Raw genomic sequence first — 101829 nt, forward strand, 5'->3', positions numbered from 1 at the left:
TGTGCTATGCGGCTGCTTCCGGGGTGGTTAGTTTTAACGGGCTGGGTAATTTCATAGGCTAATGAGTGGGAGGATTATTCCAACTGTTTTGGGGAAGAGGCAGGGATTTCCAGGAATTGGGACACTGCCCACTTTTTGGCCCTGTATGGTCGGCCTCATAACTGTCGTGGGTGTGTCATTTAGATGCTAATGTATCACAATGAACTTATAATGAGGCTCAGGGTCTACTGGAAGTTGATCCTCTGCTATCTTGGACTTTGTTGGCTCTAAGCAGTTTATGTCCTGTCCTGTCCTTGACAGCTGTGTCATTCTTTTTAAGGTTGTGCCCTGCCTCCTTCCTTCCTGTCCCATTAGGAGACTCAGTTAGATTAGAATATATTAGACGATTATGAAATCAACATTCAAGTGAGTAACGTAGCTCATATGCACAGGAGGAGTCCAGAACAGAGACCCCACAGGTGGGAGAGCTAATCTAAGGCCAGCTCATTCATAGAGAGAAGAGCCCCAAGGAATGACTAAGAATGGAGAGAAGAGGGGAACTGACATTGGAGTGCAGGGAAAAGCAGAGACTTTGGAATTCAGTCCACACTCCACGGGTACTAACTTTGTGTCTTGGCTAACCTTCTGAGTCTGTTGCCTCATCTCTAATGTGGAGACAGTTCTATCTCTCTCTAGCTAAAATTATTATAAATATTACACAAAACAGTGAATGTAAGTGAGTGAGTGTTGCCGGGACACCCTTTCTTCTTTTGGGGGCCATGTCCCTGCAATTCGGCTCTCAGAATCTTAGCACTCCTTGACTCCAAGATGCCTGTTGACCCTGGGCTGGGCAGCTCACAGCCTTGCTCAAAGGTGTGTGTTTCAAAGGCATATAAATCAGGAGGAAAAAAACACAAACAGCCATTCAACCAGCTAAAACCTCAAACAAATAACCCGTACCCCCATGGCAGTATTTGACAACGGGGCTCCATTCAGCCCCTCCCGTGCCCCCATGGCAACATTTGACAACGGGGCTCCATTCAGCCCCTCCCGAGCTCTAATTAAGCTAGCACTGGAGAGGGGAAACCAGCCCATCCACGGAACTTTGCCCACAAGTCAAAGATGTTTGTTCTCAAAGATCTCATTTTATCTTCTTCTTCTTAGGACCTCTTGGCCTATTAACACACAGCACCACCCCATGGGAAAGTTCTTGATAGATGGCAGTTGTCCAGGTATCTTGGCTCCAATGCCATCGTCAGTCTCCATAGGTCATACAAATAGCAAATTCTACATATCAACCGAGGGAGAGGTTAAGGGGAAATGCAAAACGAAAGGGAGTAGATGTTATCATGGTAGAAATGCAGAACGAGAGAAAGCTGCACCCTATCTAATACAGAAGAAGGAGTCACCAGAACACTTAACACCAGAGCCTACCCCACAAACCGGGAGCTTAGGAAAACCGTCTCAATTTGATGGGAAGCATTCTTACCCCACTATAAACACCTAGGAGAGCTGGGGCATATGAGGTTTTGGATGAATGGAAGCTATTATTAATAGTAGCAGCAGTGGTTTGGTAATATCATTGTCATCATCATCATCACCCACCTGTATAGAGGGTGAAGGTTCATGAAGATCACGTCTCTTAGGAGGGCTGGGCTCAGGAAGAGCTCAGTGACCAGTGATGGGGGGAGGACAGTCTGGCTAGAGCAGAGGGCATGCTGGCAGTTGAGATGTAGAGATTGGAGGACTCTGAACACCCAGTTGAAACTTCGTCTCTAGACACTGGGATGTCACTGGGCATTGCTGAGACACCAAATGTCATGAGTGAAAATGGTGTGAGGAAGCCCTGAGGTGACAGGTGACTGTGAATGTTTGACGGAGGAAGAGAAAGGAGCCAGGGAGACTAATAGGAATTAAAACGAAAGGATGAGTCCCAATGATATTATTGTTTTGTTCAAATTAGTTTTATTGTTATCTTATCAACAAAAGTATTTATACCATTTATTGAGATAAAATTCACATAACATAAAATTAACCATTTTAGAGTGAATAATCCAGTGGCATTTAGAACATTCATAATATTGTGCAACCACCACCTTTATCTAGTTCCAAAACTTTTCTGTCATTCAACGTAAAACGCTGTACCCATTAAGCAGTTTCTCCCCATTCCCCTCTCCTCCAGCCCCCGGTAACCACCAGCTGTCTTCTGTCTCTATGGATTTATCTCTTCTGAGTATTACATATATGTGGAATCATATGATATGTGACCTTTCGTGCCTGGTTTCTTTCACTTAGTATATTTTCACGGTTCACCCACACTGTAGCATACACTAGTATACACTTTATTCTTTTTTTTTTTTTTTTTTTTGCGGTACACAGGCCTCTCACTGTTGTGACCTCTCCCGCTGCGGAGCACAGGCTCCAGACGCGCAGGCTCAGCGGCCATGGCTCACGGGCCCAGCCGCTCCGCGGCATGTGGGATCTTCCCGGACCGGGGCACGAACCCGTGTCCCCTGCATCGACAGGCGGACTCTCAACCACTGCGCCACCAGGGAAGCCCCACTTTATTCTTTTTAACGGCCAAATAATGTTCCATGGTATGGATATACCAAAATTTGTGTATCCATTCATCCATTAATGGACATTTGGACTGTTCCACGTTTTGGCTATTGTGAAGTGTCAATAGAAACACACACGTACAATCCCGATGTCATTTTAAAGGTGACTTTAAAATGTGTTTTTATGGGGCTTCCCTGGTGGCGCAGTGGTTGAGAGTCTGCCTGCTGATGCAGGGGATGCGGGTTCGTGCCCCGGTCCGGGAGGATCCCACGTGCTGCGGAATGGCTGCGCCCGTGAGCCATGGCCGCTGAGCCTGTGCGTCCAGAGCCTATTCTCCGCAATGGGAGAGGCCACAACAGTGAGAGGCCCACGTACCGCAAAAAAAAAAAAATAATAATAAAAGTGTTTTTATGGCTTCTCTGCTTGGATGCAAGTCAGACTTTGTGAAATATATCTCAGAGGCTAGTTTCCCAATTTTAGTTACTGGTGAGCCAGGACATGGGCATCAATAGGCAGAAGAGGCTAAAGATCAAATAACCCCCATCCTGGGACACAGCTCCAATTCAGCTCAGGAGGTCTGGTAGAGAACATCCTAGGTTGGGGTCAGGAGACAGACAGATGTTTACATGATGGTTCTCCATGCCCAGGCTGTGTAGCAGCTGGCAGGCCTCTGAACCTCAGCCTCCTCACTTCTCAAAAGGTGCTGTGATTGCTGCTTGCCTTCCTCACGGGGCTGTTAAAAGGCCGAGGAGCTGTCTGGTGTCGGTGTGCTTCTCAGCCAGTCCAGGATCACACATTTGTGCTAAGACTATTACTTTCCTGTTAGAAGACACACAGGTGACACCTCTGCCTCACCGTCAGTGCACTGTTGCGTTTATCACGGTGCTCTATTTATAAGTATTAGAAAATGGAGATCTCTAGAAGGCACCTGGGTAGCCCACAGAATTGGAGAAATGAATAATCAGACTCAAAAGGGCAGGGGCCAGACAAGGTCCAGGGTCCTGGGGTCAGAGGCTGACTGCTGGGGTGAATGGGTGATGGTCATTTTTCTGTCTTTGCATCACTCCACTCAAGGTTCCAAATCCCAGGACAGGGTCTGATTGATGGGCCACTTGACCAGGGGAGGGCAAGAATCCTTGACTGACAGTTCCGTCAAGCTGGCACATTGGGTGGAAGAGGTGATTCTCCAAGTGGAAATGTGGGAGCCATTAACAGAAGGAATGGGAGCTGGATGCTGGGAGACCCCAAAGCCTCAAATGTCCACTAGAGACAAACTCTTTGAACTGTTTATGCAGAAGCAAGCACAGTGGGGACTGCTGAGCCAAAGGCTCTGAGCTACCCTAGAAGCAGAGCACAAGTTGGGGTGACCAGGGATTTGTGGTGAAGGCTGAGGCCTGGCACCTGCACACCCCCTGCAAGGTGCCGCCCTGCTATGCCATGTTCCATGTGTGAGGCTCAACATCTCAGCCTGAGAATCGGGACCAAACTGCATCTGGCAACTAAAAATATCCAGGCCCCAGGGAACTAGCAGAAAGAACTTTCCAAAGCTAGCCAAGGTCTTCAATGTATGTAGGAAATTATTCATCACACCCTGTGATTCTTCTTGGCATGAGCTGTCTTTACACTTTAAGAGTAAGTAAATGTGAACCAGGGCCCACCGGCCCCTCCTTTCTGTAATCGTCCATCTCGGAAGTAGTTGGTAAACGCTGCTGTCCGTGCCCCCCAATACGGTCTCCCCTGCTCCCTGGAAAAACAGGAATTTCTTATCAGATCAACAGGAAATTCTATTTTTACTTGATGTTAGAATTAGAAATACCACAGGGAGAGAGAGGCACTCCCATATCCAAGCTGGGCACTAAGTTTATCACCCCCCCCACTGAGGAGTTCCCCTCCCAAACTTTGGTCAGGGGTTCGCTCCTAGGGTTTACTCCCTCTGAGACTGGCCCCAGATAGCACTGATGGACAGAGAGCTGTGACATCCCAGCTTGGTTTTCTTCCTAACCCCAGGTAGCAGTGTTGCCAGGAGGACCACCTTGACTCTAGGAGGGCGATGCTCCGTGCACGTCATGCTTGGGCCTAGAAAGGTGCTCCAGAGACATCCATGAAGACACTGAGACAGGTCCAGTTAGCAGCACTTCGCAGCTGACTAAGTGGTCCTGGCTAAGAGTGGCCCTTAAGCCAGAGAACCCCTTTCCCTAAAGCAGTTAGGAGAATGGCATTGATTTGCTATGAGAAACCAGCCTCAGGAACATCAGGGAAGGAAAGCCGAAGTTTACTAGGGCCTGACTGTGTGCCAGGGACCTGCTAGCGGCACCAGGCCATTCAGTGTCCCCAGCAGCCATCAGTGGAAAGTATCATCAGCATCTTCCCCAACTTACAGAGGAGAACACAGAAGCTCACGGAGGTGGTCAGGGATTGGAATTCGGGTCAACTTGATTCCCGAACTCAGGCTCTTTTCTCTTTACCAGCAATATTTCGTTCAATGTCTTGCTGCAGGTCAGAAGCTAGGCTAATGGATCCAGTGGCCACTAGTGTGGGCACAGCCAGCTGGATGGGTGGCATCCCTCCAGGACTCCTTTCTCCTGGAAGGAGCATCGGTTTAGCGGCGCAGCTGCTTTTGCTTGGTTTTAACTGGAGCACAAATAACTACCCCACTCGGAGAGCAGAAGAAATTCCCTCAATGCCCAGCTTGCTTGAACTTGAAAGTCACATGACTTCTTGTACTCTGCTAAAGTACCTTTAGCATTTCGTCTGGGGTTCGTATAAACCAACACCTTATCTGCTGCTGAGTGGTATTTTTGTTTTGTTCTGGTTTGGGGTGTTTTAGTGGTACAACTAAAAGGGTAACGCAGACACCTAGCCTTTAACCTGCCTCTGAAGTGGGGATCTTGATGTCATTCATTTCTCATCTCAGAGCCTCAGTTTCCTCCTCTCTAATGGTAAGAGGCTTCATTAGACCTGTGCTCTCAATACAGAGGCCACTAGTCACAAACGGCTAGTGAACACTTGAACTGTGACTGGTCCAATGGGGTGTGCTGTAAGCCTAAAATACACACTGGATTTTGAAAACAGTTTCAAAGAAAGAATGTAAACTTTCTCAGTAATAATAATTACATTGATTACACATTGAACTGACAATTTTTGGATATATTGGGGTAAATAAAAAGGTATCATTAAGATTAATTTCACCTACCTGTTGTTTTTTTTTTACTAATGTGGCTATTAGAATATTTAAAATATAGATGTAATTTGTAGTTATGTTTCTCATGGCCAGGTTGGACTAGACTTTCTGGGTTCCTTTCCATTTTTGGTCTGGTTGGTTAACTAGCCTGGGGTTAGGTGAAAAGGGGGCTTAATGGAAGACTCGAGGTGGCTGCAAGGACACTGCCTCTGGTAGCTCCTGGGTCATTTGCTCTAATGTCCCTCACAGAGTTGGCCAGAGCGGAAAGGGGAAACCCAAGACTGCCAGTGTCCTTGTGAACAACATACTTCTGTGGCAAAGTATTTGCTCTGAAAGGAGCTGCTCCAGGGCATGGCCTGTCCTCTCTGCCACCAGTATGAGGAAGAGGTCACCCATGCTCTGAGATCCTTCCTGCTCTGGGTTGACCAACTCCTTAAGAATGTCAGGCATGTGGCTGATGGCTGAAGGGCCGCCTTGACTTTTGACACCATGTCCAGGAATACATGATGGTCTGCCATGTTTTAAGAACTTCCTGTCTTAACTCCCAAAGAACTGGTTCTTTTCCTGTCGAGGCAGCTTAAGGAAAGGAGATCAAAAGACAAAGACAAGGAATTAAGAGCATGTCCCGGACAGAAACCTGATGACCTGATTAAAAGGCTGACAGCACTTAGAATACTCAAGAACTGAGGTGTGATAAGAAAAAACAAAAGAAACAAACACACACGAAAAAACAAGCTCATACCTTATGGACTCTATTGTCAAAGGCCAGGTGCTTGTGTGGAGTTGGTTAAGGACCGTACATGTTATTTGAATAAATACCAGTTAAAGGCAGGGCCTGGTAGATGAGAGTCAAGCATAAACTCACAGCTGTGGGCAGCTGGATGAGGAACTAGGAGACGGGAAGGGTGATTCAAGAGTGAGTCGGTGCATGTAGTCTGACCTTTGCCCCGCCTGGAGAAGTCCTGGTTACTCCCAGGGAGAGATGAGATAAGCCCTTGAGATAGCTGGTTGGTCCTCCACAAATACAGGGCACCAACATGAACACAGAGGGGTACAGGACAAGACAGCCTAGAAGGGTTTTTGTCCCGTATTCTCATTCTAGAAGTGGGGAAACAGGTCTGTGAGTAGGAGTGACTCACCCAGGATCACACAGCTAAGTAGTGGAGGGCCGGTGCTGAGATCCCAGACTCCTGCTGTTAGGTCCTTGGTCTCAAGGATCCTACAGGATGGTGCCATGGAAGCAGCATTGGACTGGATGTTAGGGGAACTTGGCCCTAGACTTGAGTCACTACTAATGATGTGACCTTGGGCAAGTCATTCCACTTCCTCTAAGCCTTAGTTTCCTCGCCTGTAAAGCAGGAGATGGGCTAGTTGTTCTCTTAGATTTCATATCGTAGCTTTCAGGATAAGCCAGATTTTGTTGTGATAACAAACAACCCCCAAATCTCAGTGGCTTATGATGCAAAGACATTTCTCACTCCCACTGTATGATCATAGCAGGTCAGCAAGGTCTCAGGCTGATGGAAGCCTCACCTTGACACATGTTTCATGGGGAAGAAAAAGTGGCAAAGTATACACTGGCTTTTCAAGCTTCCGGCCAAAAATGACGCGGATCACTTTCATTTACATTTGTTGGCCAAAGCAAGTCACGAGGTCGTCCACCAAATGCCCAGCAGAAGAGACTGGGAATATTTGGCAACAGTCCTACCGGCCATATCGTCCCTACATTGTGACAAAACAATACGGAGAGCTGTGTGGGGCGGTGGGGATGGGACCGCTGGCCCTGAGCAGCCTGGATGGGGAGACTTCATGGAGAAGGCTGCACTCTGAGAGGCAGGGATTGGAGAGCACAGGATCTAGAAGGATTGGCGGGGGCAGAAGCAGGAGTGTGGCAAAGGACAAGAAATGTGAACTTAATGGGGAACTACCTCGTTTGGCGGAAGTGTAGGTGCACGAGGGGAGGAATAATAGGAGAGAAATCTGAGAGCAGATCGCGCGGGGCTTTGAGTGCTGGGAGGAGGGGCGCGTGCCTTGTTTGCTAGGCTCTGTGATTTCTGAGCAGGTTTGTGAACGTATTGAGTGGTGTGTGGATGGTACCAGCAGCTCTAGAGAAGTAGGGATAAGAATAGCACAGGGTAGGGGGAGACCAGGTAAGAGGCCACTGCTGTCCTTGGGGCTGGAGGTGATGAGACCCTGAGGTCCTGAGGCTTTATTCTAGGCTGGGTGCAGCAGGGGAAATGGGACAAATGCAAGTGAGACTACCTGTGAAGGAACCTAGTACAGGTCTTGGCCGCCTAGACCTTGGCTGTACAGCCTGTGTTCTCTGAGCATGTTTGGATGCCCACACAGGGGCAAGTATAATTAGTCTGGGAGTTACCTGGAGCTGCCCCGAGAGGTTCATGCTTCTAAGGGCACCTGGGACCTTCTCAGGAGGGAGAGGGGATAACCCTGAGGGCTTGTGGGAGCTCCCTCCTGAACTCTAAGGGGAAAATCAGGCTGAGCGACAGTGTGGACACTCCTGCCTGGTCTGGCGTCATGGGCAAAGTCATGGGTAAAGTCCAGCACCAAACAAAGGGGACCCCACGCATCGGCTGTCCTTCTCTCTCATTCCAACTGGCCGTTTTGTGCATTTTGTCCCGGTCTCAACTTGACATTTCTAAAGTGGCTGCGATCGTCCGGAGTTAATCCAGAAAAGCGCTGATGCACCCTCAGGCCCTGCTGCTTACGATCTGCCAAGACTCGGAATATGATTATTTCAAGTAATAATGAAAAGCAAAACAGGAAATTCTTATCCATTTTGGCAGGAAATTCTTTAGCTGCGTGGAAGGTACTGCTCCGGGGGTTTTTGCCCTCCAGGAACCATTTGGAAATGATTTATGGTCCAAGATGGCGCCAGTCCCTCCTCAACCCCCCGCGTTGGAAGTGGGAGGGATGATCCGGACCATGGGAAGCGGGACCTGCATTCTCTCGGAATGTGCCTTTCTGTTGATAACATGTTCATTGTCTCCACTAATAAGTTATGGTCCTGTTTTCGTCTTGCCCTGGGATGGGAAGTACCAAATTTAGGCAAATTAAAGATGTTCCTTTTCAAGTTTGAAAAGCTTAATTCCTCAGTATGTATTATTTTATGTGGAATCCTAAGTAATAGGACTTAGGGGAGAAGGTTTACGTTGATTAAGGACACATGAGTTCCACAGGTTGTGATAGACCTTCTCTATGTGTCATGTTATCTTCTCTAATTATGGGTATTATTTTCTTCATCTCACAGATATAAAAACTGAGGCTCACTGAGGTTAAGCAACCTGGTCTAAGACATATAAGTAGTAAAGGGTAGAACCAGAAGAAATGTTTTCAATAGACTCTGAAGTTACCTGAGGGCCCAGGCCAGGTCAGCTTTGCTCACCAAATGTGTCCCCGGTACCTGGCAGAGTGCCTGGAATACAGTATGTTTAACCACCCTACCCCCCAAAAAAGTTCTGAAATGAAAGAATTAAAGTGTCTAGGAAATGGGGAGGCTGATTTTTAGAGCTTTGCTGCAGTGTTATGTGACGAGGACCCCTTGTTCTGTTCCCGTGATTTTGATTATTTCTAGTATACACAGTGCCAGAGAGGACAGATGTCATTAAAATGTTGAAGGATTGTTGATTTCTACCAAAAGCCAGTGATATGGGCTGAATTGTGTCCCCCTCAAATTCATATGAAGTCCTAACCTCCAGTACCTCAGAATGTGACTGTGGTTTGGAGATACGATTTTAAGGAGGTGATTAAGGTTAAATGAGGTCATTAGGATGGGCCCTAATTCAATATGACCAATGTTCTTACCAAAAGAGGCAATCGGGACACAGACACACACAGAGGAAAGACCATGTAAAGATACATGGAGAAGACAAGCCAAGGAGAGCGGCCTCAGAAGAAACGAACGTGCCCTTGATCTTGGACTTGTAGCCTCCAGGACCGTGAGGAGATACATTTCTGTTGGTCAGACCACCCAGTCTGTGGCATTTATCATGGCAGCCCAAGCAGACTAATAGAGCCAGCCTCCCTCTGTGTCTCATTACCAGCGGGAATCACGTCCTTATGTTGGCTTCTGGCACATTCCTTATTGCACTTTTATCTCGGAACCTGCATCAGGGCAAGGCCAGTGTTGAAAGCAGTCTGAAGCTCAGCTTAGGCTGAGGGTCAGGGGCAGAAGACCTGCCATGTCCACAGACCCTCTTCTCTCCCCCGGGGTCTTGACGATGTAACGCTTGCAGTTGGAAGATAGAGATTGCAGTCATCAGGCTGCCACCAGTGGACAGGCTCTTCCACCCTCTGAGCCGGTTTCTTCATCTGTATTTGTGAGACTGGCAAAGATTTTGTTTTTAACCGATTTTTAAAGGCCTCCGTTGAAAAGGGCGTGCGTTCTCCGGTTCACCACCGCCCAGCACCCCGCTGTCGTGTACCTGTGCGCTTTACTCGCTTACATTTGGGTTGGAACCTCTTCTGGCTCCGGCAGCCTCTGTGTGTGTGATGCTAGGACAGTTGAGCGCGTGGCTGAGCTTGTGCGTGGCCCCGAACTAAGGAGGCTTCTCACGGCAAGGCTGCTTCCCTCCGCTGCGAGGCCTCCTCTGTGGCTCACGTTTGCACCTGGTGTCCTGCCAGACTTTTCTGTCTTCATACTGCCGACTTACTTCAAATTCCACCTCCATGAACTTGGGACTGCCCCTTCCTTGTTTCATACCTAGGCTAGCACTGTTTTGGGGTTCTCCCCAGGTCTGATCATGTCAGCAATCGTATATTCGCTCCTTCATTTATTCATGCATTCAACAGGTATTTATTGCTGGCTTTCCAGGATGTCTTTTCAGCTCATCATTACCTCTGGTGCTGCTAGCTTATTTATAGTGTGGTTAAGAATTGGCAAACTGTTTTTGTTTATCCCTTCTAGGTGAATTAGGCTGACACTGGGAGGTAGGCATTTATAGACCCATTTTACAGATGAGAGAATGGAGGCTTGGAGAGCTTACTCACCCAGAGTCACGTGGCTAATAGCAGCAGAGCCAGCAGCTACTCTGGTTCTATATTTTCAGGATTCCCTGTTTGATTCTAACCCCTGACAGATATGAAGGGGAGAGGTTTGTCAGCTTGGAGAGTTTCCTAAATTCTAAGAAAAGATACACTGATAAGGAATTGTGTACCTAAACCCTGCTCCTGAGAAAGCACTGTTAAAAGAAGTGGACCCGGGCTGGGGGAGATGAAGTGTCAAAGAGGAGTTTGAGGATGTGAGCTCTGCAGGGATGTGGCCAGACGGCAGCAGGAGAAGGTCGGGGGACATTCTAGCATGCCCACCCGTACGCTGCAGGCCTGAGCACTTCCTGTCCGTGAAGCCCTTGGAAGAATGTTCTGATCCAAAGCAGAGGCCCGGCCTGGGACCTTGGTGCAAGGAGCTTTATTTGTCAGGGGCTGAGGACTAACAGTGAAAGCTTGACCTTGATTTGGAGGGCAGAGAGCTAGAATGTCAGTGACCAGAAGGTTCTAGATAGTTGAAACAAGTTAACCAAGAGCTTGAACGGGGAGTAGCAGGAGACACCAGGACTTCAGCCCTGCACCAAGCTAACTGAGCAACTGCAAACGTGTTTCTATAATCCGTAAACCCAAATGTTCCTTGTGTACCAAGAGACTTCCCAGTGGCAAAATAATTGGTGTATAGAAAGCCTCCCTTTCCAGGTCAGCCTTTCTACCTTTCCCAGGATCCTGTAATTCCCTCTCTCCATCCCCACTCTGTCCCCTTTGCATTTTGTAGGATGACCAACTCATTCCAGTTTACTTGGGACTTTACCAGTTTTGATGCTGAAAGCTTCATATCCCAGGAAATTGCTCAGTTACAGGCAAGCCGGGAGTGTAGGTTACCCTAAAGATCTTTTCTCCAACTGACTCCTTCCTAACCTAACATATGCTCATGACTCCTCTTTGTTAAAAAATTCCACTTCCTTTTGAGCTCCTATTCCATTCTTTGTCATCTATGGGTTGCTAAACCTCTGCCACATGTAGGCCATCAACTCACTATGTCCCTGCCCCCTTCTGGATGACTCCTGAACCTCCCCTATCAAACTTCACCAGCCTTTGTTCTTGGTAGCTTTTCCACTGCATTTAGTACCACTGGGTTCTGAGATCCCATGTTCTGCTTCCAGCTCTGAAGTGGCTGCTGCTCTGTCTCAGGTCTAAGGAGTGACTGCGCCCTCTGCTCTCTCTGCCTGTTTGGGCCGCCCCTCAAGGCTCAGGTCTTGGTCCTGTGCTCTCGCTGATCTACAAAATGCCTAAAGGTGTAGGTGGGTGATGCGATCTGTTAGGCAGACTGAGTAGGGATGGCGTGAAGCGGAGAGCCTGTGCCCCATCTAGAGAGCTCTTCTCTTTAGTAGATTTTCAAAAGAGCTGGCCACCCTTGGTTTGAGTGTTTTTGGAGTTCAGCTGTCATATGAAGTCAATTTGATCCAACCTGGGAATGGGACATTTCCACCCAAAAGCATGGAAACAAATCTGGATATACCTTAGGCAAGAATTCAGAGTTCTGGGAAATACCCTATCCTTGACTTGGGAGAAGAGTTCTTGTCCTTGCATTGGGGTGAGAAGGCTCTGTCCTCACCTGACTTCCCGCCTTTCCTCCTCCCAAGCAGGTTATCAGGTTCTTAGTCACAAGGCTCTCACAGTACAGGCAGGACCTTGATGGAGAGAAATGAGGGCCAGCTTGTCAAGTCCTGGGAGCATTGTTAACGTGGAAAAAACGCTCCTATCTGATGAAAGTCTGTTCACTTATCAGAGACTTATTATTCTTTCCATTGCAATTAAGAGATAGAATATGGCAATATCACGAGTGCACGATGGTCAGCAACTAAGGATCAGATAGATCACAAGACATTTCAGACATGAACAAGGTCAACAGCTTGACCGCGTAAGCTATTTCAGTATCCAGGGTCACAAGTCTAGAAAGGACTTTGAAGAATGATTTGTCTATTCTTCTGGCCCCTAGTGGGGCTGCATGTAAATAATCTCAGATTCTCTGTATTCTGATTCCTATTATTTCCCTAAAGAGTTTGTGCCCTTTGCTCCTTTTTAAAAAACAATTCCTTCATTCCTTATTAAGCATTTTTTAAGGCAATATAGTTGGATATAAAAAGTAGAAGGAGGTGCATCTCTCTCCTTGAAAAGTCTCCAGTTAGAGAGGGGAAGACGAAATATACATAAATCCTTGGAAAGGCTTCCCGTTGCTAATCCAGTCCTGCCACTTCATGGATGTCAAGCTGGGGCAAGTCAACAATCAAGTCTCATCTGAGTCCGTGCAAGGCTGGAGGCTTTGCTGACTGCAGCCCTCAAGGGACTCCATTCACTGGGCCTGTGACAATCTGTCCAGCACCAAATACCAGCGGATTGCCCCTGGCTCGTCCAGGCAGTTTGGGTGGAAGCAACAGGAACAGGAAACTCAAGCCTGCCTGTGGAAGCTTGGAGTCTGGTCAACAGACAGAATAAAGACACTTGAGACCCTTAATAAACAGCTCATCTTACATTATTAGGTGCTGAGTGTGTGAGTGCATCCAGTTCAGGAAAGGGAGAGGCCACTGTGGGCTTGTGACCGGGGCTGAAAAGAGGGGAAAGGAGAGAGGGCATATTCCCGAGCTGCCTTCTGTGGAGGGTGTTGGCAGGCAGCACCGGGAGGAAAGGGTGCAGAGCCCTTACCTTGTTTTACAGATGTGGTTCAAAGAAGGGTTCAACTACCTGCCCAGATGACAGGCTGCAGAGGACCTGGTAATGGGCTTGGTGGCCTGGAGACCTGACTGGTTCATAATAGGTCAACATTGTCCTGAGTCTTCAAATTGCTCAGCTGGAAGCACTTTTCAATGTTGTCTTTCCAAAGCTGGAATTGCTTAAGAGAAACAGGATAGGAACGTTCCGGTAAGGTGTTTTGCAAAGTTGTTCTCAGGTACTCTCCAAAACTGTTGTACCACTAGAGAAACAGGACAAAAATAGTAAACACACACACGCAGCCACACACACGAATACCCACACACAAGGCACACATAAATGCTCACAGACGCTTTCTCTGTCTCTCTCTCACACACACACGAATGTTGAAGCCCTGTAGACACTGCACTACTCCTAACACATACTTTGGCAAAATTGTTGAATTAGGGCCAAACCCTACAGTAACTGAAATAGCTTTGTATGAAATCTTTTCGGGCAGTGGGAAGAGTCAGGGGAAGGGCACTGGAAGGATTACCTTACTTTTCATCCTTATTTGATTAATTCTCACAGAGAAAGGGTGTGTGCTGAAATTGATCATATTCCCCACACCCCCAATCTGCCTTTTTTATTGAACAAAAAAATGATTCTGGTTTGAGACACATAAATGATACATTTGGTTTTCAAGGGAAATTTTATTTCTGCATTGGAAGAAAATTAGAGTTCATTTTTAAAAAAAACTTATCTAGCGAGTTGCATTTCCTGAGCAGCAAAGAAAAAAAAAAATTCTTTCCCTTCTCGTGACTTATCTCCTTTTCTCTCAGCAATAAGTCATCTTGGGTTATTTTTTCTGTGCCTGGATCACATGAGACCAACAACGGAGGGAAATGATGGGACATGATGGTCTCAAAGCTTGGCCACAGTGGAAGGCAGGCCCTCAATAGTAGAACTGAAATGGGGAGCTGAAAAGGAGCACAAGGACAAGGGGAAGCAAATGCTCCTGAGATAAGCTACAGCTGCAAAGATGAGAATATCGCAGCGTTAATTAAATGATCACCTATTTAAATCTTCTTTCTTTTCTAGACCCCAGCTCCCCCAACTCAAAGCTCAACCCCTCACAACACCCAGCGGTCATTGACTTTATTTTGTCTCAGTGGGACGGGGTAGGAGCCGGAGGACCCAACCCCGTTGACCCCAGAGTTCATGCCAGGCAGCACGTCCTTCACTGTGACATACAGCTACCGAGCTCCACGTGTGCAGACAGGGCCCTGTTTTCTTTCTTTTTCACTAATAGGCTTTATTTTTCGAGCAGTTTGAGGTTCATGGAAAACTGAGCAGAAAGTACAGAGAGTTCGCACACATGCACAGCCTCCCTAACTCTCAGTATCCCCCGCCAGAATGGTACACTCGTTACAACGGATGAAGCTACACTGACGCGTCCCATCACTGAAAGCCCGTAGTTTAAGTTAGAGCTCACTCTCAGTGTCATACATTCCGTGGGTTTTGACAAGTGTATTTTGGCCCTACATTCTTTTCAGATGCAGTTCCATGTGCCTGTCGATAAGGCAAAGTGTTGTGATAACGAGATAGTGACTGCTGAAAGATACCGCATCCAGAAGAAATTGGTCTGGACACGTGGGTGGCCAGGGACAGTCATAAGGATACAGAGCTCCATTGGTGGGTGTCTGAGGCTGGGTGGACATGATGATTTCCAAGGTCCCGTTCAACTCCTAGACCTGTGTTTCTATGACCTAGGCCAGACACAATCAGGAAGTGGCCTTATGGCATGTTCTATAAAGGGTGCTGTTACCCATCCTGCCCACGCTGGCCAACAGGGGATTTACCACAATGATTCACTGGGGTTCACCGTGTCCAGGCTTCCATTTGCTTAAAAGTATCAGAAGAGGATCCTTTTTCTCAAGACTTTTCAAAGATGATAAAATGATTGAGACTATGAAATAAGATTGGTACGGTTCATTAAACTATTAACTACGTCTAGCATAAACTTATATAATAAACTATATATGGTGTACAGTATGGCTCTGGTATTAAATTGATTCCTCTTCACTGAGGAACTGGTGACATTTTAGTCTAGGAGGGATGTGCCACCGTTCCCCATTTCTGGGCCAGCAAAGCCGTAGCTGACTGGTCAGGAAGGCACCCTGAGTCCTCCCATCAGTGTTCCCAGCAGCTGCTACTTGTCCATGGCTGCTGGGGTGTGGAAACCAGCTGTGAGTACCCTGATCCCCATCAGATCGTCTTTCGTTGCCCCAGTTCTTTTTCATCCACTGATCTTCTATTATATCCTACGAGTCTGCAATTAAAAAAAAAAAGTCTCATCCTTATCACCAAGGCTTTTACGGCAAATGCAGAAAAGTCTCCCAATGCAGTGGTTCTAGATTTCTGCTTAAGGACGGCATCTTCACCAATTCTGCTCGTAAGGAAGTGTCCTTCCCTCTAATGCTTACTTTTTGAAAGGATGTTCTCTCCGACATCGATGGACCTCCGTCTCTCTCTGAGCTGCAGCACGTCCACGAACAGGAGAGACTGGCCGTCAGTAAGAAAAGAAGAAATTGCAGATTGAGAGTGATTTGAAACAATGGTCTCGTTCTGCAAAGAAGAAGAGTCCTATGGTCCTTCCCCTCATTTACTAATAAACAACCCTTGGCTGGAGCTGCCTGAGGTGTACCTCGAACAATTTTGCCTTTTCCCCTGCCTTCCGTAGTGCCAGCTTCTCCCAGTGATTCAAAGTGACCTGCCAAGTAGGTTTGGTGCCACGTGGTACTTACCTTCTGGCAAGGCCGCCTCTCCTATTTGCATGGTCAACTAAGTAGTCCCCATGAGGCCAACCTCTGACTGGATTTATCACTGAGCAACTAACTGACCAACTGTGCCAACCAGTGTCTACTGAGCAGCTTCTATCTGCCACACCCTCTCTTTTATTGCAGGGAGGGATCTCTGGGAAGCAGACCCTGGGATGGAGTTTAGCATGCAGCAAGTGTATCGGGGGGTGCTCTTGGAAAGGGGAAGAGAAAGACGCAGGAGGGGGCGGAGGGAGGTGTTGGGCTGCAATGCAGTCAGGAGGGCTGGGCTGAGCCCGTGTGGAATTCTAAAATGAGAGGGCGCTTCGGAACCGTTCCAGGTGGGGCAAGGGGCCAGGCCTTTGTAGCCTCTCACTGACCCCACACTGGGTGCAGCTGTTCCTGGGGAGAGGGTGTGGCACCGGGGGGAGGCCGCTGAGGGTAATTTCTGGAGACGGCTTGAAGCTGAGGGCGGGCAGCTGGCAGCACGACCTGCAGCTCGGGAAATGAGCACTTGAGGACCATCCAGGTGACACAGCGAGGCACCCCTGCACTGGGCTACGCGTGTTCCGCGCCCTGAAGGACTTCATCATCTGGGTGGTGAAATTCAACACGTATGCCAATGCCATTGATCCATTTGAATTAGGTCTTGGAAAATCCCAGCTTGTGGACTTTTGTCATTATCCAGTTGAGGCAGCCCAGCTGCAATCCTTGGTGTGTGAAGTGGCCCTTCTTGTACACAGACCACTAGACCTGGATTCCAAAGCAGACATTAAGTCAATCCCCAGGACTGAGGAGTGACATCTGGCCGGGCACGGCAGCTCAGAGTCAGTTTGCTTGTTTTCTCTTCTTCTCAAGAAGTTCCAGGAAATGTCACTGCAGAGTTCAGGGCTGCTGTTATCTCAGGCCTCGCTTCCTGTGGTCCCTGGACGTGCCAGAGGATCAAGAGGACAAGCTGCATCTGCTCCAGGCTGCTCTGGACGGTTACTCTGCTCAGGGCAAGAAGCACCAGCTGACTTCCTTGCAGTTATATCTTTTCATGCGTGGCCTATTCCTGAGGAGTAGAATTTTCTGGAATTGGGGAATTGCTGTGTACTGCCGAGAAAGCTGTGGAGGTATTTAGGAAGTAGATAAGATCCAGAGGGGAAGCCTGCATAGGAGCAGGTGCCTGCATGGTGGTGTGTCCCAACACCCGCCTGATACTGAATCTCAAGCCTTCTTCTCTGATGGATTGACTAGGACCTTTCCCACTGGGCCATCCTGCTAGACTCATACCTGTGACCAGAGTCACGGCCACAGCATCTGACCCCATGGTCACACATGCAGACTCAGTTCCTCAGATCAGCCAGTGGTCCCATGGCAGGACTCAGCTCCATGGGAGGGAACAGACACGGCTACTGCGAGTGGGGGGTGTGTGTGTGTGTGTATCACTGGTCTGGAAAGGGCAGAATGCTCAGCTGGGGAGAAGTGGTCCTCTGGCACCCTGGATGGGGGTGGGAAGAAGAGCAGGAGAAAGAGAAAAGAGAGGAAGTGGGCTGTGAGAAGGGAGGCGTGGACTGAAGTCACATTTCACTAGCATCATCGTTACACCAGGAAGTGAGATTCTCTCGAAGGTGAGCCAAATCCCAGTCCCATCCCACAGTGGGGCTGGGATGCAATGAGGGTCATCTCCTTTCTACTCTCATCTGGCATTTGCTACTCTCTTAGCTCCTTGTCTCAAACAAGGGTTAAGAAATGCTATTTCAAAGCAAACAAAACACAGGCTGGTAGAAAAGGAGACTTCACCTCACATAAGAGTGTGATTCTGGAACTTTGTAAATGAAGATAAACCTTTGATATTTGGGTTGTGTATTCAATATCCTGGAGGATCTGCTACGACCTGTGACATCCGTAGGTGGCCTGTGTTGGAGCCAGGCTGTCACGCTGCCCCTCCAGCCCACCGGCGAGTGCACCTTGATTGTTCACAGCCCTCTGCCAGCACCAGAGCGCGGTGGCTGGGAGGCCAGGCAGGGATGCCAAGCGGAGATGCAGGGCTGTGCATTTACCCAGGTGGCCGGGGCCCTGGCGGTCTAGGGCCTGCAGGTACCCGCAGGTAGTCTCCAGCCGCCGGGCACAGTTCAAGAATTCAGGCACTGCAAGTCTGCGCTTCCCAGATCCTCCACACCTCTTCCGTTCTTCTTTCTCTCTGTGCCTTTTTGGGGCGTGGCTGCTTTCCTTCCCTCCCTCCCGTACGTAGGATTCTTGCCTCTTCCCTGAATCGTGCCTCTTCCAGCATGCCAACAAAACTCACGTGTGCAGCATTTATGTTACTGTGAGCTTTCCCACCTGTTGTCTCTTTGTATTTTCACAGTACCTCCCCAAAATTGAAATGATCCCTACTTAGGGGGAAAATAAACAGAGGCACAGAGAGGCCGCATGGCTTATCCTGATGCTGGAGCTCAGGTAGCCTGAGCCCCAGTCCTTGCACTTCCCACGTCTTCTCTGGGTAATGAGATGTGTACATGCTGACCAGCCCTCACGCCATGGTTGTCGCTATTATGCTTTAATCACGTTTCCTGGGAAGGGGTTGGGGGAAACTCTCCCCATGAAATTCTAAGGGAGGAGATAGAACTGCTATTTTTTTTTACCATTTCCTTATTTTATAGTCTCAAGTATTCGAAGTACACACGTTCGTACCCCCTGGATTCTTAGAAAGGGATTATTACTTTGAAAATTCCCCAGTCATCACTCTCTCTGGAGAGTGATTCCCTCCCTTCCTCACTTATCCTGCAAGAACCACTTCAGGGTATCCTCCCAGCACACACATACACACACACCCCCACACACCCCTCCAGGAAGCCTGCCCTGTTGCAGCCTGGGTCCCGTCTGCACGTCTCAGCAGTGCTCAGGCCCTCTGGTTAGGTGGCATACGATCATTTGCTGTGCTGTCACTACTGCAGGCCACTGCTTCATCTGACCTCACAAGCAAGGCCTCTAGCTTCTTGAGCATGAAAAGGAAGCTGTGAAGTCAGGAAGCTTCTGTGTTAGCTGCTGGGTCCACCTCTGGCATGATCTGCTTCAGTAAACTCTCCCACGAGTACATCTGGTTGGCGGACCTAAACCACATCCTGAGCCTGGCTGCAAGGGAGTCTGGGGATTGTAGTTCTTCTCTCTCCAACCCGTGCACTCTCTGTTTAGCTCTAGGCAGACAAATGCCCATTCAATCCCCAGCATCTATATTATCACAGAAAGAAGACAGGGCCTATCAGCATTTGCCTCCATTAGTGCAAAGTTCTCCGGCTTAAAAAGCGATATGGAAGGGCTGGGGCTGGGACATTGCAGAATATGGCTCAGACACTAAAAGGCTTTGTGTAAATCACTTAAGCCTTGAGCTTCAGGTGAACTTGGTTCTGGAGAAAGCAGAAACTCAATCTCCTAGAAGACTTTCCTTTACACTTACTCAATGGACTAAACTTTTGGAAGAACTTAGCAGGTATTTTGGCTGTGATAGTCTCGGTGATGCTGGGTGATAAATAGCCCATGACTGTCAGCGGCTTAAAATTAAAATCACTAGAGTTCACATCTTGCTCGTGCCACCTGTCCAGTGCAGACTGGTAAGGGATTTCAGAGTGACCCAGGAACTTGGGCTCACTAAGGCTCCCACGTGCATTCCCGACCAGGCAAGGGAAGCAGAATGTGGCAAACCGCATGCTTGTTTCCGCCAGGAGGGGACACGTCGCCGACCACCATATCTCGCGAGCCAAAGCAAGTCATGCAGCTCACCTTTTTTTTTTTTTTTTTTTAACATTTTTACTGGAGTCTAATTGCTTTACAATGGTGTGTTACTTTCTGCTTTATAACAAAGTGAATCAGCTATACAAATACATATATCCCCATATCTCCTCACCCTTGCGTCTCCCTCCCACCCTCCCTATCCCACCCCTCTAGGTGGTCACAGAGCACCGAGCTGATCTCCCTGTGCTATGCGGCTGCTTCCCGCTAGCTATCTCTTTTACATTTGATAGTGTATATATGTCCATGCCACTCTCTCACTTCATCCTAGCTTAGCCTTCCCCCTCCCTGGGTCCTCAAGTTTATTCCTGTCCTGCCCCTAGGTTCTTCAGAACCTTTTTTTTTTTTTTTTTTAGATTCCATATATATGTGTTAGCATACGGTATTTGTTTTCCTCTTTCTGACTTACTTCACTCTGTATGACAGACTCTAGGTCCATCCACCTCACTACAAATAACTCAATTTCGTTTCTTTTTATGGCTGAGTAATATTCCATTGTATGTATGTGCCACATCTTCTTTATCCATTCATCTGTCGATGGACGCTTAGGTTGCTTCCATGTCCTGGCTATTGTAAATAGAGCTGCAGTGAACATTGTGGTACATGACTCTTTTTGAATTATGGTTTTCTCACGGTATATGCCCAGTAGTGGGATTGCTGGGTCATATGGTAGTTCTATTTGTAGTTTTTTAAGGAACCTCCATACTGTTCTCCATAGTGGCTGTATCAATTTACATTCCCACCACCAGTGCAAGAGTGTTCCCTTTCCTCCACACCCTCTCCAGCATTTATTGTTTCTAGATTTTTTGATGATGGCCATTCTGACCAGTGTGAGGTGATACCTCATTGTACTTTTGATTTGCATTTCTCTAACGATTAGTGACGTTGAGCATTCTTTCATGTGTTTGTTGGCAGTCTGTATATGTTCTTTGGAGAAATGTCTATTTAGGTCTTCTGCCCATTTCTGGATTGGGTTTTTTGTTTTTTTGATATTGAGCTGCATGAGCTGCTTGTAAATTTTGGAGATTAATCCTTTGTCGGTTGCTTCATTTGCAAATATTTTCTCCCATTCTAAGGGTTGTCTTTCCGTCTTATTTACGTTTTCCTTAACTTTAAAGGAGTAGAAAGTTCGGTCCTCCCTGTGCCAGAAGGACCTGAGAACCACACTGTGGGGAACAGCATTAATGACCTCCAGGGGGAGGTCGAGCGGAGAGCCATGTCCCTTACAACCTCCATTTCCCTCATGGCTCCAGCTGGGATAACTTACCATCCCTGTTACCATTTTTCTTTTTCTCCAAGCACTGAAAATTTCAACTTGAAAGATACTGATAAAATTTTTACTTGAAATGGCCTGTGAAAAAACCAGCACAGTCCCCAGGGACAAAATTCTCATCATGCTTTTCCTCAAATACATCAGCGGTTCCGAGTCAGTCATGATTTTGTGGGCTGGGAATGCGGTGTGTTTACTTTTGTATAAAAATCCTGTCTTCCTTGGATTAGAGAAGAGAGATGGGCACAAGAGGCAGACTCCAGAATGTTTCGGGTTCAGCTCAAGTGCCCCACCCTTGCCCCAGGCTTTCTCTGACCACCTTCTCTCCAATTGGAGGCCATTTCTGACTCTCGTGAGCCTCCACTTTTCCGGCACTCCCCCATCCCAGGACCTGTCATGGTCCCTCATCCCTCATTGTATTATCGATGTTTGTGTAAATGTCTCACTTCCCCAATTAGGCTGTGAGCTCTTCGAGAGCTGCAATCTGATTGGCTCCGTCTAGGACTTGCCCCCTGCGCAAGCGGCATTTATCAAGTGTTTTTGAATGGCTCAATGGATGTATGAACCTCATCTTAGGGCCTTTTCTGCAGGAGATTCTCAGTGTCTTCTGAATGAAACGATGACTTGATGGATAAATGGATGGATGGACAAATTAAAGAATAAAAGATTGAATATGTATAGAGGCTAGTTAACATCTCATAGGGGAAATAAGCCTATTCCCCCCACATGGCTGTGCTAATTCTGACCAGCCAACACATAAATGTAGATTCTTGGAACAGAAGGGACAAATGGGAGTGGGGTGACTCAGGGAAACCTCTTCCCACCCTGAAAACGGAGGCCAGGCCCTGCTGTGGCAGCAGCGTCCCCTGTACGTGACTGGGCTTTGGTCATGGCTTAGTCCTCAGGTGCCAGGGGCAGGCTTTCTGGACACAGGGGCAGAGGGCGTGGCTCTTCCTGTCTGAGCATTTCTGTGGCCCAGGCTGAGTTTGGGGGAAGGAGCGACAGGCCAGCGGAGCCTCTGGGGGTTCTTGCCGGTGAGACTGCTGTGACGTGGCTCTGCTGTCCACATTACATGTTTTCGAGGCTGAGGCAGGGGATCTCTGCAGGCCACCAGAGCCCACAAGAGGTCAGTAGGTCGAGGCAGCAGGGGCAGAGGGACAGCCCCAGAGGAAGTGTCCCTCATCTGTCCCCTCACCCGTGGGGAGGGGCCTCAAGCCCCATCTCCTCTTTCTCAGCAGATGGCAACACGAACTCCCACATGCCTCCCAGATCTCTCCGGGGTGGAGTCCTGAGGAAGGGAGGGGAGACAGGCAGGAAGGTGGCACATGTGTCCACGAGGCGTTGGGGTGAGGGGACAGACACCCCCTTTTATCTAAAATAATGACAGAAACCTCCCCTCCCTCTGCTGTCTCCTTCCCATTTCTCCTTCGGCTCAAGTAAAGGCGAAGAGGTGAGAAATGGTCCCTTTGCTGGGCTTGGCCCTTGAGTTAGAGGAGGTCAGACCTCTCTGCCTTGGTTTTCCTTTGGTGTTCATTTCATGAGAAAGAGAAATGTACGGATGCAGAAGGAACCCCAGGAGTTGGGGACCATCTTCCGTCCAGAGTGTCAGTGGGGTTCCACCAGGGCAACGGGCCTGGAGAGGCACCAGGCCAATGGGACGCTACTTGTGGATGCTGGCTATGGGCGGCCCCGATCCTCTGCCCAAGATGCCCGAGTAAGAGTCCAGCTCCTCTCCTCAGCCTCCCACGGAATGATGCTCTGCGGCCAAGCGTGTACCAAAGGATAAGTGTGCTATATTGACATGAACACTGAGGACAAATGCACTGCAGCAGTAAGCACATCGTAGATACACAGAATAGTCTCTATATAGTCTCAACATAGATACAAAATAAGTTATACTTGTTTTCGTTTTCCATCACAGTAGGAGCATGGCATACAAAGTGACTGAGTCAGTGGCTGCAAAGCAAGCCAAGGGAGAGACCATGAGGAAGACTGTAGGGCACCGGGAACGGTGGGGATTTGCCGAGGACACCGCGGACTCCCGGGGGTCCTGCAGGGAACACGACCTTAGACCTCCCAAACTGGCCTTCAGAGAATCAGCAGGAGGTCCCACTGGGTAAGAGTTGGTGGCTGCATTTGAGCTGGGATGATTCAGGCTACTGGGTGGGAGGCAGAGCAGAGACAGAGGCAAACAGCACCCAACAGGCCAGCCCACTCTCCCGCTGGTGCTGTCGGGCTTCTGCGATTTTAGGAACATGGGGAGCGTCGCCGGAAGGCACGGTTTGCTTCTGTGCTGTGACAGATGGCCAGACTGATGGCCCACCAGATGCTGGCTGGCCCTTCTCCCTCGCCAGCCCGCTCCGGGAGGCCACGAGGGGGCTGTGTGCTCAGCTTATCTGCCGCGGTCTATCATCAGCCAGAAACGCTGGGATCCCGCACATCATCCCAGCAGAGGGCAGCGTCTGTGGCCCTCGCCCTATCACATGTGAGTTCTGTGACCCTGGGAGGGTCACCTGAACTCGAGTCTCAGGCTCCTCTCTGCAAATTGGAGGGACTAACACATACTTCCTCGGAGCGTGGTGAGGACCACATGGGATAATGTATATAAAGTGCCTAACACAGCTCCTGGCACTCAGAAGAGGCTGGATAAATGTGAGTCGAGTACAAGCATCGATACATAGAGGCCAGGTGGGAAAAAATATGAATGTCCCAGAATCTGTGGAATAAAACCCACCTTGACTGGCTATGAGAGCAGAGGATGACAGAACAGTTTCTTTGCTTTCTTTCCCGCCGAGTTTCTCCCTTCTCTCTCTGGTTCTGGGATTCTTTGAAGTGAAGCGCAAGCAGGTTTCAAAGCCAGGCCTGCCAAGGCAGTCAGAGCCTAAGCCTGGGAGAGAACAGGGCTCGGGGCCACGTGTCTTCAAGTCTGGGGCTTGGTTCGCTGAGGACCTTCCCTCCTCCCCTCCCCTCCCTGCCGCAGCTCCCCTCCCCTCCCATCTCCTGGCCCCAGAGCAGACTTCATATGAGGAAGCCAAAGAGGGGGGAGAAAGCACAGAAAAAAAGTGGATTGTCTATTAAGTGAGAAGCCTTTTCCATATGCTCTGAGTCCGGGGAATCTGGAGGTAGGTGGGCCATCTGTGGGTGAGTGAACTGCCCCCTCTGTGGGAGAAGGCGGGTCTCTGGGCAGTGGAATAGGGGAGGGAAAGAGGGATGGAGACCTAGGCTTGATACCCGGGACCCTGGGTGCGCTCCGGTGCCTCAGGCAACGCCGAGAACTTGGAGATGTGTCCACACGAAGATCCACCTGGAGACCTAGGGATCACTGTCCCCTTATCCACAGTGCTGTTCCCAACGTGTGTGTGTGTGTGTGTGTGTGTGTGTGTGTGAGATCGCCTCTCCCATCTCCTCTAACTCCTGCCTGCTCTGGACCTCCCCGCCCCCCATCACTCGGTGGCTTTCCTCTTGGACGGGGGTATGAGGTGGGCGGGCAGCTCGTTGGGCAGCTCATGGCCCTCCAGCTTCACCTTGATGAGGTGGTTAGCCAGTGCGAACTCCTCGTCATCCAACATGCCATCCTTGTCGATGTCGGCCAGCTTCCAGATCTTACCCAGCACGCTGTTGGGCAGCTTGGAGCGCACCATCTCCTTCTTGGCATTGGCGCCCGTGATCTTGCCATCCACCGGGGACAGGGTGTAGAAGATCTCATCGTACATGGGTTTGTCCCTGGCCACCACCCACTCAGCATCATCGATGCCCTCCCCAGCCCCCTCCCCATAGCCGTGCCCGAAGGGGCCGTGCAGAGTGCCCTCAAATGCTCCGCCCTTCACTATCTGGGCGGGCCGCTGTGTCTCCTCCTGGCGCACCAGCACCATGAGCTGGGCAATGTCATGGGCCAGCATGTCGTCCACCACCTCCAGCAGCTTGCTTTTCAGTGGCTGGAATTTGCTGAAGTCCTGGGCCTGCAGCTGGTCCTGCAGAAAGAGAGAGAAGAAAGAAGGTGAGGACAGAAGACAATGGAAGGAGATCCACAAAAGATATGAGAGGAGGAGAAAAAAGGCACGTTGGCTCTTGCTGGATTTTTCAAGAGAGAAAGTCGTTGCAGGGGTTGGAGAAGGAAGGGAAATTTAACCATTACTGGTCGGATTCATTTGGATTTCCTCCAGCGTTCTAGAAAGCAAATACAGTCAGCTCTGTGTATCCGAGGGTTCTGCATCTGTGGATACAAGAGGGCCAGCTGTACCTCACCCTTCTATATAAGGAACTTGAGCATCCATGGATTTCGGTATCTGTGGAGGGTCCTGGAACCAATCCCCTGTGGTTACCGAGGGATGACTATAATTAAATTTCTCTTTAAGTTAGTTTTGGCTATTGAACAGTGAGTGGTTCTTGAATGCTGTACCCCTCTGAGACTGAGTTATGCGGGTGTCTACTTCAATAAGGGTTATACTCAAGAACGCTGGAAGTGCTTTCACTACGTTAATTATCTCATTCACTCCCCCGTGACCTTCTGCAAGTGGGAAATCACATGCTATCACTATTTAGGGAAGGAAAAATGGAGGCCTAGGCAACTAGAAACAAATCATGGTAGAAGCCACAGGTCATTCCTAAGCCAGCAGTTCTTAATCAGGATGCTCTCGGGATTATCTGGAGAGAGTTTTCTTTCTTTTTTTTTTTTAACATCTTTATTGGGGTATAATTGCTTTACAATTGTGTGTTAGTTTCTACTTTATAACATAGTGAATCAGTTATACATATACATATGTTCCCATATCTCTTCCCTCTTGCGTCTCCCTCCCGCCCACCCTCCCTATCCCACCCCTCCAGGCGGTCACCAAGCACGGAGCTTATATCCCTGTGCTATGCGGCTGCTTCCCACTAGCTATCTACCTTACGTTTGGTAGTGTATATTATGTCCATGCCTCTCTCTTGCTTTGTCACAGCTCACCCTTCCCCCTCCCCATATCCTCAAGTCCGTTCTCCAGTAGGTCTGTGTCTTTATTCCTGTCTTACCCCTAGGTTCTTCATGACATTTTTTTCCCTTAAATTCCACATATATGTGTTAGCCTACGGTATTTGTCTTTCTCTTTCTGACTTACTTCACTCTGTATGACAGACTCTAGGTCTATCCACCTCATTACAAATAGCTCAATTTCGTTTCTTTTTATGGCTGAGTAATATTCCATTGTATATATGTGTCACATCTTCTTTATCCATTCATCCGATGATGGACACTTAGGTTGTTTCCATCTCCGGGCTATTGTAAATAGAGCTGCAATGAACATTTTGGTACATGACTCTTTTTGAATTATGGTTTTCTCTGGGTATATGCCCTGTAGTGGGATTGCTGGGTCATATGGTAGTTCTATTTGTAGTTTTTTAAGGAACCTCCATACTGTTCTCCATAGTGGCTGAACCAATTCACATTCCCACCAGCAGTGCAAGAGTGTTCCCTTTTCTCCACACCCTCTCCAGCATTTATTGTTTCTAGATTTTTTGATGATGGCCATTCTGACTGGTGTGAGGTGATACCTCATTGTAGTTTTGATTTACATTTCTCTAATGATTAGTGATGTTGAGCATTCTTTCATGTGTTTGTTGGCAATCTGTATATCTTCTTTGGAGAAATGTCTATTTAGGTCTTCTGCCCATTTTTGGATTGGGTTGTTTGTTTTTTTGTTATTGAGCTGCATGAGCTGCTTGTATATTTTGGAAATTAATCCTTTGTCGGTTGCTTCATTTGCAAATATTTTCTCCCATTCTGAGGGTTGTCTTTTGGTCTTGTTTATGGTTTCCTTTGCTGTGCAAAAGCTTTGAACTTTCATTAGATCCCATTTGTTTATTTTTGTTTTTATTTCCATTTCTCTAGGAGGTGGGTCAAAAAGGATCTTGCTGTGATTTATGTCATAGAGTGTTCTGCCTATGTTTTCCTCTAAGAGTTTGATAGTTTCTGGCCTTACATTTAGGTCTTTAATCCATTTTGAGCTTATTTTTGTGTATGGTGTTAGGGAGTGATCTAATTTCATACTTTTACATGTAGCTGTCCAGTTTTCCCAGCACCACTTATTGAAGAGGCTGTCCTTTCTCCACTGTACATTCCTGCCTCCTTTATCAAAGATAAGGTGACTACTGGCTTCTCCCTGAGGGTTCCAACTCAGTAGGCACGGGCAACAGCTCCCCTCCTTGACTTCCCATGACCCCCACAGCACACAGTAAAAGAAATATGTTCTGCTTTGCATGTCTTTGCCGTTTTGAAAGGTCCTGAGTTTCAAGCATCCAGCTTCTCCTTTGCCTCTATAACGATAAGACAAGAGTTTCCCGCTCCCACCCTGGCTCTGGCCACAGCAATCTCAGGACACTGGGATGAGGCCAGTGCACAGGGGACAGTCTCAGGACAAGCACGCTGAGTTCACTGCAGAAAAATTCAGAAAACACCCACGACTACATTTCAAGACCAAGTGTGAGCCTGGGCATTCTCACCTCCCTTCTAGGGCAGGGCTGGACCAGGGAGGCTGGGGGGGCTGGGGGGGGACGGTGGAGCTGACAAGCCTTTTATCCTGCCCTCAGCACGACCTCCTAAGGTCCCTGTCTCTCCCAGCCTGTCCACATCTAAGCGTGTTTGGTGGGCTCCCAACTAGGGGGTCCCAGTATCTTCCAGAGGATGTGAGGGTTGCTCCCATCAGCCCACACATATGCCCCCACCGGACAGCCATTTACATACTGATCCAGCATCCCTAACAGAAACTGACGTCAGACAGGCAAACAAGTGAGAAGGTGAAACCATTTATGTTGCAAAAGAATTCCTCACATTAAAAAGTCATATGGTCCCTTTCAAATGTCATCTTCCCCAAATGTTTGCTTACAGATCATTAAATTCTTAATACAAAGAGAAACTGAAAGTTGAAACAATTCTGAAATTAGTGACTGGCTCCCGGTAGGTGGTTATAGGAATGAATGCATACATGAACAAATGCATGCTTTGGATGTCTATTCTTTCTTTCTTTTTATTTTACTAGATAGGAAATTAAAAATGCGTATTTGGGACTATACTGATATTCTGAAACCCTAAAAGCAACAAGAGCAAAAACAATATTACTACTACATCTGCTGCTAGTTTTTCCTAATTCCCTAATTCTTAAAAACTTTTCATTTTTATATTTTATTTTTTAATACATTTATTTATTTTATTGTTTATTTTTGGCTGCTTTGGGTCTTCGTTGCTGCGGGCGGGCTTTCTCTATTTGCGGGGAGCGCGGGCTACTCTTTGTTGCGGTGCGCGGGCTTCTCATTATGGTGGCTTCTCTTGTTGCGGAGCACGGGCTCTAGGCGCGCGGGCTTCAGTAGTTGTGGCTCACGGCCTCTAGAGAGCAGGCTCAGTAGTTGTGGCGCACGGGCTTAGTTGCTCCGCGGCATGTGGGATCTTCCCAGGCCGGGGCTTGAACCCCTGTCCCCTGCATTGGCAGGCGGATTCTTAACCACTGCGCTACCAGGGAAGCCCTTCATTTTAAAATAATTACATGAGAATTACTCATGAGAAGTTGCAAAAATTGTGCAGAGAGCTAGGTTCCTTGCGCTCATCAGGCAGCTTCCTCTACTGGTGACATCTCACCTAATTTGCTACTGCATTTTAAGAGCATAGTTGGTGCCAGGCCATGCTAAGTGCCTTGCAAGTATTATCTGATATACGCCCACAATATTATCTGATATACGCCCACAGTATCCATATAAGGTGGTATTTTTGTAGCCTCAGTATGTAGATGAAAAGAGAGAGGGTCAGAGAGGATCCAGTTAGTATGGTGTGGTAGTTTTTTCCTTAGACCTTGGACACTCCTGGGGTTTCTACTTGCAGGCTGTGTAAACATTACTAAAACCGTAGGCAGGTTAATTACCTTTGTAAACCTCAGTTTGCTCATCTGTAAAAGGAGGATGAAATGCCTACCTCAGAGGACTGTTTCATCCTAAAAGGAGGATGAAATAACTCCCTCAGACGACTTTTCACACATAAGAAACTATGTGTGACTGACCCTGGCCCAAGAGAGGGGCCCATGGTATGCTCCAAAGATGGTGAGCTCCTGGGCAGATTTCTGCTTCTCTGTGGCTTATGTCCCAAATTGCTCCCAAGGAGGAGCTCAGTGGTAAACTTAAGCAATACAGGGTCAGGAGAATGTCAGGTGACTTGTCCTGTTTCACATGATGTGGTGGGGATTCCAAACCTGTGGTGGCCAGGACTGGGGAAGGTCATGAACTTGAGGTATCAGACCCCCGAACATCCTCTAACACTGCTGCCCACTGGGAGCGCTGGGGCTCCATGTTTCTCCCTGGGCCCAGATACGGCCCCCGTTGGGCCAGTGCCAGCCCAGCAGGAAGGGCAGACCCAGGGCCATGTGCCGGCCTGCCTACTGATTCTGGGTTGAGTTTCCACGCAGGGAATCCAAGGGTGGCCTCCTCCAAGCTCAGGCTGCTTAGCCGGCTTGCTCCTTTCCTGGGGCCCCAGACCCTGGTTACCTGCATCCTCTTCAGGTTGGGAAAGTCCCCAGGTGAGATCTGGTGCTCCCGCTCGATCTGGCCATAAATCTCGGCCAGGTTGTTCACCAGCTCCTTCTTCTTGTTGTCCTTTCCGAACATCGAGGGCATCTCCTTCTTCAGAGAGCTGATGATGTAGGCATGAACCTGAATAACAGGGGCGGAGAGAAACGTTCAGATGGAGACCTCAGTTCTTTCCTTCCCTCTAGGGCGGCTCTCACCCCATCTCTTCCCATTGATCCCCCCCCTCCTGCTCCTACTTCCGAAATTATTTCTGTCTCCATCCTCTTTCTCTCCCGCTGCTTGCAACGCACGTTGTTTTGCTGAATCCCAGGGAAAGGTGAGATTGTGGGGAGGGTAAGGTCAAGGCATAACAGGGATGGAAATTCTGGTGATGACGTTGATGAGGAAGACAGTAACAACAGCTGACGTGTACAAAGCACTTCTGAGGATGCCAGGCACTGTGATGAGGGCTTTTCCGTTCTTTATTCTTCTAACCCTTTCATTTTACTTATGTGGAAACAGGCACAGCACAACTAAGGGCCTTGCTGGGGTCGGGATGCACAGTAAACTGTGGAGTTGAGTCCAATCTGGCCATCTGACGCCAGGGCTTGTGATCATTGACACCACACTCTCCTGCTCTGCCCCCTTCCCCCCGCAGCTCTTGCAGCTAACCCCCCCCACCCCAAACCATTGGCCCCGCCCATGCTGCCCATCCCCCCCACCCCCCCAGGTAGCCTCACCTTGGCCAGCCTGGCCCTCTTGATGAGGTCGTTCAGCTTGCGCAGGGCAGCGTTTCGCGGCAGACTCTGGATGTCTCTGAATAGGTCCTGCTCCTCGGCCTCAAAGAGCTTCCGGTTGTCTGGGATGAGAAGGGGGCGGGACCAGAAGGAGCCGATGTAGACCCGGATCACCTCTGGGGTGTTCACGATCTTCCCCAGGGACCACATGAGGGCCCCGTACACCCGCATCAGCTGCTGCGTCTCAATCTGGTCCGCCTTGTTCAGCACCACCCGCATCTTGTCCTCGTGGTTCTTGAGGGCCTTGATGACTTCTGAGAACTCATCAGAGATGTCCAGCTTGTGGGCGTCGAAGAGCAGGATGATGCGATCGACCCGCTCGGCGAACCACTCGAGGACTGCCGCAAAGTCGTACCCTGCGACACAGCAGAGTCAGGGGGCGGGGCCTTCGGGGCGGAGGGTAGGGTTTTTGGGGGAGGCAGCCGGTGCAGTAGAAATAACATGGACTTGGGAGGCAGATCTGGATTCAAATCCGGCTCCTCCACATTTTCACAATTTGGCCTTCAGCCAGTTACCACATGTCTCTGCGTCAGTGTTTTTCCATCTATAAATGGGCATACTATCTAGTTCATAGAATTTTAAACACTAAAGATGCTCACAGCCCAGCACCTAGCAGCTGCTCAGTAGATGCTAGTTATTATTATTAACATCCTTATCCCCATAAAACACAGCCACCATCCAGCTCCCCTATCCTTGCTTACTGTATTTAGGAGCCAGGGGCCCTGCTGGAAAAGAAACTCTGGACATATATTTTGAATAAAGACCCAGAAATTCTTAACAAGGTCCCATGGTTCAGACCATGCCCATCACTGGTCTGGAAGAAGTCTGAGGCTCTGACACACAACTTCTCATGCCTGCTCGTAAGCTCGCTTCGTTCCTTATTCATCAGCTGCAGCCCCCAAATCCCCAACTCTTAAAACCACAAGGGGTTTCTTCCCTAGCATGGGACAGACCTCTGGCTGCCACACATTGGTTATCTGGCACTGAGCTGCTTCAGGTCAGGCTGGTTCCAGGACCCCCACAGCACCTGCTCTGCTCAACCCCAAGTAGCAGTGGATCTGGGAGGGCCTGGAGGGGGAGGTCATGCCAACAGTCTGCACCTTCAGCCTCATGTTCACTGACCCTTAACAGCGGAAGCAGCTTCACCTCTCTGTGCCTCAGTCTCCTCTTCCATGAAACAGAGGACAGTACATGGGGAAGTGAGGCTCAGAGAGGGAAAGTGACTTGCTCCAGGGCGCACAGCCCAGACACAGCAGCACTGGGATGAGGGTGGAGGTGTTGGGCCTTCTGCTGCTCCCCAGTGCCACACCTCTGGCAGGAAGGTAGGAGCCCTTCCTTAGGCTCTGGTGGGATCGACGACCCCGGGTCCCAACATCACAGGCTTTCAGGGGCATAGACCCTGAGGCCCCAAAGCTCATTGCCCCCACTGAGTGGGAGACCCAGCCAACAGGAAGAAGCCAGCAGTTCCTGCCCTGCCTCACAGAGGAGGATCAGAGACCGGGGCAGGTCATCAGGCAGCTGCTTTGCAACTGAGTTAGATACAAGCAGCTCTGCTCGCCTGGAACGGTGGTCCTCAACTTGAGCGCACAGCGGAATCCCCCAGAGGCCTGTTACAACCCAGATGGCTGGGCCTACCCCAGAGCTTCTGGTTCAGTTCACATCATGACCTCATTTCCCCTTCGCACCACCCTCTGAGGCAGGCACAGTCCCACTTTCCAGAGGAGAAACCTGAGGTTCAGCGACGAGGGGAGAGCCAAATTGCTGGCATGTTGTGGGGGTCAGGGTTGGACCCCGCCACGGGGCCCTGGGGGCCCTGCACGGGCCGTGCTGGCAGCGGTCCTGCACCTGTGCCCCTACCCGCCCCGCCTCCCGCTCCCCTCCCGTCTCCTCCCTTTCCAGGGCTGGCTCCAGGCTATTTTTAGTCTCCCTCAGCACAGCCAGGTGGAGGGCAGCTCTCACCTTCTGAAGGCAGTCCGTCAGAGCCGTGGGCAGCAGGGCGGGCAGAGGGCTCAGAAAATCAGGGCAAACTCACTCCCGGGCCCCATCCACCCCAACCGGGAAAACAGGTCACGGCCTGGCTGCCTTGGCGCCTGGAACCTGCAGGCGTGCCCTCAGTTGTAGCTGGGGAGGGCAGGGGGCTCCGAGGCCTCTGGCCTTCTGCTGAGACCTGTTTCCAAATCTAGCCTGACAAGGTTTTGGCCGTGGTGGTGCAGACCACGGGGAGGGCAGCTGCGATGCGCCCTCCCTCCCTCCTTCCCTCCCTCCCTCCCGTACAGCAGATTTCAGCCCTCACTGCTCAGCACACCGGCTCACTGGTCACAGGCAGCTGGTGGCAGCAGCTCACAGCCGGCTGTGCAGCCACAGCAGCTAGCCCTGGGCACTTACTGACAGGGCTCAAAGCAAGTGGGTGAGATGTGCCCAGGACCGAGCAGAGGGAGGGCCAGGACCAGAACACAGGTCTTCCTGTCCTAAGCCCAGCACTCCAGCCAGCCCTCCACGGGCTGGGGGAAGCGAAGGGGCCAGAGAAGCTGCAGAGAAGAGGCTTCCGGCCCCTGAGCTCTCACCAACCCCAGATGGCAGCAGCCATGCAAGAGGAGCCTCAGCTGCAAAAGCGGACCAGCCCCCGCTTGGGGTGGGGCGGGAGAGTGACAGCAGCAGGTCAGTGCTGCCGGAATAGGCCGGCCCATGTCCGTTCCTGTCCTCACGGCTGGCTCAGGTGCCCCTCAGGCAGGCCCTTGCCTCTCTGCTCACCCAGGAATTTATCCTCCCCCCACCGCACAGGGAGCTGGGCGGGGCAGGGGCTGCTCATCCTTCCCAGCTTCCTCTGTGCCCAGCATGGTGCCCCCCACACAGTAGGTGCTCTATCAGCATTTGCTGAACAGACCTGAAATGTCAGCCCTGTTCTGCCTTTTGCATCCCAGGGACAGTGAACAGGTCATCTCTGGGCCTCAGTTTTCTGCTCTCTGAATTGGAACCCACCAGACCCTGCCAGAGGGCGGCTGTGAGGATCCAATCAAAGAGGATGCAGGTGAGACTGCTTGCCTGTGACCCTGGCTGTTCCTATGGCTCTGCCCCTTTATAAAGAGCTCCTTCCAGGCACCAGTTTCCATGACTTGGGTGTGCTCTGAAGGGGGTCACCCGAGGAGCACTGGCCCGGGCAAGCCCACCTCTAGTTTCTGCTCAGCTATTAATTTGCTGTGTGTCCTTGGGCAAGTAGCCTCCCTTCTCTGGTCCTTGGTCTCTTTGCCTGTTAATCCACAGAGTTGGACTGGAAGATCTCTGAGTTTCCTTTCTCAGTTCACAATTCCCTGCTTCTAAGACTGAAGGTATGAGGGTGGGGAGTACAGCAGGATGGATGGAGATTAGAAACAAGGAAGCTCTTGCAGGACAGGGGGAAGGAAGGCTGGGGACTGCTGTCTTTAATGCCCTGGGCTGCCTATCTGAAGCCAGCTCCTTCCTGAGAACAGGCAGATGGCTTCTGCGAACCTTGCTAGGATTTCAGAAGCACAGAGGCCTCCTATTCACCCTCCCACTTTTGCAAATTTTGTATCTCTGGAAAGGCTGGCTATCCAATTACCAACTGGGTAATGCTGGAAGCTTTCTCCCCAGGTGTGGCTGTGAGGAAATGAGAATCAAGCAATGACTTTGTGGGCTTCCTCTGAAGCTCAGCCTCCCCGATCCTGGCTATTCAGAGCCTAGCAGGCTCCAGGCTGGGTATTTAATTATTTCTGTAGACTGGGCTTATGGGTATCCAAGAATGGGAGCATCTGAAAGGCACAGACGGGACCTATTAAGGAAAAGGGAATGGGTTGGCTCTCCCATTTATTCTCTGTGTGGCCTTAGGCAAGTCTGAACCTCAGTTTTTTCAGCTGAAAATGGGAATAAAAACGACTGACTGATGAGGGGTCAACGGTAGAACCATGGCAACAAGATAGCGGAGGGAGGGCCTAGACTCAGTCTGGAGTCTCTGCCCTGACGTCTAGGGTGATAGGCCCCCTTTCCCTCACTGGTCCTGGGAACGGCTCTGAGCCCCAGAATAGGAGCTCTTGAGCACCTGCAGCAGCCCAAGGGCTCATAAGGTATGGACTAGTGGGTGGTGGGAGATTCAGGCTCCAGGAGACAGATGGCGAAGCTGGCTGTCCTGGAATTGCGGGTAGCAAGTCTGCCGCCTCTGGAAGATCTGGTGTGCAGGTACCTGGAGCAGAGACTGGGCAGCCTGCAGGGAGCTAGGGCTCTCCCCACTGACCCCAGGCTCCAGTGGAATGGAAGGAAAGCACTTCTAAGTAATGCCAGGCAAGAGGATATCAATGAGACAAACACAATAAGTGCGGCAACTCCTTAGTCATCAACCAGCTTCCTTCACAGCCTGAAAGGCAGTGCAGGGGCTTCCCTGGTGGCGCAGTGGTTAAGAATCCACCTGCCAAAGCAGGGGACATGGGTTCAAGCTCTGGTCTGGGAAGATCCCACATGTCGCGGAGCAACTAAGCCCATGCGCCACAACTACTGAGCCTGTGCTCTGAGCCCGCGAGCCACAACTACTGAGCCCGCATGCCACAACTACTGCAGCCCGTGCACCTAGAGCCCGTGCTCTGCAACAAGAGAACCCAGCGCACTGCAACAAAGAGTAGCCCCCGCTCGCTGCAACTAGAGAAAGCCCGCAGGCAGCAACAAAGATCCGACACAGCCAAAAAAAAAAAACAAAGAAAGGCAATGCAAGGGTGCTGACAAGGCAGCACATTTCTTTGTATTTTCAGCCACACGATCTCATTCGATCCTCACAGTGCTCCATGTGCCAGGAGGTACACAGGCACACACAGGGAAGGGAGAGGGAACAGAGAGGTTAAGGGGCTCACCCAAGCTCACACAGCCAGGTGGTGGCAAACTCGGGCCTAGGACCCAGATCCTTACTTCCATCTGCATTCCCTTCTCGGCTCAGAGCCCCGCAAGGCTGTAGCTCAGGGGGCTGAGCCCTCCAACCAGGCACTTCCTTGTGGTGGGTACTTAAACGGTCCCATCCTGCCCCCAAAAGCTTTCAAGGTATAAAGACATTTCAGCAAAAGAGAAATTAGAAGGCATCAGTTTGCAAAATGTGGGAAAAGTTCAGATGACAAAGGCCACACTGCTTGCCTCCCAGAAGTCACCTCGAAAAGGAGCCCAGCAGACGCACCCCAGGTCTCCCAGATGGCCACAAGTTGCCAGCGCACCCTTTTAAAGGGAGTCGGGACTCTGCCGCTCTGTCCCCGCGTGTGATGCCCCCAGAGGCCCCTAAGTGAGGATGCCAGGGATGGGAGGCTGTGAGGACCAGCCCAGACCCTCCGGGGTCCCCCAGGGGAAAGCTGTACATGAGAGTTTGCCCTCATTCCTCTTCTTTGAGTTCTTCCTGGGCAGGCAGGCCATGATAACGTGCTGAAAAGCCACCGGACGGGGAAGCAGGAGACCAGAATTCCCAGTCCAGTTTTGTGACCTGGGCAAGTGTTTTCCTGCTCTGGCCCTCCTGAGTTCACCTGCACAGGAGGGGGTCCGCTGGGAGTGATGTGTGCAACGCGCCATGGGGTTGCTTTTCTAGGGTGGGGCCTGTGGGGATTTCTAGCTGAGAAACAGACAGGAAATGTGGTTGCCAAGTGTGAGGACACTCAGGCTTCCGGAGCCCTCCCACCTCTGCCGCATCCTTGCTTCTTCCCAGTAATGAGTCCTGGGCTGCATCCTGTCACTTCCAGGAACTGCCTCCCTGCCCCTCTCCCACCCACTCCAATGCATCTACATCCAGAGACAACTGTGGGCCTGGGACTTCCCGGGCTCAGGTTCCTGGACGTCCCTTGCTTCTGCTCTGCCCCCAAGACACACACAGCCCCCCAGGTCCGGGCAGAGGGGCCACACTTCGTCCAGCTGTGGCCTGGGGCCTGACTGCTCCTTCCCGTGAAGCCTGAGGCCCGGGGAGCCCCCTGGGAGCAGCCGGCTTTCCAGAATGTGGCACATCAGGCCTCGGCCCAGAGGTGGCTCTGTGTGGATGTGACAACGATGCCCTGGCATCAGGCTCAGTGAGTGGAACGTGGGCTGGATTTCAGGCTTAATACACCCCTCGGTCGGGTGCCCTCCTGCAGGGCTGTGCATGGACTGTCCACGGGGTGGGGCCCGGCCCGGCCCTGGGCTGGAGGAAAGCCACAAGCACCAAATCTGTGCTGCGGCCAAACCCAGAGTTCTGAGAACCCCGGGCGAGAAGCCACGCGAAGCACGTTTGGTTCCGTGCACACACTTGTGTGCATGTGTGGGGAGCGGGGTGTGGAGGGAGGTGTGATGTGTGTAGATGGGGGGTGCATATGTGTATAGGTATAAACTGAACTGCTGAGTTCTACGGCTGATTGTGAAAGATGAGGAGGGGGTCTTCATACTGGAAACTTTTCTCATTTGCGGTTCCCCTGATATCTGAGGGTGTCTGATCCCTGCCCCCCACCCAACTTTCCTGGTCTCTGTGGAGTGCTGGGGTCAGCACTGCCCCAGGCAGATGATGCAGGACTGGCGGCCCAGCTCTCAGCTCTTGTTTTTATCACAGGCTACTTTTGCCAGCAACTGCATTTATAGTCTAGAATCAGGAGGGCAGAGAACAAACTGGTCTGCCTAGATACACACAGGGCTATCACTTCTCCCAGAGGTGGGGTGAGACCTGGTGGTAGTCGGTATGGGGTGGGAGGCAATAGGAAGGGTGGGCAAGAAGAACAAGCCCCCAGTTTGCAGTAGAGCAGCCACTGAGGTCCAAAGATAAAGTCAGGAGAAAAGGCAGAGGGATAGGAAAAGAATGAAATGGAACAGAAGCTGAGGAAGGCAGGACTCCCTAGGAGCAGGGCTGCCACATACAGCTGCATAGGCTGGGTACTGCACAACTGCAAGGAAGGCCATTCATGTAGATTACCCTGGGGTTGTTTAACAGGGTGACCCTGGATGGCAGATAAAGAGGAAAGAAGGGAGCTCACTGTGATCCAGACCCAGAGCTGATGTCTGTGTTTCCATTACCATCTGTGGATCTCACAAGGTCATGCGATGGGTATCATTACCCCTTGTTATGCACGGGGACATTAAGGCTCAGGGGAAAAATGTGACCTGGAGACCCACAGGTTCTAAAAGCCAATGCTCTAAACTCCCAGTCCAGTGCCCCTGGAATCCCCGAAGGCTGGAGTCCTCTCTGGACCCACCTGTCAGGCTGCACTAGCCTTGTGTAGCCACCCACCCCCTGGGTAGTTCAGGTGGAGAATTTGGGCTGCTCTCCAAGCCTTCCTCGAGGAGATATAGGCTGTCTGTGTGAAACAGTAAATGCCCTTTAGGCCTAAACTCAGGATGAACTTGGAGGAAGACTTACGGCACGAGGGTTGAGACTGGTCAGGAGAGAGGGAGTATCTAGGGAAACAAATAGAAACAAGACAGAGAGCCACCCACGCTGCACCCTCCCCCCCGACCACGGGGCCCTGAACAGGGTGCCAGGGTGCTTACAAAGGGCAGGTGGGCCAGAAGGAGATGCTCCTCCCCACAGGGCCGTGGGTTCTACGCCCCCGTCGCCCTTGCACCCCCCCATGCACCTCGCCCCAGGCACGTGCAGGAGGAAGTAGACAGGCACCTGAGGTCAGCTCAGGGCAGAGTCCTGGCTGCTGCGGAGCGCTCTTGCCAGTCCAAAGCCTTCCCTTCCCGGAAGCTGCCCTCTGAGTGCCGAGCTGGCTCCTGCCCAGCTCCCAGCTCCAGGACTGGGGTGGCTGTGGCTTCATCAGCTTTTCTTCCCAGCAATACGGCATGCGGCACAGAAAGGGCTGGGGGCTATCTGGGGCACACAGCATGGTGTGGCAGGAGAGGCTGGGGGAGGGGAGCTGGGAGCTGTAGTTTCAAGATTTCTACAGTATCCATCTAGTATTTTAGAGCTAGGAAAAAACCAGTGATGATGATGATCTATAGCACCTCATGTTTACTGGGGACTTGCTATGTGCCAGGTAGGAGGCTTTTTACCTGTATTATTTCTTTCAATCCTCAAACAACCCTAGAAGATAGAGGTATGTCCCCTACTCTACAGCTGAGCCAGCTGGAGGAAAGAAAGCCGCCAGGTCACCCTGCCAGGAAGCGTCAGAGGCAGGCCAGGACGCTGGTGGTCTGGCTCCTGAGTTCCATCTCCCGACCCGCATGCCGGCAGCCTCCCTCAGCGAACAACTCCCCACATCTGTCTGGAATGAGCAGTTTTCAAGGGCTTTCACATACCCAGCTCCCGACTCTCACGCCCCAGAGCACACTGCCATCCTCACGCTGTTGGCTGGAGTCCTCTGCAGGCACTTGTCTCCCCTGCAGAGCTGCAAGCTCCTGGGGCAGGGACAGCAGGAACTTCAGAAGCGAGCCAGGGTCTGGCCCATGAAGAAACCCAATGGGGTGCATAATGCAGACACTGACGTCTCCACTTCACAGATGAGAAGACCGAGGCTAGCTGTCTCCTGAGCTGCAGTGGACCCTTGCCTAGGATGACCCCACACAGCACATGAGGCAGCAGCGGCTCATCAAGAGACAGCAAGGCCCCGGGAGCCTCTCTCCTGGTATGGAAGCCAGAGAACGTACCAGAAAGGACGCAGCACAGAGCCAGAGCCAACCCTACCAGCTGCCTCACTTACCTCGGCTGATCCTCTGCTTCTCCCCGGAGAGGATGCCCGGCGTGTCGATGACGCTGATGCTCTCCAGCACGGGGTTGGGCAGCTGAGCGCACACGAACCTGCAGGCGTGGGAGGAGAGCCGTGGTGAGCCGCCGTCCTGTCCTTGCCTCTCAGGCACCCTCGCTTCAGCCCCACGCCAACCTCTCCTGCCCTGGGCAGAGGTTCTGAAGCCCGGCTGCCTTCCAGTGCAGACTCCCAGTCCCAAGCTAGACTCAGCCCCAGTAGTGGGCCCAGGATCTGTACTTCGAGGAAGCTCCCGGGGTGGTCCTAAGGCAGCTGTGGGCCTACGTTTGTGAGCCCCTGCTGTCGGGGACACCAGGATGTGCAGCCCTCGATCCCTGCCCCCAGGAGCACAGTCTGGTGGAAGAGCAGAGGCATGCATAAGGACAACCACGATATGGGTGCGATGGGAGCAGCGCCCCCAAGGGAGGTCAAGAGAAGGGCTCGGGAGATCCAAGGTGGAAGGAAGCCTTCCTGGAGGAGGCGGCACTGCAGCTGGCCTCGAAGAGTGGGGCACACCACCCAGGAACGTTTATCTGGGCTTCTAAAAGGCTGTGCAAATACCAAACATTGCTAGTAGGATAACAGTCAAGGCTTATTCAAGGAAATATTCCCAGTATCACATCCCAAAGTCTCCAAATACAAATTGGTAAACCTAAGCTAGATCCTTCTGACTTCAAGCCTTCTCTCTTAAATGCCATTTTTGGTGGAAGCCAGCAAGGTGTCTGACCATCACAGGTACAGTTCACGGTCCCATACTCTCCAAGAACAGACAGGGAAGGGAGCCTCTGCTACCCAGTGAGGTGGCAGCAGAGATGCAGGTTAGCGGATGAGGCTAGGGATGCACGGGAAGGAGGGTCCGGGAAGCTCCTCAGAGGACGCAGAACCTGAACTGAGACCTCAAAAGATGGCCAGCATTTGCCAGGTGGACAGGGGTGTGGGCAGGAAGCCAGCGTACATGCGTGTGTGTGTGTAGCTATGTGAAGATACAGACGTGCACAGAGGGGAGATTGGAATTATGCTGCCACAAGCAAAATGGCTGGAGTAACCAGAAGCTGGAAGAAGCACGGAAAGGTCCTCCTCTACAGGCTTTGGAGGGAGCAGGGCCCTGCCAGCACCTTGATTTTGAACTTCTGGCATCCAAACTATCAGTCAGCAGTTTTTGGGGGTTTTTTTGCAGTACGCGGGCCTCTCACTGTTTTGGCCTCTCCCGTTGGGGAGCACAGGCTCCGGACGCGCAGGCTCAGCGGCCATGGCTCACGGGCCCAGCCGCTCCGTGGCACGTGGGATCTTCCCGGACCGGGGCACGAACACGTGTCCCCTGCATCGGCAGGCGGACGCTCAACCGCTGCGCCACCAGGGAAGCCCGAGTCAGTAGTTATTTTAAAGCCACTCAGTTCGCAGTCATTTATTCTGGCAGCCCTAGGAAACTAATAGAAGCAGGTGTAAATGCAGCCCAGAAATGAGGGGCGGGGAGGGAAAAAGAGGGGGTGCGGGAGTGTGTGTGTGTGTGTGTTTGCGTGCAGGCACCATTCCAGGAGAGCGCTCATCACTGGGCTGGAGCCCCTAGAGATGTGGCTAAGACAGGGAGGCAGGGCCTGGATCACAAGGGCCTTGAAGGCCACATTAAGAGGCGTGGACTTTATACTGAGGGCGGGAAAAATCCATTGGAACATTTTAAGCACAAGAGTGACACAGTCTGATGTGATGGTTGTCAGCATGTCCAGTTCAGTTCAACAAATATTTACGAAGCATGTGCTGTGTTTCTGGCACTGCGCTACATAGCGGGGGCAGGAAAGTCCATGGTACAGCCCTCGCCCTACCGAAGCCCATGGTTTTCATCGTGCCTGGGGCCCAGCCGCATTCTGGTCCTTAGGTTCTAAGGCACACCCCAGGATTCCTCAATACATTCCACGTTTTGCTGAAGCCACCTTGAGCGGGGCTGCTGTCACTTGGTGACCAGAAGGTCGTGTACATGGGGCTGGTGTTTGGGGCCAGGGCTGCGGTTGAGGTATCACCCAGGCTGGGTGCATGGAGTGAGAAGGGCAGGGGGCTGAGGATGACGCCAGGTCAGAGGAGCCAGAGACCAAGGGGACCAGGGTCTGCTAGGGAGGCAGGAGGAGGGCCAAGGAGCTGAGAGGGGCTGGTGGTTGAGAGAAACCAATACCCAAGAGAGATGGGGTAAGGTGAGGACGGAAAGTGCTCACCGCTTGTCACTGAGAGGTCGCAGATGACCTTCACACGGGCAGCTGTGATGGGGTGAAGCCATGTTCCACAGGTTGGGCGACAGGAAGAAGTGAGGAGGTGAAGCCCTGAAACGTGGCTGCGACAGCAAAGCAAGGGGGTAAGGGCTAGTAGGGCCTGCTGCAGGGCTTGCAAGAGGAGATAGATAGTTCCAGGCGGGGAAGGAGCCACGGGAGGTGGGGAGCTGTCAGAAAGAGTAACTGACAGAGCCGTCCCTGGGCAGATGGCCTGATGCACGGGTCGGGGGTGCAGGGGCGCAGACCTGAGGGGAAAAGAGAGGACTCAGCTCTCTGCAGGCTGCGTGGACGGCAGGGGCGGGGTGGGCGGGATGGGACTGATGCAAACGAACTCCCTTTACGGACAGTTTAAAACAAACCAACTACAGGGAATCCATGGATACGGGCTTCCATCTTCTCTAGAATAGGAAGCAAGGTCACCTGCCGAGAGGGGGGCCTGAGGTGTCTGGAGAAGGCGTGGAACACCCACAGAGAAGGGGAGGGGAGATGTCAAGGGCCGCGAAATGGGATCACGGGGCAGCAGGCGTCCGGGGTGTAGCCTCCCTGTGTGTGTGCAGTTGCAGTGAGGCTGGTGGCACATGGAGGGCCCTCTCCCACCCCAGCCCCACCCCAATCCTGTTATCCCTCCAATGGATGTGCCTGACAGATCCCCAGCCAACAGTTAATCTACACATCTGTCACCCAGCTGTGGCGCGCTCCTGTAGAGAAGCGCGACCCTTATGGTGCTGTCTACGTACGCAGTGCCATCTATGTATGTCGTAGTGCTTCTGCATTAAGCCACATTCTTTCAGTCCGCTGTGTGTATGTGTTTGTGTGTATATATATTTTTTCAGTTTTCTCTGCCTGGAATATCCTTTTTTTTTTTTTTTTAACCCTTTTAGTGTGATTTCACTCATGATTGAACATCCGGTTCAAATGCCAACTTTTCCGCAAAGTCCTCTTGCCTTGGAGGAGGACATGACTATTATCCTATTTTACAGATGAGAAAAGTGAGACACAGACCAGTCAGGTAACCCGTCTAAGATCGCGGTGCTATTTGGTAGGATGTGAACCCAAGTCGGTCTGAAGCCAAAGCCCATAGTCTTTACCTTTACTCTAAATGCCTCAGTTAGAGAAAGTAGTTTAAACATTTTTAAATGCGATGCAGATGCAAAGTTGTGGTGTGGATCTACGTAACAAGCGTATCAGGGGATCAGCCTGCATTCCAGTTAAACAGAATAGTGGGAAGGCCTGGGCCAGCTTGCCAAGCAGTCTCTAGAGCTTCCTCCACTCAAACTGACCCAATGGCCCTGGTGTCTGCAGGCTGACTTGTCCCAGGGGAGGTGACTTGTCCAAGGTCACAGAGTGAGTTTAGTAGGAGGGTCAGTGCTCAAAGCCAGGGCTTCTACCTTACGTCCAGTGTTCCTGCCACCAAGTAAAAACAATATCTAGGAACAGAGAGGAACCTTCCTTTGCCTCCTGTCAGTTGGATGCAAAGCCCTTCCGTAGTTTAGGCAAAAGCTGGGAACTACACAGAGTAGCCCTCTCTGCTTTTACTGGAGGGAGGTACACATTAGAGAAATGTGATTTAACTAGTTGAACCCTTCCCCCAACTCGATCGGGAGAAATCAGCTCAGTGTTTGCAGCTCGTGCATCCCTAATCAATGGTGGTTTCATTCCCAGCAAGAAGGGGACAATCGAGAGAGATTCCAGGTCTGGAAAAGGTACAGAGTTTCCCAAGACCCTGCCCCGCCCTTTCACCTCTCATACTCCAAGAAAAGAGAGCTCCCAAGGCCTGTGTGTGTTCCCTCTGCACTCACCTGTTCAAGAAGGCATTGCCAAAGGCGTTCAGTTTCCTGAAAGGTTTCTTAGGATCCACCACCAGGGCATTCCCGGGGATAATGCCCTCCATCTCTCCCTGCATCACCGCAATGAAAGAGTCCGTGGTCGGCTCGGGCCCAATCCTCATGCCTGGGAAATCCTGTTCCAGCAGGTACCTGGCAGAAGGGAACACAGTCATGATGCAGGGATTCTATTCACAGGTCAATACCGCGTGCCTACCACAAGGCAGACGGTGTGAGTCATGGCAGAGGGGCAGATCCAGAGCAAGGAGATTTCACAGCAGGGAGAGATATTCACTGACGGGGAACCCAAAGACCTTTGGGAGGAGGTGGGATTTCAGTTGAACTTAAAATAACAAATCTGTCCTTCTCGGTCCGTATCTTTTTCCCTCCATGAAGCAGTGCCGGGGTGTGGGGCAGGGGGCGCGGGGAAGAGCAAGGTTTGGGCTCAGAAATAAAGCGTGGCTGGCTTGAAACTGATTCCCACACAGAATATTGTAGACTTCACAGCTATAGGGAGTCTGTCAAAGTCCCTGCACACAGGCTTGGTTAGAATTAGAGCACCCACAGGCTCTGCTGGCCACCCATAGGCTCTGCTGGCCACCCACAGGCTCTGCTGGCCACCCACAGGCCCTGCTGGCCATCAATAGGCTCTGCTGGCCACCCATAGGCTCTGCTGGCCATCAATAGCTCTGCTGGCCACCCACAGGCTCTGCTGGCCACCCACAGGCTCTGCTGGCCACCCACAGGCCCTGCTGGCCATCAATAGGCTCTGCTGGCCACCCACAGGCTCTGCTGGCCATCAATAGGCTCTGCTGGCCACCCACAGGCCCTGCTGGCCATCAATAGCTCTGCTGGCCACCCACAGGCTCTGCTGGCCACCCATAGGCTCTGCTGGCCACCCACAGGCTCTGCTGGCCACCCACAGGCTCTGCTGGCCACCCACAGGCCCTGCTGGCCACCCACAGGCTCTGCTGGCCACCCACAGGCTCTGCTGGCCATCAATAGGCTCTGCTGGCCACCCACAGGCCCTGCTGGCCATCAATAGCTCTGCTGGCCACCCACAGGCTCTGCTGGCCACCCATAGGCTCTGCTGGCCATCAATAGGCTCTGCTGGCCATCCATAGGCTCTGCTGGCCATCAATAGCTCTGCTGGCCACCCACAGGCTCTGCTGGCCACCCACAGGCTCTGCTGGCCACCCATAGGCCCTGCTGGCCACCCACAGGCTCTGCTGGCCACCCACAGGCTCTGCTGGCCACCCACAGGCTCTGCTGGCCACCCATAGGCTCTGCTGGCCATCAATAGGCTCTGCTGGCCATCCATAGGCTCTGCTGGCCACCCATAGCTCTGCTGGCCACCCACAGGCTCTGCTGGCCACCCACAGGCTCTGCTGGCCACCCATAGGCCCTGCTGGCCACCCACAGGCTCTGCTGGCCACCCATAGCTCTGCTGGCCACCCACAGGCTCTGCTGGCCACCCACAGGCCCTGCTGGCCATCAATAGGCTCTGCTGGCCACCCACAGGCTCTGCTGGCCACCCATAGGCTCTGCTGGCTACCCACAGGCTCTGCTGGCCACCCACAGGCCCTGCTGGCCATCAATAGGCTCTGCTGGCCACCCATAGGCTCTGCTGGCCACCCATAGGCCCTGCTGGCCACCCACAGGCCCTGCTGGCCATCAATAGGCTCTGCTGGCCACCCACAGGCTCTGCTGGCCACCCACAGGCTCTGCTGGCCACCCACAGGCCCTGCTGGCCATCAATAGGCTCTGCTGGCCACCCACAGGCTCTGCTGGCCACCCATAGGCTCTGCTGGCCACCCATAGGCCCTGCTGGCCACCCATAGCTCTGCTGGCCACCCACAGGCTCTGCTGGCCACCCACAGGCCCTGCTGGCCATCAATAGGCTCTGCTGGCCACCCACAGGCTCTGCTGGCCACCCATAGCTCTGCTGGCCACCCATAGGCTCTGCTGGCCACCCACAGGCTCTGCTGGCCACCCACAGGCCCTGCTGGCCATCAATAGGCTCTGCTGGCCACCCATAGGCTCTGCTGGCCACCCATAGGCCCTGCTGGCCACCCATAGCTCTGCTGACCACCCACAGGCTCTGCTGGCCACCCACAGGCTCTGCTGGCCACCCATAGGCTCTGCTGGCCACCCATAGGCCCTGCTGGCCACCCATAGGCTCTGCTGGCCACCCACAGGCTCTGCTGGCCACCCATAGGTCCTTATCTATTTATCTGCTTAGTCAGTCATTTAATGTAGAAATAACTCGTACATAATACAAACTGTGTGACAGGAACACTATGACAAGTGCATGTCCATCCCACCCTAGACTTTTGGTCCCACCCTCTAGCACAGGTACCAGGCTGTGGCCCCAGGGGACAGGTACCTCTCTTTGCTCCAGGCCTGGGCAGTGAGAGCCCAAGGCCACTGCCCTTCTCCACAGCTCCCTTTAGAGCACATGGTGAGCCACAGAATGAAGAGAACAGGCTGGAAAGTCAACCAGGCCCTTTGGAAGGAGCTCAGAACAGCTTCGAGCCCACAAAGCTTAAGGTTGGAATGCGGGTGAAGGAGTCCAGAACTGCCCGGGGTTGGGACTGGCCAGAGAAGAGTCCCAGGGGCCATGATGGACAAGAGCTAAGGGGTGTGTTGCCCAACAAACGCAGACCCTTGGGTGAGCCCTCACCGTGTGCCAAGACCCTCCCCCTAAACCTTGCGGGCCAGTGTTCACGCTCAGAGGGAAACATCAAGGAGCCCTCAGGAGGAGAGATGGCAAGTCAGAGGCTGCTGGCTGGGGAGAGAGCCTGAGACCTCCAGGACCAGCGTCCTCAGCTGGCTGCCCGTGGAGCAACCGTGCAGCTCCAGCTGCCGGTGCCGGGGCCCAGCCCAGAGGTTGTGACCCGCCGGCTCAGGGCAGGGTCCTGGCGACCGGTCCTTTTCAGGAACTCCCCAGTTGATTCTGATGTGCAGCTGGGGTTGACAACCTGCTCTAGACCCTGTCATTATCCTGATGACACCACTGACACTCAATAGCATGTCCATGCCGTACAGCACACTCATCACTTTGAGAACGTATCTCTTTCTGGCTTCACCGCACCCCTATAGGTAGGTACAGTCGGGCTCTGCGTATCCGCGGGTTCCACATCTGAGGATACAACCAACCGCGGAGGACCCGTGGTTGAATCCCAGAATGTGGAACCCGCGGATCCGGAGGGCCGGCCGTACTGTGCCATTTTATATAGGGGCTTGAGCATCTGCGTGGGAGGTGGGGTCCTCGAACCAAGGTCTGCGGAAACTACCAAGGGACGGCTGTACTGAGGAAACCCAGGCTTTGAAGGGTTCCCTCAGTACAGCCGTCCTATTCGCCCACTGTTAACTCTTGAACGTGACGGAGCTGGAATCCAAACCCTATCAATCTAACACTAAACCCTTTGCTCTTCAACTGTCTTCTACCCCGAGGAAACGCTCTCTGCCCACCCTGTGCCACCCCAAGGTGGGTCTGCTCTGCCCAGCGAGTGGCAGCCGGGGGCACTGGCTGGGGTTTCTTCCGGCTCATCGACATCCCTGTGTGTCCTGAGCTGTTAGTTTACTCCGTGCTTGCAGGGCAGTTCAAGTCAGGTTGCCACGGGCTCCCTCCCCGAGGAGCTGGCAGGGGAGCTGCTGCGGAGGGGCCGCTGCCCAGGGCCACCCCGCCTGCACCGGGGGGTTTAGGTTGCCTTGGGAAGCCTCCCATCTCCCTGCAGGATCCCAGCCCCACATTCTGGGTGTGAAGACAGGATTTCCTCCCATCAGAGGACCATTCTGAAAGCTGGATTGGGGTGAGGATAGATCACCACAGCTGCACTTGGACGACGCTTCAGGTTTTCTCAGACGCTTCTGCTTCAGGGTTTCGGGCGAGAGACAGGGAACCTCAGGGCCTGGGGCCAGCAGACCTGGTTTCTCTAACCTTCAGAAGGTTCTCGACCTCTGCAAACCTCAGCACTTTCCTCTGTAACATGGGAGACCATTGCTGTGATTTATTAAGCATCTGTGATGTGCCAGGTACTGTTCTAGACTTTCCATGAATTGTCTCGTTTCATGTCACGTTGCTGCTGATGTGAGCACGGTGACCCTTATGGTCAAATGGGCCTCATGGGTAAACCCACCTCATCGGGTGTTCTGAGGGTTAATAAGTTACAGACCTTAAGCACATAAACCAGTACCTAGAACCTAGATCATCATCCCATTTTACAGAAGAGAAGATAAAGGTTAAACTATTTGCTGCAGGTTACGCAGTCAGTAAATAGCAGAGCTAGGATTTGAATCTAACACTCACGCTCCTAACCACTGCATTCGCTGTCTCCCTTCCTGCCTGAGGTATCTCCTCGACCAGGAAATGCAAATGGGCTGAGCACCCTCTTGGGACTAGAAGGAGCAGTGGGACAAGAAGGCCACAGAAGAATCTGGTTTGGCAGGAGGCCGGCCGGGGCCAGGCCTTGCGGGAAAGGTTAGGCTTCAGGGCCCACAAACCCAGGAACTGCTCATCTCCATAAACAGCTGCCCTTGGGGTTCACACTTCGGCCTCAGTGGGTGGGACGTGGCAGCAAAGCTATTGCTATCAGGTGGCCCAAGCAGGCGCCAGGCCCACTGGATCTAAAAGGATATTCTTGGGACTTGAAGCAGTTTCATGAGAATCAACACCGTGATCTGGAAACCCCATCCACACTTGCCCATGTGCAGGGAGCACCTGTCCCAGTGGGTGCTTGGGTGAGAAGCCCCAGGCAGGGGGTGTGGCACGGGCGAATTCTGAGGCAGAAGGAGGGTGGTGGATATCATCAAAGGCTTCAGGGACAGCTGAAATAGACAGGGGTGGAAGCAAACAGTCTGAGGCACCCTTGAAAATGCCCAGCCTGAACAGGGCCAAGCAGCAGTGGGGAAGTACCTTCCTGACCCAGGCGTCTCAGATTTCATCCCTGAGATGCACTGTGCTGGCAGGCAAAGGGTGATGCACCCCAGCATAGCGGGGGCCACTTCCCAGGATGTTCTGCAGCTGCAGCCTCAGGCGGCCCAGCCAGGGCCTGGTGGCTGGAACTGCTGTCCTGCCTCCTCGGCTAAACCCACATGACCCCAGGTTTGCCGACCACACATGAGTCTGGAGAAATACAGAGTTCAGTGAAGCCAAGAGCAAGGCCAGGGATGCAGTCAGGCCAAGCAGAGAACCCAGGGCTGGGTAAATTCTCAGGGACATTTGGGTACGGCCTGCAGCCCCAAGTGCCCCCTTAACAAAGCCACCACTGTGTCCAGAAAGGAAAACCTATTGAGGAATATCATGGCTGCTTCTCTATGGGGAGCGATACAGATGGCCTCTGTTGCCAGGCAAAAACATTCCCAAGGCAGTGTAAAAAAAGAAAAGTTAATTCAAGCCTGGGGGAGAGCAGCTGAGATGGGGAAGCAAGAGCATAAGGAGGGGCTGATAGGCTGAGCACCTGCTGTGAGGCAGGTGCTGCTCTGCGACCTTTCCCTGAATTATCCCACTTATTCGGTCCTAGAAGCGCTGTGGGATGGCTGAATTGTTTCAGTTTCGCAGGTGAGCAAGTTGAGTTGGAGGCTGCCCGAGTTCAGGGCCAAATGCAAACATTTAGAGGCCCAAAGAGCTGAAAAGTTTTGGGTCCCCCTTCCTTGCTATCCCATGTAAAATACATACTAAACCATAAAATGGGCATAGGGAAGTCCTACGCAATTCAGATTTTACCCATGAGGCCTACTTTTGTCCGTATTTTTCTTGAGCAAACTCTTTCCTCACATTTCCGTCATCTTTTGGTGTCCTGCTTGGCTGGCAATCTAAGCATGTGGCTTGCATTACTGGTGACCTAAGCACCCAGGGTAAGGCGTGGAGCCAAGAATCTTAACCCAGTCTCCAGGGTACCCATCTCTGCAATAGCGGGACCAAACCTCCCCTCTGCTGGGGCAGCATCCAGGGCGAGGAACAGAGGGCCGGGGCCACAGGAAGTACCACCAGAGGCCTGGGCTGGCTGGACCCTCTGCCTCGGCTCAGTTAGGGAATGCGCCTTGGTGGGCGTCTGCTTCATCACAGATATGGCCTTGGACAAGTCCCTCAAGAGCCCACTGCCTCAGTTTCCCCAGTTTATAGAGCGGGGCTAATCCTGGGTTTCTAACTAGCTCAGAGGGTTAGAGTGAAGGTTTTGAGATGACATACATGAGTTTGGGAAAAGCAAAGGCTACACCAGACATGCGCCCACATTGGCAGAGACAATAATTAGAGAAAACAAACGTCTCATCACTGCCTGTAAGAACTCAGCGCATTTCTACCTGGACTGCAAATCCAGGGCCCTCGCCGCCTCTGTGAAAATCCACATAGCTCTTAATTTGCATATCTTCAGGTAGACGCAGAAGGCATGTATCACTTTCTGCCTGTGTTACAGGTACTCGTGTTATATATCTGTATCTTGGTTTGTTTTGTTTCTGGTTTTGTTTTTGGCCGCACCATGTGGCGTGTGGGATCTTAGTTCCCTGATCGGCGATCGAACCCATGCCCGCTGCAGTGGAAGCGAGGGGTCCTAACCGCTGGACCACCAGGGAATTCCCATATATATCTGTATCTTTGATCTCTCTAAGCCTTGTGTACTTGAGCTTTAAAATGGGGTCAAGACAATAATGCTTGTCCTGTCAGCCTCTCGGGGTTCCGGGGATACCGTAAGTCACTCCATGGACACAAAGTGAGGTAGGAGATGGGGGACTCAACGGCTGAGTTGAGGTCGGAGTCAGCTCTGTGCTCCACGGAGCAGTCGCCGCTGCCCCTGGGGCGCAGCAGCCTCCACCAGGGATCAAAGTGACTCCAGCACAAAGGAGACCAGTGGCGAGACTGTCAAGCCTCCCACTAGCCTTGCCTTGTCTGCCCACCCCTGCGACAGGCTGGCCTGAGTGACCCTATGAGTTGTCACTATTCGTATGTTAGAGACAAGGACACTGAGGTCCAGAAAGGTTAGACCTTCCAAACATGGTCTCTTGGCTGGGAACTGGTGGAGCCTGGGTTCTGCCGAGCCACCCGTGTTCTTTCCGTGGCTGCGTTCTGCTGTCAGTGGGAGTGGGATGGAGCCCTTCCCCAGAGGTCCTTCTCCCAATGGCCTCCACACCTGACTCTCAAGGCAGATCTTAAGCCGGACCTCAGGCAGGTGGACCCAGTGCCTCTGCCCTAGGCCCTCTGCTCCCTTGAGTAACACTCAAGCCTTGTAAGAGGCAGGTGGATTTCCAGCTAGTCCCACTCAAGGACCAGCAGATCAGAGCCCTGGCAGGAAAAGGACATCCATGGACCTCGGAGTGGGGACAGGAGTGAGGACTTGCAGGGGCTGTGGCTGGCAGGATGGGCCTGGCAGAGGTCAGTGGGCCTACCTGGAATGGAAGGATGGCCCCTTCTCCAGCCCTTCAGCTTTCCAGAGAATCATCTTTCCTGGGTGGTGATGCTGCCATGAGGCCTGGGCATTAGAGATGCCAGGGAGATGATGGGAGAGGGTACAACCACAGGCAAATGCTGCGTCACCTCGGGGGGAGGATGCAGAGAGCCCCCTGAAAAAGTGGGGGAGGTCGAAAGGGCTGGCTGAGCAGCCCCCCCGACTGGCCCACCCCACCATGTGCTCATTCATGGTTTAGAGTCCGGGTCACGCTATAGAAGAGCCACAGGTGACCCTCAAGATCAGCTCAGATCTCCCTGTGGACAGCCAGGCAGCTTAGCTCCAGCAGCCCCGGGCCCCATACCCAGTGCCGCCGCAGCCCAGCGAGGCCTCCCTGCGGCCCCTGAGACGCTGGGGACACTGGGCCTTCCAGTCCCTGGGGCAGCCAGTTATTCACCTCCATGACCAGGGGGCCAAACGGTGAGAGAGACGAGGGACCTGAGGCTTCAGGCCAGAAGGAGGAAGAGTGAAGGGAGAAAAACAGCAGAGGAGGGAGGGAAGGCTGTCAGGCCAGAAGGACACAGAGCTACTGTACTTGGAAGAGGCAGCCTGTGTTGAAGGAAGCATCCACCAGCCAATTTATTGTTTATTACCCTGGGTTGCCGGGCCTTAGGCCAGGGAAGTTATTTCAGGCAGAGGTCATAGCACATTAATTAGTTGTTAGAAGAATGTCCTTTTCTGTATGTTCTTCCTGAGACAAGAAGTAGACCCTTAAGCAAGTACATATAACTGAAAGTGGATGGACACTCAGAGCCGGGGAGTGAAGAAGGCAAGTCTGCTTCCGAGGGGAAGGTCCCTCACAGGTTCAGGCCGGAACACAGACCTGAATCGCTGTGTTCAAGGCAAGAAGCAGGGATGGGAGAGGGCGTAGCTGCGAAGGCAGGCTGTACTCTGCACCCAGGCGCACTTAGCTACCCCAAGGGGAACTTTCTTTGCTTTGGGGGAGGGGTGTTGTACCAGTCTACCCTCTTGGGAAGCAACTCAAAAATATGACTCTTAATACCAAGATTAAAAAGTAAGAAAATGTTAAAACAAAACAAAACAAAACAAAAAAACAACCCCAGAACTCTGTACAACCTTTGGCCTAGTGATTTCACTTCTGGGAATCTCTGAGAAAACAGTCTAATATGTGGAAAAATATTATGCACAGAGATATTCAGAGCGATTCTACAATAGCAAAAAATAAAATTAGAACCAACTTCAAACATTCAAAAGAAGTAGATTGGTTAAATGAATAACTGCATATACATGCAGTGACATATGTGGCTCTTAAAAATAATGCTTACAAAGATTTTTAATTTACCCGGGAAATGCTCATGCTATGAGTGAAATAAATCCACATACAAAATTACATTATGGCATGATCTCAACTGTGTATAAAACAGCTAAAAATACTGGTGGAAAGATATATATATATTTTTTTGCGGTACGCGGGCCTCTCACTGTTGCGGCCTCTCCCGTTGCGGAGCACAGGCTCCGGACGCGCAGGCTCAGCGGCCACGGCTCACGGGCCCAGCCGCTCCGCGGCACGTGGGATCTTCCCGGACCGGGGCACGAACCCGCGTCCCCTGCATCGGCAGGCGGACTCCCAACCACTGCGCCACCAGGGAAGCCCTATATATATAATATTTAAAATGGTTTCCCGAGTCATGGGATGATGGGGCATTTTTTTCTTCTTCCTCAAATTTATACTTGTCTGCATTTTCCAATTTTAAAAAATAGCTGTTCAGTGGATTTAATGAGAAGAAAGGAAAATATGTAATTTGCTTTTGGAGGGCTTCCCTGTGCTGCAGCCCCTCCTCCCCTGCTGGTAGTCTCTCCCTCAAAGGGAGACAGCCTTTGATGCACGAGCTAAATTCAGTTACTCACATGAGTGGGGAGGGAGAACTCTTGTACTCGGAGGTTAAGAGAGAGGAGGGATCTGCCTCTCCTGGCCTTCCTGTCCCCCTCAGATAAGGAGTAATCTACGGCAAGTTGGCTCTGCCACTTTCTTAGCCCCAGTTAACAGCGAGCATGACTCAGGCAAAGCCAGGACAGTGTCTCAGACAAGAGGCATGTCTGCTGCTCCAGGATCCTGCCCTCAGGGACGCTAGCTTCTCCCCATCTCCCCTCCCATTCTGCAAACCTCTACTGGGAGCTCCTGTAGCTGAGACCCCAGGCAAGGCCCCAGGGAGCTAAGGCACAGTAGTAAGTGCTGGGCTACAGGAAGGAGAAGCTCTAAATAACGTACTAAGAATTATAACCAAGGTGTGTCCAGAGGGCTGCAGGAGGCTGTGCAAGGGCAGGAGCGACCTGTAAAAGGCCTGTGCTTCCCGTGGGGCATAAACCGGACCAGGTGGAGGATGCGTGGTACAAAGGAAGCCGTGAACAGAACCCAGGTAGCTCTGAAGTGCCTTTGGCAGCAATGGGTGTTTAACGAAATAAGGGAGATGGATTAGATCAGGGGTTCTTGCCCTAAGGGCCAAGGCAGCCCCTGAACCCCCCAAATTATATGTAAATATGGGATGTATGTGCATTTTTCTAAAGATGGGTCCACATATTTCATCAGATTTTCAAAGGAGGTACTGACCTTTTGAAAAGTTAAGAAGCAAAGAATTAGATTCATCATTAAGGGCCCTTGTAGTTCTAACAATATAAGATATCCAAAAGCCAACATTCCCCCTGGGTACCCAACTTCAGAAATCACTCAGCCTCTCAAAGCTGCTGAGTCCAAGGCTGTCCACCCCACAGGGAAAAACTCATCTGGTGTTCCATACATGACATGTTAGTATGCTACATGCCCTGCTTCCAAAAGGCTTGTGTTAAAAGCTTTGAGCTGGAGCAAATTTGAATCTAGAAAATCAGGGACCAGACCGTGAACTCTTCTGCTTTCCTCGCCAAACAAAGCACAGTGTTTTGCATGTTGCAGGTGCTTTGGTCAATGAATGGAAACAAGAGCACCCCTACTTTGACACCTTCCACAGGAGATGAGCACCGCTGACTCTGGGGGCGGTGGACACAGAACACATCACCACTGTGTACGAGCCTGACTCTACACAGAGGGCCACGAGCACCCTCAGCAGCTTGCAGGGCTGTGAAGGAGGCCAAGGAAGATGGCCTGGCCTTGAAGGCTGTGGACTGGAGAGAAGCCTGTCTTCTAAAGATAGGAAAGGTCCTGTCGCTCTGGTGGACAATATATGGACCTCTCTGAACGCAGGGTGGACAAGCTGACTCCTGACTCCAGCCCAGGGATTCTGTAATTCAAGGCGATGGATGACTCACGCTCAGAGTTACAGGCATTTAGCCAACCATCTCCTCCCATGCATCCAGGACCTGCATCCCAGGTCAGCCTCCCACCCTGTTACATGGCTTTGAGCAATGTATTTAACTTCTCTGTGCTTCAGTTACCTCCCCTGCCAAGTCAAGGGTCCGGATGAGACCATGGCCAATATCCCTTCCACCTCCAAAAGACTTTAATATGATTATTGAGCCATTAAGATCAACGGAAAAGAAAAATGCATCCTGCTTCTGGACACTGTTTGTTGCCAGTCTCCAAGAGATATCTGTAGGAGCTCTGCTCAGTGAAGGAAACGGATAAAAGAAGGACACGTGGAACTACCAGACAGAGGGCCACAGGCTCCCAAGCCCACCTCCTCAGCTGCAACTGTAAAGACCTCATATGAGTGGCTGAAGCCTTTAGAAGGCAAGGGAAGTGGTCCTGCCCATCAAGGGTATGTCCCTACAAGGACAGGGGGTAAGACAACCCCACCAGCCTAAGGTACTCTTGCGACCAGGAGCTTTCTCACTTGGGCTTCCTGGGTTTCAGTTTTACCGTCCATAAAATGGGAAGAATAGGGATGGCTCTGAATTTTAACACTTCAAACTGACCACCAAAGCCAAGGGCTAAGTGCAGTGGAGAGGCACTAGGTAGGATAGAGCAGGGGACCATCCGATGCAATTGTGGGGTAAGCTTTGGATACCCGCACATAAGGATTTTTTCAGAGCCTTCTAATGAAGACTTCCCACTTGTCTCCACGCAGGAGGGGACATCGGGAGTGAGCGCAGGGCCTAAGCGCTGGGCGGCTGGGTGGGCTGCAGGGGCCCTGGCCGGCTCACCTGATGAAGGTGGTCTTCCCGGTGGAGTACTGGCCCACCAGCAGGACCATGGGCTTGTTGTCGAAATCAGCATCCTCCAGGGCGGGGGAGTGAAACTCGTGGAAGCGGTAGTGCTCTTCCAGGGGCAGCAGCTTGGTCCTGTAGAGTTTCTTGAGACCCTCGCTCACCGTCTGGAAGACCTCGGGGTCCTTCCTGCGGCGGTCATCGGAACGCAGCCAGCTGAACATCGCGGCCACCGCTCGCCTTCTCGGGCCCGGTGCGCAGTCCCAGCAGGAGGGCGCGGAGTCCGGCGACCCCCGTTCCTTGGGGAAGGCGTCCTGCAGGGCGGGTCCGTCGGGCTCCCAGCTGCGCCGCCGCCTCACCGGAGCGCGGGGCTCAGCCACACCATGGCCGGGGCGCAGGGCTCGGGGGTCCCTGGGGCGACTGCGCGGGGCCGCGAACGTGCTCTTCCCCTGCTCCTGGGACCAAGCCCAGGCCTGGCTTCATCCAGCAACCAAGGCCGGAGGGAGATAAAATATCTGGGCTGGGCGGGAGGGCTGCGATCTTGGGAAAAAAGTCAAACCTGCAATTAAAATGTCAGATGCCGGGGTCCCCGGTCTCCCCCAGCTCTCTCCCGCTTTGGCTCGGGTGCAGTTTAGGGATGGTTTGGCTCTTCTCCCGCCCGCCTGGGAGGCTCAGGGGAGGAGGGGGCGCTGCCCAGCCAGCGGGCAGCTCAGCATCTGCAGCCGGAGCCCGCAGCCCCAGGCGCCTGTTTTAATGCCAGCCGTGCAGGAAGCCGGCTCGCGGAGGAAGTCCCCGAGTACTGGCAAGGCTGGCGTGGCCCTGCGGCCCCGGCGGGGAGAAGCTGAGCAGGGCGCCGCCATGTTTATGGGCAGTCGCCCCACTAGGGACCCGCGACCGCTTGCTGCCTGGAAAGGGAGGGATGCTGAGCTCGGTGGGAACGGTCTGGTATTTCATTCCCGGCCACTGGAGGTTTGATTTGGGAACAGCGCCCTCTCAGGGACAGCTGCGAAGACAGAGTTGACCTGCTTCACGTTCTCCCTTCTCTTAGATGTAGTCTTTCCTTTAGTTGCTGAGTTCAGTTCCTTAGGATGACAGGTTCTCTATTACTTGGGAATATTTTTCTTGGGGCATGGAAAGAAGAGCCCAATATCAGCTTGCCCCAAATGACCAAAACTGTCACTACCCAAACTTTCTGCTAGGTCTAGGAAGAAGTCAAAACCATTTTCATTCATTCATTCATTTGTTCATTCCGTCCGGTAAAACCAAACAAAACAAGCAGAACCTCCACAAGTAGTGAACCGGTATTATGGCACAATTTTGGTGACTGTGGTTACAAACTTGATCACCAAGATGAGCACATACAGTCTCTCCCTTCCAGGAGCTCCAGCCCAGGCCGGCCTTAAAGAGGAGATAGGAGTAGAGGGCCCTGGGTGCACAGCGGGAGGAGGCATTCTTTTTGCCTGGATACTATGAGGAAGATGTCACAGAAAGCAGACTGTGAGCTGGACCTTCAATGACGAATCTACAGAGAAGAAGGAGGACATTCCAAGCTGAGTAAAGGGCACTTGCAAAGGCTGGGGAACATGGAAAAACTTGGTGTGGTGAAGGCAGAGAGAACAGTTTGCTACCTAGAGTACTGGGTTCAGGAGGGTGGAAGGGAGTGACTGAGGCCAGGCACAGAAGGCTTTGCAGAAACAGGAATCATGGAGGAGATAAGGAACCAATAATAATGTTACTGCAGATAACTGTTAACATTGACTGAGCACTCACCATGGGCAGGGGCCTGGGCTACGTTCCCAGCGAGTATTGTTTCATTTAACCTTCGCAGCAGCTCTGTGAGGCAGATCATGTCTCCAGTGTCATGCCAAGGAGAAGGGGATGACAGCTGGCCAGGTGTAGGCAAAAAGGGGTGTATTTGCCTATAGGGAATTTAAACACAACAATAAAACCAACTCAAAGTCAATCTGCTTTATATTCTCACCATTCTCATCAGCATCAGTGACAAAATACTCTCTCCTGCCAAGGCAGATGGCTCCCATATACTCCCCTCCACAGACGAGGAAACAGAATAGGCTAATGGGCCAGGTGGGACTGCTAATGCTGGTAGCGGTGCAGGGGAGGGGCTGGAGAAGCAAAAGAGGCTGGAGGCCAAGAGACTGATTAGGAAACTTCAAAAATGTAGGAGTTGGGGTAATCGGGCTGGGAAAAAGTCATATTCAAGAGATTTTTTTCTTTTTTAGTGACATAGAATTGACAGATCTTGGTAAGCAATGATAAGGGTAAGATGGAGTCTAGGATAATTCTGAATTTTCTACTGTAGGGGACAAGATGGTTGGAGACACTGTTCCACCAATTAGCGGAGTCGGGAAGAGAGCAGACTTAGCATTTAAAGTCTGAAACATGTGGTCTAGGTGCCCATGGGAACTCCAAGGGGAGGAGCGTGGTGAGCTGCAGGGTTTCAAGTGGGGATTGTCAGAGGTGGGTGCTGGCTCCGATCTCCTTGGCTACAGCTCAAATCTCCTGACTCCCTACTTGAACCCCAGAGCTGATCACCTCTTTCTGTGCTCTCTGCACCCTTCGTTGAGAAACCACTCAGGTTAATATTTCACCCTTGGTGTTAAGTTAGCACTGGCATATGAGCATAAGAGGCAACTTTCAAAATATTTAACAACTCACATGGCATGGGAATGGAGCAATCAGAACAGACGTCTGTCTTCTCAGTGAAGCAAGACCTAAGGCCCTTTTTTGTAGAGATACAAAAGACAGAGAAGGATATTACAATAATAAAACCCACAAAAGAGCATCCAAAATATATAATTAATGCCTGTATATTAATAAGAAAAAAATTCCAATAGAAAAAAATTAGCAAAAGACCCAAAAATTCCTTTTATAAAAGAGGCTACAAGCATGTCCTAAAAATATAAGAAAAGATGTTAAACCTCATTAGTAGTGTCTGGAAGTTGGGAAGGTCTGGGTCTGTTGAGGGGGAGAGGTCAGGATCACCAGGGTGCTGGTGGGGAAGTCAGGGGTTCCTTTGTGGAAATATTTCAATATTTTAGTAATTAGTACAACCATGGTATTGTGTACAACCAAATGTCAGCCCTGAATATTTAACTTATTGAGTGTATGTTGACACATCTAACTCTAGCTCGCAGTCGTGAAGAGTTGGGAAATCTATCTTTTAAATAAAGGAACCAAGTAATGATGCAGCATGTCTATATACTAACAATAACAAGTTACAAGAGAGAATTAAAAAAAAATAAATCATTTACAAAAAATAGAAACATAGGGATAAATCTGACAAAAGATGTACAGACCTTTAGATGAAAAGTAACACAACTAAATGGAAAGACATTAAAGAAGTTCTAAATAAGTGGGAGAGACATACCATGTTCAGTTATGGAAAGATTTCATGTCACAAAGATGTGAATTCTTTATAGCGTAATTGCCAGATTCAATAATAGATAGAATTTAAATTAAAATCTGAACGGGGTTTTCCATGGAAATAAACATGGTGATTCTAAAATGTACGTAGAACAATAAATAGTCCAAGAGTAGCTAAGGTATCCCAGAAGAAGAAAGAAAAAGAGAGGAAGGCACAGGAGGATTAGAAGGAGGAGGAGGGCTTCCCTGGTGGCGCAGTGGTTGAGAGTCCTCCTGCCGATGCAGGGGACACGGGTTCGTGCCCCAGTCCGGGAAGATCCCACATGCCGCGGAGAGGCTAGGCCCGTGAGCCATGGCCACTGAGCCTGCGCGTCCGGAGCCTGTGCTCTGCAACGGGAGAGGCCACAACAGTGAGAGGCCCATGTACCACAAAAAAAAAAAAAAAAGAAGGAGGAGGAAGGGAGAAGGAGGAGAATAAAAGAAGACAATATCAACAGCAAGAGCAACAACTAGGTGAAGGGAACTTGCCATAGTAGAAGTCATTATCAAGTTGCAGTGGTTAAGGTGGTGAGGTTTAGCATAGAGGTAGATCAAGAGAACAGTGACCCAGTAAAATAGTCAGGACATGTGGAAACCTGATATATACAGAGGTTGTAACAGAGAATGCATATATATATTACAACAAGGTCAGGAAGAATTCCTTCAATAAGACACCAAAAGAACAAATGGCAAATGAAATACATTTGGCAATAGTAAACCTAAGTCACTGTTATTCAACTGAAGATACAAAAGATAGTGAAAAGATATTTGCAAAGATATTTGCAATACATAAAACCAACCAAAGAGCGTCCAAAATATATAATTAATGCCTGCACATCTGTAAGAAAAAGACAAACATTCCAACAGAAAAAAATATATTAGCAGAAGGCAGATTCCTTTTCCAAAAGAGGCTACGTGACTTCTACCCTATAAACACAAGAAAAAATGTTGAACCTCATCAGTAGTTAGAGAAAATGCCAAACCACAATTAGATGGAACTTCACACCCACCAAAATGGCCAAAAAGAAAAACATTGGTTGATAACAAGTGGTGGTGAGAATGTGGTGCAATGGGAACTCTCACTCGTCACTGGTGGACATGTAGATTGTCATAAACGCCTTAGGAAACAATTTGGCATTACCTGGCAAAGCTCAAGGTGTGCGTGTCCTCCATCTACCTTGCAATCCCATGCCTACTTGTTATCTAGAGAGACTCTTGCCCACGTGCAGGTGCATGGGGAGATAAGTATGTCGAGGGCAACATTGTTTGTAACAGCAAAATATTATAAACAATGAAATTTTCTTCACCAAGAAAGTGGATAAATTGTGCCATGTTCATATAACAAAATTAATTTCATATAATAATATAGTACTATACCAACGTGAAAATGAGGACACTGGATCTGATGCCAAAACACAGTGCTGGGTAAATAAAGCCCGAGGTAGGCTGTGATACAAAGCATAATAAATACCACTTCTCTAAAGTTTTAAATTATGCAAAAAACACTCCCTGTTTTTCATGATGCTCAGAAGTTTTTAAAAAGTAAGGGAATAGAAAACAATCTGGAAAACAATGTCCTCTGGGGACTAAGGACAGAAGTGAAATTGGGGATGGGGACACAGGTGGCTTCAACTATATATTCGCAGTGCTTTATTTCTTAACCTTGAATATGAGTACTTGGCTATTTATTTATTATTCCCCCATCCTTTATAAAAAATATCTGGTCCTTAGATACACAAAAGTAGATTTTTTTTCATAATCGTGGTTCAAGACAAACTCCTTATACCTGGCTTTTTTGTTACATTTTTTTCTTTTTTTATTGAACGCACTTTTAAATAATACAACGAACCCCTATCAGCCAATCCGAGAACTGGAAAAATTAGCAATAGTTTGCCTGTATCTATGTGTCCCTCCCTTACCCTATGCCCCGCCAGCCCCAGAGCTAGCCACTACCTGGAATTTATTCCCTTGGTTTTTAAATTAATGTTATCATTAATAATAGCATATTGTTGAGGTTTCGTGCTCTGGAACTTTGTAAAAAGCATATCCTGCTACAAGTAGTCCCCTGGAACTTAATTTTTTTCCTACTCAACGTTCTGTCAGCGGCATTCGCTTTCAGTTCCCGCTGGCTCCTAGCGGCCTGTCTCCTACCAGGTGCTTCTCCTATGCCCACCACGTGGCTCCTATAGTTACCCTGAGGTTCCCAGGCAGACAACCTGCAGTAGATAGAGTCCCTGGGCCCGCACATCCTTAGTGGCCTCAGGAAAGTGGCTTCACTCTCCCAGCCTCAGCTCCATTGTGAGTGAGAGTTTTTTGAGAATGAATGGAGACAATGCATGTTGATTTCTCAGTGACTGCCTGGTCAGTTGACAGTGCTCAGTATACACTGTTAGCTCTTAGTATAATAATCACTGTTGTTGTTATTCACTATGTGGGCACTGCCCTGTGTTCTGGACGTATTTAATAAGCTAGCATATCATTGGTCAGTGAGTAACTTTTTTCAGTTCATTTGTATCTTAACTGAGGGTGGCTCATCGGCTCCAAGAAGCACAACTGCTAGTAGTGGAATGTGTGCCCTTCACTATAGGCCCTTGAGGGTGACGCTATGAAATTGGGCTTTTTCCTTCTTTTTCTTCCCTTTCTCACTAAGACCACCAAAGGCTGGCCAGAAGTAGAGGGAGAAGAAGGTGAAAACTGCAGTGGCAACTTGGAATAGAAAAAAGCTTGAGCCCTGGCCCTAACTGGGGAGGTTAGAGGAGTCAGGAAGACGGTTCAAGTGGTGGCCCAGGTGTCCACAACCCTAGAGCTTGGGCCCCTCCCAGCCTGGCCCCTCCCAGATGAGTACACCATAGTTTACTCTTTTTGTTGAGCTCCGCTGAAGGGGAAAATGCGTCAGCTCAGCCAATTCCTCTTGTTGAGAATTAGACTAAGCTATTTAACCTCTTCTTATGGCAATATTCTCATATGTGAAACCCGGTCTAAGAATGACACTGCACAATGCTGTCGTGGGGATAAATTGACACAGTGTAGGTTAAGGACCTAATACCATTTTATAATCTCTATACAATATCTATCTATCTATAGACATAATTACATATATGTATATATATATGTGTGTGTGTATATATATATATATATATATACACACATACATATGGCATGTAAGTTCACTTTTGTTCATTCAGTTTTCATTCATTCAAGGGGAAAGTGAACTACTGTTCTTTCTACTTGAACTACTGTACTTTCCCCTTGAATGAATGAAAACTGAATACATACAAAGAAAGGCAAGTCTGGAATAAAAATAAGGAGATTAGGAAATTGTACTCGGGAAATTTATAAATGGAAAAGGAGATGAAGTAACAGGCTGAGTCCAGTTGTCCAGTTGTCCCTGAACAGCCTGCCCTGTTCATACCATTACTGCCACACCTATTGATACTTAATTACTGGGACGTGCACCTGTCATACACAGCAGCTCTTGTGGGCAGAAAGAGAATCTCATCCCTAGGTTACCAGGGGTGAGCTCACCGGAAAAGTCCAATATCACAAGGAAGAAAGCCCACACTATGGGAGGCAGTGGTGGATGTCTGGTTTTATTAAAGTGTCTGCTTCTTGAGCCCCTACAGCTCAGTTTCCTCTCTGAGAACCTCATCTCCCAAAGGCAAGACATTTGTAACTTACAAGATGTGAGCTATAATTAGAAAACGTTCCATCATCACCTTCATTATCAGTCTCTGCTTTCATAGCACTTGTGTTCCTAGAGGGTGGGCATTGCCCTTGTAGCATCTGGTCCTCACAGCAGTGCTGAAAGTGAAGATACCAATGCTTCCTCGAGAGGAACACTCACACAGAGAGGTCGAAAGCTTTGCCCCCACAGGCATCCTCTGTGGAGCTATCTATCATCCTACCTCCTTTCCCATCAACCAAAAAAGGTGTGAGGCAGCTTTCCAAAATCTCCTGAATTCTGAAAAATAATTTAACCCTTGAGGCAGTAGATGGGAGGAGAAGGGCCAGGTGGCTGGTGCAGCAGCGATCATGTCGGGGGGAGGTGAGCTCACCCAGTGCTCCTTAGAAGTGAGCAGCTTGTGTGGCTCCGAGCTTCCTGATGAAAGCAAAACCAGAAGTAAGTTCTTGGTCCCAAGCCCAGACATATCAATCTGTCCCTGTAGGCAGTACCTTGATAGCACTATCCCACTAAACAACCCCCCTTGGATAATAAAAGTAACAAAGCAGTGAAACGACAAAAGCACAGGAATCCAGAGGGACCCTGGAGCAAGGACAAGTCTTGAGCATCTTTCCTAGATGGTAAATCTTGCCTGTCTCCCCACTAGGGGAGGTCAACGAAGCTTCTTGATGAGGAAGGCTGAGCTGTCATTTCTCTTGAAATCTCGCTCAGTGCTGAAGCAGGCCCCAAACTTGACTCATTAGGGAAGTGGCTCTTGATGGGCAGAGAGACTGGAAATGTGAATTGCCTGCAGTTGGCTAATGATTGTAAAACAATAAGGCTATGACCATCACACAATGTGTACCAGCAGAAGGAAACTGATAAAGGCAGAAGATAGGAGCAGGCATTATTTAAAAATACAAAAGCAGACAACAGTGGAAGTTGAAGAAGCAGAGCCTGCTCCTGTCTTTAAAAGTCTGCTACTCAGCAGCTATGTCTCAATTATTCTCTATTTAAAAACTGTATTTATTTTTATTTTATTTAGTTTGTATTTTGCTTCTCAATTTTGATTATAAATTTTTTTTTTGCTTACTGAGTTTAAAATTGTTTTATAGGAAAAGTTATTGGTTTTTTTCTTTTAATTTTATTTATTTTTACTTTTGGTTGCTTTGGGTCTTCGTTGCTGCACGCGGGCGTACTCTAATTATGGTGAGTGGAGGCTACTCTTGGTTGTGGTGCGTGGGCATCTCATTGCAGTGGCTTCTCTTGCGGAGCACGGGCTCTAGGCACGCGGGCTCAGCAGCTGTGGCTCGCAGGCTCTAGAGCGCAGGCTCAATAGTTGTGGTGCACGGGCTTAGTTGCTCCGCGGCATGTGGGATCTTCCCAGACCAGGGCTCGAACCCGTGTCCCCTGCATTGGCAGGCGGATTCTTAACCACTGCGCCACCAGGGAAGCCCAAAGCTATTGGTTTTATTCTTTATGATTTCTCCCATTACGACATTAAACTTAGAAAGGGTTCTCCTGCTCAAGAATTTGAGTTTTTATTTTCTTGAAATTGTTCTCTAGTTTGAAACTTTTATATGTAACTTTAAAATTCATCATTAGCTTTTTTTTTTTGGTATAAAGTTGTGGAGTGGTGATGTATTCAAAATTATTTCCAGATTCTTTACCAGTTCTCTGTTGAATAGTCTTCCATTCTCTTTTGATTTGTCAAGTCTTCTTAAAGACACATTATTATAAATTATTGAAATAGGATAACCCTATTTCAGAGTTACCCTGTTTCAGCAAGCTGTGTCTATTTTTAGTAACATGCCATTTAAATTACTGTAATCTTGTGATACATCTTAATATCTGGTATGAATATTCACTCTCCCTTACTAACATGTTTTAACAATCTCTTAGTCTCACTTTCTTCTTGTCCTTGTTGTCTTCCCCCTCCTCCTCTCTCTCTCTCTCTCTTTCTCAAAATCTTCTGTTCCTTCTAATTGAAAAGTAATTATGAAATTTGCAGGTAATTTAGTTTCTGTCTTATTTCTGTCAATATGTATTTATTTATCCTCTGCCTTTTCCCCAGTCAACATTATACCATGTGTATTTCACATATCCTGGAAAACTATTCAAATAATTAATTGGAATGAATGCTAATATCCAACTCTATGGAAATTCCTTAATTTAATTAGCCGTACTAAATAACGAACATGTAAGTCATTGGCAGAATTATTGCCAACAATAATAAAAGCTTTATTTCAGAGTTATCTATTCTGTTTCACTGAAAGATGAACACCTTTGTACATAATTCTTCATCCATGGTTTTATTTACTTAATATGTATTTTATAAATGGAACCATTGGCAACATTATTAATTCTTTTGATACTTACCACCAAATTGCTTTTCAAAAGAGGTACAACAGTTTATATCCTATTGCAGGGATGTTAGAGTTCCTAGGGTTTTTTTTTCCCCCCAACACTGTATGTTATTATTTAAATAAATTCACCAATTTGGGAACTGGAAAATATCTCATTTTTAAAAATGAGTGTATATATTATTACAAAAAAGTTTGAAATTTTTCATTTGTTTATTAACCACTTATATTTCTTCTGTGACTATTTTTGTTTATCCTTCATTTTTCTAAAAACATTTTGTGTTTTTCTCATTGTTTTGAAAAAGTTTCCTTGTTTTTACAATAAGGACATTAATCTTATGTCTCTGTGTTTACTCATCCAGATCAATTTTGAAGATGTTTTGTCAATTACCTTCTCCTCGTCTCTCCCCTCCCCCACAAAACAAGATCATTGGGATATTTTTTTATCAGAATCTCAATAAAATTATAAATTAATTTTTGGAGAATTAACATCTTCTTAATATTTAAATTTTCAATCCAAGGAAATGATACAGCTTTCCACTTATTCTTTTACATCCGTGTAAACTTTCTGTAGTTTACAAATAGGTAAAAAAATTTCCTTTAAGATTATTCTGTTATTTTATATTTTTATTGTTACTATGAAAGATATTTCTATTATGATAATTTCTAACTGCTTATTGCTATATAGAGGAATGCCATTACTTTAAAAAGTATTTATCTAATGTATAGTTTTTTTACTTAATACTCATTCATACAGTACTTTTTAGTTCATTCTTAGTTTTCCAGTTAAATGAGGATCAACTAGTGTTTTTCTTCTTTATTAATACTATTTAGGTTTATAATTATATTTCATATTTTGCCAGAATTTTCAAAACAATGTTGAAATTTTAAAAAGGAGCCTTCTTTTTTTGTTCCCCATGTCAGTGCTATTCTGATACCTATCTGGATTCTTCTTTCTTTCACCTCCTTGGCTTGGGAGTTGTGATCTTTTTCAATGCTTTTTTTTTGGGGGGGTGGGTCAGATAAAAAAGTATTCTTAGCATCTGGCATATAGCATCCTCTTAGATTTGACAGATACATGTATTTGTGTGTATATAGAATCCTACATACATAATTAAATATTTGTGTTACGTGCTCTGAGTGTTTCTGAGAAGCCTAGGTAGATGGTGATGCTGTGAATAGAAACTGAGACCACAGGAGGAGCAGTAGGTTTGGAAAATGATATCTACTGATAGCCACAAGGATACTGAAGCTCAGACCAGGATCTTCTCAAAGGGTTTCCTTTTGCAGGATGGGACAGAACTCACATGTTTTAACATGTGAGACATGAGATTGAATTGACAGCAAACTCGATGTGAGTCAACACTAAGATGTAGGTGCCAAAAATAATTATAAGGTTTGAGCCGCATGCGCCCAAGTGTAGGAGATGAGGATAATCACTGCTGCCTGGAAGCCTGTTACGTGGCTGGCGCTATGCTAGCTGCTCTCACACACGTGACTTACTTTGTTTGCATGACAGTTTGAAGTGTCATGATTCTCCCAGAGAGCGGAACAGAAGCTTAGTACCTAGAACGAGGCAGAGCAGGGCACGTGCCACAGTTTCTATGAAGTGTAGGTGAACTGATGGATAAACCCAGATGTGGTCTGATATGGTATGGTTAACAGTCAGGGAGCCAGTCACTGTGTTGTATTATGGTTAACTTAAGGAACTGAAATTTTAAAAATTATATTTGGAGGACTGTTCCCTGCGAGGGCAAAAACAACCAATCTACTGCTGTGCTATTACCCACTTGCAAGATTTTTGTCATCTGTATGCCAATAATCCTAAACATTCATATCTCCAGTCTGAGCTTCCCCTGGGTATCCTGTAGACAGGCAGCTCACATTCAGTCCCAGGGTTGAGAGTTTCCCAGAGACCTCTTGGTAAGCACTAAATGTAATCATTACGGAATAATTTTAATTACTATTTTAACACAATTTACTGAGTGCTTATTATGGACCAGCCACTGGACTAAATGTTTTGTATTCATTACGAAATGAATAGTTGAATTTTCCCACTAATCTTACAAAGTATATATTATCCCTATTTTGTAGATGATAAAACTGAAATGATAAAACTGAGTCAGTAAATGGTTAGAGTTGGGTTCAGACCCCAGGTTTATTTGGCTGTAAGTGTAAGTGTGACTTCCCCAAAGTCCTCCAATTCCCTTTAACTCTGTTTCAGACTTTTTCAACTCCATTCGCACCTGATTTCTTCTTTCTCTTAGATCACCATCAGTCATGTTTGTGTGCGTCAAGAACTTTTATTTTCATATTGAGATAACAAAATTTATATTTAAAAATATTTATGTTTATGATTTTATATTTATTTAACAAATGTATTTAACAAAATTTAGCACTTAATATGTGATAAATACTGTCCTAACTGCTTTACCCATGTTAGCTCAATCCTCACAACAGTCCTATGAGTAGGTGTATTGGTGTCCTAGGGCCGCCATAACAAATTGCCGCAAGAGAAATTAATTTTTCACAGTGTTTCTTAAAGGCAGAAGTCTGAAATCAATGTGCCCTTAATACCGTACTCCCTCCAATGGCTGTAGGGGAGGATCCTTCCTGCCTATTTCGGCTTAGCGTGGCTCCCAGCATTCCTCAGCTCGGAATGCATAGCTCCGGTCTTTGCCTACATCTTCACACACCCTTCTCCTCTGTGTCTTTCCCCTTCTATTCTTTTGTAAGGACACTTGTCATTGGATTTAGGACCCGCCCTAATCCAGAGGGATTTTATCCCAAGATCCTTAACTTAATTACACCTGCAAAGACCCTTTTTACAAATAGGATCACATTGACAGATTCTAGGTAAACGTATCTTTGGAGGAGGGTACCCATTCAACTCATTGCAGTAGATGTGACTATTGGCTTCATTTTACAGATCAGGAAAAGGACACAGAGAGGTTAAGTAACTTCCCTTAGGTCTCACAGCTAGTGAGCAGCAGAGCCATTTTCTCCTCTTACCAACTCCCAGGGCCTTAGATCGTTCATTTCAAGGTCTCATCTGCAGGCATGAATCTCACCCAGATATCTGCAACATTTGCTATTGGCACTCAGCCCAGCCACTGGACTGGTTCTCATTTTATACAGGTGACCTCCAAACATGGACCTGCCTACCTAGTCAAGCTGCGGAACCCCTGGGGAAGAGTGGAATGGAAAGGAGACTGGAGTGACAGGTGAACTTCTGAGACTGGCTGGGAGGGGTGAGGACGGGGTAGGTAAAGGCTGCAAAGGAGGCTGCCTTTGGCACACAAATTCAATTGCGTGCTTTTGACATTTTCACATATGCATTATCACTTAATCATTTTTACAGATGAAAAAATGAAGGCTCAGAAAAATAAGTGGAATATTACTCCTGATAGAATGTACTCCACTCTATTTATTATACATTAATAAAGAGAATTGTCGGAGGGACTGGATCTATGTGGAAAAATGGCATCCAAAGATTTATATTAATTTTTTTTTTTTTTTTTTGGCTACGTTGCGTCTTCGTTGCTGCGCTTGGGCGTTCTCTAGTTGCAGCGAGTGGAGGCTACTCTCCGTTGCAGTGCTTGGTCTTCTCGTTGTGGTGGATTCTCTTGTTGCGGAGCACAGGCTCTAGGCGCGCAGGCTTCCGTAGTTGTGGCATGTGGGCTCTAGAGTGCAGACTCAGTGGCGCATCGGCTTAATTGGGCATGTGGGATCTTCCCAGACCAGGGCTCGAACCCGCGTCCCCTGAATTGGCAGGCGGATTCTTAACCACCGCGCCACCAGGGAAGCCCGATTTATATAAATTTTAAAGTGGTGTAGAAATATAGCATCATAACGTTGTTGGTAGTGGTTTGTTTAGGAAAACAAGTGCTTGTCTTTGAGAAAAATGACAGGTTAAATTAATTTTGGTAGCTGTGTGATCTTAGGCAAACTTTTTAATTTCTTTGAGCCAGATGTGTGATGAGGATTAAATAAAATGATGGGCTTTATTCCATAGTGTCTAATCTGCTGTTAGTCTCATCCAGAGTAGTTTTCATTTTAGATTATATTTTTTAATACTAGAGATACCCTTTGAGACTATCTTTCACTTTTCTCTTCATCATGTCCATAGTTCCCTTTACACCCTTGAGAACATGAAGCGCATTTATAATGGGTGTCTTAATGTCCTTAGCTGCTAATTCCACCATATCTCTCTTATTTCTAGGTCTGTTTTTACGTGTAGTCATGGATCACATTTTCTTTCTTTTTTTTTTTTAAACATCTTTACTGGAGTATAATTGCTTTACAATGGCGTGTTAGTTTCTGCTTTATAACAAAGTGAATCAGCTATACATATACATATATCCCCATATCTCCTCCCTCTTGCGTCTCCCTCCCACCCTCCCTATCCCACCCCTCTAGGTGGTCACAGAGCACCGAGCTGATCTCCCTGTGCTATGCGGCTGCTTTCCACTAGCTATTTATTTTACGTTTGGTAGTGTATATATGTCCATGCCACTCTCTCACTTTGTCCCAGCTTACCCTTCCCCCTCCCCGTAACCTCAAGTCCATTCTCTACATCTGTGTCTTTATTCCTGTCCTGCCCCTAAGTTCTTCAGAACCATTTTTTTTTTTTAGATTCCATATATATGTGTTAGCATACGGTATTTGTTTTTCTCTTTCTGACTTACTTCACTCTGTATGACAGACTCTAGGTCCATCCACCGAACTACAAATGACTCAATTTCGTTTCTTTTTATGGCTGAGTAATATTCCATTGTATATATGTGCCACATCTTCTTTATCCACTCATCTGTCGATGGACACTTAGGTTGCTTCCATGTCCTGGCTATTGTAAATAGTGCTTCAATGAATCCTGTGGTACATGACTCTTTTTGAATTATGGTTTTCTCAGTGTATATGCCCAGTAGTGGGATTGCTGGGTCGTGTGGTAGTTCTATTTTTAGTTTTTTAAGGAACCTCCATACTGTTCTCCATAGTGGCTGTACCAATTCACATTCCCACCAACAGTGCAGGAGGGTTCGCTTTCCTCCACACCCTCTCCAGCATTTCTTATTTGTAGATTTTTTGATGATGGCCATTCTGACTGGTGTGGGGTGATACCTCATTGTAGTTTTGATTTGCATTTCTCTAATGATTAGTGATGCTGAACATCCTTTCATGTGCTTGTTGGCAATCTGTATGTCTTCTTTGGAGAAATGTCTGTTTAGGTCTTCTCCCCATTTTTGGATTGGGTTGTTTGTTTTTTTGATATTGATTTGATAGTGGATCATATCTTCTGCTTCTTCATATACATAGTGTTTTTTTTTGTTTTTGTTTTTTTTTTTGTGGTACTTGGTCCTCTCACTGTTGTGTCCTCTCCCGTTGCGGAGCACAGGCTCCGGACGCGCAGGCCCAGCGGCCATGGCTCACGAGCCCAGCTGCTCCGCGGCATGTGGGATCTTCCCGGACCGGGTCACGAACCCGTGTCCCCTGCATCGGCAGGCAGACTCTCAACCACTGCGCCACCAGGGAAGCCCATATACATAGTGATTTTTTATTCGATACTGGACATTGTAGATTTAGTTGCTTAGGGATTATTTTGATACTTTGAAGTTTTCTTTTAGGACAGTTCTAGGAAAACTTTTAGTTGGGGCCTAACTTGACCCCACTACTAAGGTGTAGACCCTTTGGGTTCTCTACTGAAGACCCCATGTATACTGTAAGGTCTTTTGACTCTGGCTGGTGGGAATTCAAATGATTTCCAGCCTGGTGTCAGCTCTGGAAATTGTTCTGTGTATAGTCCAGTCTTGTGGGATTTCATTTTATGTATGGACAGATTTTATTTTAGCCAAAGACTCAAGGGAACACCTGTTAAGTTCTCTGGAGGTCCTTGTTTAAGTAGCCCCCTCCTCTTGGGCACTTTCCCCAGCAAATTCTAGCTGTCTTGTCTCCCTGAACTTCAGACTCTGTCTCTTCCACTCAGCAAGACTGCTGGGCTCTTTGTGGGTCCACTTCCCTGCGTCACTGTCCAGGGAAGTAGTTTCAGGCAGGAGTCTAGGCAATGTTAGGCTCACTTTATTTGTCTCCCTCCTCTTGGGGTCACAATTCTGTGCTGCCTGCTGTCTAATGTCCAAGAACAGTTGTTTCTTGTATTTTGTCCCATTTTTAGTTGTTTATAGTGGGGAAGTGGTATATGAAAGCCTTACTCCATTGTAGCCAGAAACAGAAGTCCAAAATGATGGGCTGTGGAAAAAAACCCAATAGTAACATAGGTTCCAATGCTAGTTCTGACATTTAATAACTTTGTGACTTCAAGCAAGTGACCTAATCTCTTTTAACCTCAGTTTCCTAATCTTTAAAATGGCAATAAAAATCCCTACTTTGTAAAGTTGCTGTTAGCCTTAAATGAAGTATGTCAAGAGCCTAGCCCAGAACTTGGCTCCGAGTAAGTGATGAATGAATGTCACACGTTGCTTTCATAATAGAGGATGTGCGATGTAATTGTCTGCAAGCAGTAGGAAGATGAGAACAAATAGCAACACTATAGAGCATTTACTGAAGAATTTCTTGCATGTCCCTCTCCATCCTTTCCTTCCCCATGAAAACATTTCTTTTCTGTTTTCAGCTCAAGTATGTGGGAGCTACTGAGCCTCAAGGAGAAGATTCTGCTGCTGAGGAAAGATGATGATGCAGAATTCTGGTATTTGACTCAGAGACTTGGGGCACACGCCCTGGCTTACATTAGGACATCCATCCAGCAAACGTTTACAGGGTGCCTCATGTATGCCAGGCATACATGAGATCAAGAGAGATCAAGAGACAAGATCTCTTATACAGAGATCAAGAAGACCCTTTAGGGGCTCATGGCTTAGCAGGGCAATCAAACAGGCACAGTCTCTGTGATGAGAGCAGAGACCCCTGGCATGGAACTCAGCGGGTGCTCAAAGCAGAGGGTGGGTGTGGCCACTGCCTCCTCTCCGACTTCTGTTTCTTGCCGACTATAAACCACCGCACCTGTGCCCTCCAGAGCAAAGCAATACTACCCCCACCCACCCCGAAGCCTCTCACCCCTTTTTATGAAAGGCCACCAGACACCCTGAGCTGATGCTGCTTCTGGGTGTCTGACATGAGACCCACCTGTTCCCCGTTCCTTCCACTTTTCACCCTTACTATTAACTCCCACGCTGTCCCTCCTCTCCCTGTACCCATCCTTTTCAGACTGCTGTGTCCCTTTCACTCTTGAAGTAAGTGGTCATTGAACTCAAGAGTCCTGCAAATACTATTATTTCTGTTTACAGATAGTAAACTGAGCTGGTTCAGACAACACGCCTTGGGGCACAACGTTAGCCAATTGGGGCGAAGATTTTTATCAATTGATGATGAGGAACTGATTTGTGCAATTCTTATTGAACATGTATAAATCAATTGACTAGCTATGAATGCCCCAATTCCACTTTATCACCACCATCAGTGGCCCAAGAACATCGCCCTCAGGTAGCCATTGTGGAGGCTTCTTCCAGCCACAGGGTGGGGTTTCTTGGTAGCACCACCTGCCCAAGATGGACCGTGACACTGGTCCATCCAGCCCCAGTCTCATGGGTCCAAAGCCAGCTCAGCTCTGCATGGGGGTGTGGAGGCTGGGGCCCTGGGTCCAGCAGAGGGCTGGGATGCCCGTTACTTAGTTGCAGCCTCCCTTCTGGTCCTCATGACTGGATGTCATCTCCTTCGTCCTCTACACAGGATGACACTGCAGGACTTTAAAGCACATTTCATACTTCTGGTCATCTGTAAACTGAGCCCAGGCCTGCTGAGTCAGGAGGTGGTCCAGAAGTGGTCGTACACCATGCTGGAGGGGAGATGGGAGAAAGGGACCACGGCTGGTGGTCCGACAAAGTCACCCCGAGGTGAGCCTGTGCACAGGAGACAGGGGCTCTTGGGTCTAAAGGGGCAGCTTCTCCAGGCAAAGGTGGGGCTGCAGACAGAGCCGCTGCCCAGGGCCCCTGGCTGAAGGTGAGGGGGCTTTGCTGGCCAAGCTGCGTGCGCTGGCCCCGGGCTATGTGAACCAGGAAGATGGGGCACCTTTGTCCTAATTTGCACCAGGGCGTAGAATTCTCAGTCAGGCTGCCTACCTCTTGGGGGTGTATCTTTCCAGAGGGTCCCCTTTCCTAATCGGCACCAGGCGGCCACAGGCGCACAGGCATAGTAGAAGGTTGGGTCACATCTTTCTGTGGTTTTAGGATAAGGTCACTGATACGCTGAAGTAACCACCCCATAACAGGCAGGATTGAAATAGTATTTATATCGTATGCATCAGGCCCTCCTTACCTAGAGTTTGGTAGAGAAACAAAATCAAGGATTCCCAGGTCATCAGGTATAGGAGATGAAAGCGTATACATTCTCCAAGTGGAGAGGTTTGGGGACTGTGTCCCTGTCTCCACAATGGGCCGTCTCTTGGGTAGGAAAGATGTGAAGGGGCTAAGATCTCAGCGGGGCCCGGGCGGCCCTGGCTCTGCCTTCATCTCCCCCACAGTGTCCCCCCGGAGGCTGCATCTGCACATAAGCTAAGGCTTGGTCCCCACAGCTCTGTCCCCTTCCCTCCCACCCCTTCCACCTCGGGTTCTTCTACGGACACACAGACCTGAGAGTTACTCTCCACTGTAGCTTTTGCCCAGCACACTGCCTGGCACAGACTTTGTGTCCTGGAGATGTTCACTGCCTGGGTCAGTGACTGTTAACTAACTGAAGAGAATGTGCCTGTGGTCCCAGGGGAGCAGCATTTTAACGGGGACCAAGCCTTAGCTTATGTGCAGCTCTGTCCGGGTGGACCCCAGCTCTGTCCGGGTGGACCTTGGGTGGGAATCCCGGGGCAGCACCCTGGGTCTGTGCTCCTCTCTGTGGTTTGGCAAGCAGGATGCTAGGGGAGCCTGTCTCACCTTGGCTATGTTCTGCCCCAGACACATTTTGGAAGAACCCTAAGTTCCTGCTGTCGGTCTGGAGGCCCCAGGAGGGCAGGAGGTTCCAGATGCCTTGTAGTGTGCTGGTGTCCCTGCTCCGGAAGCCCAGGCACAGGCACCGCAACAAGAAACCTCACCTCGCCATTGGCTTCTACCTCTTCAGGGTAGGTGGGCCTCTCGTGGAGTCTCATCCTTTCTTCCTGTTTCCTGTCCTCTTTACCATCCATCTCTGTCTACCTACATCCTTCTCTGTCTACCATGGGTGCAAATCCTTGGGAATATGTGATCTAGAACAAGCCACCTTCTTGCATTTGAACATCAGTTTCTACATCTGTAAAATGGGGACAATGATATTTATGCAAAAGGTGGAGTAAAAGAAGATCGTGTAGCAGTGCTTATCATTGTGCCTGGCACACAGTTGGTACAATTAATTCTAGTTCCCTTTGCCCCTCCCCAAAAGCCAAGCTTACCTTGCCTCACCTTTATCCAGGATTTCTGATGATGGATTAAAATGTCACTGACTGGAACAGCAAGTCTTATGGGAGGGGAAGTGGCCTCTGGGTAGAGTCTTCTTGTATACCAGCCTCCATTAGAATTCATGCTTGTGAAAGAGGTGGATTCACTGCCTAATGAGGCCTCTCTTTTTTGTTTTTCAGATGAGCAAGGTGAGTTGCACACTTGCCAGGCTGGCCCTGGTAGGGAGTGATGTCCCGGGTTCACTGAGACTGCAGCAGCCTTATGTAAGGAGCCACGGGAAGGTCTGGCAATAATGCCAACTGCCTCTGTGTGTGCAAGTAAAGAGCATCTGCTGTTCTTTTTTATCCAAGGGCCCCCCAAAGTCCTTATACCTCCATAGACAGGTCTGAGCCTGACGTAGAACCAATAAATTTTAGAATCGATTAAATCCCTACATAAATACTTAGGGCTAATATTGAAGACTGTCACAACGTAGGAAGAAGGAAAAATCACAATCTTGCCTGAGTTATGAAGCCCATAATAAAATAGATCTATAACAGATGGGACATCAGGAGCCCATGCAGCCCACCTATGAGGGGACGAGGGACAAAGGCTGGGAAAACAAAACAGAAACACAGGCAGAGGACAGCAACAGCTCTGTGTTTCAGCTGCGGTGGCAGCCTAGAGGGATCAGTTAAGAAGGCCGGAGCTATCCCAGCCTCTGAAGGGTGGCGGATATTCTTTGTTTCCCAAAGAAAACAGGAGGGAAAAACTCAATTTTCTCAGATTGGACTGAATCGAGTGAAAGGGTTTTTGTAAAGAAACCATTTTGCGTTGGGTGTCTTGGCTTGGTTGGGTTTTTTGTTTTCCTCCCGAGGGAATACTGAGCGCTCCCAAAGGTGCCTATTGATTTTAAAAGAAAAAGTTATTTCGTCAAGGAGTGGTGGTGGGATGAATTGGGAGATTGGGATCGACACATATACACTAACATGTATAAAATAGATAACTAATAAGAACCCGCTCTATAAAAAAATAAAATAAAATTCAAAAAAAAAGTCTAGGAAATAGTATAAATGATGCCAGATCTCAAAATAGACATTGGTAAATCTAGACAAATCTAAAAGGCCATGAATTTCTATTAAATTCTACTATTTCATATAAAAAAGCTATTTATATCAAGCCTATTCCTAAATAGAATTGGGTCAACCTACAATAAAAAGTATAAACAGAACAAAACTATGAACCAGTTACAGAATTCAAAAGACGAGAAAAAAGTTATAAATAGATGAGAGATAGGGAAGCAGTTAATTCTACCAGGAGCACTAAACCTAGAACAGCTACTGCAACTGATTATAAAATTTAGTTCTGAGGTTCCTGGCAGCCAGGGCAAAGACAGCAAAGGGCTGATTTTCTAGTTCTCATTGTCTCAATAAAGAAAGCATGTGTCACCAAGAGATACATTTTGTTTCCCCAGCCCTAAGTGGAATCTGGGAAATGTCTTTATGTGGTGGATAGTGTCTTCCGCAGCAACTGTGTGCATCCCGCCTATGGATCTCCCCTCCCTCCATAGCCCTGCATGAGAGCCAAGGGAAGAGGAAGCAAGAGAGAAAAATAGGGCCAAAGGGGGATATAAAAGAGAGAGGGAGAGAGAAAGAGAGAATAAAAATAAGAGATAAAACAAAACACAAACCAGACCTCTGATCTGGGTCTTCTGAGCTTTGGCCAGTACTCTTTCCTCTTTTAGAGGCTGCTTTCACTGAGATGACACGGAATATCCAGTTGATCTGTATGGAGGGAGACAGCTGGTGGTCCGTCTGTACCTATGAGCATAATCATGTCATGATCAACCTTGAAATGGTAGCACATACATGGAGGCAGCTTCAGGAAGTATCAAGAATGTGGACATTGGAGCTCAGCTGTCCTGAATTCCAATCCTGGCTGAGACTCTTACCCGCTAGGTGACTTTGTGCAGATGACCTAACTTGTCTGAACTTCAGACCCTCAACTGTAAAGTGGAAAGTGCAGACACAGTGACATTCCTCACCTCATCTTGTGTATGATATTGTTTTTAACACAAAGTCAAATCAGTCGACATATTTATTCAACCTCATGTAGGGTTCCAGCAAAGGTGCCCGTCCTCTACCCACAGGGCTATGATGACCAGAGGAGATCGTCTCCCAAGTTATTCTGGGAAAATGCTCCCCTGAATTGGCCTGAGACGTTTCTCAGAGAGAAGGAAGTGAGTCGGGAGCTGTGGCTGGAGCCTGGGACATACGTCACTGTGCCCTGCACATCTGAGTCCCGCCAGGAGTCTGAGTTCGTCCTCAGAGCCTTCTCCAGGAAGTGCGTCTTTTAGTAAGGTCCAGGCCTCTCCCGGAGGTTGGGGTCCACTCGGGCCAGGGGAGGGGGGCAGGGTGAGGCGAAAATGGCGGAGGACGGGGGTCTCTGTGACCAACACAGGGGACAGGGTGAGCAGGAGAGCAGGGCAGCTGTCTTCGCGGAGACATCCCTCACTTCTTCCTCCCCGCTCTCCTTCTGACAAATGAACACTCTGCTGGACGTAGAGAGAAAAAGCTAGAACAGGTCTGGCCCCTGCCCTCCAGGGGCTCAAAGGCTGGAAAGGACATGGACGTATGAACAGTTATTTATGTTATGCTGTGTCTGGGGTAATCGTTTATCTGTCCAGGGTGTTTGGAGAGCACCAAGGAGAAGCATCTGAGCCACCCTTCCATGGTCCTGGGGGAAGCAGGGGTGGCCTCAAGGACGTGGTGATTCCTAAGAGATGCACAGGGTTTGCTCAGTTGAGGGGGGCTGTCATCAACCATCAGGCTCAGATAAATCAATATACACTCATCCCAGCCAAACTTATTACAGGCCTACCTCGGCGATATGGCAGGTTTAGTTGCAGACCACTGCAATAAAGCAAATACTGTGTTAAAGAGAGTCACAGGATATTTTTGGTTTTCCAGGGCATATAAAAATTATGTTTACACTGTACTGTAGTCTGTTAAGTGTGCAATAGCATTATGTCTTAAAAAAACAATGCGCATACCTTAATTAAAAAATACTCGGGAATTCCCTGGCTGTCCAGTGGTTAGGACTCTGCACTTCCACTGCAGGGGGCACAGGTTGGATCCCTGGTCGGGGAACTAAGATCCTGCATGCCGAGTTGTATGGTCAAAAAAAAAAAACAAACTTGACTGGTAAAAAATGCTAACCATTGTCTGAGCCTTCAGTGAGTTAGAATCTTTTTGCAATAGTAACATCACTGATCAAAGATCACAGTAACATATAATAATGAAAACGCTTGAAATATTGCGAGAATTACCAAAATGTGACAGAGAGACAGGCAGTGAGCCAATGCTGTTGGAAAAATGGCGCCCATAGACTTGCTCTATGCAGGGTTGCCAGAAACCTTCAATCTGTAAAAAAATGCACTAACGCGGAGCACAGTGAAATGAGGTAAGCCTGTATTTTGCCTATGATTGTTCTGACATGACAGCCCTTCAGTGCTTAGAACCCAGTTCTTTTTCCATCATATTTCGGGCATAGATAGTTTATCTTGGTCCCAGGCCTCACTGCCTTGTGAGACCACTGAGTCTGAACGTACGAGTGGGAGTAGTTAGATGAGGGTGGGGGAAGGAAAGGGCACACGGGGTGGAGGGTTCTGCTTGAGCAAAGGCCGTGGGGTGAGAACACAGGGCACGTGGGGAGGTACAGCCGTGTGCCGAGCCCTGTGCCAGACTGCACACTTCAAGGGCAAGTGGGGCGTCAGCTAAGGAACTGGGAAGGTGAGTTCCCAGGGGTGGGAGAATATTGGTCAAAACGTTCCCAAAATGATCCCCAAGAAGTAATTCGGTCTTTTCTCCCCCCTCAGTGAAATTGGCCGCAATTCAAGTGTCGTCTTCCCTAAGGTGAGTTGTCAGGTGGAATTCCACATGATGGGGACTGTTTACAGAGCTGGGAAGGGGGGCTTCTCCCCTCACATTCAGGGGTCCGGGGAAGAGGTCTGCAGATCCTGCAGGCCCTACTCTATGGTGCACATGGTATGTTATCTATCGTGCCCTAGAAGTATGCAGGTTCTGCTGCTTTTGCACCAAAATAACTGCCCTCTGGTCAGGTCCTTGGCGTTGAAGGCCCGGAGCCCCAGAGGCAGGAGTCACACCTCCGTGTCCTTCTGTTTCTCTCTACCCGGTGTTTCTTCTGCCCCTTTCACGGTTTGCTACTTCCCCAAAGCCAGTGACGACTGGAGAAACAGGGATGTGGGTGAGTGCTACGGTAAAACATTTAAACCAGCACTCAAGGTCAGACTCACAGATTTCAGAGGCCTGGGAGCCGTGAGCACATTAGTGTGTGCACGCGAGTCCATTCGTCCAGGGGAATGACCAAGTCCTTCTGTGTGTCTGTTCCTATAGGAGACCGTAGAGCAAATGGAGGGCAGGATGAATTCTTCACCCAACTCTTTGAAAAGGTAAGTTGAACCAAGGTGGGTAGCAAGGAGCAGGGCACGCTGTGGAGCCTATAATCCCATGGCGGGCGGGTCTGCATCTGCCTGACCCTGTGTGTAAATTGTGATTTAAGGCTTTCTAGTCCCCAAACTGCCACTTTCTATGATAGCCCTCAAGGTTTTAGACAAATGAATAGAGCTGTTGTTTCCAGAAGGCTCCTGTAAAATGCATATCCGTTCTTGGAAGCTACATTGATTTGTTGTAGGAAAAACAACTTTAATTTTTAATCCCTGTGACAATGGAATATGGCAGAGGTGAGACTCAGTGTTGGGAGGTGTGGGTGGAGCCTGGCAATGATGAGCCCTGGGGGGTCTGGGGGAGGGACGCCCAGGGAGAAGACCCCGTGGGTGGGTTGGTGGGGGTGGAACTGGTAAGAGGCATTGGGGAGGAGGAAGCCTACCCTCCTGGTCCCTTCCAGTTCTTTCCTTGAGCTGACCCAGGTTTGAGCACCAGCAAGAGGCCACCCCGTCCCTAACCTGAAGGATGCGAAATACATTTAGAAATAGGGCAAGAAATCTGGGCCTGACATCTGAGTGATGTCATTACAACTGGAAGAACATGAACTGCCTGTGTTAGTAACAGCCCTCCCGTCTTCTCTCATCTTCACCACTGGCATTTTGCTTAATGTCATCAGAGAGGATACATCAGAATCTTATGTGTGTTGTTTATAAAAGTTTTCTTCCATACCAGGAGTTTCCAAACCTCTTCTGCGGCAGTCCTTTTTATCAAATGGAATCTCACAGAGAAACCTAACATATATAAAACAGATAAATATGAACAGATAACTTATAGCCATTTTATAAGCTCAAATTTATGGCACTTACATTGCATTAATATGTTCTAAAGTTAAATGTTCATGTAAAGGGTTGCTTTTCTGAACTCTAAAATGGAAATCTGGACTCTTGGCTAAGGATAGTTTATTAGTAATAAAACGGAAACCCAACTGCTGAATTTTCAAAGCATCTCTATAGAACCCAGTTTGAGAATCACCGCTATTAGTCTACCTCTTAAGAGTCCTGCCCTGCTGGGGTGCTCTGAACTTGGCACCCAGTTAAACTGTTGTAGAAGTTCTTATGAAATTCCAGATTTAATTATACGTCTAGTCATGTTCCTTATGTGCAGGAAAATGGCATCAGTTATTCTGCCCAGAAATGGCATATGTGCCACCCTGAGCAGATGTGGGAGAGGCCTTTCCCAACCCTCTTTAGCTGTGGGCCCTCTGCATCTAACGAGCCTTCAGCAGTGATGATTCACTTCTACCACTCTGCTTCTGCTCCAGCATCCAGAAATAAATGCAGTCCAACTGCAGAAGATCCTGAACCACATGCCCTGGGCAGGTGAGTATTTCAGAGTCATCCTGTAGGACTCAGGGGTCACAACTTTTCTGAACTCTGGGTCTATTTCTCTTTCTCCTGGTGGGACATGTGAATGCCCACTGGTCCCCCCAGGAGCTGTGTCTTATACCAGGGTGGGTCGTGTGGTCTGACAAAGAGGTAGAGGAATTTATGCAGCTTAGAAAATTGTTCTTTTTTTTTTTTTTTTTTTTGCTTAGTTGAGTGTGTAAAGATAGATGGCAGTGAAAATGAAGATTTCTGCTAGTTTGCTAATTTGAGAAGAATAGCTGAATAGTTCTTTCTTGGCATATAAAGTCCATGTGGAAGAATGGCATTCATTTTCTCAACCCGGCAAATAAATATTAAGTATCGACTAGCTTACCAGAGAGCTCTCTGATGAGCTCATAGTTAAATTGATTAACCCACAGAAATCTGATAGGAGCACATCACGAAGGAGAACTGCAGATGGGCGGTGTGGATGCCTTTGTAGGAAGCTTGGGATAAATCATCAGGAAAGCTTAAAGCCCATATAAAAGTATTTTGAGTGAGAAAAACATGATTTTGAAAAAAAGTAAACCAAACAATTAAAGGGTATTTGCTACCTGAAATATGTGATTGCCTCTCCTTTACATGAAGCCAAGATTTCAAACCCAAACACACTCAGAAACTGTATAATTTCCAGATGGTTTCTCAAAGCCAAACTCGAGTATCATAAAAGAGCCAGAAAGGGAGACTCTAGAAATTATACAATGTGAGATGCAGCCCCTCCCTACACCTCCTCAAAAAACAAAAAAAAATGTAAAAGAGATGGCTTCTGCACATTTAAATTTTTAAGGCGTTAATCACAAGTATGCAAAATGACCTTGGAAAGAATGGATGGACACATTGCTTTCATTTATTCCTATGAGAGGGTTTCTGGTTGATAGATCAGAGAGCTGCTATAGCTTTTGGCAAAATAGTTGGTAAAGTCTCCCATAATAAATGATGAAATGTGGGTTGGAAAGTTGCAATATGATTCACAAGTTTTATCATCATCCCAAGAGTTATATAAATATGAACCCAGAGAGATAATTCTATGTTATGGGTCAGAGCCTATACGTTTTAAGTATTTAGTTGAGAGGCTCTGTATTCTGCCCTTGGTCCCCTTACACTTCCTCAACTTTTATCAATGGCTTGGAAGAAGACATGGCATGCAGGCTTATCAGATCTGCAGAGGGCACAGAACTGGGAGCAATAATTAATATAATAGCCAACAGAATTAAAATTCAGAATGTTCACCACAAGCTGTGCCCAAGCCCAAAAGATGAAATGTAGTCAGGGTGATAATTAAAATCTGCCATTTTATAATATTTAAAAAATCAGTTGCACAAGTTCCTAAGAGAAGAGACCTCATCTTTGTGGCAGTTAATTTGAAAGCTATCTGGTTAATTTAGTTGACCTTGAGCTTAACATGTGCTAATAGTTTCAAGTTGCTGCTAAATAAGCGAACCCAAATTCAGGCGGTATTTAATGGAAGCATTTAGTGTGTTTTTGAAATTGTGTTCCGAGAAATGTTAGAAACCGAGAGGTTTTAGTAAGTGTTCCATGAAGTAAAATGGGTTCGATTCTATGGTCAACGGTGCTTAGGAAATTCTGCATTAAACAAAATTTCAACATTGGTTCCTGTACACGGATCACGTGCTACGGTACATGGTGATGCAGACAAGGGTCATAGATACAGAATACTTGAACTCAAAACCCTTTCTCTGCAAAACGTCTCCCTGGGAACCTCATTTGGGAAATGTGGACTGAAAATTTTGGAAGTGATAGACCCACTGTACTCTGCTTAATCCACCTGCATCTGCAGGAGTGCGTTCCAGTCTCGGTACCACATTTTAGGGAGACGCTCGCAAAGCAAAGTGCGTAGAAGAGGGAGGTGAGGATTTAGAAACCATATCATCTGGGGAACCGATGGAGAAATGTTTAGATGTTTCGAATGGAGGGGAGGAGTCGAAGAGGGGACAAATACCTGTTTATGCTTTTCTGGAGGTAGAACTAGGACTAGTGAGTGAGTTTTACAGGCGCTTCCCTTGGAATTAACAGGAGAAGTTTCTCCTGACTTGGAGCTATGGTTCCATGTGAAAAAGTGAGCTCCCAGAACCGACAGGCCATCTGTCAGGACATCTGAGATTGTCTCCCAGTTTGGGTGGGAGCTTGAAAAAGGTGCCCTTTCAGACTGGGGAGCCTGTGACTCTATCGTCCTGTCTGCCCCCATCCCAGCCCTCCGATACACAGGACCATGTTCATCTGACCTACTGTGAAGCAAAACCAGAATGTTCTCTGCAGGGTTTTACTGTGTTACTGGGATGTAGGAATCCCCTCTAAGCCTTCTCTCTCTGTCTCCACTGTTCTCATTCTTCCTGCCCCAACGTAAATGGTGGTCGTTGGGCCCTATGGCCAGCCTAGGCAGCACTGCCCCTTCCTGTTCAGAAAAGGGCCATGCAGTCCTGGGGCCACGCCCATGCAGACTCTTTCCGTTCCTTCACAGGTCTAAGGAGCGAACAGCCTCTCTTCAGCCTCGAGGCCTGCCAGGGGATCCTGGCCCTACTGGATGTATCTTTTTGGGTTTGTGGGAGGATGCATTCTGCTGTTAGAGAGCTTTGCCCTGGAGCCAGGCGGCCTGGGGTTGAATCCCAACCCTAGCACTTACTAGGTCTGTGATCTCCGACTAGTCACTTAGCCTCACTGTGCCCCAGGTCCTCATGTGCAGCACAGAGATGGTATTAAAACCTATTCTGGGGCTTCCCTGGTGGCACAGTGGTTAAGAATCCACCTGCCAATGCAGGGGACACAGGTTCTATCCCTGCTCTGGGAAGATCCCGCATGCCACGGAGCAACTAAGCCCATGCGCCACAACTACTGAAGCCCGTGCACCTAGAGCCCGTGCTCCGCAGCAAGAGAAGCCACCGCAATGAGAAGCCCGTGCACCGCAACGAAGAGTAGCCCCCGCTCACTGCAACTAGAGAAAGCCCGTGAGCAGCAACGAAGACCCAAAAAAGAGCAGCCAAAATACAAAAAAAAAACAACCCCAAAACGAAACCTATTCTGTAAGATTTGTATATGAATACAAATGAGATAACCCACGTACAGTGCTTAGGACAGAACTGTCATCGAAAAGTGATCAATATTGTTATTAATAACAATAAGCTTACTTCCTGACAGCGAGGATGAGGCAGCTGCAGGGTGGCGGTTAGTAACAATTCTCCAGGTTACAAGAAGCTTTTACAAGAGCCTCAGGGTCCTGAGTTTTCCATTTGGTGATGGGGCAGCCGCTGCCCCCATTTACAGATCAGGAAACCAGAGCTTGGGGAGTTCCGTGACATGCCGCGAAATCAGCTTTCCTTGTTCTCAACACTGTCATTTTTCTAGCAAACCCTCTGCCTTAAGTTGTTCGGAGTTTAATTACCCACGCCACAGAGAGGCACATAGAATGGATACTGTGAGAGGGGTTGCAAATATAAAGAATGTTGGCAGAAACTTTGCAGAGGCTGCGGGCAGTGTGGGATGGTGGTCAGGTATGCAGGCACTGGGGCAGGTCCCAGCCTTGTCAGCAGCTGTATGAACTTGGACAAGATCATGCTCTCTGAGCCCTCATTTCCTCATCCATAAGAGGGAGGAGTTAGTACCTACCCCACCTACTAGGTGAAAATGAAGTTCCATAGGTCAAGTGTATAGCTCAGCGCTAGGCCCACCATCAGGGCTCAAAGAGAGGTGGTGTGTCATGGTGTTTTTGAGCCAGTCTCTCTGATGCGGGGGTACTTGGACGTGGTCTACAGGGCTAAGCGTTCAGCTTTTAACCGTTCCTAAAATGACTAAATATAAGAGGCATCCTTAGCCGCCCTGTGCCTGACTCCTTCCATGAGTTGGTTTTGACAACAGTGAGAAAAAGAGTTACTATTTTTTATTTAAATCGCATCAGATTGGCCATGTCAGAATACCCTGCTTCACTAAGTGGTAACTGTCATCATCACCATCATCAGACCATCCTCTCCTCTCAGTGCTGCTGTGTTGCAGCTCATTCTGTCCTTTCCTAGTAAGGGCCAGGGAGCCCTGGGCTGCACTGAGCAGTCAAGGGAGGCCAGCTAGGGATGGCTAACATTGAATGGGGTGTCCCAAATTGCACATTGCTGTGTGGAGGGCCCATTACTGCCTCCAGAGGTGTGGACAAAACTCCCCTGGCGGCTTTGACCTTAACCCTGCTATCAGCTTAATGCGTCCGGCACCGTGAGTATCCAGGAATTCGGGGACCCGTGGAAGCAGCTGATGCTCTATCAGGTAAGAACAAGGGTTCACCACGCCTCCCACGGGACAGTGCAGAAATGGCAATTCTGCAAAACTATAAGGTACCCCTCTCCCTTTCAGCCCTTTCAGCCCAACCACTCACCTAATCTTCCCTAATGTCCTTTTAGTGTTTCCTCCTTTCTCTCCCAAACTCAGAGAGCCTGTTGCAATAGTCTTCCGAATTTTTAAAGCGACATCTGATCACATCGCTTCCTTACTAAAAATGTTTTGAGACTCCCCATGGCCGTCAGTCGAGTTCACACTCCCTAGCATGGCATTTAGAGTCCTTCATAAATTGGCTCCCTCCTACTTTTCCAATCATTACTCACAACTCTCCTCCCGTCTCCTGAGTCATAAGGTTGGAAGCCCTTCAAAATTTGGATGGCGTGCTCAGATTAGGCACGTTTACCTATACCAAGACTCTCCATCCCCCGTAATAGAAAGACCGCCCACTCTCACAAGCCTTAAGGAGAACTGGGAGAGGAGGTGGGATCCTGACAGGGACCCCCTGCCCTATTCTTGTCTAGGCAGCCGGGCCTACCGGTGGAGCCTCACACTCAGCAGTCCTGCAGCCTTGACACTGGCGTGTGAGGGCTCTCAGGTGGGGCTTGGAAACGCCTGGCTTCCTTAGCCTTTGGTGTGGGCTCTTCGCAGGAGGTTTTCCACAAGCAAGGCACTAACTGCTCAGGATGCCTGAACTGGGCCCAGCTGCGGGCTGCCATGAGGGACACAGGTAGGCCTGGAGGCGGGTGGGGAGGTGATGCTGCAGGGCGCACACCAGGCAGGGGATGGGGCGGCGGGGGTGAGTGGTGCTGGGCAGGGTGTGTGGCGTCCTGCAATCTTCTAATGAGTAGGGTTACTCCCCGAGTTCAGAGGCCCAAAGACCAGGATCTGTGAATAACTAAACCATTGATTATTATCACTATGATCACAGCTAACGTTTATTGAGGGTTGGCACATGTATACTCGCATTTAATCTTTGCCAACACCCTGTTCTAATCCCCACTGCACAGAGGAAGAAATTGAAGCTCAGAGAAGTTAACTTGCCTGGGGCTTAAATCCAGGACTCCCAGACGCCAAGGCAGATAGATGCTCTTGACCACTAAGCAGACTGCCTCCTGCCTTCAAGGCCAGTAACCCACGTGATGAAAAGATCCTCATGCTGGTTGCCTAGGGGACAGGGATGGAGAATGGAGAGACAATAAAATTAATAGGCTAAATAATTGAAAAATTCACAATGAACCGCGTAAAAGAAGATCTTAGGCTATTAGGATTCAGGTCCCGGAAGTGGAGGGACAATTTAAGGGGCCTCAGGTGGGAGGGGAGCTGGATATGAGGTTTCCGGCACCCACGGTGGGAACCCTTGCTCAATGCAGGAATCGCGCTCAGTGATGACGTCTGCCAGCTGATGCTCATCCGCTACGGTAGCCCTGACCTCCAGATGGCCTTCGTCAGCTCTGTCCGCTTGATGCTGCATGTGGAGAACATGCAGGGTGAGCTGGGGGGAAGGAGGGAGGGCCTGGGCTTCCTCTGCTCTCCTCGTGGATTGCCCACCTGTCCCCAGTTCAAGCACGAGAGAGGACTGCTGCCAGTGCAGGGAGCTCTGGGGAACGCTGGCTCTGTGCCTGTGAAACCTAGCTGCATCTACCCGAACTACCTTATGCCCTGCCTGCTCCAGGGCCAAGGTGTGAAGCGGCTCGCTTAGAACAAGTGTGGCGCGTGTGATTGCACAGAGGCCGAAATTGGCTTCCTGGGTGAGGGGACGTATGGGAGGAGCTAGTCCCTCTTGTTTCCAACACATACACACGCATTAGCTGTGTTCTTTTCTACTGCATTTTCACAGACGTCTTCCAAAACTTGACCCAAGATGGCAAAGGGATATACCTCCAGAAGCCAGAAGTAAGACCTTCTCCACGGGGTCGATTCATGTCATCTTAGGGAGCAGTGGCCGTTGCCGGTTCAGGGGCTTGTGAAGGAGAAGGGTTCTGAGTGCCCTTCGTTCTGCTGAGTGCACGATGGAGCACTGTATTCATTGCACTTATTCATTTGTGCATCAAGTATGACTGGGCACCCACTGTGTGCCAGGCATATGTGAAGGTACAAGTGTTTGTTGAATGAATGCGGTGATACGCTGAGGAGAAAACAGCTCTGTGTCTGACACTGGCTGTCTTCCCCTTCCGTTCAAGCTGCACGGATTTACTGAGCACCTGCCATGGGCCAGATGTGGAGACGCTGGAGTCTGGAGTTGAATCATCTGCCCTTTCTGTCGAAAACACATCCTCCGTTTGGGCTGCTTAGAAAGAGACTCATAAAAGCTGGGGTTTCTTCCTTGACCTCGGATGTTCAGTTTATGGAATAAGCTTCTAAGATATAGGGACCCTCAACGTGTATCTACCCTCAATCACTCCCATATTTGAGTGTGAAGGTGGGATGCAGGTGGAGGGGCAATGGTTAGAACTTCTGAGCCCGTACCCAATCACAGATCCCCAAGGACACGTGATCCCTAGCGATCCTTCCATAGCGACATACTCCACACTGAGAGAGCAGGACAGCCATCAGAGTGGCTCCTGACGCAGGGCAGCTCACAGCTCGAGCAGAGGCTCCTAGAAAGCAACGTGCTATCATGGCAAGAGAGCTGGACTGAGACCCAAGGTGAAGCCACAGCACCCCTCGTAACCACCTGTGGGACTGTCAGCACATCGCGTTGCATCTCTGGGCCTCAGCTTCCCTGTGTGCGAGATGAGCTGGCTGGGTGATGTCTAACGTTCTCTCCAGCTCTGACCACCTCTGGTTCCTTGAGGAGATCCTCAAGGCCATCGAGGAGGCCTACAGGGAGTGGCAGCCAACTTGCTGGAATTTCACTCTGGGCTTTTCTCTGACCCCACTGGTAACTTCACCATTCTCATCTTCATCATCACCAGCATCACCATTTTTATGTAACTGGCCCGGGGAGTGGTTTCCCCAGAGGTTCCCCCCTATGTGAGTTAGAGGGACCGTTCATCACACCCACATAAAGCTGTCAGACAAATGTAAACATGTAGACTATGCTCTGTTGGATCTCTGCTACCCCGTCGGCCCGCACACCTGCACACTGCTGTCACAAGCACGCCAAATTGAATTCATGGGGGAAACTTGCATTGAGAATTGAATATAGAATCAGCCTGCATCTTGGCTATCATCATTCACAGGCAAAAAGGGAAGTCAGGGTTGATTGTATTTCAGGTTGATTTATACTTGCTATGGGATGGTGTGGTCCTTCTGGCTAAGCTCTCCATTAATGTCCTGTCTGGCTTCCCAGGAGTGATGGGGGAGGAGGCCCCAAGTCCTGCATCAGGCTCTAGGACCTGGTGACTGAGAAATGAAGCATCCTTAACTGAATGTCAGAGATGGGTCTGAATAGATCATAATTTTCTTCCTCATTATTCCAGTGGCCGATGATGACTCTGTACTCCTCAGAAGGCTGGACGCTCGTTGGCCCTCACTGAGGACTCTGCATATGGCCCAAGGGTGGCCTTTGGCTGAGACCAACCCATGCTCAACCCACCCACAGCTCTTCAGGACTGTGTCTCCCGCCATCACCTTCTCGTCTGGTAAGATTTCTTTTCTGCAGATCTCCCCTTTGGACGGGCAGCATACAAAGAGGGAAGCAGCGAGGCAGAAAGATTGCCTTGGACTTGTCAAGACCAGCTCTCTTTCCCTGTGACCACGACCTTGTCACAAGCAGAAACGTCATCTAAGTAATCTGATTCCAGGCTTGGTGTTCTTTCCTTTATACAATACTGACTCCACAGGTGTCCAACTTAAATGACCTTAGACATGCCGCGTTCTCACATTTGGGGTAATAGTCTAGGTTTCAAGACCTGAAGAGGGAATGATATGTTTGTAGGCATCTGTACCGGCATCTATAAACTGGTAGAGGGATCGGCTAACTTTTAACTGTCTGGGGGTGGGGCGGGGGTACATTGAACTTTTAAGAGCACAGAAAATAACAGAGCTGTCAGGGTCCAGGTGGGATGGGCTGGATCTGGCATCTGAGGTCACTGCGTGATCTTCTGCTGACAGTATCTCCCGATGGTTGGATTTGGGGGGTGCCAGTGAATTTAAAACACCCGACTTCTTAAAGGGCTTCTGCATGTGATGGGTGTCAGTCTGTTTACCTGACCTATGGGCCATCAGATCTACTTCAAAGAAGAACAACAAATCCATGCTGCATTGTAGAGTTAATCAGCAGATGGTCGGTATATCTGATGTTTTGTGCTACAGTGATCCCTCACTTTGGCGTCCCTACCAACCCAGAACCCAGGCAGAAAATCAGAACAGTGGCCATTTCCCAAGGTCCATGCATTTTACTCATAAGTTAGCAACCCAGAGCCATTCATTAAAATTCTATTTATTATTGTTATTATTTTTATTTATTTATTTATTTATTTATTTATTTATTTATTTATTTATTTTTGGCTGCATTGGGTCTTCGTTGCTCTGCCCGGGCTTTCTCTAGTTGCGGCGAGCGGGGGCTACTCTTCGTTGCGCTGCGTGGGCTTCTCATTGCGGTGGCTTCTCTTGTTGTGGAATCACGGGCTCTATGTGCGCGGGCTTCGGTAGTTGTGGCACACAGGCTCAGTATTTGTGGCTCGCGGGCTCTAGAGCGCAGGCTCAGTAGTTGTGGCGAACAGGCTTAGCTGCTCCGCGGCATGTGGGATCTTCCCGGACCAGGGCTCGAACCCGTGCTGCCAGCATTGGCAGGTGGATTCTTAACTACTGCGCCACCAGGGAAACCCTAAAATTCTATTTATTATTAATTTACAAACTTTTCTAACAAACATGACTACCTGGTTTCCAGGTCCATAGGAGACTAAAGGAGGAGGTTGAATAGGGGATAAAAGGGTGTCCATTGGCAGAACTAAAGGAAGTTTGACAGCCTGGTAGATGGGCAGTGCGGGAGGAAGGAGCACTTGAAAGGGGCACTTTCAAAGCATAAAAACCTTTATTTATTCCAAATGATAAAATGTGAAGTGGTTTACCATAAGTGCCATGTGCTCTAATACATGAGGCGTTACTGATTTTGTAAACAGTCATCATATATAGTCTTTTAAAGATTTTTATGTCTATTTACTTATCATTATTTCTATCTTTAGACCCTGCCATTTAAAATATTTGGTTTAGTTAAATTATTATTGCTTTGCACCATGAAGGCCATTTTGCAGAGTTCTTGGGTGATGGGAAGGTCGTACCGTTATTCCGTTCATGACACTTGCACGTTATTCCATTCGTCACATTTGTGTGATGGTTTTGCTTGGTGCAGATGAGAGCTGCATTCAAATCACTTAATTCTGATAAAGCCCCCCGTTTGGCTTCTTGGTGGTGGTCTGAGCTGCCCTCCTGTCCCTCGTGTGTTACCCTCACCCCCCTGAGTTTAGGTATCACTGTGGCAACTCACAGATACCCTGTGCCTTGCCAACCTTCACCCCCACAGATTCCCTCTGTGCCCCCCCCAAAGCTGAGTACTGGAGATGAGGGGCAAAGCCATGTCCCCACCCACATATCCCCTCCCCATCTTCTGTCACCCCAGGGCATGGGGGGCAAGTAAGGCTCTAGGACAGGGTAGACCGTTCAAGGGTCCGGATGAAGTTATGCTGAAGGTGTGAGTGGTGGACACCAGTGATTTCCAGAAGTTAAAAGCCAGGTGATTATCATGACCAAGACAGGTGGAAAGTCTGCATTCCAGAAGCCCAGCAACGGAGGAGCAAGCAGTCAGTCCTCAGGTGCCAAGACGGGTGAGTCAGGGAGTCCAGAAGCTAGGGCTGTCTAGAAGTCCAGCCCAAGCAGGCAGAGCACGCCTGGGGGTCCCGTCCTAAGCCTTCAACTCTCAGAAGAAAAGGACTCTAATTGCTAAAAGGACAGTGCAAGAGGGGACTAAAATACCTGCCCTTTATTTCTCCTTGCTTTTCTTTTTTCCTTTCTCTCATGTTTTGTACAAAAACTTAGTCACCAGAGAGAACCTTCTAGATACGAGTTAAGGCCCAGGGCAGGGCAGTCAGCAGCTTACTGTACAGAGCACTGCTTTCCTTCTGTTGTCCCGCCGGGCTAGAGAAATGATTTTAGCCTCCAGGATTTCCAAGCTGATGTTTTCCCAATGAAATATATGTTTTAAAATATTTATAATGGACAAAAAGAAAAAAATTAGTTTTGTGGGTCCTAGGTAGGTAAAAGGGGGCCAGCTCTGCCTGGCTTTGTGGAGGAGTAAACTGTGTGTCCAGCTCTTGGGGAGCTCTGCAAAGACAGCCCTCTGGGGTCGCTGGCCCCAGGACCTGAGTTACCAACGCTCTCCCAGAGTCCCAAAGACTGAAGGGGTACAAAATCCAACAGGAATGAAAGTGAGGAGAGGTTGGGCAGGAACATTCTAGCTGTATGACATTGGACCTCAGGTTACTCATTTGTAAAATAGAGCCCAAAATGTCTACGTTACTGGGTCATTATGAAGATTAAATAATGCTGGTATGCTGTAGGCACTCAGTAAATGCAGCTGCTCTTGTTTTCCTTAGGCAGGACAAGTCTTTCTTTACAACCATTATTATTTAGTTTTGTTTTTAAAACACAGTCCCTCACAACGACCACTCCTCTGAAACGCCCAAGGTTTCATACCCCATTTCTACTTTCCTCTTCTTCCTCTACTTCCCCTCTCTGAACCTATCACTGCTTCCTTGAAGTGTGGCCTCTGGAGGGCACCCCTCGTCTCCAATGCCAGGCACCTGCAAAAGGGGCCATCTTGTTATTAAAGCTCCTCTCACGTCACACAGACACAGGCTCTGCCCTCCACTCACCTTGAACTTCAGAAGCAGGAGAAGGTTTACTCGTCAGAGGCCCAGGTTGTCAGTGAGGGCTTTTCTGGACCACAGACCAAGCAACTCTGGAGACCATACTGACCAGCAGTTGTTCCAGAAGCTCTGTTGGATAATTTAGATGTGACCTAGAGCTGACCTGACACTAGGAGTGAGAAGGCCTGAGCAGTGCACAGCCATGGCAAGGAAGCGGTTACTCTCTGTGAGACCGATGTCCTCACAGTGGTGCTCCGTGCTGATTGGCTCAGCTGGTTTGCACATGGTGCTGATGAGGCCCTGGCATGGTGAGGCCAGCTGGGCAGTGGGACTGCATCCCCTCCACCTGTCCAGCCAGCCAGCCGTTCAAACATTCACCCATCCATCAGAAGACATGTGTCAACCTCCTATAATGGGTTGGGCACCGTGCTAGGCACTGGGGACACAGAGTCATAGTTTACTGGAGTGACAGCTGACGGACAGATGGTCTGAGGCGCGCTGTGTTGGGGATGCACAGAGCGCTGGGGAAACACAGAAGACAGGTGCCCAGGCCAACCTGAGAGAGTCGGCGGGAAGCTTCCTGGGGGGTGATGCGTGGCCGTCTTATAGGATAGAGGCACTAGATAAGACAGTAAAGGGAGAACGGTGAGGTTCCAGATAGACGGTTCTGCGCGTGGAGAAAAAGTACACAGAAGCAGGGAAGGGAACGGTGTGTTTGGGAAACAGCCATGGTTCCGAGGGGCGGAGCTTAGCTCTGTCGTGAGGGAGCCGGTGAGCGAGTTCGCACAGGCAGGCAGGGGCCCAGCAAGTTCTGTCATGGCATCGGGACCCTCTCCTGAGGGGCTGAGGCAGCAGCCATGGCCTTCAAGCTTGGTCATGAGACGTTCAAGCCCTTCCTCTCCAGCCCTTCCTCTCCTTGTCAGCAGGGTGCAGGCAAGGACCTCAGAGTCCTAAGAACTGAGTTCAAATCACTGCTTAGCTCACGGGTTACTTCGGAACGTCGCCTTTTTGAATCTCTACAGCCTCGTCGATAAGACGGCGAGAAACATGCTAACCTCACAGGGTGAGTTTCATGAGACAAGATCTGAGCGTGTCTCGCATTGGGCAACGCACTTCAGAAAGTGTGAGCTCAGCCTGATCTTTCAGGTTGGGGGCGGAGCACCTTCCTTCCCACATCTATGGCATGTGCTGCGGATGAGCAGACACTAGATGGCGCCCTGTCCCCACTCAAGGGCTCCTTCCTGGGTGCTGGACTGCAGATGACAACTTCAGCCCCCGACCTGGGAAACCCCAGCTGATTTAGAGTCCTGACAGCCTGACTCAGAGCAAAAGGCCCCCTTCAGCCCCACATGGACTCACTCCCCTTTTCTTGCCTCCTTTTTCTGCTCAGGTTTTAATTGATGTACTGTACTTCATTTTACACAGCTCATTCATTTCTGAAAAAGAGCAAACTATGCTTTTAAGCCCTTGTTTCAAATGCATCTCTTTGATGATGCACTCAGTCCACTCACCCTCAGAACCCAGCGCCTGGCTTAGTGCCGAACCCACGTTTGGTATTAATTGAATGAATGAATGCTTTTTGAAGTAATAGGTGAATCTTGTCATTTAAAAAGTCAGCATCTAATTGAGTTTCTAGGGGAAAATATTTAGTACATAATGTTTGCTTGGGGACAAACGACTTTCCTCTAAAAGGGTCCCTCTGATGTTGCATAAGGTATAGTTTCACTCTGATGCCGAGCACTGTGGCTTTTCAAACCACCTTTGAGAAGCTCATCAGGCTCTCCCTGAAGACATTCTTCATATCTTGACATTCCGGGGACTTGGGCATCATTTTCTCTCACACATTCAGAATTCGTCCTTCCAGAGGGATTAACCAGTTGAGGAAAGTTCCAGAGACTTTTGCTTTCAGGGTGGCAGTGGCAGCTCTGTGAGTAGTGGGAGGCGGCTGGGCCTGGGCCTGAAGGCCGGTTGTTAAGTCCTCATCTCCGTCCTGAGCCTCGACAGCTTCTCCGGCTTGCAGAAGGAAATGAGGCCAGAACAGGCAGGGTGGGGTGGTGAAAGGAGCAGGCCTCACCTGGGCAGGGAGTCTGGGTGGTTTTTGTTCTCCTGAAGAGCAATCCATGGGGCCTTAGATGAGTTCTCTAACTTCTCAATTCAACTGTTTACAAAAGCTATGTGTGCACTTGGAGGAGGTTGGACTGTATAACTTCTAAATCTGCCTCCGGCTGGAGATAAATTTGCCGAGAGTACAGGCTGGACTTGAAAAGAGACGCCTGCTGGAGTCCAGCTCCACCCTTTACTAGTGTAAGTTACCTGTGGCCAGTTGCCAATGTGTCTGTGGTCCAGAGGATGGTGGGGATCACGTGTGATCACGTAGGTAAGCTGCTTAGCACTGAGCCAGGCCTCTGCTATGGTTTACTGTGGACCCACAGGAGGGGCTGACTCCACTCTACAGTGGCCCCCCCAGGATGCCCCCCAGGGGAGAAGCTAAGTGGTTTCTGAACCAGGGCAAACCAGAGGCCATAAGGCTCTGATGCCTGAAACCCAAGCTTCAGTTCTGCTTGGAAAACATCAATTTCGGGGCTTTCGTACAGAGGGTTTGCTTGCCAGATTCATTTTCCTTTTGGCCGAATGAAAGGATCAAAATGATCTTTGTCTTTGTTTTGACTTTCCATTGGCCTCACATCAAGTCTCCCCCAAGAGGGAATGTCACCAAGCTTGACATTCCACTCACCCAGCTGGTGGCCTGATTTGCTCATCGGCAGTAATGACAGACGCAGCCCAGCTAAGGCTGCACAGCGGCAGCAGTGGCCTTACTCAGGCAGAGCCGGTGGACAGGTTGCGGGGCTCCAGGCTGGCGCCTCTGCTCTCTCACCCTCGGTATTGCACACGCTTAGAGAAGTAGGCCGGTTCAGGCCGCACAGCAAGGCTGGGCTGCGTGCTCACCCTCTCTCCCAGTTTGCATGGTCTGGGGTTCCCTGGGTGCAGGTCGGATGGCTGACTCACACATTCTTTTCCTGGTCTTTGGCTTCCTTGAGAAGGGAGGAATCTGAGATTATTAGAGTGCCTTGGCCATGGCTTTAATGATGGGAGGGCCGTGGAGTTCTCAGGAGGCAGGCACTCTTCCCCTAAAACTGCCCCTGCCTCTGGGTGGGGGAGGAGCTTCTGGAGGGGGGGGAGCTGCAGGGAGGTCTCCTGGGGACTCTGGTGGCTGGGAAGGTGCAGTACGGTTTGCAGGCACTGCCTGGAAAGGGGCCTGGGAGACTGTTACTCGGGGCTGCTCATTGCTGCCCGAGTGCATGTGTGTCCGACACCCAGGCTCCCAGAACTGACGGTATCTTCAGATCAGGCTATGGCAGGCTATGCCAGGAGGCTCAGGAGCTGAGAGGAGAGGTCTGAATTCTGCAAGTCATACTGTGAAAGTTGGGGTCCTTAACGGAGTGAGAATGATCCAGGGGTGGGCTGGTGAAATGGGCAACACATTCGACCAGGAGCCAGAGGACATGAGCTTACGTCCCCTCTTCCACCAACTGGATGTGAGGTTGTGTGGCCTTAGGAATTTCATTTAACCTCTCTGAGTATCAGTGTAGTCATGTTCCGATTTGGGATGGTGACTCCTGCCTCCCAGGCTGGTGGCAAAGATTAAATAAGATTGTGAGCACGAGAGAGCTTTGCAAATCGTAAAGGAGGGTTCATAGTTGGGGGTTACTATTCTAGTGGATAGACCTGGAGTCGTATGCATTTGCCGGATTATTTGAGAATATTTGATTCTGCTCTAGAAAATACGAGAAACCAACAAATAAGGAGGATAGATAAAACTCAGTGTAGAAGCCCATGGCTTGAGAGGCAAGTCAGACATAGATAAAGAGAGCGAACCACCGCGTGAATCTAGGAAGGGCTGGAGGCGCTGAGCAGGCTCTGAATATTCATGCTTTGCACTAAATATACATGAGGCACCTGAAGCATCAAATATTCAGGATACGTCAAACATACACGAGACCCACGAGGCACTCAATCATCAATCAGCCGCCCATTAGTGACGCCCACCTGGTCCCATTCTAACCCCTAGAAATGCAGATAAGCACCATGGCTTTCAGCTAACTGGCGAGCTGCAGCTGTACCCTGCCGTCCCTGCCGGAGGCTCACTGATAGAGCACCTGTGTGGTTGGGCCCAGAGCCTTCAGTCTTTTGCTCAAAGCCTCAACTCTGGTGCTTGTGAGCACACCGTCAGCAGGAAGGGATGATGTGGCAGAGGGACAGGACACCCGAGCATTCTGTAGCCCAGGATGCAGTGGTGTGGACCTTCCATAATATCCTAAGCGTGTTCACGACCCCGTCTCTCCCTGCCTTGCTTTTCCCTGTTTTCAATTGATCCAATCAACCACGTGAGCTGAGGCTCCTGCTTTTTGGTCCGCAAGCCCTTCTGTTTGGTGACTTGCTGGTAGAGGAGTCGGAAGACACCCGTGCAGCAAGGTAATTTCCCCCATGACAACTGGGACCAGAATGGGGAGCTTGGGGCTGGGGGCAGGACGACTGCATGCTTCCAACTCTGTAGCTTGGCTGCTGAGGTACGGGTGCTGTGTCTACACGCATGGTGGGTGGAGCGGGCCCCTCAGGACACCCCTCCCCAGCAGCCCTCGTCAGGTGGGTCAGCTCCCATGCAGAGGGCTGAGCAATGCCTAAGACCACACATTGTGGAGAGGTTCCCAGCGACCCTGCCGCTCTCTCCCCTTGTCCTAAAAGGACAGAAAGTCAAGTGATTTCAGCAACCACCTGACAGAATCTCATGCTCTCCTCACTGGCCTGACCGGTGTTCCAACTTTCTCACCATCACCTTCCCATAGCCTCTTCTGAAAGTCATCCACGAGACACTACGTGTCTGAGTGCAAAGAAACCTGGGTCAGAGTCCCGCCTCTGTCACGTACCAGCTGTGGCATGTAATCGAGTCACCTAAACTCTGGGCCTCGGTTTCTTCATTTGTAAAATGATGCCTGACCAGGCACTTGTAACAGCTGATGTCTGTTCAGTAACCCCAAGCACAGAGAAGGCAGGTAGTTCTTTATTTTATTTTACTTTACTTACTCTATTTGGTTTTATTTTATTATTTAGATTTTTTTTTTAAATAGACATATAGGTGCTGGCCTAGATCCTAACACATGGAGATGACAATTCAGCTCCAGTTCTTCAGGAGGTTGCAGTCTGCTTGGAGGAAAATACAAGAAAGTAGCCCAGTGTAGGGGGCAAAAGCACACCTGGGGAGCTCAGACTGACTTGGGGAGTCTTGAAGAGTTCCTGGAGGACGTGCTGCTTAGTTTGAATGCTCAGAGACGGATCCAGGGACAGAAGGGTGAGCTCGGTAGAAGGAAGGACGTGGGAAAGGACAGAGTATTGAAACGTGGATTCATCAGGAGACGGGTGAGTGCTATAATGACAAGTGGTTGCAGCAGGATAGAGGGTGATTTGGAGAGAGATTGTTCCAACAGCTTAGCAGTGGACAGATTGGCAGGAGTAGAAATGGGAAGGAGTTCAGAGATTGTAAATGACCTACCCGAGGTCCACAGGAAGTGGTAGGTCCTCATGACTCAACTCTTTCCGGACCTCCCGCTCAGGTTTCTTAGAATCCCGGAAGGGCCTGATAGGTGCCTTTTCCTCCAAGTTGCTGTCAACCCACACCCTGGTGGCTGCAGATCAAGCCACTCTGGAAGGGAGGGGAGGGGAGGAGGCTGCCCCGTGCAACCTCACGTCATCAGAGACCCAGACAAAGGCCAGGCTGAGCGTGTGACGGGGACAGGCAGGTGTGTAGAGGCAGCTTCCCCAGAGCCTCAGGCTGCCCCAGCCGTCCTTCCTTGGGAGGGTCCTGCAGGAGGTAAAGGAAGAGAGAGAAGGAAGAGGAGGCTTCACGGGTGACTTCAGAGCTGCTTCTCACTCCTCAGTGTTGCCTCAGCCCTCTCCACGAGAAGGCATTTTGTTTCAGAAGCAGACGGGGCATCACTGAACAAGGCAAGGTCCCCTCCTAACTCCCACCCCTCTGACTCACACTATGCAAGACGAACCCTCTGGGCAGTGGTTTTAAAAACCCCTTTTTATTACCATGGAAACTTACTGAACATTCAGGGGGCTGTTGGACCGGGGGCTTCCTTTCTAGGGGATGTGGAGGAAACCATCTTATTGTACGGGTATCAATCTGGGTCATATCAGGAGAGAGAAACCACACAGTAAGGTGAACAGGGGTCTTTTACATAAAGACTTTTTAACTATAACGGGGGATTGGAGTAACGAGAGACGGGGTAGTGAAAAGTAACGAGAGGGCTAAATAATGCCACAAAAGCAGATAGAAGGGCATCTGCTACCCCTAGGCCTGAGATAAGAAGTAACTCCCTTCCCCCACCCAGAGCTGATCCAGGCCTTGGTGGGGAGGGCACGCTGTGTCCCTGCACGGCCGAGAAGCCACTGGGGTGCAGGCAAAGTGGCAGACTTGCTGCAGAGCTCAGCTCTGGAACGTGCTCAAGTTCTGCCTTCCAGAACCTGCTGGAAATCTGCCCTCCAGGGTGCTAAGGAAAGCTGTTCATGGGACGGTGTCTCACCAGGGGCACTTTTCATGTGTACTTCCCTCACGCAAAACACTGAAAAGGTATGAGATCAAGGGCCGAGATTTAATCAAATGAATCATTTTTACTGCTTTATCAGAGACATTCTTAAATGAAATTGGCTGTTACCCCCCTGTTCTCCTGCAAATGTGTGGTGGTGTAGAACATGATGGCAGGTGCGGGTGGGGAGGAGTGGGCTGAACCTAAGGCGCCAGCTGTTTACCTGCCACTGCTTCTGCACAAGAAAGGACGAGAACAGTTCCGTACTATTATTCAAATAGTTTTGGCCCTGCAGGGCCCCTGAAAGGATCCTGAAACCACGGGGGTCCACCGACTACCCTTGGAGAACTGCTGAGTTGATGGCTTGGCCAAGCCCCTAGACTAGGAAATAGGGCTAGAATTTAAAAATTGGGCTCCTGGCCTCAAACCCTGTGCCATTTCCACCAAAACTGTCGGGGTTCCCAGTAAACAGCCCACCTCTTCTTTGTCCAGATTCTTAATAAGTTGAAAAATAAAATAAAACTAGGGTCCAAATGTCATCTTTTATTACAAATAGAGACCAGGTTGAAGGATGTAGCATCAGGTCCGTCAACCAAGTGGGCTTGATAATACCAAACCCGATCAGCCACATAGCGCTGGCCTGGAAATAGACCGCGTGCGCGCGTGCGTGCGCGCGTGCGTGTGTGTCAGAGCCGAGCACAGGTGGTCTGCAGCCCCTCGCCCCCGGGGAGGTAGAGGGCAGGGCTGAGCTGAGCACGGTCAGTTACTTCTAAGACAGAGGAGTCTTCGGCCTTCATAAGACAGGGAAGAAACCCAGCCTTAGAACAGGAGTCTCAGATGCTTCCGACCCTCGCATTCTACATTCGAGAAGTTTTCCCTCCACCCCATGTCTGTATCCTACCAGCCAAAGGCAGTCTCTGAGTAGCCAATTCCCAAGGTTTCTTGTCATTTCTCAGATATGTTCAGCACCCCTCCTTAATGCCTTTGTAACTTTCTGTATCCTAGATCAAACGTAATCAGATGCTCTTTCAGACAAATAAAGCATGTTGGAAGTCCCCTTATTAAGAGGCAGTGAGGTTGAGGAAGAGAAGAGACCAGCTTCTGGCTGGGCCTCTGAGGGTCTGTATGGCGGTGGGACTTCCGCAGTTCAAGACGCAGCTGGTCAGATAACCCGGGTCAGGGCACGCGGAAGTGATCTGGGCTACTGGGTCCCCATCACCATGCTCATGTGCTTGTAATGTATCCTGGGAACTCATCCATCTGAAGGAGCCCCCTTTAGGGTGACCAGAGGCTTGTGTCCATCCTCCAAGAGGCACTACATCTGGGAACCTGGAAAAGCAAACAAATCATTAGATGGCTAAACAGACTTAAAGCCCAGGAAGTGAGACGAGTCTGGGCCGCTGCAGCACAGGCCTTTCTAGTGATTAAATATTTGCGCTGCCAGATGCGCGCTCCCGTTTTCCCCCTGGTCGGCGCTCCGCAGTGGCGGACAGCTCTGCGTTCCGGCTGCGCCCTGATCAGCTGTCAGTTACTTCCATCCATCTGCTTGAGCTTGTGTGACATCATCTTCTTCTGAACACATTTAGCGTTTGTAGCAGGCCGAGCTAAGTTTACAGATCATTTTCTGTTGATTGCGTTTTTGAGTGGCTGCTTCTCTGGGTGTCCGAAGAGGGCCAGTAATTCACCAGTGTGCGCTCTCCCAGTTGCTCCCACAGCCCAATTTACTCCGGAGAAGATTTCCTTTTCGACACTTGATCCGCATCAGGAGTGTGGATTCCCATTAGGTCTGATCAAAGAGATCCTCTGTGATTTGCCCTGCCCTTAAAGAGCCACCTGTGTTGGTTTATTTCACTAATAGATGCTGCCTTTAATGTTGCTGGCAGCCTGTGGGAGCTTAGATGAATATCCTTTAAGCCAAAAACAATAGAAAGTGTGCAGGGGCCTTAAGCAAGACCAACCTTTGAGTTAAGAGTTTGGGATTTTGAAATGGAAAGCTTTTCCACCCCTCACAAAGAGTTTTTTTATTTAAAGACAAGTAAACAATTAGATGTTGTTAATATGCATTTCGAAGTTAATTTTTTAGAAGAAACAAAACCTTAAAGATAAACCCCATGTCTTTAACTTCAAGTGTGAATTTCTCCCTCAGAACCCCACATTTATGAAGTTTCATTTGGGGAATATCTGTTCCCCGCAACTTGGTCTCCAAATGGTTTGTAAGAGCTCTCACTATTAAAGCCCATTCATAAGGGAAGTTGTCTTTAAAGGAGTTCAGTTTTGCTTCAAAACTGAGTTTCTTGATTGTTTACTTGGTTTAAAAGAGTGTACTCTGGGGTTTGGGTAATTGACATGCTGTAGAGGACCTGGTTAACCTCCTCAGTGTGTCTTACCAGTGGGACCTCACGTCAGATCTCCTGGAGAGTTTTAATCACACAGCTTCCAGGGGCCCGTAGGTCACCCTCTTCATCTGAACATACGGCACTTTCAGGGCATGACACGTTCTCCCAGCTCACAGATGATTTTCTGTTGGTTGAACTGTAGAGTGGCTGCTTCTCTGGGTGTGCAGGACGGCACCTTCATTCACCACTGAAATCTGAAACTCTGCGGCCAAGACATGAAAATCCAGGTTTTCACAAAACCTGCATTTTCAGAAAAAAATCACTGAAATGATTCTGACATATGCAAAGATCTGATGTGTTTCAGAACCTACTAACTTCGCTTTGCCAGGTTTCGTTTGTGCCATGCCTCTCCAAGACGGGCTCTGGAGATAGGCTTCCAGTTCATACCCGACTCATGCCAGGTACCCACCAGCATTGGCAGCACCGACCTCTCGGCATAGAGGAAAATGCTGGGCTGTTTGTACATTTCTTCATCCTTCCTTCTGTGCCGCTCTCTCAGATCTGCACTTTCTCCAGAGCTCCCCACGTAAAGGGATCTGAAGATGCTGAATCTGACCTGTTGGCAGAGTGTGTACCTTGCTGAGAAGAGGATGAAGCGAGCATTTGGCTTCCTGGTGCTGGCATCCACATTTTAATTTTAGGGTCTTCATCTGCTTCGGTAGATAAATCACAAACATTTCCATGAATAAGCACGTCTGTTATGCAAATTGTCTTCCGTCTGCTGGTCTGTTGAGAATAATGTTCCATAATTACAACAGCTATTTACTTGTGGGCAAATCAGCTTTCTTACCACCTTCTCCATTTGACAGAGGCCTCCAACTGCTGCAGGAGCCCTCGTGTCTGGAAGGGCTGGAGGACTCTGTCTTTATGGGCCTGAGGTCTGAGTTGGCAGGTCCTGGGACAGAAAAGGATCCAAATACCGTGCGTTACTCATTTGTACATTTATTCCATGAGTGTTTATTGAGCACGTACATCATGCCAAAAACTGTGCAAGGCTGGGTATTCAGAGATGAATAGACCCAGTCTAGTTATCCATAATTCACAGTCTAGTTAAGGAGAATTAAATTCAACATGGTGTTCTAATGAGGGGTAAGTGTAAGGGTTCACGTAAGTCCAAGGAGGGTCCATAGTCCAGGATCAGGAAAAGCTTCCAGGCAGAGGTGACATCTTCCCACTATGCTCCAGCCATGCTGGTCTTTCCTGCAGTTGCAGATTCCTCCCCACTCCAAGTAGTTTCACTCTCTGCTCCCTCAGGATTCAATGTTGTTCCCTCTCCTTTTCACTATCTCCCCCCATACATCTTCAGGTCTTGGCATAAATACCACTTTCTCAGGGAGGCTTCCCCGACCTCACTCCCCACAAATCTACATGATGATTCCTCTGTTATTTTTCTGATGATTCCTCTGTTATTTTTCTTTCCTACCACCCCATTCCTTTACGACACAAACATATTTGTATCTATGTGGATCTTTAAATAACTGTTTATCGTTCCATGTAAGCTCCTTTTCCTTCACTGTGGATACAGTAGTGTCTGCCACACAGAAGACACTCAATAAATACTGGTGGGACACATGAATGAAACTACCCAACAAAGGCAAGTCAAGCAGCCTCTGGATCTCAGTTTCTTCATCTGAAAAATGGGATTTATGTGCCTGCTTCACAGGATTTTTGGAGTGTGATTACCTGAGCAATGTCCCCCAGAGATTTTCACATCCTAATCCTTGGCACCTGTGACTATGTGACCTTATACGGCAAAAGGGACTTTGCAGATGTGATCAAATTAAGGATCTTGAGATGGGGAGATTATCTTGGATTATCCAGATGGATCTGATGTAATTACAGGGGTCCTTATAAGAGGGAGGCAGGAGATCAGAGGGACAGAAGGCGATGTGGTAATAAAAGGAGAGAGAGACCTGAAGATGTTATGTGGTTGACCTTGAAGGTGCAGGAAGGGGCCACAGACCAAGGACTGCAAGTTGGAAGAAACAGATTTTTCCCTGAGCCTTCACAAGGGACACCCCCTCCCCCCACTGGCACCTTGATTTAGCCCACCAAGACTCATTTTGAACTTCTGACTTCCAGAGCTGTAAGAGAAAAAAATGTCATTTTAAGCCCCTAAACG

The 101829-nt window shown here is 49.3% G+C and overlaps 2 protein-coding genes across 2 annotated transcripts; one reads left to right on the top strand and one right to left on the bottom strand.

Moving 5' to 3' along the window:
• Nucleotides 1-23044: 23044 nt before the first annotated feature.
• EHD3 (EH domain containing 3) lies at nt 23045-55811 on the bottom strand. Its single transcript, XM_030858016.3, has 6 exons — nt 54888-55811; nt 43324-43500; nt 39225-39322; nt 30535-30947; nt 29774-29938; nt 23045-25242 (listed from the first exon to the last, which is right to left on the bottom strand). The coding sequence occupies exons 1-6, from the start codon at nt 55112-55114 to the stop codon at nt 24715-24717; spliced, it is 1608 nt and encodes a 535-aa protein (XP_030713876.1). The 5' UTR covers nt 55115-55811; the 3' UTR covers nt 23045-24714.
• An 11586-nt stretch (nt 55812-67397) lies between these two features.
• On the top strand, nt 67398-87451 carry CAPN14 (calpain 14). Its single transcript, XM_030858017.2, has 15 exons — nt 67398-67561; nt 70963-71037; nt 72078-72241; nt 73292-73455; nt 73948-73956; nt 75897-76102; nt 77625-77665; nt 78166-78218; nt 79535-79592; nt 82117-82181; nt 83835-83903; nt 84564-84642; nt 85286-85402; nt 85753-85808; nt 87338-87451. Exons 1-15 carry the CDS (start codon nt 67398-67400, stop codon nt 87392-87394), a joined length of 1377 nt encoding a protein of 458 aa, XP_030713877.1. The 3' UTR covers nt 87395-87451.
• The last annotated feature ends 14378 nt before the right edge of the window (nt 87452-101829 follow it).

Source organism: Globicephala melas, chromosome 12 (genome assembly GCF_963455315.2).
Source record: "Globicephala melas chromosome 12, mGloMel1.2, whole genome shotgun sequence".
Classification (NCBI taxonomy): domain Eukaryota; kingdom Metazoa; phylum Chordata; class Mammalia; order Artiodactyla; family Delphinidae; genus Globicephala; species Globicephala melas.

Excerpts from the sequence above, each read along its gene's own strand:
- EHD3 (XM_030858016.3), bottom strand. The coding sequence starts at position 55,114 with ATGTTCAGCTGGCTGCGTTCCGATGACCGCCGCAGGAAGGACCCCGAG. Across the intron at positions 30,948-39,224 it reads GAAGCAGAGGATCAGCCGAG|GGTACGACTTTGCGGCAGTC; the intron begins GTAAGTGAGGCA and ends GCTGTGTCGCAG. Across the intron at positions 29,939-30,534 it reads AGAGGGCCAGGCTGGCCAAG|GTTCATGCCTACATCATCAG; the intron begins GTGAGGCTACCT and ends CCTGTTATTCAG.
- CAPN14 (XM_030858017.2), top strand. The coding sequence starts at position 67,398 with ATGAATCTCACCCAGATATCTGCAACATTTGCTATTGGCACTCAGCCC. Across the intron at positions 71,038-72,077 it reads GATGATGATGCAGAATTCTG|GATGACACTGCAGGACTTTA; the intron begins GTATTTGACTCA and ends TCCTCTACACAG. Across the intron at positions 79,593-82,116 it reads GAACCACATGCCCTGGGCAG|GTCTAAGGAGCGAACAGCCT; the intron begins GTGAGTATTTCA and ends GTTCCTTCACAG.